We start from the raw sequence: 136,153 nt of genomic DNA on the forward strand, positions 1-136,153 counted from the left end.
GCTTTGGATCAAGCCACCCTACCAGGGTGCTCCCTACTTGATGTGCCCCAGAACACCCCATCCATGCCAGCTTCAGCTCTAGTCACCTGGCAATCATGGGGTCCCTGGCTTGCACCCTCTTCAGAGTCAGCTGTCCTAACAGGGTACTCTTTGCATGTAGAACTCCAGGACCCCTCAGTCTGCATCAGCTTTAGCTGTATTGCCAGGAGAGCCACTGTGTAGAAACCTCAGAAACACTCCAGATAACAGCCACTTCAGCCTCGGCTATCCTGCCAAGGATAGTCTCCTGGCTAGCACTCACTTAAACTTTAACTGTCATGCTAAGGCACCTGGAGATCCCAGGAACACATCAGCTTATGTTCACCTCAGCTTTAGATGTCCTGCCTGGGCACCCACTGAATGGAGAGTCCTGGAACCCCCAGTCAACACCAACTGCAGTTCCAGTCAGCCAGCAAAGTCACCAAGCACACACAATCTACATAGGGATAACTATACATAAGACCATTCCTTCAAATTTAAGAGAAGTAGGTGTGCTATCTAATTCATAGAAACACAGAAATTCAAGCAAAATAAGGAGACAGAGAAATATGCTCCAAAAGAAAGAACAAGACATAAACTCAGGAAAAAAATTAAAATTAAATTAAAAGGAAACAAGCAATGTGTATGATAAAGAGTTTAAAGTAATGAATAAAGATGATTACTGGACTGCAAAGAAGAGCAGAAAAACTCAGTGAGACCTTCGATTGAAACAGAAAATATAAAATAGAACCAATCAGTGTTGAAGAAAACAATACTAAATCAAAAAATACACAAGAGAGAATAAATGGTAGGTTAGTAAAGACAGGGTAATGGAAAACACCAAAGTTGAACATCAAAAGGAGAAAACAACAACAATAACAAAATAAACACAATATAGGTGAAGGGATCTCTTGGACAATACCAAATGAATAAACATGTACAATAAGGGGTCTCAGAAGAAGAGAGTGAAAAGGGCAGAAAATTTATTTAAGAAATAGCAGCTGAAATCTTATACAACCTAGAAAAGAAAGTAGATATTCAAGTTCAAGAACCACAAAAGTTCCAAATAAGATGGACCCAAGAAGATCCACACCATGACATATGGTCATTAAAATGTCAAAGGTTAAAGATAAAGAGAGAATTTGGAAAGCAACAATAAGGAAGCAATAAGTCACACACAAGGAAAACCCCATAAAGTTATCAGCTGGATTTATCACCAGAAACTTTGCAGAACAGAAGACAATGACATGACATATTCAAAGTACTTAAAGGGAAAAAAAATAAAAAATAAAACTCTACAATCAAGAATATTGTATCCAACAAAGTTATCATTTAAAATTGAAGGCAAGACAGAATTTTCCAGACAACAAAAATTAAAGGAATTTATCACCACCAAATCAGAGTTATAAGAGATGTTAAAGGGACTTCTTTAAGTGGAAAGAAAATGGCCATAATTATATGTAAGAAAGTTATGAATAAAAAGATGTAAATATCACAGCATATACATAACACATGGAGGAGAGAGTAAAAAAGTTTTTTTGTTTTATAATTATTATTACTTTTTGGAATGTATTTGAACTTAAGTGACTTATAAATATAGACAACAAACTGGTGGTTGGTTGTCAGAAGGAAGAGGGTTGGGAGATGGGGCCAAAATAGGTGAAGTAGAGTGGGACATACACTCTACTATGGACCGAGGATGTTATGGACCAAGGAAGTCCTAGAAATAAAAGGCAAAGCCTAGGGAATACAGTCAATGATAGTTAAGTAGCGTAGCATAGAGACAGATGGCAGCTACACTTGCCTTAGCATAGAGTAACGTGCATAGAAGTTGAAGCACCGTGTTGTCCATCTGAAACAAATATAACACCCTGTGTCAACCATATTCAAACAAAAATTTAAGAAAGAATGTAGTCTTGATAGCAGAAGCTGAGAGAACATCAGTGCAGTCATAGAATTATTAACACCAGTAGTAACAAAAAATCATGTTAATCAAAAATCATGTTAAGTTAAATATTTAGGCTATGGAGAAGGTAGTGATTTGTCCCCATCCATGTTATTTCTTACCCACCATGCTTTCATTTACATCTTCCACTTATTCACTGAATTACTTTTACTTTGGCTTCTCACTACATTTCCTCTGAAAGAAACATTTATTTTACGGTGAAAAGGGACAATGGGGCTGATGTTCATGGAATTTTCTAGTTTTGACACATATCTCATCATTCAGGAATATGATGCTTTAGAGAATGAGAGGGTTTTCTTTTTTTAAAGATGTTATTTGTCTGAGAGAGAGAGAGGGCACAAGTGGGGGGAGGGACAGTGGGATGGGGACAAGCTGATTCCCCACTGATCAGTGAGCCAGAGGTGGGGCTCCAACCCAGACCCTGGGGTCATGACCTGAGCCAAAAAGCAGATACTTAACTGACTGAGCCACCCAGGAACCCTGAGAATGAGAGAATTTTCAACTGAAAATCTAGGTAACTAAACCTTTAAGCTGTTGGGAAGCTCCAAATCACTAATAAATGTTCCTAAGCAGCAAATAATATGTGACATTACTTATCATATTGCAAAGTTTTGTGAGTCTAGGAATTAAGAGGTAGAATTGGAGGTTATTTGCTAAGGAAATGTAATTTTGTGACTTTGATATGGTGGACACATAGACCGCCCTTTAAGGAAGGACCTGTTGCCCAAGCTATAAAGTCTTGTGGGGTTTGTCTATGCTGCTGAGGTACCAGCAGAAAGCCGCAATCTTCTCCACTTGGGCCTACCACAGAAGAGTTCTTTCAGGCCTTACATGCTCCTAAATTCAATGGGAGACTGACTTCTTCCTAAGACTATTTTCCCATTGTGCACCTGACAAGAGTGCCTCTCCCCGAGTCTGGAAATTGTCCTGAGAGGAATTAAAGTGTGTGGGTGTATGTGTGTGTGGGTGTGTGTATAAGGGGGCAGGACACAGAGACACAGGTGTTCCTAGCAAGCTTGCTATTTCCTAGCCTCAAAGCTAAATTCGAGTCAGGCATGGAGTTTCTGATACGACCACACCTCCTCATCTACCCTACGCAGAACTGAAGTGGGGGCTCACATGCTATCATGCTCTCCATGAGATGTTCACACACATACACACACATACACACACACACACACAGTGTCAAGGGGACTGGCTCCCACCACGTGGTTATATGTAGAACATGTTTCCTGTCTCCTCCTGAGACACTATCATTTCCTTACTGCTATAACCAATTTTATGATTCTATAGAGCCCTTATTACCATTTGAAAATGTACTAATTATGTTTCTGAATTTTTTTATTGGCTCTCTTCCCACATGCATTGTAGGCCTCATCGAGGCAGAGTTTGTTTAACAAATACCGTATCCTTAGCACCCAAACAGTACCTGACACACAGTAGATCCTTAATATGTATTTGCTGAATGAATTGATATGTTAACTCATCTCAGTTTAATAATTTAAATAGTTCCTTCAAGTAACTCTACCTCTTATGGTAAATACTCCAGAGCTCTTATTTCCTCTTCTTGCTACTCTTGATTACAAATTCTGCAAACGCCCCCCTTCAATCTCTGTCTTCCTCTTTCCCATAATCCCCTGGCACTGTCAGAGTAGGCTTGAAGCTTTTTCCTTTTCTATGCAATATTCTTTTTCATTATGATTTCAGAGTTATGATTAAATCATGCTAGTGTATGGTGGCATAAGAGAGGAAAACCAACTTCTGGGTAAAGAAATGAAAACTGAAAGTATGAAAACAAGGTAAGTAGGGACTGCCCACAATATCCTTTTATGCTCTGAATATTAGAAACCACATATAGTGGTTGAGTTGGCTTTCATTCTCAGACAATTACAAAATACTAAGAACAAATAAATAAGTTCTGTAGACTATAGTATACTCAGGTAGTTCATCATTAAATCATTCATTGTTTCATGTGAACTTCACTGGCCTTCTTCAATCAGAATTAGGAGTCGTGCTGCAGTGGATAACATTGAGGGCACAAGGGTATCATTAGGATGAGTTTTACTTCTATTTTATCACTCATCCAATCATGAAATCTCTACTCACTATCTTTAAACTGTTTACAAATGTCAGTCTCATTGTCTAGGGAATGGCTTGTTATGAAATATTCACTGTAACTGTCACATTTAACTGCCAATGACAGTAAAATGAAAGTCTGTCTTAATTACTGTCTTGTCTCATTTCTCATTTGCCATGCTCTTTCTAGGAAGGTAAATTACACAGGGTCTCCAACTTCAAAAGAATATGTGAAACATAAAGTGATTATTGAGAATTCAGAGAAATACCTAAATATTTTCAAATTAGTAACATGGGCCAAGTTTTAAAAAGTGGATTTAAAGAGATCACTCTGGTAAGCACTGATTATTAATGTGATACAAATAAAATAAAAGGATGTCTACTGATATTTAAAAAAACAATTTGAAGATAAAGCATAAAGGAAATTCAAACTCCTGAGGAAAATTATTTATCAAATAATTTCTTTAAATAAAAGGAATTTAAAGTAGGTCAAAATTTATTTCTGGATGCCTACAAATACTAAACTCTCTTCATGAAAACAATATGAAACACAAATATTATTAAACTATATAAAATGGCTCCATATAATCAAAGAATAGACATATGGAAGAGAGATAAATAACATCATCCACCTCAAATCATTTCTTTAACAATTATGTCACCAACAATATGAGATAGTTACATGGTCTACCCTCTAGGGGAAGCTCAAGATTAATTTCTTTTGTTCAAATTCATATTTTACAGGATTCCCAAACTGTGGCTCAACATCAGGTGCATAAGTGGATTTCCATGCTAGAAGAAGTAGCTTGTAGTGACCAAGTTAAGGGAATTAGAAATAGAACAGCTCAATTATCTTGGCTCACTTGGAACATTCTCCCTCGTGGTCCACACTGTTCTTTCTTTTCACACAGATCTACTATAAGATGGGGCTTGGAGCTCTCTCTTATGTAGAACTCTCACAATTTTGCATAGGCTAATAGGATTAGCAATTAATTTAAATGAAATAAGAAATATAGTGTCCATTCTTCCTTAATAAAATTTTGCCCCTTGCCTTGGTGGGGTAAGAATATATTATGACCTTTTAGCCTTAATATTAAGCTCAATTATGATGAAAATGAGTGCCAGTGAATGGGAAATAGCAAATTTTCAGAAGCAAGACATACAATTCTAGCCAAAAGAGAGAGAGAAAAAAAAAAAAAAACTTCTATTTTAAAAAATAAGTTTGTTAAGTTTCTACAGAAATAGGAAACTACTGAGAAATTATTGTGTAGATGGCAAGGAGTTTATCTTTCATGGGGTCTCAAGTAAAGGTTAATGTTATATTAGAAAGCACATGAGCTCCATTTTGAACATGTGCAAACTGAACTTACAGTAAGGTCTTCTAGTGAGATGACATAGTTCTCTCACTGGACTGAAGATAGGGACCTGTAGTTTACAGTTGAGTTGAGGCAACAGAAAACTAATAGGTGAAATAAGTCAAGATAAAGTCATAACAGAAATTAGGTTAGAGAGCCTGGCATCTAGTGTATAGTTAGGGTCTAAGAGAAGGATGAATATTATACGGTAGTGAAGTCTTAGGAAAACGCATGTATTGACCAGAAACCTTTGTAGGATAATAGTCTCCTTGCATTTAGACTTCATGGTGCACATAAGCAATTTTTGGTAATGAAAGCTAGTGATTAAACATATTATAAAAGGAGTTATGGATGTGAGAATGAAAAAAAGCAAAATTTACTATTTTTGTTACCCATTATAAAAGATTTGTTTGTACCCTAACAGGGAATAGTCAATCTTGTGACTTGGTTATATAAATGAAATATAGCTTTAATTTGTTTCTTTAATATTGATTTGTAGAGAATATATTTCTCCTTGCCCTTTATATTTTTTTAAAAAATAGGATTTGGGATATAAAAACCAATAATGTTGTTACTTGTTATAACAATTGTATGAGAAAATTAATTCAAGATTAATAGTGGTATTCAAAGGAGGATGAGGTTGTATAAAAATAATTGTTTATCGATTTATTTTGATTTAACTACATAAAATAGCCATCTTAAATCTTTAGTTCAAATGAATACATTACCTTTTGTTTTTCCCCACAGCGTGTGGAATTTTTAATATATGTTAAGTTTAAAACGAAAGAAACTAAAAAAATAGAGAAAGATATACTCTCCTGTTTTAAGATATTTTATAAGTTCACTGATTTTCAGTGCCATTTGTCATGTTATTTTCTAATGGCATAAAAATATAAGTTTTGATTGGTTCAAAATTCCTGCTGTACTTAAAGAATACTGACTCATCTATGAGTCAACTCTCAAACGTATATGTTTACCTTAACTGTCATAAATTTTTGCTTTTAGCATAGTATCCTCTGCCAGTGATAATTCTGCCTTAGTGAAATATTGCAAATATCACATATCACATTTTCTGCCTTCCCAGTATCCACCCAGTCTCACAATGAGGACATAACATTTTATTTATTTTTCATGCATAAGGTGCATAGATCAATAACTTGGAAGTTCATCAAAAGGTACTTGGAAAAACTTACCCTGAAAAGTTCAGTGGAGGATGTATATATACTAATTCTCAGTCTTAAAAGGCTTATGAATGACTCAATACTTTTTCTCACTAACTTTGCCTTTTATTAAGAAAATTATCAATTTTACTAACAAACCTATCTCTAATTTTATATCTGAGACTCTCAATATTATCTCAATGAAAGCACCAAACCCACAAATAACTCATATTTGAATAATGACAACATGTGTGGGAGTATATTATATGCCAGGCACAATTCTATGCATTGTACATACATATCTAACCACAATGGTGGTCAGGAGCTTCCTTGTTGACCATTTATTGCATCTAGCTGAAGATTATGGTACAATATCTCTTTTTTTGTTAAAGCCACTTTTCCCATCCACAATCTATTTATCAAATTACATCCCTATTTGATAACTAAGAATTGGGAAATGATCCAACTCCTTATGGATATGTTACTAACTGAAAATAGATCTCAGGAGATAATTTTGGTGTTTAGTTTTAAACATCCTGATGTATACTGTGTTTTGCTTCATTCTGTACAATTTGGAGAATGTTATAAGACACAATCGGCTGGGCCTAGACACATGGATAATAGGCATAGGATTGTTTCATTTGTACTTGATAGTTAAAACATGGATATACCACACTCATCACCACCTCTTTCTACTGATATCAATTAAAATGTGTCCACAATGTAATGAATGAATAAAGAAGTTGCAGTACACAGTATATATAATATAAATATATTATATATATTAACATATAAAATATGTATTATATATATTTATTATATATTATATATATTTATATATATAATGGAATATTGCTCGGCCATCAAAAAGAATGAAATCTTGCCATTTGCAATGATGTGGATGGAGCCAGAGTGTATAAATGAAATAAGTCAAAGAAAGACAAATATCAAGTGATTTCATTCATAATGTGGAATTTAATAAACAAAACAGGTCAACATATGGGAAGGGAAGGAAAAATAAAATAAGATTAGAACACAGAGGGAGGTAAACCCAAAAAGATTCTTAAATTTAGAAAACAAACAAACTAAGGGTTGCTGGGTGGGGATATGGGCTAAATGGGTGATGGGCACTATGGAGGGCACTTGTGGGGATGAGCACTGGGTGTTATATGTCAGTGATGAATCACTAAATTCTACTCCTGAAATCAATACTGCATTATATGTTAACTAACTTGAATTTAAATAAAATCTTGGGAGAAAAAATGTAAAAAATTAAAAAATAAAATAAAATATGTTTACAATAGAAAATTTTTCATGAGTTCTCCCTCAATTAGAAATGAAATAAAGATCTGATATACTGAAATGTAATAAACATAGATAAAATCCTACAGTAACTTTAGAATCTGGAGATGCAGTTTTTAACCTTCATGCTTTTGCTGGCAGTGAGAACTGGATCAATTATAGAAAATATCCGGGAAACAGATCCCATAGGACTAAAGATAATTGTGGGTCTAATATGTAAAATTGTTATTATGTTAGGACTCTCTTAACAAGGTTATATAATACAGTTTTTGCGAATCCATGTGTAAGCATATGCTTATACATTTCAAAATTGTTTTCACATTTTTAAACATCCACATTAGTGCTATGGAAGCCACAGGAAAATGTCTATTATTTTCACAATGATGGCATATTGCTTACTCAAAACAAGATAAAAGAACACATTGCACTTAATTAAGAATTATGATTCTAGCTTCATTTGGTGGCAAACATCTACAGTGTGAAATAACTATATATTTACCATTCTAATAGTCTATTCAATAAAGTGTATTTACAAGTCCAAAATAACTGAGTTTTTTTAAGTTTTATCAATGGCAGATAAAATCAATGTGTTCACGATTCAAAAATTCATACTTAAGTAGCTTTAAGACAGGTGGGTAATTGAAAAGTAGCACATATACTTGACTATTCATTTAAGACTAACTAAGTCCATTTGAAGCATTCTAAGGTTGAGTGACCTTCAATGACTTGTATGTATAGATTATCAAATATCATAGTAGAAGTAACAGACCATGCACAGTGTCTGATTCTTTTCCAGCTAAATAGTGCAGATAATTATAATTATTTCTGAGTCTAGGCTCAAAAGAGCATTTCATTACTTTTCTGGTTTATTGAGGACTCTTTTAAAATAATAAGTAATATATCATCCTTGTCAGTAGGTTATAAAGAAATTAAATGAAGCAAATTTTGGGAGATTTTTAGCAGCAAGTTATCTAGAGCATCTTGCCTTTCATTTTTGTCATTCAGTCTCCTAATGTAGATTTCATATTTCAGAATTACAGATCACTCATTCAACTTGTTTTATACCATACTATAATGATATATTCCACTGGATTTTTCTCCGTTCAATGTATTAAGCCATTACTGTTTTGTACAAAGTGTTAATGAGAACATTATAGAAGATAAAACACAAGTGTTTCTTTTCTTTCTTTCTGTCAAGGAAATCAATACTTTTTACTCTGGTACCCTGTTATAAAAAGCAAAAGCTAGCAGATGAAGAAAAAAGCTTCATTTGAGAAATTAATAAGTAGAGTCTAATATTAAAAATATAGAGAAAAGATAGAGATTTTTCAAGTAGCCCAACTTCAACTTCTGAAAGCACATTTATTTGCTTTTGTGAAATAATATTTTTATTCTTATAAAAATCCATGATATGAAATAAAAATTCAGAAATTTAAATCCACATGTTAAATACAAAACCCTTTCATCTACTAAAATTTAAATCAGATAAATATAAAGAGAAAGCAGTGAGAGCTCAATTATCACTAGTGGTAGTATAATTGGTATACTGGAAAGCAAATGGCCAATTTATATCAAGGACTTTAAATATATTCATAACTCTTTTACATAATAGTCTGCTTTGGAGCATCTTGATTGATGAAATAATTTAAGATATGGAAATGATAAAACAATGAGAACATCTAAATGTTCAGTACAATACTGAGGGAAATTTTCGACTAAACTGTGATCAATAAATGCAATTGAACATTTTAAAAGACATTGCTTAAAAGAGCTGTAAGGGTTGGAAAATACCTTGACTATAATATTAATTTAAAAGATAAGCACTATAAGAAGGGTATATACAACAATATCAACCTTGTCAAATAAATGGAAAAGCTAAAGAAGATACTAAAATATTAATAGTGGTTGCCTTTGAATGGTGGTTAAGGATTGTGGGTTTTATTTAAAATTTTCTGTTATTTCCAAATATTTCATCCTGATTACATATGACTTTTATATTAAAAAGTAACAACTACATCAAAGCATAGGCAAGTGACAAGAGATAAAATAGATAAACTGGGCATCATCAAAATTCACACCTTCTGTGCTTAAAAAGGCACAATTAAAAAAAATGAAAAGACAATCTACCAAGTGGGGGTACATTTTTCCAAATCATATGTTAAATAAGGGGCTTGCATCTATAGTATATGAAGAAAGATTACAACTCGGGGAAGTCAAACAACCTAATTATCTGAATAGATAAGACTCCAAAGAAGATACATGATTAAGACCAGAAAAAAATAGCCACCAGCATTAGCCAGCAGGAAAAATGTAATAAAAAAAGATAATGAAATACTTCAAAAAATAAAAAAATAAAATAAATAAAAAAAATAAAATAAATTTAAAAAAATAAAAAAAAATAAAAAAAGATAATGAAATACTTCACACTCACTAGGACAGCTGTAATCAAATAGAGAGATATAAAGTGTTGGTAAGGATGTAAAGAAATTAGAACTTTTATAAATTGTTGCTGGTAATGTAAAATGGTACAGCTGCCTTGGAAGATCATTAGGTAGTCCCTTAAGCATATGAACATAAGTATCATAGATTCCACTCCTGAGTATATTCTCAAGAGAATAAAAATGCACAAAAAATACTTGTACACAAATGTTTATAAAAGAACTATTCACAATAATCAGAAGGTAGAAACAATGGAAAACCCAGCAAATGATAGCTAGATCATCAAAATGCAGTATAACCATACGATGCAATATTATTTGCCAATAAAAACGAATAAAATATTGACACATACTACAACATGAATGAAACTTGAAAATATTGTGCTAAGTGAAAGAAACGAAGGAACACATATTGAATTATTCCATTTATACATGAAATGCCTAGAATAGGAAAATCTGTAGAGACAGAAAACAGAGTAGTGGTAGCCTACAGCTAGGGGGAATAGGAAAATTGGAGGGTGATGGCTAAGGGGTGTAATTCCTTTTTGGGATAAGAAAAATGTTCTAGAATTGACGTAATGGAAACACAATTCTGTGAATATGTTAAAATTCACCTAATTGGACACTTTAAATGAATATTGTAGGGTGGTGTGCATCTCAATAAAACTCATAACAAAAACTGTAAAATATTATAAGAAAGAAATACCCACAGGCTTAATAGGACAAACCAAAATATCCTAATGATATCCTAATGTTATAATAAAATTTAAAACTTATAGATCCTGACGGATTTTTTATGTTTGAGACCCAGAAATAAGGACCTGAAAGGATAGGGTAGACACAGATTGGTCTGCACCAGACACACAATAAGGGGAGTTATAGTCACGAGCATAGGTCATATCACGAGGCTGCCACTAGTTACTAACTTCAATCTTTTAATTTTATGAATTTATCTTATAATACTGATTATCTGATGCAATATATTGTCAAATGCATCTATTTTCCACTTTATATGAAAAAAATATCAATTCCTCTGTCATTCTGGCATAAGGCATACACTCAAGAAACTGTCAAAGAGTGGAAGGCAGGTGATATGAATAATTTTTCAAAAAACTGATCACGAGTTGAAATTCAAGATAATGCCACCTTAGAAGGACTAACATGAGCGTTCCAAATCGTCTAGATAGAGAGCCAAGGAATTATCTGGGCACAGTTGTAATACAGTGGCCCCTCTCGCTTATTAAATGCTTACTGGAGAACACACATTTTGCTAAGCTCTTAACATATATTTCTCACTTCATATTTAACCAGCCAATGGCTCAGAAATTCAGAGTGAAACTTAGACACTTACTGAGGTTTCACAGTTTGCAATAACAAAGCTTTCTTTCATCCCAAGTCTGTCTCATAGAAAAATTCCTTGTCAAATATTAAGTTTTCACAGGGAAAAAAGATAGGGCTTGACAGAGGAGAGAAAAGTAAATAACAATTGTATTAAATATAGTGAAAGCTGTACCTATTGGGTCAGAAAGTACCAAGAGCTAACTTTTCACTGATCAGCTCACTAAAGACCCAGTCGATCTAAAGATAAGCCCATGGCCTAGAGTGGTAATGACTGAAGTCCCTCTCATGGGATATTTCTATTTCTCATATAATCCAGAGAAAATTTACCCAGAATTCACTTTAGCTGGTGTCAATCCAAATCTTATTGAGGTGAAATTCATGTTGTTGTCGTTGTTTTTGTAAGAAAAAAATCATTTAGCTCAATTAAACTAATTATTTCATAGTCCCTATTCCCAGTTTTATCTGATTTGATGATTGTAAATAAAGATAAGATACATGATATGTTTTACAATAATTGATGCATACTTCAAATGCCAACTTTTTTGAGTACTGTCTTCTCTTTATCTTTGAGAAATGGAGATTTGAGATTATTATTTCACCTTTTACATTTCTGTGTGCTAGTAGAAGTATAACCGAAAAAAAAAAATGTATTGAGGGCACATCAATATTGCTAGGTCTTCATGACCTTTAGAGAAGTTGGTTTTGCCCATAAACAAATTTGAAAAATGAGATAATTACACCAACTTGAAGGTTCACGATGTAAATTAATCTACCTAGTGATTAGTCAGATTTCTTTAGTAAGAAAAGAACAATGAAATAAGCATACATTTTACAGACTGATAACATTTTCAAAACCTTATTTTGGTAGTGCTAACATAGAGCAAAGATAAAATTTAAAAATTCAACTCACTCAACTAAATCTGTATTTTATCAAATAACTTTTTTTAGAATAAAATAATAGTTGTTACCCATATTCTCTGAGCATTAAGTAGCCCTCTCCACATTGAGATGAATGTAAGAGAAAGTAAGACAGAGGTGTCCGGAGACAAGTATATGTTTTTCAGACTGTCAGACCATCTGGATTTTTGCAACAGTAAGTCCCTTTTTTGCTTATTCTCTTACGTTTTCCTCTAATTTTCTTTGAAATGTGAATCAAAAATCATTGACCACAAAGCACTTCCTTATTCTCCATGTACTTTGATTTTTTTCTCATCTTAAAATAAAGAGTTTCTAGCAATGAATCTGGATGCTTCTTTTTAATAAATTAAGTTATTATGAATCAAGAATGGCACTTGATTCCTTCTACTATATATATCTAAATATATAAACTTATTCAACATTTGAACTTAGTCAATTATGCTAAAATTAATAGAAACATAATTTTTCAAGATTGCATTCCCTCTAACTTATAATATATAAATAAGTGTCACTAATATTGTGGCATGAACTTTAGTTTGCTATATTGACCCAGTTAGAAGATCAGAATAGATATGCTTCAGATTTTACTGTTTCTTAAGTGAGATCTCAAAACTTCTTTTTATTCATGCTGTCTTCAAGGTAGTAGACATAGGCCATATCACATAATTACATTTATGTCTGTTTTCCTTCACTCGATTAACATAAATTTAGTTTCCCCTAAGTTGAATATGTTATATTAGGTTTTGTGTCCTAAATGCCTTTTTTTCCTCAAAAAATGCCTGTTTTTAAAAAGAAGACCATTCAATTTGTATAGCTCTATTCCTCAACAAAAAAGAAATAATTAAGACACTCAACAATAGAATTACCTTTACTTTTTAATGCCATCCAATGAAAGCAGAACCTTGTTCCTCTGAGTCCTCCTCAAAATTTTCACTTGAAAATGTTAATTTCACATTGTTGGACAAAGTCCATTGCATTAGTTACCTATTGCTGTCATAGCAACTTACCACAAACTTAGTAGTTTAAAACAAGACAGATTTATCACTATATTCTAATCCTCTTGTACTTTTCTGCTGTTGAGTTATCACAGTCCTCCCATGAAAGTACTGTTTCAGAGAGGTATTACTGATCTGTAGGTGTATGCATTTTATATCAGTGATTTGAGTCATTTATTGGGTGAAATTTTTTTTTGAGATTTTATTTTATTTATTTTTTTAATAAAATAATTTTTATTGGTGTTCAATTTACCAACATACAGAATAACACCCAGTGCTCATCCCGTCAAGTGTCCCCCTCAGTGCCCATCACCCACTCACCCCCACCCCCCGCCCTCCTCCCCTTCCACCACCCCTAGTTCGTTTCCCAGAGTTAGGAGTCTTTATGTTCTGTCTCCCTTTCTGATATTTCCCACACATTTCTTCTCCCTTCCCTTATTTTCCCTTTCACTATTATTTATATTCCCCAAATGAATGGGACCATATAATGTTAGTCCTTCTCCGATTGACTTACTTCACTCAGCATAATACCCTGCAGTTCCATCCACGTTGAAGCAAATGGTGGGTATTTGTCGTTTCTAATGGCTGAGTAATATTCCATTGTATACATAAACCACATCTTCTTTATCCATTCATCCTTCGATGGACACCGAGACTCCTTCCACAGTTTGACTATTGTGGACATTGCTGCTAGAAACATCGGGGTGCAGGTGTTCTGGCATTTCACTGTATCTGTATCTTTGGGGTAAATCCCCAGCAGTGCAATTGCTGGGTCGTAGGGCAGGTCTATTTTTAACTCTTTGAGGAACCTCCACACAGTTTTCCAGAGTGGCTGCACCAGTTCACATTCCCACCAACAGTGTAAGAGGGTTCCCTTTTCTCCGCATCCCCTCCAACATTTGTGGTTTCCTGCCTTGTTAATTTTCCCCATTCTCACTGGTGTGAGGTGGGATCTCATCATGGTTTTGATTTGTATTTCCCTGATGGCAAGTGATGCAGAGCATTTTCTCATGTGTGTGTTGGCCATGTCTATGTCTTCCTCTGTGAGATTTCTGTTCATGTCTTTTGCCCATTTCATGATTGGATTGTTTGTTTCTTTGGTGTTGAGTTTAAGAAGTTCTCTATAGATCTTGGAAACTAGCCCTTTATCTGATATGTCATTTGCAAATATCTTCTCCCATTCTGTAGGTTGTCTTTGAGTTTTGTTGACTGTATCCTTTGCTGTGCAAAAGCTTCTTATCTTGATGAAGTTCCAATAGATCATTAATGCTTTTGTTTCTTTTGCCTTCGTGGATGTATCTTGCAAGAAGTTTCTGTGGCCAAATTCAAAAAGGGTGTTGCCTGTGTTCTCCTCTAGGATTTTGATGGAATCTTGTCTCACATTTAGATCTTTCATCCATTTTGAGTTTATCTTTGTGTCTGGTGCAAGAGAATGGTCTAGTTTCATTCTTCTGCATGTGGATGTCCAATTTTCCCAGCACCATTTATTGAAGAGACTGTCTTTCTTCCAATGGATAGTCTTTCCTCCTTTATCGAATATTAGTTGCCCATAAAGTTCAGGGTCCACTTCTTGATTCTCTATTCTGTTCCACTGATCTATGTGTCTGTTTTTGTGCCAGGACCACACTGTCTTGATGACCACAGCTTTGTAGTACAACCTGAAATCTGGCATTGTGATGCCCCCAGATATGGTTTTCTGTTTTAAAATTCCCCTGGCTCTTCGGGGTCTTTTCTGATTCCACACAAATCTTAAAACATTTTTTTCTAACTCTCTGAAGAAAGTCCATGGTATTTTGATAGGGATTGCATTAAATGTGTAAATTGCCCTGAGTAACATTGACATTTTCAAAATGTTAATTCTGCCAATCTATGAGCATGGAATATTTTTCCATCTCTTTGTGTCTTCCTCAATTTCTTTCAGAAGTGTTCTAGTTTTGAGGGTATAGATCCTTTACCTCTTTGGTGAGGTTTATTCCTAGGTATCTTATGCTTTTGGGTGCAATTGTAAGTGGGATTGACTCCTTAATTTCTCCTTCTTCAGTCTCATTGTTAGTGTATAGAAATGCCACTGATTTCTGGGCATTGATTTTGTATCCTGCCACACTGCCAAATTGCTGTATGAGTTCTAGCAATCTTGGGGTGGAGGCTTTTGGGTTTTCTATGTAGACTATCATGTCATCGGCGAAGAGGGAGAGTTTGACTTCTTCTTTGCCAATTTGAATGCCTTTAGTCTTTTTGTTGTCTGATTGCTGAGGCTAGGACTTCCAGTATTATGTTGAACAGCAGTGGTGAGAGTGGACATCCCTGTCTTGTTCCTGATCTTAGGGGAAAGGCTCCCAGTGCTTCCCCATTGAGAATGATATTTGCTGTGGGCTTTTCGTAGATGGCTTTTAAGATATTGAGGAATGTTCCCTCTATCCCTACACTCTGAAGAGTTTTCATCAGTAATGGATGCTGTATGTTGTCAAATGCTTTCTCTGCATCTAATGAGAGGATCATATGGTTCTTGGTTTTTCTCTTGCTGATATGATGAATCACATTGATTGTTTTATGAGTGTTGAACCAGCCTTGTGTCCCGGGGATAAATCCTACTTGGTCATGGTGAATAATTTTCTTAATGTGCTGTTGGATCCTATTGGCCAGTATCTTGTTGAGAATTTTTGCATCCATGTTCATCAGGGATATTGGTCTGTAATTCTCCTTTTTGGTGGAGTCTTTGTCTGGTTTTGGAATTAAGGTGAGGCTGGGTCATAGCACGAATTTGGAAGTACTCCATCTCTTTTTATCTTTCCAAACAGCTTTAGTAGAATAGGTATGATTTCTTCTTTAAACGTTTTATAGAATTCCCCTGGGAAGCCATCTGGCCCTGGACTCTTGTGTCTTGGGAGGTTTTTGATGACTGCTTCAATTTCCTTCCTGGTTATTGGCCTGTTCAGGTTTTCTATTTCTTCCTGTTCCAGTTTTGGTAGTTTGTGGCTTTCCAGGAATGCGTCCATTTCTTCCAGATTACCTAATTTATTGGCGTAGAGCTGTTCATAATATGTTTTTAAAATCGTTTGTATTTCCTTGGTGTTGGTAGTGATCTCTCCTTCCTCATTCATGATTTTATTAATTTGAGTCTTCTCTCTCTTCTTTTAAATAAGGTTGGCTAATGGTTTATCTATCTTATTAATTATTTCAAAAGAACCAACTCCTGGTTCTGTTGATCTGTTCTACAGTTCTTCTGGTCTCGATTTCGTTGAGTTCTGCTCAAATTTTAATTAACTCTCTTCTTCTGCTGGGCATGGGGTCAATCTGCTGTTTTTTCTCTAGCTCCTTTATGTGTAAGGTTAGCTTTTGTATTTGAGTTCTTTCCAGTTTTTGAATGGATGCTTGTATTGTGATGTATTTCCCCCTCAGGACTGCTTTTGCTGCATCCCAAAGATTTTGAACGGTTGTATCTTCATTCTCATTAGTTTCCATGAATCTTTTTAATTCTTCCTTAATTTCCTGGTTGACCCTTTCATCTTTTAGCAGGATGGTCCTTAATCTCCACGTGTTTGAGGTCCTTCCAAACTCCTTGTTGTGATTTAGTTCTAATTTCAAGGCATTATGGTCTGAGAATATGCAGGGGATGATCCCAATCTTTTGGTATCAGTTCAGACCCGATTTGTGACCCACTATGTGGTCTATTCTGGAGAAAGTTCCATGTGCACTTGAGAAGAATGTGTATTCAGTTGAGTTTGGATGTAAAGTTCTGTAGATATCTGTGAAATCCATCTGTTTCATTTAAAGCTCTCATTTCTTTGGAGATGTTGTGCTTAGAAGACCTATTGAGTGTAGAAGGAGCTAGATTGAAGTCACCAAGTATAAGTGTATTATTATCTAAGTATTTCTTCACTTTGGTTATTAATTGGTTTTAATATTCGGGGCATATATATTGAGGATTGTTAAGTCCTCTTGTTGGATAGATGAGATAGTGTCCCTCTTCATCTTCACTATAGTCTTCCGGGTAAATTTTAGTTTATCTGATATAAGGATGGCTACCCCTGCTTTCTTTTGAGGACCATTCGAATGGTAAATGGTTCTCCAACCTTTTATTTTCAGGCTGTAGGTGTCCATCTATCTAAAATGAGTCTCTTGTAGACAGCAAATAGATGGGTCCTGCTTTTTTATCCAGTCTGAAATCCTGCGCCTTTTGATGGGGTCATTAAGCCCGTTCACGTTCAGAGTTACTATTGACAGATATGAGTTTCATGTCATCATGATATCTATTCAGTCCTTGTTTTTGTGGATTGTTGCACTGAACTTCTTTTTAAAGGGGAATTTTAAGAGTCCCCCTTAAAATTTCTTGCAGAGCTGGTTTGGAGGTCACATATTCTTTCAGTTTCTGCCTGTCTTGGGAGCTCTTTATCTCTCCTTCCATTTTGAATGAGAGCCTTGCTGGATAAAGTATTCTTGGTTGCATGTTCTTCTCATTTAGGACCCTGAATATATCCCGCCAGCCCTTTCTGGCCTGCCAGGTCTCTGTGGAGAGGTCTGCTGTTACCCTAATACTCCTCCCCATAAAAGTCATGGATTTCTTGTGTCTTGCTGCTTTACGGATCTTCTCTTTATCTTTGGAATTTGCAAGCTTCACTATTAGATGTCAAGGTGTTGAACGGTTTTTCTTGATTTTAGGGGGGATCTCTCTATTTCCTGGATCTGAATGCCTGTTTCCCTTCCCAGATTAGGAAAGTTTTCAGCTATGATTTGTTCAAATACATATTCTGGCCCTCTGTCCCTTTCGGTGCCCTCGGGAACCCCAATTACACGTAGGTTTTTCTTCCTCAGGCTGTCGTTTATTTCCTTTAATCTAACCTCATGGTCTTTTCATTGTCTCTTTTTTCCTCAGTTTCCCTCTTTTCCATCAACTTGTCTTCTATGTCACTCACTCATTCTTCCACCTCGTTAACCCTCGTCGTTAGGACTTCTAGTTTGGATTGCATCTCATTCAATTGATTTTTAATTTCTGCCTGATTGGATCTAAATTCTGCAGTCATGAAGTCTCTTGAGTCCTTTATGCTTTTTTCTAGAGCCCCCAGTAGCTGTATAATAGTGCTTCTGAATTGGCTTTCTGACATTGAATTGTAATCCAGATTTTGTAACTCTGTGGGAGAGAGGACTGTTTCTGATTCTTTCTTTTGAGGTGAGGTTTTCTTTCTAGTCATTTTGCTCAGTGCAGAATGGCCAAAAACAAGTTGTATTGGGAAAAGGAGAAAAAGAGAAAGAAGGAAAGAAAAGAGAAAAAGAAAAAAGAAAAAAGGAAGAAAAAAGAAAAAAAGAGAAGAAAAAGAGAAAGAGAAAGAAAAAGAATGAAAGGGAAAAACGGGTGGGGGAAGCAAACAGAAATCAAAAAGAAAAAAAAAAAAAAAAAAAACCAGGGTGGAATATCTTCTGATAATGTGTACTTTAAGTCCCTTGGCTTCCCCTGGAACTTGTCCGTCTAGCTGGTCTTCTGGGGGAGGGGCCTGTTGTGCTGATTCTCAGGTGTGAGCACGTGGGGGAGCTGCTCTGCCCCTGCCTGGTGCAGGGCTCAGTGGGGGGTGTTTACCCCGCGAGGCCCCAGGAGGAACAGCCCCAGTGGCGGCGGCAGCTCTGGAGCCCTGGAGTCAGCTCCTGCAGTCACCACGGAGCTCTCGGTCTGCAGGGCCTGGAGGCTCCGGGGCGGGGCCGCTGATCTGCTCAGCTGGGGCAGGAGCGTCCTCGCTGTCCTGGGCCCTCCCGGCCTCTGCCTGTCCCGGGGGAGGCGGGATCCTGGGCTGTGTCCCGGCGCCCTGTGCTCCGGTCTGCGCTGTTGGATTTGCGCTCCGGCCCGGCAGCCCCCTCCGCGGAGCTGCCCCCGAGCCCCCCGAGCTGCTCCAGCCCCGCAGCCCCCTCCGCGGAGCTGCCCCCGAGCCCCCCGAGCTGCTCCAGCCCCGCAGCCCCCTCCGCGGAGCTGCCCCCGAGCCCCCCGAGCTGCTCCGGGCCCCGCCGTGCGCGCTGCAGCCCTTAGGGAGCTCGGCGCACTCTCCCGGGGCGCGGGTGCCTGCTACTGTCCCCGGGAGCCCGAGGGCATCCCCGCCCTCCTGGGTCCTGCTCCATCTCCCTGTGAGCCCCTTTCCACCCGGGAAGGTTGGTGCAGCTCCTGCTTCTCGGGGACGGGGCTCTCCTGTCCTGGGGACACTCGCCCGGGCCTCAGCCCGGCTACTCGTGGGCCCCTCCCCCTTGGAGGCCTTTTGTGTCTTTACTTCTTTTTCCCCGTCTTCCTACCTGATAGAAGCGCGAACTCTTCTCACTGTAGCCTTCCAGCTGGTCTCTCTTTAAATCTCAGGCCGAATTCGTAGATTTTCAGGGTGATTTGAAGGTTGTCTAGGTAATGTGGTGGGGACAGGTGACTTAGGGACCCTACTCTTCCGCCCTCTTGCCCCTCCTCCTATTGTGTGAAATTTTTAACAAAGTAGTAGGTGAGTGAGATATTAGCTTTGCAGAATATTTGAGAAAATCTGTGAGAAAGAAGAGAGCAGCTTTTCCTGGTCAGAAGCTAACAAATAGCTATGACTATTTTTGCTTCAAGTTGACCTGGCATTCCCAACTTAAACCAGGATGTTCTCCTGTGGAACATAACTTCATAAAACACCATCAGACAAGATTATTATCTAACTGTGGCAGAGCAAGACAAAAATAAGACCACTTTATATACAAATCTGAACACAAACATAAGCAATACGTTATACAAACCACAGGAATGTTCGAACAACTGGGTTAAAGTAAAAGACTGTTGCTTTAGAAATTGCCACTTTAGACTTGCTCAATTCTTATAACTTTCTAAATAATTAAGATATTCAATAATAGAATTACCTTTACTTCTTAATGCCATCCAATGAAAGCAAAACCCTTCTCTTTTGAATCCTGTTCAAAATCTGTTAACACAATTCCGATTTATATAACATTCTTCTGCTGAGACACCTCATGTGGCACCTTCCCTTGTTGCAAGGAATCAAGAATCCAATACAATTCTAGTTGTTTTCCTGGTGGTTGTGGTTACCAAATACCAATTTCTGCTATTTACTGTCATCTATATATGCATAATTTGACATGTTACAGGACTACAAGGCAGTGAAAATGAGTAATAAACTTATGGAGTTTCTTTTGATAAAATTTATAGATGGATTTACTCCATTATTTTCAGTTTATTTGGGGATAGATATGTAGATGATAGGTAGATAGATGGATGATAGATGGTAAATGACCGAGAGAGGTGGATAAACAGATGATAGATAGAGAATAGATAGAAACACTACTTGTGTTAGAAAATATCCTACCACCAAAATTACTTTGTTAGAAAGTTTGACTATTTTAATTGACAATATTCAGCTTTGGACATCCCTATCACTAGCTTTGTAATATCTACCACAATAATTTTTGTCATTTTTTTATACTAGCCGTATTTTTTAATTTTTTTTTTATTTTTTTATTCATGAGAGACAGAGAGAGAGAGAGAGAGAGGCAGAGACACAGGCAGAGGGAGAAGCAGGCTCCCTGCGGGAAGCCTGATGCAAGACTTGATCCTAGGGCTCCGGGGTCATGACCTGGCATGGTCATGACTTAGGCATACATATTTGTTGGCTTTTGATAATGTAATGAATGTACTTGCCTAGAAATTTATTCTAGTTTCACACTGAACTAATCAAAATGACTGATTTGTTTTGATTAATGGCTGGCATTCAAAATTTTCTTTTACATCAATGAAAGACATCTTGAGTTTTATGAAGGTACTGTGGAGAAAGTCGATTTATTTTACCTGTAGATTCCCCAAGGATTAAGCCTCCCATCACCCACCTGTTTTTCTAGTAATCACTAAAGTTTATAAGTCAGGAACTAGAAATGTCATTTGATCCTTTTACACAAGGATTTTTTTAAAGGATTTCATTTTTGCATGATCCAGAATAACAAATATAATAGTTTTCTGTGTTAATAATAAAAGTAAACAATGTTAGTGTACCTTATCCATTAGGAAGGGAAAACACTAATAATGAGCGATGAGTGAGGAACCATATAGAAATGTATAAGATAATTAGTGGAAAAAGGACATATTTGGGGCATATTTGAGCTATTTCCCTTCACTTCCATGAAGAATTATGAGTTTTTAGAGGGAAGACACACATTTTTCTAATCTTCAAATAGTATGGTGAATTTATTTCAGATCAAGGATTCATGACACAGATTGAACTGCAAAATACAATGAAAAGTGGAAAAAATGTTCTATTCATGTTAAAATGCGACTGTCATTAAGTAACTATCCTCTTTGTAGGCTCTTTTGTAAAATTAACCATTCATTGGATTCATGTTAATTGTTAGTCATAACATCGGCACATTTATGTCTATTTTTCCATTACTGCCCTTCTGTCTATAGATGACAAGCTCTATAATTGATGAGTTAAGGATTGATACAGTGAGAAGGAGAAGATAATATATATTTCAAACAACAGACATTGTGACTGAATTTGGGAATGGCAACTGGGGATGATCTTCCCAGTACTACACCCGATCTGTTACTAATCATGTGACTTTTTACAATTCATCGAAGATCTGTGGATCTAGAATCTTCACGTATAAAATGGTAATAAAAATAAGATGAGTGTTCAATGTTGAACACAATGAGTATATATAATAAAATATTGAATAACATTATATGATATAGAAACATACTTAGGAAACATATTTTAAAATATTTTTCAATCTTGTACTTTTTCTATTAAAATCTTTACATATTTTGAATACTTTCTCATACATTGTAACAATAAATTTATGTTGATGTATTTTTCAATGCATCCATGAGTTGTTTTTTTACAATAAAAAATCCACATAGGAGAAGTTTTCAAGGAACTGTGCTTAATACATTCTCTTCATTAACAAATATATCTTACTGGAAGATGAAATGTCAGTTGTTCTTACATTAGCAGAGAATTAAATATGTTTATATATTTATCATTATTAATTTAATAATTCAAATTTGGCATTTATTCCTCTTGGAGAAAAGAAAAGGGCCGAGTAGACTAGAATTTATATAGGATATAAAATAGTTTTATCAATGTGAAATGCAAGATTAATCACTCTTAGAGCCCTGAGAATTGAGCAAAGTTAAAATCTGAGCAAAGAACATGTATCATTTCCTAATGCTCTTTGGAGAGAGAATAATCTAGTCCTATTGAACTTTCATTTGATTGGGCATTTATCTGTTGTTGTTGTTGTTTTTTTTTGGTTTTTTTTTTTTTTTGATCGGGCATTTAAAAAGGAATATATGAAATACTACATGGAAAAAATATTTGTACTTTGGACTTGGCTTTTTCATAACAGCTTAAGAAAAGAATAGATCCTTTATTCCTGAGGAGTAAATGGGCAGAGTAATTGAAGTTATAAGAAATAGACAAAGGTTATTTAGAACCAAGTCCTTGGAAAGATATATTCTCACATCAACCAGAACTTTGAAAAAAATGAACAAAAATTTAAAAAAATAAAAAGTTTAAGTGAATTCTTCCAGTATCCAAGAGTGAAACAAAGAGATTCTCTTTGGTGAAATAAATATTATGCAGACAATTCCAAAATTATTGATTGACATATATTTGCAGATACATTGAGAGAATAGATACATGATTGTGGAAAATGCAGAGCTTCTTTTCTAGTAAGTCCAGCTGAATGAATACTCACTATAGATCTATTTAAAAATACAAATTGGACTTTTTCATTGTACTATTTTGTCTACATTTTTAGGATAGTTTACACACAATATTACATTAGCTTCAGGTGTACAATTTACTGATTTGACAAGTTTATACATGATACTATATTCAGCATAAGTATAGCTACTATCTGTCCCATTAAATCACTATAATAATATCATTAACTGTATTCCTATGACTCTGATTCCATAACGGGAGGCCTGCATCTCCCCTGCCCTTTCACCCTATGCCCTGCCTCTGGCAACCAGCAGTTTGTAATGTGTATTTACAGTTCTGATTCTCTCTTCTAGGATTTTTATGGTTTTAGGTCTCACATTAAGGTCTTTAATCAATTTTAAGTTTATTTTTGTGCATGGTGTTAAAAAGTGCTCCAGTTTCATTCCTTTTCATGTAGCTGTCCAGTTTTCCCAGGACCGTTTATTGAAAAGACTGTCTTTCCTCCCATTGTTTTTCTTGTCTCCTTTGTCATAGATAAATTGACCATATAAATGTGGTTTTATTTCTGAAGTCTCTATTATGTTCCATTGATCTATGTGTCTATTTTTGTACCAGTACTCTATTGATTACTACAGATTTGTCATTAATGATTCCCTCCCTTCTATTTTTCCTTGTTTTCTCTCTGTAACTCATACTAGTTGGACATTGATAGAGAACTAATTACTACACCTTTTGTTTCCTATTTTCCATATTCTTCTTTGTAAGAGATTTTTCTCAATTTTTTTCCTAAACTTTTTTGAGCTTTTAATTTATATCATTTTAATTTTAATTTTGAAGAGCTTACTTTATTATGTTCCAGATACTCTTTTTCAATAGCAACCTATTCTTGTTCAGGGATGCAGTAAATTATTTTATCTCTCAAAGATATTACAGATTTCTATACTTACATAATTATTGTTTCTTCCAGGTGCCTTTCTGGTTGATTCCACAGATAGATGATGACACTTTCGTGTGTGCTCATATTTAAAAAAAAAGAAAGACATTGAAAAGTGGGTTGAAAGTTCTTTGTCCATGAGTAAGACTTACCAACTATGGAGTTTAGCACAGGGTGATCTGGCTGAGCTTTGTCACCGAAAACACACCAATTTAAATATATTTCGGTATCATCTTGAGCTATTCAGATTTCCTAAAAAAGATGCTTCCACTCTCCTGCCTAAAGGGTCTAAGTCTGGTTGATCGTATCCTGTAAGCTCAAAGAGGAAGAAGACAGGAATATCAACACTTAGAAAGTAAATTCTTATTAAATTCAATGGCACTGAACTTTTCCTAAATTAAAGGTTTTATCTTTTATTTTTTTCTACAGTTATTTCCCCCCTTTTCCCATATGGAAATGAAGAGCCTTTTGCATTAAACTATAGAATTTACACTTAAAAATTCAATAAGCAATATCTCCTACATGAAAGTGTTACATTTTAGCTCAGAGAAATTTTTAATATATAAACAAACAATACAGTCTCTATTTTTTTTAAATAGGCAAATTATATTAATAGTGAATGTAGGATGATTTCCATTAAGGTGAAAAGACAAAGAGGTCCACTGTCACTATTACTGATCAATATTATGGTGAGGTCTTAGCTCTCACAATAAAGCATTAAAAAATAGTTGCCTGCCAAAAAATTGTTGCTTAATTATTAAAACAAAGAAAAAGGGAGGTAAAAAGGCAAATGAAATTAATTTTTATTTAAATATTGACAGGGTATAACCAATCTTACCTTGTGCTGAAAAATTATCAAGAAACATGAGAGAAAAGAATTTGAATTCAATGGAAAAAATCTAGGTGGGAAATAAATTTTTATTATATATAAATAGATATTTAAAAAATAGGGACACCAATGGTTGAGTGTCTGCTTTTGGCTCAGGGTGGGATCCTGGGGTCCCGGGATCGAGTGCCACATATGGCTACCTGCAGGGAGCCTGCTTTTGCCTCTACTTATGTCTCTGCATCTGTGTGTCTCTCATGAATAAATAAATAAAAACTAAATAAAATAAAATATTAAATAAGTAGAATTCAATGGAGTTAAAAAGTTTTCTGAGAATATTTGAGTTAAGAGTTGAGATGCATAGCAGTTGGTTATATAACAGGTGTAATGGAGGGCATGCCAACTAAGAATATGAGCGAAAGCAAAACTTCAAATGTAAAAGTTAGCACAATGTTGTTGGGGGGGAAGGAAGGTGAACTTCTGTACGAAATAGTATAGAGTATTGCTACCAAATATAATGAATTTGCATATATTAGGTATAATAAAATTAATGAGCAGAATAGATTAGGCTTCATGTTATTTTTCCTTCAGCATAAAAGTGATGTTTTAATCAATATTGATTCATTAGTGATGTGAAGAAGAGGTCGGGAAAAAATTGATAGTTAGAAATTGGTATTAAAATCAAGGTAAGGAAATTTCTGTTTAAAAATGGCATCTCTAATTTTGTATGGAGTCTCTGGGAATCCATCATCTCAACACTGTTACATATTTGGAATTCACTGTTTTAAAACTGAACCATTCACTTTGGAACATTTTGTTCATCTACTTTTATTTACCTCCTCATTCTCATCTATGCCCTATTGTTCATTATTTCCGTTTTATCTTCATTTCTGTTAGATTTGATGCCCTCTTAAAACTACAAACTAGGCTCTTCTTGATATCCTAGTTCTCCTCCCTAGTAAAATCTTTCCTCTACTACTGTGACTAGATTAAAGAACCTGTTATTTTATTACTATCCTTTCAAGACAAGCTCATCTGATTAAGCCTCTCCTGGAAGTATGGTAATGTCCAAATTGAAGGATCTGGGAGGAAAAGAGACATCAATTCCTTGGTGCCAAGTTAATACAGAAATCATCTCAAAAAAGAACCCATCTATCGAATACTCAAATATAAATTATGAAACAATCACTACAATTCTTAATGTTTGTAAGGAGCCATAGAATGAAAGACAATCTTAAAAAATAATTATGTCATAAAAAAAGAAAACATTTAATTTACTCAGGAAAAAATATACAAAACGAGGATATATAATTATATTGCAGAAGATAACATCCTAAAATAAATTGACTTTAGTGAAAAAAAAAAGTGAAGGTTTAATGCTTTTTAAAAAGCTCCTAAGGCTCTAAATCATAAATCTGGAATACAGATGCCAGATTCCAGATGGTTTATGTAAATGACTGCATAGAATGTGAATGGTGCCTGGAGTCTAGGTTTCTGAGCTTTCGGGATAAGTGTAGTTTTACAGCATTCTTCATCACCTAAGTGTTTAGTTTTTAAAAGAGTAGCTGTTATTTCTCTCTTAGAAACAATGCTTTAAAATAAAGGCATATGTTTCCATTAGACAGATATATGTTCCCATGACATACAATATATAAAAGTAATAGGCCCATCTTATTTTATTGTATGGATTTGTAGAATCGTATGTTCTTCCCATTAAAGTGTAATGATAGGAATAATAGTTGCATTTTTATGCATTTGCCATGTGACAAGCGCTCTTATAAATTTTAAAAAATAAATTAGATTAAACTAATTTAATCCTCATGACAACCTTAAGGAAGTAGGTACCACTATTACTCTTTTCCAGAGGAAGAAACTGAGGTACAAAGAGATTAATAAACTTTGAAATCACACAATGAATATATATTAAAATAGAAATAAACACCTGTGCAATCTGAGTTTAAAGTTTGCATTCTTCCCCACCATGCTAGTATTGTGAGTACAGTACTGTCACCCCTCACACCTAGCACCAAGCCTAGCCCAAGCTAAGCACTCAGTAAATGTGTATTGAATAAATGCAATAAACTAAAGACATACAGTGTTTAATCTTTTTGAATCTTTGCCATCGTTATCATCATTACAGATATTCATGAATTTAAAAGAATCAAACAAATATAATGAAATGTTAAACGAAATGCTAAATATATTCTCTAAATCTCTTTATGCTTCTCTCAGACATAACAACTTTGAACTTATTTTTTACAAAGTTGGTTACTTTTATAAATCTAAATATTTCACTTAAGTGTTCCCTTTGCTTTATCACCTTAAAGCATTCGTGTGTGTGTGTGTGTGTGTGTGTGTGTGTGTGTGTATTTGTATGCGAGGGAGGGTTGTGTGGTATTTCATGAAGTGGGGATGAAAGTATTGGTAAAGGTCTTGAATATATGTATGTATATGCATTTCTTTATTTACTGTCACACCTGGTTGATAAAATATTAATACCATGTTCAAAAGCACTTGCCATAAGGAACTATGAGTGCATTGCTTTATGACCTCCAACATTCAGTGTTGCTCATGACAGGTTGTTTCAAATGCAATTCTTATTCCTCTTTATGTTAGTTTCTCTGGGAGATTTTAAGATATTCTTTATATCATAATATAATATCTCAAAAATTTCATTAGTCTCTATTTTCTTTCCTTCTCATTGTTTCTTCTTCCACTCTGAAATTACCTTATTAAGATGCTGAAACCCCAAAATTTATGGTATATTTTGAAACATATTACATCTTTAGTCTTTACTCAGAATTCCTTTGACTTTATCTTCTAGGCTTCCATATTGACAATATTTTTATCATATTATATAGTTATATTTGGCAAATAATTTTTAACTGCCAAAGGTAATTTTGTTGAATTTTTCTTTTTGCTTTGCATCACTTTCTTAGATATTTAGCTTAAAATATCTTCTGAAATAATAATAGTAGTAGAGTTTTATTTTAAAATTCTTCTCTACTGAATCATACATAATTATTTTGTGGAGATTTCACCTTGTCCTCTTTTGTACTAGTGATTCTTATCACTCATATATCATATATATATATATATATATATATATTTTTTTTTTTTTTTAAATGATGGACTAACTTTACTACTATAGGGAGTCATCTTTTTCTCTGTGGTTCTCTGGGTTTGTTTTCTAAACACTTTCTCTCAAGTGAACGATTAATGTTATTTTTTACTATGGTAGAGTAATCAGGAGGCCAGTGGGCAGTCTGGGAACCATTGTAATGTCCAAAGTAAAGAAATATTTAATTTGGAAATGAATCTGCTTAGTATTTTTCCATATTAAACAAAGACGCATTTTCCCCCTTTTTTCCTGCTCTCTTTCTATTGTGAGGATAGAGGATAACCTCAAAGTGTGTTCAAATCATATAATAAATCTCATGTTAAAAAAATTATCTGGGTAGATCACTTATTTTAGAGAAAGAAGAATAAGTGCCTTACATTAGAGAGAGGAAGCTGTTGCTAACAGAACTAAATAGAATGAGGAAGAAGGGTATCTTAGTCTATTTGGGCTGCTATAAAAATATCACAAAGTGGGTAGCTTATAAACTACAGACATTTACCCCTCACATTTCTGGGAACTGGAAGCCCAAGATCAGGGTGCCAGCATTGTCAGGTGAGTATATTCCAAATCACAGACTGTTGGCTTTTGTGTTTGCACGTGGTGGAAAAGGTTAGGGATCTCTCTGAGGTCTCTTTTATAGAGGAATAATCCCATTCATTATGGCTTCATCCTCACAGTCTAATCACTCCCAAAGATCCCACCTCTGAATAGCATCATACTGGAGGTTAGGATTTCAGTGGTATGAAGAGGGCGAGGGGAGAAACAGACATTCAGACCACAGGATAGGGTATTAAATGTCCAGCAGTTTCCCGTGCAGTATTAATGACCCTGATAACCTTCTAAAAATTCATTTCTATGCTTTATATTTATTGGCTCTAAACTGGTCTTTTCAGAGCTGTCTAGGGAAGAACCAATTTGTTCTACAGCTGGTAATTTTTGCTATGGAAGTCTCAATTTAATTTTATTTACTTTCTATTGCAAAGAAAATCTTCCAAATATCTGGCATCTGTTCTTGTTTTCCAAGAATCTTTGCTCTAATTTAAATATAACTTAAATTATTTCAGCAGAAACTGAGAGGTGGAGTGGGAATGGAGGACAGGGAAGAAGCTTTCTCAAACTTTCATCTTGAACCAGATTCAACAGCATTATCTCATTTAAATCAAGGTAAAAGTATGTATACAGTCTCAATATGTGTCAACAGTGGAATTGTCTCCCTTTACAAGACTTATATGTATTGTTCAGAATAGGACAATTAGACTCAGAAATGTTGAATGAGATCTGAGTCATCACACCTAGGAGCTGTGCAATATATACACAACTTGGATTACAAACTGTCACATGGTTTTTAATCCATTGTGTGACATAGGACGATGACTGACAGCTTTATTATATACACATATATTGTATATATACATATATAGAGCTACAATCATTTCCTAAAATTAAAGAGACAAAGTAATGCAAAGATAAAGTAATGGCTTCAAGCCATGCAATTCACTTATATAAACTTTAGAGGTCATTTGTACTAAGTCTATGATCTACGCATTCACAAGAAGAACATTTAATATAGTTTTACAAATTAAAGGAAATAAAATAATGGATGTTAACAGCAAGCAATTTGCAGTATATAACAATTAAATCCAAATACACAGAGAGGAATCAATTCCCAAACAGATTTTTATGCCTGAAGTCTCAAAGAAAAAGAAAAAGAAAAAAAATAATAATTAAGATCCTAGGAATATCACCTTTTGGCTGATGATAAATTCTCAGCCTACGCACAGAAACAAGCCCTATCAACAACATTGGTATTTAAAATATCATTCCTGGGGGTGGTTAGAAGGAAGGTTGTCAAATATTACTAAAAGTACTCATGAAAAATAAATAGCTTTGAAATTGTGGCGCATATCCAGACTTGTTAAGAAGTAGATATTCAAAAAAAGAAAAAAAAGAAGTTAGATATTCAGTTGAAAACGATATTCAAAATTAAAGAATAAACATATTCTTTACACATATCATCTGAAAGAATATTGATTCCTTTATCCTAAAAAAAGTATTCTCATTTTTCCAGACTTTCCTAACAACCTCCATATTTTACAATCTCAATAGTCAAAGTTAGCACAATATTTCATTTATTGCAATAAATCATGCTGATGGATTGAATGGAGTACTCACAAGTATTGTAACATCAGATTCGTTAAACCTGCCTCTCTTTATTTATTCCTAGATACCACTAATAAAGCAACTGAGGAAAAATAAACTCAATGGAAAAAGAAGAAAAATATGAACTTCACTATCTGTTTCTTTAATTTCTAGGGTTCTCAATATGCAATTCTTAAGGAATTTCTAAACATTTTTAATTCAATGCTGAACTTTCTTTTATTATTTAATATAATCAGAGATCTACAAATGTTCATAAAGAAAAAAAAAAAAAAAAAACTCTCCAGGGGCCTGGAGGGCTCAATCGGTTAAGCATGTGACGCGATTTCGGCTCAGGTCGTGATGTCAAGGTTGTGGGCAGGCACTGCATCGGGCTCTGCACTCAATGTGGAGTCTGCTTCTCCCTCTCCCTCTGCTCCTCCCTTGTTGCTCCCCCAACTCTCTCTCTCTCAAATAAATAAATAAAATATTTTTAAGGTCTGTTATCCAAAATTCACCTAATGTTATGTCTATTACTGTGAATATTATTTTTTTACATTTCCTTATCCTCAGTTTTTCTATTTCCTTTTCACACTTTCATATTCTGTATTATTTCTTATATTTCTAACATTCGTGTTATGAATATGTGTTGTAATGTACCAAGTTCTGGACTTGAGTGCAGTGTTTGCTCAAGGACATCAGCGTTTAATGGAATACTCCCCTGTTTTCACCCCACAACCATAAAGTGTGGTAGAATGTGGTCATGACATTATTTGTGTTTACTTAATTTCAAGGGATGGAGATAATCAGAATACCTACAAAATCAGTGATAGATTGCCTACACATTAAATGGAAGCTCATACTTCATGGAAACCCAGGACAGATGGTGCTTCTGGAAGCCAGAAAATCACTAAGGAAAATGGAATCTCAGCTGTCAACACCTGACTTATTTCCTTGACCCCCTTCTTAGCAATCTAAATTTAGATTCCTATTCTAGTAATTGGCTTTTAGCAAAACTCGGATGCCCACAGTGTTTTTCCCTTTGCCTCAATTCCTGTGTCTAACCAGCTAACTAGTTCTGTGTTGATCTAATCCTAACTCCTGAGAAAAAAAATATCTAGTAAATAAATAGCATCCTTCTTGATGTGCACACTTATGACTAAGGAACTCTAGAATTCATATTAACTTATGAAGTTAACTTAATTCATATTAAGTTATGAAGACTTCATTACCTTAGCTTGCCCAGGGTGCTATGGGAAGCAATTTCATGCTTGCAGAGCTGTAGCCAACCCCACATTTTTCAAGGCTCAAAACCACCTATATAATACAGCTTTCCCCCACTGTCTGAAAGTAGAGCGATCCTATGAAAGCTTTCATATGCTGAAATGGAGCAAAGCAAAGAAGCAATTACCATTCATTCATGTGGGGAAATGCTTGAGCCTTTCCAGACCCCCTAAATAATGTCTCTTAGGCTTTTCTGATTCCTTAAGACACATCTTCCTATGGATGCACAAAACAAAACCAAATTAAAAACCCAGAGATAAAGCACAGATGCTCACAGAGTTCAACACGATGGCAGCTTGTTGCTGAGATGCTGAGTATAGTTGCTGCGGAAAGAACCTGGTGGGGCCCCTCTTTCCCTTCTGGATATGCACTGCCTCTATAAAGGTTCACCGCAAAACATATGCGGAACCCCATTTTTGCTTTTTTGCCTTTTCTCATAAAAGTGAAAATCCTATCAGATTTCTTTCAGTTACCAACAAAAGAACAAATGTAAGTCTTTCATAAAAACAAAATGGTATGACATGAACTTTCAAAAAGCAAGACATACTTGCTTTTTGTTAGCCTAATCACTACTTATGATTAGTACTTAGAATGTTCTCTCTTCTCCTCTAACTGGTCTAAATTTCTTTAGTTGGTTTGCATGAACCCCTAAAATCTATCACTAGTCTTTGGGAAGTGTCCATAGTACTAGTCAAGCTTTAATCAATTTGCTATAAAAGCTTTCTGGTCATTTTCATTTATTAGCTCCCACCAACCTTCAGTCATTTTTCCCTGCGATAAATAGGGAAGACAGGAAAATACTGTTATAGTCTACATACACAATATAATCAACCTGGGATGTTGCCTCTTCTACTACATTAAAAATATCATGTTACAGGGGCAGCCCGGGTGGCTCAGCGATTTAGCCGCCGTCAGCCCAGGACCTAATCCTGGGGACCTGGGATCAAGTCCCATGTTGGGCTCCCTGCATGGAGCCTGATTCTCCCTCTGCCTGTGTCTCTGCCTCTCTCTGTGTCTCTCATGAATAATAAATGAATCTTTAAAAAAATAAAAAAAAAATACCATGTTACAGATGTAACTATATTCTCTAAGAAATATACTATGAAAAATTATATTAGAACAAAAAACAATTGCTTAATTATTTGGATTTGGATACAATTTCTAAGACAATCTGTTTTGAGCTGAAGGACAAACTGGTTACTAGAGTGGCTTTCATTTTTGTCCTTAAAATTGCATTTTGCATTGTAATATGTATAAAACTGAATTCTTTTTTAAAAATCCTTTTCCTGTGGTAAAAATAGATATTGTAAAATAATGAAGAAAATAATTCTAATGTAAATATACTAATAGATGTCTGCATTATAGAAAATCATCGAGTTAATAAGCTCATTAATCCATTCAAAGGATTCCCATGAACACAAAAATGTCCAGATGAAAAGTTTGCATATTCGTAATGTGTAAATTATTGTGGCATAAATTATTTAGGTAGGAAGTAAGAGTAACAATAATCATGAAAACTATATTTTGTCTTTACAAAATATTTTTAGTGTAAGCTTCAATTTGTCACTGAAAAGATTATCACAAATTAAGTTTCTCAGTTTGATCTTTAATTTGTTGCTATAGGGACACCTGGGTGGCTCAGTGGCTGAGCGTCTGCCTTCTGCCCAGGGTGTGATCCCGGGTCCCGGGATTGAGTCCTACATGGGGCTCCCCACAGGGAGCCTGCTTCTTCCTCTGCCTGTGTCTCTGCCTCTCTCTGTGTCTCTCATGAATAAACAAATAAAATCTTTAAAAATAATAATAATGATAATATGTTACTGCATCTCAAAAAAATGTATATGTCTCTGTCAAAAGTCAAATATAAGTATGTCAACCACAATTACAAATGGCAATGCTATCTTAATTTAAGGAGATAATTGATATTGTAATAATCTGAAGTCAATTAAGCCTGAATATCTTATATCTTAAAATAAAAATCAACATATTTTGAAGAATCTTACTTCGATTTCAGATTTAAAATGGGAGAATGGTATGTAATCTATCTCCTAAAATTCGAATTTAATAATTTTTAAAAATTACCTTTCAACAATTCTGTAGATATAAATGGCATCAAATGCTGATCTATTCTAATTTTATACTTTCTACATTTAGTTTTCCTTCCAAAGTCTCAAGTCATAAACTTCTTTGAGACTATGATGAAAATGTCCCTCACCACAAGGAAATGCAAATAAGCACTCCCTCTCAAACTTCTGCATATAATTGATGAGTGGGGGGCGGGGGGCATGTTGTAGATCATTAGAAGTATACGCAGACCCATGGACTCTACATTAAATATTCGTATCCCAGAACTTAATAACTTCGGGATATCGGTATTTAACTCCTATGGCAATTCTTTCTTCTGATAATTCAACGCTCACTCAACAAAAACATATTGCTTGCCTTTTTACAGGCCAGCAAATTTTTATATCTATGTATAATTTCTGAAACTACCCAAATGGTAGACACCACTCTCTAGTTCAAACTTTCTCCAAAGGTTATTTCTGGTGCCAAATCTTCATTATAAGGCTAATTCAGACATGTTGTTTAAATATAAAACTCCTCCATTCAATATAAACTAGTTGAATAAATCTTACTTTTTAAAATATATAATGGTATTAATATTTCATAATCACTCTGCATCTTTTAGCCAAGGTTATTCTAGAATATAGTTTATTTAAGGGCTTTTCTCATCTCTCTCTTGCCTAACTACTCAATCTCATTGTTTCTTCCGTCACAGGTTCTGCTAAAATAATACCAAAATTTGTATAGTTCTAGAACTTACCTCTGAGACTTCCATCCCATCCTTCAAACACAAACTCATAATATTCATTAACTTTTTTATTTGCATGTCCTTTCAGAAACTCTTAATTCCTCCTCTGTGCTCATCTCTACCCTGGAAAATAACTGTTGATGCACACATTTCTAGATGTTACTGATGCGAGTCTCAAATAACTGTGGCACAAGGTAGTTCATGTTCTTAAATCTCTAATTCCATCTATTCTGGAAAAGCTTTGACTTTCTGGAAGCCTCAGGCATTGAGCCATGTTTCCCCTCATCTACACCAACATTTTTCCCCCCCATTCAATTGCCACTATGTGTTTTGGTATTAGAGAGACCTGTGCTTAAATCACAATTCCTCTTTACTAGTTGCTTGGTATGCATAACTTTTCCATTCCCTAATCTCTGCAATGCCACAGCTATATTTGCTTATCCACAGAATCATTCTCATATTTATATGAAGTACTGTATGTGAGCAAAGGATGTAAATAATGGCTGTTTAGTCAATATCAATTTTCTTTAAAAAAAATATCAGTTTTCTTTTTCCTCTCACCTCTAATTCCATCAACTTCACTCTGTTTGCATCAATTTGTTGGCAGTCACCTTATATGCTTTCCTCAAGCAACCTCTTTAACTTATCCATAGATATTCAGTCACCTTCTACTAGTAATGTAAATGTTGAGTTTTTACTTTTTAGGCTTCAAGTTTTATTTATTTTATTTTGTTTTCCAAAACAACTGTAATTCACTTTTCCAGACAGACCATGCACTCTTTAATTTGTTTTAACTCTTCATGAGCAAAACTTGAAAAATATGGACAAATATTAGTGCAGTTCCAAAAACAGGCTATTGGTGACACAATATTTTTTTAAACTGCCCATGATGATGTTTTTAAAAACTGCAAATTTTAGGCAATATGTCATCAATCTGTTACATTATTTTTTAAAAATTTCATATATATCACACAGTACAAAAACAATCAACCAACCTGAGGCTAGGAGTAGTTGTCTCAGAGTATAAGACATGGATATAGTCAGAAAAACTGGTCTACTAAGAGGTAAGCAGGCCCTGGTCACATAAAAAAAAGGAGAATAGTGGAGCAGGAACTTATCCTAGTAAGAAATCCTTAGGAATCCTTGTGCCTATGTAGCTTTTGTAACTTATTTATCTGTTTAATAGATTTCTCACATCTATTATACGTACAAATTCAATAAAAAGTACAACTTAGTTTTTGTTGACTGCTGATTGGTCAATCATGAAATAGAGGATGTCAGGCCCCATTCCTTATGCTGATGCCCAAGTGCCATTATCCCAGTGGGTCTTAGAGATCACCAATCTTCTAAAACTCCTAGAAACATTCTGAGAGAACTAGAGCAAAAACCAGACAGCACACCAGGCCTCAAATATAGATAATTGGGGGAGGACCTACATGTGTACTTTCAGCTTGTGACATAATAAAGCCCAGAAAAGATTATTGCTTTTAATTTGGAGTAGCATACTCCTTAAGAACCAAGACACTTAGGATTAAGCAGTGCACCTGTTGTGATGAACACTGGGTGTGGTATAGAAGTGTGAATCACTAAATTGTACACCTGAAAGTTAGATTACACGAACTGGAATTTTTAAATAAAAACTAAACAAACACAAAACCCGAGCCCTTCATTCATTAAATTGTTCAACACTATCTAATTGTGCACCTAACATATGCCAAGCATTGTTCTAAGATGATGATCAAATTCTACCAAGATACTTGCCACCCCCACAATTCTAGTTTAACTCTGTTCTTGTTCTCTCTCTCTCTCTCTCTCTCTCTCTCTCTCTCTCTTTCTCTCCTTCCTGCACCTTACTAAGAAAGTTGCTACTTGGAAAGGGCAGGAATATCATCCAATCCACCATACTCTGAGATTAATTATAATAAACGTGAATCCAATATATCAACTCTGGGTATTCCCTTGTGTTATGACTTAGTTTTGGTATTGGCTTCATTCTCTTATAGCTCTAAACACCCACTCTATACAAAAATCTATTATGTATGTCAGCGGTTTTACAGTCTGATGATGCTGGATTCTTTGTCCTAATGATTTGTCTTGTGATTACAAAACTTGGTCCTTCAATAGGACTATGAAACAATTCATGTTTATTAGGTATGAAGTGACATGTTTGAAAGTGTGTGTGTGTGTGTGTGTGTGTGTGTGTGTGTGTGCATTTCTATCAATGAATTTCATTCAGGGAAATTCTAGGAATAAACTTTTCTCCTTCTATATGATAAATTTAAGTATTCCAAAAATATCAGCCAGCTAGCATAATAGTGGTTCTGTGAGCTTTGTTCAGAAAGTGTTTCTGTCCTAACAAACCTATATAACTTAGAACAAATCATTTAATTAATCAAATAATTTAATTTAATTTCTAAAAACTCAGTTCCTCATTTGTAAAACATTTTGCTTAGAATTCTTCTTTTTTTTTTTTTTTTTTTTTTTTTTTTTAGGGACCCCTGGGTGGCTCAAAGGTTGAGTGTCTGCATTTGGCTCCCGGCGTGATCCCGGGATCCAGGATCAAGATCAAGTCCCACATCAGGCTCAGAGACAGAGAGAGAGAGAGAGAGAAAGAGAGAGTCAGAGACTCAGGCAGAGAGAGAAGCAGGCTCCCTGCAGAGAGCCCTATGCAGGACTCCATCCCAGGACCCTGGGATCACAACCCGAGACAAAGGCAAACATTCAACCACTGAGCCACCCAAGTGCCCTTGTTTAGAATTTTAAGATAGTCAATGTATGCCTCTTATACCTTTTGGTGGTTGTAGCAATTTTGGTTATTCTTTGGCTTGAGAAATTTATGCTGCCACATTAGCATGATATTCTCCTACTTGCTTGTGTCTGTGTTCCAATCTCCTTTTTCCTATAAAGACAACAGTCATCTTAAATTTGGGCCCATTGTAACCCAGTATAACCTCTTCTTAATTCGATTACACATCTGCAAAGACTTTATTTCCAAATAAAGTTATATTCACAAATAACTTTGGGGTAGACATAATTTGGGGAGGATATAGTTCAATTCATGTAGTGTAACATGACAAAAATCCAGCATTGTGATTAAACAGAGAAGATACTAAAGTAAGGGCTTTATACCAACAATCAAGGGGCTGAATCCTTTCAAGAATCACATATTAATTAAGTCTAGAAGTGGACCCTCAGGTGAACCTCCAGATGAGAATGCAGTCTAGGCTAAATTTCTGACTATAATAAAACTTCCTCTAACCTTAGAAAGGATGTATGGATATTGAAAAGCAACTAGTGAACTACCATACCACCCTTGTAATATTCCTAGAAGGAACTATTTTTAAAAACATTTGAAGTTATTGACATATGAATTTTAATTAATAGTCTGATTAAGGTTGAAAAGATTAAAAACAAATGTGTAATCTCCAGACCAGTAGAAGAGTTGGATTATTAAAATGGTAAGAATTAATATAATTTTGATTCAATAGAAGACTAAAAGTGTATTAAATAATTAAATATCTAATTGATTTTCTTCATTTAGATAAAGTGCACTGAATTCAGGGCATTGTAAATAAGGCATCCCATTTATTGTTGGTTAAAAATGCATTAAAAAAATCATGCACTAGGCACATCAAAATTTAAATATATTATAAGTGTCCATGGCTACAGTCTCTGCATTGTGATAAACTATACATTGATAATAAAATGTTGACTCTAAAGTCCACTTGCAAGACTAAAACACCTAGGATGAAGATAGAATAAACAGAATTTTATGAAGGTATGTTAATAATAAAAATAAAATAAGATATAAAATATATAATTTTGTGCTAAGACATATTTAAATTCTCAAAAAGAAAAAAAGTAGAAAAAAAAGTAGTACGCTATTCTACCTAATAGCATAGAATTTGTTATGTGTCTGAATAAGTCAATAATTGCTAAGACAAATGCGAATATTTTCAAGTAATTATCTCAAGAAAATATGCCTTCATAATAAGAAGTTATTTTGGGGATCCCTGGGTGGCGCAGCGGTTTAGCGCCTGCCTTTGGCCCAGGGGGCGATCCTGGAGACACGGGATCGAATCCCACGTCGGACTCCCGGTGCATGGAGCCTGCTTCTCCCTCTGCCTGTGTCTCTGCCTCTCTCTCTGTGTCTCTCATGAATAAATAAATAAAATCTTTTTTTTTTTAAAGAAATGTCATAATAAAAGAAGACATATATTATATATATATATTAAAAAGTAGATTTTTATATGCCCAAATTACATTTGATGATATCCTATATCCATTCTTGAGTTTTAAGTCATGCCATTATAGTATGAATTGCTTAAAAATTTTCTGTTTCTGGGGCACCTGGGTGGCTCAGTGGTTAAGCATCTCCCTTTGGCCCAGGGCCTGATCCTGGAGTCCTGGGACCAAGTCCTGCATCAAGTCCCTGCAGGGAGCCTACTTCTCCCTCTGCCTGTGTCTCTGCCTCTCTTTATGTCTCTCATGAATAAAAAAATTAAAATCTTTTTAAAAAATTATTCCAATAAAAAGTAACCATAATGGTTAATGATCATTCATTGGAGACATTCCCATTATAAGCAGGAAAATGATACAATAAAGTATCATTTTATTTAGTAGATTGATGTGTTATTAAATGCAATTTAGGGGCAGCCTGGGTGGCTCAGCGGTTTAGTGCCTGCCTTCGGCCCAGGGTGTGATCCTGGGGTCCTGGGATTGAGACCCACGTCAGGCTCCCTGCATGGATCCTGCTTCTCCCTCTGCCTGTGTCTGTGCCTCTGTGTGTGTGTGTCTGAGGAATAAATAAATAAATTTTGTTTAAAAAATGCAATTTAAAAAATTTCATATATTTACTTGAGTTACAGGAAATAAAATGTTCTAAAGTTAACTTTTCTGTCTCATTTTAATAAGAATAAAAATGTGTATGCATTATCAGTACAATACTTCTTCCCATTGGCAATGAATATTGTTTATAGATTTCTGAGAAATGGCAAGTAGACATAGACAGGATGAGCTCTAGAAAAAGAAAAGTTTGATTTTGATAGTATTCTATGCTCCTCTTCTAAAGGACCTTTATCATACTTTATCTTCACAAGCTATAAGCCATTCTCAGGAGCTTAACTGATTTTCCAACTAGGTTATCTTTATCATATCATCAAAACATTTGTTTTTGATTAATTTTCTTAGAATCCTAACAATAATTTGCTCAACTAATTCAATACATCTAGTAATGGCTTACATCTCTCCCTGCCCATAGAATTTTTTTTATTTTTCATAAGGACTCTAAATATATACATCCAAATTTAAGTTAAAGTGACAATGGAAGAAGAAGAAGAAAGGAGGAGGAGGAGGAGGAGGAGGAGGAGGAGGAGGAATTGCCAGCCTAGAGAAAATCTTCTGGATCTCAGGCTAGACAAAAAGTTTTCAGATTTGACACCAAAAGCATTATCCATAAAAATAAATAATAGAAAAGATCATTGGTTCTCCTCAAAATTTTAAAAATTTGCTCTGAGAAATATCCTGCTAAAGGGTGAAATGGCAACTTACAGACTGAAAGAAAATATTTGCAAATCACATATCTGATGAAGGATTCATAACAAAAAAACATAAAGAATTCTTAAAAGTCAACAGTAAAATGAAAAATGAAATCCAACTAGAAATGGGCAAAAGACATGAATAAAGATTTCACAGAAGAAGATATACAGATGGCAAGTCATCACATGGAAAGATATTTAACATCCATAGCTATTAGTAAAATGCAAATTAAAACCATCGTATCATTTCAATCCTGTCAAAATGGCTAAAATAAAAAATATAGTAACAACACCAAATGTTATGAGGATATAGAAAAACTGAATCACTCATACATATATTGCTGGTAGAAATGTAAAATGGTAAGGCCACCCTGGAAACAATTTCGAAGTTTCTTAAAAAACTAAACATACAACTACCACACAATAAAGCAAAATGCACTCTTGCACATTTTTTCCAAAGAGATAAAAACATGTTTTCATGCGAATGCAGGTATGGATGAATAGGAGCTTTATTCATAATAGCCAAAACCCAAAAATTACACAGATGCCCTTCAAAAGATGCATCATTAAACAAACTATAGTACATCCATACCATGTGGTACTATTCGCTAAAAATGAGTTCATTACTGATAAACACAATAAACTTGGATGAATTTCCAGGGAACAATGTAGACAAAAAAGACAATCCTAAATGTTCACACGCTACATGACTGCAATTATATGACCTTTGGAAAGACACACTTATAGAAATAGAGAACATATTAGTGATTGCCAAAGAGAATTGAAGAGGACATTAGTAAGGCTTTTTAAGGACAGCAAGAATGTGATGATGGGTTTTTCAGTATCTAGACCATATCATTGTCAACATCCTGGTGTGACATTATTGTATTACAACTTTGCAAGATGTTATCACTGGGGCTGCTGAGTAAAGGGTTTATGGGGTCTCTCCTTACTTCTGAATCTATATCCACAAGTTTTCTCGAAATACTTTCAAATTTTGATTTAAAAGGCATTAAATAAAAAAATCAGTCTATTTTAGCATACCAAATAAGGCATTTAACTAGATTAAATAAATTTAAGTAATTCAATTTAAAATCAGGATTTCCTTTCAAAGTTAAACCACCAGCTTTTCAAAGAGAAAGTAGCACATCTTTTATACTTCATTTAAAATTGACACAACTATCTGAGAAAATAATTTCTATCTTAACACATATTGCAATTTATCAAAAAAATTCAACTTGTCCATCTCCTCTGACAGGCTGTTTTCAGTGAAACTATATTCTGTATCCCAAATACCTAGAACAGTGACTACCATTTAGCAAAATCACAATGAAATTTCACTGAATGACTGAACAAATTATAGGTTGTCAACCCAATATTGCAACCAGCAGTAAGAGATTAAATTGATGAATTCATTAGGGGTAAAACAAAAAACAATCATCCTACTGAATATTCTATCCCCTTCCCCTGCATTCTGATCCTTGTTTGCTTAATGTATTCATTAGTTAATTCCTCCCTTTCTCTGTACAATTGGTACATTTTAGAAGAATCACTTCATCTCATGCTAATTTGGAGGACAAATCCACATACATAACTCAGGATAGAATAGGATTTTATTTTATTTTATTTGTATATATTTTTTATTGAAGTTTGATTTGCCAACATATAGCATATCACCCAGTGCTCATCCCATCGAATGCCCCCCTCAGTGCTCGTCACCCAGTCACCCCCACCCTCCCCACCCACCTCCCCTTCCATGACCCCTTGTTCATTTCCCAGAGTTAGGAGTCTCTCATGTTCTATCTCCCTCTCTGATATTTCCCACTCAGTTTCTCTCCTTTTCCCTTTAATCCCTTTTCACTATTTTTTATATTCCCTGTTGAATGAGACCATATAATGTCTGTCCTTCTCCAGCTGACTTACTTCACTCAGCACAATACCCTCCAGTTCCATCCACGTTGAAGCACATGGTGGGTATTTGTTGTTTCTAATGGCTGAGGAATATCCCATTGTATACATAGACCACATCTGCTTTATCCATCATCTTTCGATGGACACTGAAGCTCCTTCCACAGTTTGGCTATTGTGGACATTGCTGCTAGAAACATCGAGGTGCAGGTGTCCTGGAGTTTTACTGCATCTGCATCTTTGGGGTAAATCCCCAACAGTGCAATTGCTGGGTCGTAGGGCAGGTCTATTTTTAACTCTTTGAGGAACCTCCACACAGTGTCCAGAGTGGCTGCACCAGTTCACATTCCCACCAACTGTGCAGGAGGGTTCCCCTTGCTCCACATCCTCTCCAACATTGGTTGTTTCCTGTCTTGTTACTTTTCCCCATTCTCACTGGTGTGAGGTGGGATCTCATTGTGGTTTTAATTTGTATTTCCCTGATGGCCAGTGATGCGGAGCATTTCCTCATGTGCCTGTTGGCCATGTCTAGGTCTTTGTCTGTGAGATTTCTGTTCATGTCTTTTGCCCATTTCATGATTGGATTGTTTGTTTCTTTGCTGCTGAGTTTAATAAGTTCTTTATAGATCTTGGATACTAGCCTTTTTAGGCTCTACAGGGACCACGCTATGTTTAGAAAACAAAATAAAAACCTTCCAACTTAAAACCAATCTAGTCAGTACATAACAGCTGAGCTACTTGAAGTTAAAGAAATTTTCTGTAACTGTCCATGGATAAGGTTAGATGAATACTTCCCATGGATATAACCATTTTCATAAGTAGATAAAATTATAGTCATTATATGTTGCTAAAATGCCAATAGTCATCCTAATTCTGTGCAGGGAACTGCGTGTCTGTATATATATATATATATAATACATATTTTTTTAATAAATAAGCATATTCCTTGTCCCAAAATATCAGAAAAAGTAAGATTTATGTACTAGCTAATTTAGTCCCTAACTTTAACAAGCTGGATGAGGATGATCTCATATGTGAAAGGATTATGGGTATGCCACCTGGCACACATCACACACAAACAATTAATCATTAAGCGTTTGTATTTCTTGAATTGCAAACATTATTTTACTTTATTTTTATATTGCTATAATTTTTTATTTCAATTTCAAAAGAAGGAGGTCTACACATTTCTATAACTAATTATTACAGAATAGGAGCAATATTCTGAGAAGCAATATATATTTTTACAGTATTATTTTATTTTAATATAAACATCTAAAATTTTGCTATTTTAAAAAATTTTTCAGTGATCATTTTAATATCAAGTATAGGATGTAAAGGAAAATTGTGAAAGTTTCTCAAATAGAACAAAAAATTATCAGGTGTCTTCAAAGGAAAATTGTTCATCATTTAGAGCAAATATTTAAGGTTATCTGATTCTATGTGATTTTGCCTTTGTATCATTTTTTTTTCAAGCTACTTAAATCCCTGTCGATAACTTAAAGCAATGCAAACAATTCCTGTTTATAGTTATAGGAGTGTATGTTGTCTAATAAACAGTTGATTCTCTCTAACCACCCAGGGAAAAATCTAGTTTTTCATCTATCTGTACATTTCTGGCCTATATATGTCCCTGGTTTTTACATTTTCCTTTGAACTACTTGTAACATCTTACTGATTCATTAATCAACATAATATTTGACATGTTTATTTTTTATTTATATAGGTCATGACGTTTTACCTATTTTTGGAAGTTCTATTTTAACAAATATAGATTAAATCTTATTATATATATATATAGCTGAAGTATAATAATTACAAACTACATTAGGCTTGATTTCTGGTTTGATATTCAACATAAGTTTGGGAAGTATAATTAAAACATAATTATCACTACATACCCACCAGAATACCTAAAAACAAACAAATAAAACCGACTGACAATAGCAGATATAGAAAGAGGTGGGTAAGTTAGAGTTCTCATATATTCTTTACAGGAATGTAAAAACAGCACAGCCACTTTAGAAATAGGCAATTTCTTATAAAAATAAACGTATATCTATTTAGTGACCTGGCAATGTTATTTCTAATGATTTAGTCAAGGTAAATTAAGACATATAAAAAGATGAGCTTGTTCATAGCTGTTTTACTCATGATAGCTAAGGGCTGGAATATCCTAAAAGTCCATCGATAGAGGATTGCATAAATTGTGGTAACTCATACATTGAAATTCCACTCAGCAATAATAAAAAAAAATCTACTTAGACAACAAAGGATAAATCTAAAATCATTAAGCTGAGTCAAAGAAGTCAGGCACAAAAGAGTACAAACTGTAGGATTCCAGTTACATAAAGTTCTAGACTGGAACTGACCATATGGTATCATTCAATCTGGCCTGATATTTTTCAAAAGAAGTGCCCAGTCTCCAACTTCTAGACTGAGAATTTCATTCCACAATATGAAAAAATATGTATTTCATTTGCTTAGGTCTGACTCATGTGACTCATCTAAAATAAATTTAGATTTTCTTACATTTAATGTTCACAAATAGTCTTTTCTTTTTCTGGAAAATAAACTTAGAATCTCTCATACCTGGCTATATTCCTCTACATACAAATAGAATTTCTGAGGTGGTAACTTACACTGTGACTTTTAAATTGGTGGTGGAAAAAAAATAAAGCTAAGCAAATGTTTCTTTTGTATCCCAACTTCTCTTGAACTTAAAATTTTAAACTATTGAATGAGAAAATCAGAAAGCACCTGGCCTTACTTCTGAAATGAACAGTGATTTGTAGAGGTTCAAAATCATCAGTTTTTTTAAGTTTCTCTGACCTTAAATATGGTGGCATCCCAAGTCCACATTTAAAATCTGGACCTCCCTCATGATAGCTTCTGAAATAAATCCCCACCAAATAAAAGTCCTATTCCCAAACTAGGAAAAGCCTCAAACTAATAACACAGAGTTCAGACAATATTATCCAGATGAAAATAGAATTTAGAAAAAAACTGGAAGAACCAATCAGTAGCATGCACAAATCTTACTACAAATGAGCACAGTGTAGTATTGTGGGTAAATGTGGAGAAAAGTCTAAAGGAGGCTTGTAATTTATCCCTCAGCTTGGCAGGGACCAGGCTGAAAACTCTGCCACTTTGGGTCCTTTCTTATATCACAACAGGAAAGAAGATATTGAGAGAAATGATTAAAGAAAATACTTGGGTAAACTTTGCACCCTTTTCTTCTCCCCTGCCTTTAGATCACAACTTTCTAACCTACAAAGGATGAATTCTGAAGGAAGTTGATTTTCCAGCAATGAAACAACAATAATAATGAGATGAAAATATATAGTGAAATACGAAATTAAAGTGTATCAATATACTTCAGGGAGTCACCCTTAGCAACTTATAAAAAATGTAGCTGGTCGCCATGAAGATAGCAGGAAGAAACAGAAGAGGTACATCTGGAAGGTGATCACAGGGATGAATACGTAACAAACTGAGACTAAAATTGCAGAGGAAGACTTTCAGATGAAACCTGCCCAGGATAGCATTTTCCTTTCTACCCTAACTTTAAAATGTAGCTCTCTAGCTCAAATGCTAACATGAGATTATAAATGTTTCTCCAAATTTCTAGATAAGCTAATCAAAGAAGGTAAATCATATATTATGGAAATGATATCATCTAATGTCAAAAATCTCACATGACATCATTTAATTGTGGAGAATCATATTACACGGAGAGAGGTTTTTTTTTTTTTTTAATAGTCACTTATGACCAACCAATCAAAAGAAAGGGATAACCTCATACTCATCAAATATAGAAACAGAAGACAGGAAACAAACATCTGCTGATTTGGAGAAAAATATGTGGTGCCTGAGTTCTTTATCTGATCACATTTATCCATGTGCCAAAGCAAGGGACAGATATTTTCAAAGTCTTTCTTTCGTATTCTTTTCTGGTTCAGATGATTACCACAGCCTGAAAAATATGCTACTTACGTTTGCTTTTACAAAAGATTTTATCTGGAGTTGTAATCTAGCCAAACACAATATGACTTATATGAAGCAAATAGGATTCAAAGTGAATAAATAATCCATTAAAACAACCTAAAAGTAATGATATCTCACTAGTAATGAGTTCCCCTAGTGATAGTGTCTTATTTTCTAGATACTATTTTCCGCTAAAAAGAATGAGAGATTGTTGGGAATATGGCTGATAGCAGATCTGGGGCAGGTGAATACAAGTGTTAGATATAGTTGAATTCACCTGTATTAGATACAATTCCAGAAAGAAAGTACCCCTCCCCCCAAAAAAAAAGTTATGTCAAAAGGAAACAAAAACCAGCTTGAAGGGGCTCTTGCAGGCCACATAGGTAACAATGAGCATACAAGAAAAACAAACAAACAAACAAACAAACACACACACACAAACAAACAAAAACCCAAAACTCATAGAAATGCATACCAAAGGGAGAAGTATGGAAGTATGGAATAGAAAATTCCTTCTTCCTGGAAAAATGCCATCTACTAATTAAAAAAAATATATATCATTTTGCAATTCCAAATTTAATAACTGATTCAATAAAAGTCATTGCTAGATGCTAAAACCATTAGGTATAGGCTTACGTATCTAGCCTTTAAGGCCTGGACGATCAGTTCGGTGTGAGCCAGAGAGCCATCGGACAACAGTGGCAGCTCAGGAGCTAAGAGCATTAGTAGCTCCCCTCTCCTGGGCTTCATATTACATCTCATTATCAATGCAATCATGTCTCTTCCTCTTGAACAGTAGTAGCAGCAGTGGCAAGAAGGGATGAGACCCCTCTAGGAGACCAGAGCAGAAAATGCAGCATCAGATCTCCCAGGCTTGAATGCCCTTGCTTTTCTAGCATAATCTACTCCAGTCCATGAATCTTCTCTGAAAATAAGTGCAGAGAGGTCAACAGCTATGGGCAATCAGTAAGGACCATTTAACACTAGCAACTTCTGCTCCATTACAAGGCCTGTCCTACATGGGCTCCCATGTAAAGGCCCTCATGCTACAAACTTCCCAGGTCAGTTTTGGCCTGGCAGTGAAATAAACTAACATCGAGACAGCCTAGTGAAGAAAGCATCCACTAAGCTGAAAATAAATTGAAAGGTTAGGAAAAAATATAAGATTTACAAGGGATATGTATCTACAAAGAATAGATAGTATGTCTTTAGTTCCTCCAGGAGGAAAGGCAGCTCCTGAAGCCATGTGTGTTCTATGAGGAACAAGGAATTTTTTTTTTCTTTTTTCCCACCTAACTCATAAGAGTTCCATGAGTAGATTAATGTAACCACAAAATACAAATTTGGTAACAGTGTGCTTTCCTCACAAGGAAATGACCCCATGTTGTATAAGAATCAGCTGACATCCATAAAGGAGCCTTGAAGAATGGGCTTCTACATTGCTGACTGTAGCCCATCACAAGGCAATCTGGAAAGTACAGGTCTGGTCATGAAAACAATGCTACAAATGTCTTAAATCCACACCCTCTGGCTGTAGGGAGAGATCACGGTGTGGAAACCAAAACCAATGTGAAGAAATGGAAGGGCTGACTGAGAGAAAGAAACTGAAATGTGAACCTTGAAGCTCAAATATGAGCCACCTATTACTGAGATCGGACTTGAGAGTCCTGGGTGCAGGCTTAACTGGTTTTTAAAATTTGGAAGACTTAAATAAAATAAAATAAAATAAAATAAAATAATAAAATAAAATAAAATAAAATAAAATAAAATAAAATAATAAAATAAAATAAAATAATAAAATAGAATAAAATAAAATAAAATAAAATTTGGAAGACTTAAGAGTAAACAGCTCAAGCAGGCCATTAAAACCACAGAAATGGGTGTAGCTGATAAAGACAAAGAAATTCAGAAGCATTTCATGGATAAAAATCCTCAAAACAAGAAGTTAGATCTCTGTTGGAGAGCACGAAGAGGACATAGAATGACCCTTTGAGATAAGACAGTGCCTGAATTTCAAGTTCTTCAAAGGAGTAAATGTAAATTTTCAATGCCTACAATGGCAAAATGGAAATCAGGTTGTCCCTTGGAAAGGAGTCACAAAGTAAGGTAACAGTGTGCTGATCTGGACAGATAATGTGGCTAGTGGTTCCAATTCGTTTGAAGAGATTTTGGTGGTTATCACCACCACATTTGGGCCCCTTCTTTCCATAGCCTCTCTTTCCCCTCCTGGATCAAAAGGCCACATAATTGTCTCCATTGCAATAACCCCATAGCATGATGCCAGACCAGGTCACCCGGATTGTTAGGGTGCTTGATAGAGTTACCCATCCAGAAGGTGTCCAAGTTCTGGGGGCATAGGTCCTTCCACAGGTCAGGAGTGAATGGGCAGAAACTGCCTAGGGGACCTTAGCAAGGTTGAATCTTTGGGCAGACATCAAGCAAAGTGACCTTGGCCACCCTTTCCTGGATCCTGCAGAGCAAAGGAGGCACACTCCTGTGCTAAACCCCAGCAAGATGGTGCTGGGGTCTTTGGTCTAACAACAACAATTTTAAAAATCATGGATTTTTTTGCAGGACCACAATGATGTTCACTGTCTGCTGTTCCTTGTCCAGATACTAGATGGCCTTTCCCAAGCCCTGAGTTTCCAAACCACATTCAGACTTGGTCCTCACAGGCCGCAGTCTTTCAGTTGGCCTGGAACTAGCAAAGAAGCAACAGGCCTGACCTGTGTTTTGCTCACTATTTCATGTACAGCTCAACTGAGTCAAATGACAGCTGATGATTTAAACTGTCCTCCCTTAAGAGAAGTTTTAAACTCAAAACCACAGGGCCCTGAGTCAAGGAAGGGGCCATGTGAAGGATAGCAATTCGGTTCCCATTCCTGCTGCATACCTAGGCATCAGCATCCGTTCTCCTGCTTATAGCCGAGGAGGGGGAAAAGATGACAGCTTCTGTAAGGCCATTATGTTAACTCCCCTAGTGGTTGTGCCTGCATTTTTTTGCTCTTTTTCATAGGAAGGAGTATAATCAAAACAATATTATACTCTTTTTAATGGCTGTTTTAAGTTTCAGTTTAGAGTGATAAAATTTGGGTATTTGCAATTTCTCTCTCTCTCTCTCTCTCTCTCTGTCTGTCTCTTTAGCTAAATGCAGCCCCAAAGCCTTGAATGAATTTTTGTTCTTAAACCTATTACTGGTAAATTTATGCAGGTTTACAATGTGGTGGGTTGATCATTATTGGTGGTGTTGTTTATAAATACTATTCTAGTGGACATTGAAACCATGATGAAAATAAAAGTATCCACATTAAAACACATACATGGGGCACCTGCGTGGTTCAGTCAGTTAGGTAGGGAGCCTACCTTTCTCTCTCCCTCTGTCTTCCCCCCACCGCACCCTTGCTTTTTTCTTGCTGTCGCTCTCTCATTCTCTCTCTCTCAAATAAATAAATAAGGTCTTGAAAACAGCAACAACAACAACAAAAAAAAAACACCAAAACACACACACATACACACAAAGAAGACTGTTGAGAAACAAAATATATACATGATCTTAAAGTAGTAACCCACAGGTACCAGGATAAATGCAAAAGAATAAATAAAAACACTTTAATGCTGGGCAATAATCACCTTACCAAATTGCTAAAATTAGCATCATTAATAGTGGAGCAACATGATATGTGCCTCTTCATGTGCAGCGATATGAAATACAGAACACTAGCTATCAAATATTATGGCCAAAATGTTTAACATAAATCCAATCAAGCTTATATACTTATTTTATAATTTATAGAGATACTGAAGATTGAGATTTTAGCAAAATAATACTTACCAAAGGAAACAGTAATGAAGAAGAAAACTAAATATGCAGGACTTTCTAAAACCTTAAACATGGGTCTCAGATCTACAACTTTGGAAGTTGTATTACATTTGCACAATTTCAAGCCCAACCATGAGCTTCCTGAATCAGAATCTACATTTTAACAGATTCCTGGGTAATTCAACGCTTACTAAAATTTTAGGGTCACTGATCTTCAAAATATCTGTGACTCTTCAAAAACTGGTCTAAGGTTCAAATGGATCCACTGGTGAATTCTATCCAACACTTAAGGATGAAAGTATATCAAATATCTACAGTCTCTTTTAAAGGACAGATGCTGAAGGAATATTTCCTAACTCATTCTTTGAGTCCAGGATTATCCTAATACCAAAACCAGACAAAGTCATTACAAGAAGACTACTGATTAATATCTCTTGTGAACATAGCTGCAGAAATCCTCAACAAAACATTAGTAAATTGAAACCAACAATTTAGAAGAGAATTGTACACCATGACCAAATGGAGTTTATCCCAGTATGCAAGGTTAGTTCAACATTCAAAAGTCAGTTAATGTAATCCATCACATCAACAGGCTAAAAATGACAAATGACATGATTATACACTAAATGCAGAAAAAGAATTTGACAAAATTCAACACACATTCATGATAAAACTCTCAGTAACTCAGGAATAGAGGGGAACTTTCTCAACTTGATAAAGCCTATCTGTAAGATATCTATAACTAACATCATACTTAAATGTGAAAAATTCAGAGCATTCCCAGTAAGATTAAGTGTAAAAGAAGGAGATTTCCTCTCACCATTCCTCTTCAAAATCAACTAGAAGTCCTTGCTAATGCAACAAGGCAAGAAGAGAAAATGAAAAGTATACAGATAGGGAAGGAAGATATAAAACTATATTTGTTAACAGGAAACATGATTATTTGTGTAGAAAATTCAAAATAATTGACCAAAAAACTCTTAGATTGAACAAGCAATTATAGCAATATTTCAGAATACAAGGTTAATATACAGAAGTCAATTGCTTTTTTATATATTATGAATAAACTAGTGGAATTTGAAATGGAAACATATAATTTATATTAGCATCTACAAAAATACTTAAGTATAAAGCTAACAAAATATGACTATGAAGAAAACTATAAAACTGTTGAATAAATAAAAAACTAAGTAATGTAGAAGTGCCCCAAGTTCCTATAGAAGACTCAGTATTTTCAAGCTGTTAGTTCTTCTCAACTGATATTTAAATTCCACACAATCACAATCAGAATCATAGAAAGTTATTTCATGGAATTGATAAAATTAATATAAAGTTCATATGGGCTAGCAAAGGACACAATATTGAAGAAACAAAGTTGGAGGACAGACATTACCCCACTTTAAGATCTACTATAAAGCTACAGTAATGAAGACAATGTAGCACTTGTGAAATAATAGACAGAGCAATGCAACAGGATAGAGCCCAGAAATAAAACTCTATGAGTACGGTCCACTGATCTTTGACGAAGGAGTGAAGGGATTGACAGAGCAGTGATAGTACTTTAGATAAATGGTGCTAGAACAACTGAACATTTATATACAAAAAAGAATCTAGACACAGAATTTATACCCTTTGCAAAAGTTAATTGAAAATAGGTCATAAACCTGAATGTAAAATGCAATCCTATAAAACTGGAAAATAACAGGAGAAAACCAGATGACCTTGTGTATTATGATGCTTTTGTATATACAACATCAAAGATATGACCCATGAAAGAACTGATAATCTGGACTTGAATAAAATTAAAAACTTCTGCTCTATAAAAGGCAATATCAAGAAAATGAAAAGACAAACCACAGCCTGGGAGAAAATATTTGCAAAGACATATGGGATAAATAACTGTTACCCAAAATATACAAAGAACACTTAAAACTCAACAATAAGAAAACAACCCAATTTAAAAATGGGCCAAACACCTTCAGAGACATCATACCAAAGAAGGTGTATAGATGGCAAATAAACACATAGAGAGCATCAGGGAAATACAAATGAAAACAATGATGAGATACCACCATATATCTGTTAGAATGGTCAAAATTCAGGGACACTGAGAACTCTAAATTCTGATATGGATGTGCGGCAACAGATAGGAATTTTCATCCATTGCTGGTGGAAAGGCAAAATGATAACAGTCACAGTAGTCTCTGGAAGACAGTTTGGTGGTGTCTCACAAAGCTGAACATAAACTTACTGTGTGATAGAATTTTAAGGTATATACCCAAAGGAGTTAAAAAATTATGTCCACAAAAAACTTTCACAAGGGTGTTCATATTTGTAGCAGCTTTACTCGTAGTTGGCAAAACTTAGAAGCAATCAAAGTGCTCTTTAGTAGGTGAATGGATAAACTGTGGTACATTTAGACAATGGAATATTATCCATCTCCAAAAAGAAAAGAGCTATCAGGCCCAGGAAAGACATGGAGAACTCTTAAATGCATATTATTAAATCAAAGAAGCCAATCTGAAAGCCTACATATTGTAGGATACCACTTATAGGACATTCTGGGAAAGGCAAAACTATGGAGGCAATGAAAAGATCAGTGGTTGACAGGGGTTCAGGGTTGCAGAGGTGAATAGGAGGAGAACGGAGCATTTTTAGGGTAGAAGAACTACTCTGTATATTACAATGATGCATTATGTCATTACACATTTGCCCAAACACATAACATGTATATGAAGAATGAATCCTAAGGTGATCTATGGACTGTGATTGTGATATATCTATATAGGTTCATCCTTGTTAAAAACAAAACAAAACAAAACCATTCAGGTGAATGATGATAACAGACGAAGCTATGCATGTGCGCAAGTCGGGGGTATATTGGAAATCTGCAGTCCCAGTCAATTTTGTGGTAAATCTAAAACTGCCCTGAAAAATAAAGTCTTAAAAAAAGTCAGTCTAAAAAAGTATGGAAAACTCTTTAGAATAAAATTGATTTAAGAAACATTTTTAAAAATCACATTTGGTGTTGGAAACAATTCAATCCTGGTTCAAAAATGTTATAAGGTAGAAAATATATGTTTGGAATGTATGGCAATTTGCTTATAAATTATAATTTAGGAAATATCATAGAATATTTAATCTTGTTAGGTGTGCCATTAGTGCAGCTATGTAGGGGGGGTGTCTATTAAGAAAAGCATGTTGACCTGTTTAAGGGTGAATTATCAAAAATATAAGTAACTCACATTCAAATGGTTCAGCAATACCAAAGTTTGCAGATCGAGAGGTAAAACAAAGATGATGAAACAGTCACAGAATCTACAAGACGGTTATTTGCTATACTACTTTGTTTTTAATTTCTTGTGTTTCCAAAATGTTTGCTAAGAAGTTGAAGAAAAGAAAATGGAGGGGGCATCTCAGTGGTTTAGTCATTTGAGCATCCAATTCTCGGGTTCCACTAGGGTCATGATTTCCGCATCCTGGGATGGAACCCGCATTGGGCTCTGTGCTTGGCAGGGAGTCTGCTTAGGATTCTCTCTCTCTCTCTCTCTCACTTCAACCCCACTCACATTCTCTCTCTCTTCCTAGATGAATAAATAACATCTTTAAAAAAAAAGTAAATGGAGAAGTCACAGTATGAAGGTATTGGCTTCATTCACTGAGTACATTTAAAATTATAATAAGGATGACATAACTAATATTGAACTGTAAAAATTTTTATATTATTAAGATGTGTTTATTTATTTATTCATGAGAGACACTCAGAGAGAGGCAGAGACACAGGCAGGGGGAGAAGCAGGCTCCATGCAGGGAGACCCATGTGGGACTCGATCCCAGAACCCCACGATCATGACCTGAGCCAAAGGCAGATGCTCAACCATTGAGTCACCCAGGCACCTAGTTGTTAAAAATTTTTAAAGGAAATAGTATCATGTAGTAAATTATTTGCTGCTAATATAGTAGAACACAAATACAGAGCATTTTATAAAATATTCGTAGGTAGCACTATTTTGAAAAGTTTAGGTAGCAATAAATAATATAATATAATCAATAAATTAATTAAATATTTAAAATAAGTGATTCTCATTCCAGTATCAGAGAGCATGCATTCCTGGGGGTGAGAAAATAGTTTCAAAGCTCAAAACCTCCTCTCACAAGCCGGAGAATCAATTCCTTAAACCTACTCTGCGGACCCAGTGTCCTGCCAGTGTAACCACCGTGCCAGGCCAGAGGGCTGTATATCCTCTGAGTGTGCTGGGGAGGAAGCCGACTACGAATCACCAGCTGGAGTCCAGAAATCCATACCACTGTCTACGGGGATTAAGAAATGGGATATGCCTGGCTATGCTGATGAAAGAAACTATATGGAGAAGAGGAATATCTTCTTTTATTTAATATTTCATATAAAGGCCAGAAAAATATGAAGAATATTATTTTAATGTGCTTCAATTTAACTATTTCTCAACATGAAAAAGAAATATTAGAAATGTTTAGAGTTAAACATAATGATATAATTAGTAGATACTTACTTTATAAAGTCATTATCATTTGCTGTCAAAAATGTGTCTATTACTACTTTATTTTAAAAAGAGCAGGTTAAAAACAACTTAAGGTTATTTTGTGACTGTGTACCAAAAATAACCTTAAAATCACCCTACTAAGGACGTGTTAATATAGAGGCATAGTAGTATAATTTTACTGCAGACTAAGAAAAAAAAAATGTTTTTCTTTATCATAGAGTGTTATTGGATTGCTGTGATGTTTATTCAGTGAAGTTCACTAGGGCACAATAGGATGCTTTCCACTTTTACTGATGTGAACACCACAGGAACCATATGCTCAAGCTGTGACACCCTGTCACGGGCTATTACACTGGCATTCCTCACACTACTATGTTGAAGCCCTATTAGTCTTCCCATTATGAATTATGAATTAGAGACCTACAAATGAGTCTAATTATTAATTTGATATTATTTTATAAACTGTAAACCCAAAAATATAGAATCATGAGTTCTATCTCTATAAAAATATATATGTAAATATATATGTAAAATATACATATATGTACACATGTATGATAAAAGTAAATATAAATCCCAATTTTATTTGATAAGGGCTAAGGGTAGCAGGTATCAGGTCAAACATATCCACAGATCTCATTTTTCATTGTCCTCAAGGCCTGAATTATAAAATGAATATAAAGTTATAAATTTCATCCTGAAATGCAGACATATATCACTGAAGTCACCTAGCCCTCTGAAATTTAGTTATAATTAAAATTTTTTTCTCAATTCTGTGGGAAAGCAAAATTTTCCTATATATATAATTATATAATATATAATATATAAATCCACTATATATATTTCATATATATATATATATATATATATATATATATATATATATATGTGAAAAAAGTATATACTTTTTTTCTTATTCCCAGGGATGCTAGTTTCCAAAAGTCACATCTTAAACATTTTTTTCCTGGTTCTAACTTATATTTCATCTTTTCCATTCTACTCATTTATTCAAGTTTTTGTATCTTTGTTTGGCTTTTGCTTGTGTTTAGTGGCCCTCTAAATTTACCTATACAAGGTACTTATCTGTGCATTATGAAATGTGGCTGAGTGTGGGGTTTTACCATCTAGCTTCTGCCTTGATTTTAATATTTATTCAGGTTCTTGACCACCAGGAGCTCCTCATTGAATGCCCCAATAGATGTCAGCTCCAATCACTTCTCTACCGTTTCCTCCTCATTGCACTCACTTTAGTCTTCCTGTTCATATCCACCCACTACATTCCTGGGCAATTATTATGTACAACATTTTCTCTCCCTTTGTCTTCTGCTAAAATTTTCTTACACAAAGTAGGATAGGTTACTTTCCTCTACAAAAGCAAATTCTCTCCCATAAAAGGAATTATGATGCAAATTGTTAATTAATTAATTAATTAATTTATTTATTATTACCATCATATTGCTTCCAAATTCAGAGAAAACTAGTATATTTCTTCTTGCTTATCTTTCATTTTATAAGCAAGTTGAAGCCAGGGAGTAAAAAGATTAAAAAGCATTTCAAATCAATAATGTTCAACTTTAACATGAGAGAGTCAGGCTTCAAATAGATGCACAATAAATTCTTGACCACTACTTCGCCCTTCAGTAAGTGTTCTGCTTTTAAAAATACAAAAAGGAATTAATTTTCTAATAACCTGGATTATATAAGAGGGATGCACTTTTAACCTAAGAGTGTTTGTGCTTTATTAATATTTTTTTTCTAAATTCAGAGAGAAAATAAAAAAAACATGAGATTTGTCTTATAAAAGTTAAATAGTACCAAATTATTGTATTATCAGAAATTACATAATTCAGATGTTCTCAGGAGATGCTCTAGACTTTAATACCATGTCCTACACTTGCTGTACTGGAAATTTCTGGGAATAATAAAGGAGATTGCAGCTGACATTTTATGGGATGGGGCCAGGAATACTACATTTCTTAAAATCCATTAGTCATACATTTCTTAAAATCCATTAGTCACTGCCATCCAATGCTACTATATTTTTTAAATATCCAACAAGGGATTTATGAAGTGAAAAAAAATGTGTATAATTATCCAGGCATAGAACCTACCTAAATATTTGATGTAAACAATAAGGGCTTTCTTGCATAGTATACTTTGAATTTCCCATCAACGTAATTATTGTCTAAATCACTAGAAGAATTACACATTATTTTGTGTAGAATTTTACCAAGACTTGTTCATCATTTTGGAAAATCATGTAAACAATAGAACACACCTGTATATCAGTACAAACTTGCAATACAATAAACCTGAATTATTCATGATGATTCTATGTGTAGGCAAAGAATCAGATATGCTCATTTAAATATTTTAGTATAGTTAGGGCCGTGCATTTAAAATGTAAATTTTATTGTAAGTTAATTTCCTTTTATTTTCCTTTACTTTAAAATAAGGACAATATATCAGTTTTACTTAAATTATATAGTTTATACTATGCATAAATAATATTTCAAGATAGTAAAAAGGGTGCTACAAAATATTTTCTATACAGAGCAGCAATAAGTCCATAGCATGAAAACGGTAATCTAGGGGATCCCTGGGTGGCTAAGCGATGTGGCACATGCCTTCTGCCCAGGGCATGATCCTGGAGTCTCGGGATCGAGTCCCACATCAGGCTCCCTGCATGGAGCGTGCTTCTCCCTCTGCCTGTGTCTCTGCCTCTCCCTCAGTCTGTGTCTCTCATGAATAAATAAATAAAATCTCTAAAGAAAAATGTAATACTCACCCTTTTGGAAGTTATATAATCATAGACTTTTAATAAATGAATTTGGATGTTATTTTTTTTTCTAACTTTGCTACTCCTTTACCATAGCCACGTCTTTTAAGCACTCTGTGACTCAATTTCCCTTTCTATAAATAAGTATGATAATAGCACTACTTTATTGTCTTACTATAAGTAAGTTAATATCTATAAAGTACTTAGAACTGACAAGCACCAAATAAGAACTAGATATTCTTTAAACTAATTTAATTTAATAATTTAATTTAATTTAATTTAATTTATTTGAGAGAGAAAGAGAGAATGAGTGAGTGGTGGGGAGGAGCAGAGAAAAAGAGTCTCAAGCAGACTCTCAACTGAGAGTGGAGCCTAACTCGGGGATTGATCTCATGACCCAGAGGTCATGACCTGAGCTGAAACCAAGAGTAAGATGCTTAACTGACTGTGCCATCCAGGTTTTTCAGACCTAGAAATTCCATCATCATTATCATCATAACAATTATATTGACAAAATATATAATATATATGAATAAAAGTGTAGATTGCAATGGCATATCTTTTTTTTTTTTGGGGGGGGGGATGTACTAAAGGGGATTTACCTAAGCAAGTATATAGTGAACTCATTAGGAAATAATATTAGGAATGTTACTTTGCTAACAATGCTAGTGGAAATATACCTGAAGGAAGTAATATTCAGTTTACAAAGTATCAGAGTAGAGGAAATCAGTACAGAGATGCCATATAACTGGACAGACTCTTAAGCTCACAGGAATTGTTCCAGTTGAGGTGTGGAGAACTAAGGTCATGCCTAGAGGTTTGAACAAAGAAGAGGTGCACAGTATGTATTTCCTCAACCCACATAACTCTTTCTTTATACAGAAAAAAAACAGAATAATATGAACTTCAAAGAAATTCTTGAATGAGAAATTATTTTAGAAAATATAGAAAGCAAAAGGGCATTTTTTAATTTTTTTTATTTTAACATGGGATAAAATGGGATAGGAAAACCACCCCCTAATACCAGTATATGTATGTTTTCAAACATAGGAATTCACACACTTTATAGCTACTCATATCTTTTCTTTCCACCTCAATAATTAATCCCAAATCCCTGAAATTGTTATTCTCTTGTAAATACTCTAATTCAATATGATAACCACAGCAATAACATCAATAGTAATGATAATGATAATAACATATCTTATCTAAGAGAACTTAGTATTTATTGTTTTTTTTTTTGGTTTTTGTTTTTTTTTTTTTTACATCAGAGGAAAATTATGTTGAAGGATAGATTACTGTTTAAGAATACATGGGAAAAGCATTGGGTTTCTGGGAAAGGTGGCAGAATGAGAGGATTGCAGGCCCACCTGGTCCCACAGATATACCTAGAAAACACCAACATCAGTATAAATAACCCAGAAAACAACACAAAGACAGATAGAACAGACTATCCACAGCTAAATGTAGAGAAGAGGTCACATCCAAGAGGATAGGAAGGGAGGATATACAGTTTGGAGCCAAACTGACCTATGGGACTGTACAAGGGAGGGAGGGACATTGTGGGTGCAGAGAGGGGAGAGGAGCAGATCCCACAACAGACACCCCAGGAACAAGGGACCAATACTGGAAGGATGAATCCCCATAACATTGGACTGTGAAAATCACAGGAGCTTAATTTCTCAAGTTCTTACAATCAGTGAGGCTTAAGAACTAGAACTTTAAAAAGCAGCTGTCAGCTCTGTGAAAGCCAGAGGATGCTAAAAATCTGAGTCCCTAACCTGAAAGAGACAGCATAACAAATAGCCCAGCTGAGACATAGCATAGAAGCAGCAGTCTGAAAAATGTCTGGGGTATATGGGAGATAGAATTGTTTGCTAATGTCAGAACATGTGTGAAGGGACAGGAACCTTGAAGAGATTTCCAACAACAAAAGAGCTGGCAGGTGCATTTCCTTCCCCAACACCCCCGCCTAGATACAAGGACTCATGCTAGAACCAGTATTGCTCTAACACTCCCTACCTAGCTTGCTAACAGCCTACCCACCTTCACAGTCTTCTGCAGAGTCACCCCACTCCACATGCTCAGTGCAGGACTTTCTTCCAAAGCAACTATAAGCCTACTTCCACAGCAGACCCTTGCTGACACTGAATACCTCATCCTTGTGTTATCCTGTGGACCTAACCCCTCAAACATGTCTTCAGCAGGGATCCATCAAAAATACTCCACGTATGGAAGTGTGTAAGCATCCCCAAACAGGGATCAGCACCACCCCAAAGTGACTTCTGCCCTAAGGAGAAGGTAAGAAAACCACACCTACCTGTTTAGCTCTAGCTCCACCAGTGGGTTGAGGGCAGACATCTGGTCTGACTACAGGTCCAGCCAACTAACAAAAGCTCCTCAAGGGAAAACATAAGGAGAGATCCCTTCTGTTCAGTGCTACCTCAGCTCTGGGAAAAGCCTGGACCCATCCAACTCAAGGCAGTCCCAGACTGGCCTATTAACAACATGGGGATCAAACCCTGGCCACAACAGACAAAGAGAGCCATTGAAGATGACTGGACTGAAAGAAAACATGGCTCAGACACAAAAGTAGGGTGCACACAACAAAGCTAAGAGACATTCCTGAAGTTCCAGGTTTTGGTGAACAGGGGACATAGCACTGCAGAGCAGTAAGGACCTCTTCTTCATAAGCCCACTACTTTTTTTTTTAAGATTTTATTTATTTATTCATGAGACACACATACACACACACACACACACACACACACAGAGGCAGAGACACAGGCAGAGGGAGAAGCAGGCTCCATGCAGATAACCTGATGTGGGACTTGATCCCAGGACTGCAGGATCACACCCTGGGCCAAAGGCAGATGCTCAACCACTAAGCCACTGAGGCATCCCAATAAGCCCACTACATTTAAGAGCAGTAGATGTAGCTGACTTCTACACACAAAGAAACAGACACAGAGGGTTAGACAAAATTAGGAAACAAAGGATATGTCACAAATGAAAGAACAGGAAAAAAATCACAGCAATAGAACAAAACAAAATGAAGATAGTCATATGTCTGATTGAGTATGAAAAGTAATGGTCATAAAAATACTCACTGGACTTGAGAATTGAAGGAAGACCTCACCAAGATTCTGAACAAAGAGATAGAAGACATAAAATAGAACCAATTAGAGATGAGGAACTCAATAACTGAAATTAAAAATACACTACAAGGAATAAATAGTAGACTAGAGGAAACAGAAGAATGGATCACTGACCTGGAGGGCAGACTAATGCAAAGCAATCAAGCTGAACATGAGAAAGAAAAAAAGACTAATAAAAACTGAGAATAGATTAAGGTAACTTGGTGACACTACCAAGTGTAATAACATTTGCATTGCTAAAATCCCAGGAAAGAGAGATAAAAGGGGCCTGAAAATTTATTTCAATAAATAATTGCTGAAACATCCCTAATCTGGAGAAGGAAACAAAAATTCAGATCCAGGAGACAGAGAGCCCCCAATAAAAGCAAGCCAAGGATGTCTGCATCAAGACACATAATAATCAAAATGGCAAAAAAGTTGTGATAAAGAGAGAATTTTAAAAGAAGCAAGATAAAAGAAAATAGTTACATACAAAGGAAACCCCATAAGGCTATTAATTGATTTTTTAGCAGAAACTTTGCGGTCCAGAAGAGAGTGACATGATATATTCAAATTCTGAAAGGAAAAAAACCCACAACCAAGAATACTCTATCCAGCAAGGTTATCATTCATAATAGAAGGAGAAATTAAGAGATATACAGACAAACAAAACTTGAAGAAATTAATCACTACTAAACCAGCCTTACAAGTAATATAAGGGGGAGTCATTGAGAGGAAAGGAAAATCATAAACAGCAGTAAAAAAAGTAGGAAGCACAAAAGCAGTAAATTAAGTATATCTATAAAAGTTAGAAAAGTGATTCACAAAATAAAAGGTTGTAAAGTATGATAACATATACCTAAAACGTGTGCTTTTGGTAGAGGGTTATAAACTTAGGGTTTTTAGAATGGGTTCAGACTTAAATGACAACCAACTTATATATGCTTATATAACTTATATATGCTTATATAAACTGCTATATGTATAAGATGTGATATAGACCCTAAAATGATAGTGACGAATTAAAAAAAATGGTTTGATATGCAAGCAAGAAACAGAAAGGAATCCAAATATATTATTAAAGAAAGCCAGCGAACTATGAGAAGAGAGCAAGAGAAGAATTACAAAAACAACCATAAAACAAGTAACAAAATGGAAATAAGTATATACCTATTAATAATTACTTTGAACGTAGATGGACTAAATGCTCCAATCAAAAGATATAGGGTGACTGAATAGATAAAAGAGCAAGACCCATCTACATGCTGCCTACAAGAGGTTCATTTCAGACATAAAGTCACATGAAGATTGAAATTAAAGTGATGGAAAAGCACTTATCATGTAAATGGAGGTGAAAAGAAAACCAGGGCAGTAATATGTATATGAGCAAAATACACACTAAAGATACTATAACAAGAGGCAAAAAAAAGATACTACATCATCATAAAGGGAACAATTCAACAAGAAAATAAAACAATTGTAGATATTTGTGCATTCAACAAAGGAGCTCCCAAATATATAAAGTAGCTAATAACAAACACTCCAAGAAGTAATTAATAGTAGTTCAATAATAGTAGGGGACTTTAACACCCCACCTACTCAATGGAGAGATCATCCAAACACAGAATCAACAAGGAAACAATGGCACCGAATAACACATTGAGCCAAATGGATCTAACAAATATATTTAGAATACTCCATCATAAAACATCAGAATACACTTTTTTAAGTGCACGTGAAACATTCTTTAGAATAGATCACATATTAGGTCACAAAACAATCTCAACAAACTCAAAAATATTGAAGTCATATCATGCATCTTTTCTGACCACAGTGTTATGAGACTAGAAACCAACCACAGGAAGAAATCTGGATAGCACACAAATACATGGAGGTTAAACAACATGCTACTAAACGAGGAATGGGTCAACCAAGAAATCAAAGAATAAATTTAAAAAGTAATGTATGAAAACAAATGAAAATGGAAACACAATCATCCAAAACCTTTGGGATGCAGCAAAAGTGGTTCTAAGAGGGAAGTCCATAGCAACACAGGCCTATCTCAAGAAGCAAGAAAACTCTATTAGACAACCTAAGCTTTTACTTAAACTAGAAAAAGAAAAAGGAAAAAAAAAACAATACCCCAAACCAGTAGACAGAAGGAAGTAATAGAATGGAACAGAAATAAGATAAAAGCTGAAAATAAAAACAAAACAAACAAACAAAACAATGGAAGAGCTGAATGAAACTAGGATCTGGTTCTTACTTGAAAAGATCAACAAAATCAATAAACTTTTAGCCAGACTTGTCAAAAAATATTAAAAATGTATAAAATAAGCAACTGAAGGGGGAGGACTCAAATAAACAAAATTAGAAATACAAAGAATTATAGGAAAATATTATGAAAAATTGTATGCCAACAAATTGGAAAACCTAGAAGAAATGGATGCATTTCTAGAAACATAGCCACCAAAACCTGAATCAGGAAGAAATAGAAAAATTTAAACAGACTAATTGCCAGTAATAATAGTGACTTGATAATCAAGACTCTCCCAATGAACAAAGTCTAGGACCAGAAGGCTTCACAGGGGAATTACATGAAATATTTAAGGAGTTAATACCTATTCTCAAACTATTCTAAAAATTAGAAGCAGTAGGGAAAGCTTCCAAATTCATTCTATGAGGCCAACATTACTTTCATTTCAACCAGATACAGACACTACAATAAAAAGAGAAATCCAGGCCAATATCTCTGACAGCCATAGACACAAAAATTCCTAATAGAGTATTAGTAAAATGGATTTAACAATACCTTTTTTAAAAATCACTCACCATGATCAAGTGGGATTTAATCCAAAGATACAAGGGTATTGTAATACAAATCAATCAACATGGTCCTTCATATTAGTAAGAGAAAAGATAAGAACCATATGATCATTTCAATAGATAATTAAAAGGCATTTGACAAAAGACAATATCTATTCATCATGAAAACCCTTAACAAAGTAGGTTTAGTGGAAAAATACTTCAACATGATAAAGGCCCTACATGAAAATCTCACAGCTGACATTAAAAGAGGATCAACATCATTCATCATCAGGGATTGCAAATCAAAACCACGACATCACCTCACAACTATCAGAATGTCTAAAATCATAATAAAAGAAAAAATAAATGTTGACAAGGATGTAGACAAAAGGGAACTTTCACATACCTTTGGTGGGAATGCAAGCCAGGGCAGCCACTGTGAAAAACATTATGGAGTTTCTTCAAAAAGTTTAAACAGAATTACCATATGTTCCAGTAATTCCACTACTGGGTATTTGCCCAATAAGTACAAATACACTAATTCAAAAAGATATCTGCACCCTTATGTTTATTGCAACATTATTTACCATAGCCAAATTATGGAAGTGATGCAAGTATCCATGGATGGATTAATGGAAAAAGAAGGTGATATATCTATATCTATATCTCATATAATGAGATATTATTCAGCCATAAAAAAGAATGAAATCTTAACATTTGCAAAAGCATAGATGGATCTAAAGGGTATAATCCTAAGTGAAACAAGTCAGAGATAGACAAATACCATATGATTGCATCATATTTGGAAGTTAAGAAACCAAACAAAAGAGGAAAGGAAAAAGAAATTAACAACACAACAACAACAACAAAAAACAGATTCCTAAAATACAAAACAACCTGGTGGTCACCAGCAGGGAGGTGGGCATGGGAATGGATTAAATAAGTGAGGGGAATTAAGAGCACACTTATCATAATGAGCATAAAGTAATACATAAAATTGTTGAATCACTATATTGTATACATGAAACTAATATAACATTGTATATTAATTACACTGGAATTAAAATTAAAAATAAACAAATGAAAGTATATGGGAAAATACAAACATAAAAAGACATCATACAAGTTATTTCTAAACTCAATACTTTTGAAATAAAAACAAAAATCATTACCCCCAAAAGTTAGTTTATTAAAACAAATTGATTTTTGTTTGTCTATAACTCTTTTCTCAACTCAGTTTTATTTTTACAAATGTTATTGGATTTTTCAGTTTCATCTCATACCAGAACTTTATTTTCTTAACATGTTTACTTCCCAAACTATTACAGTTATTTATTGAAATAAAAGTCAGCAATTATAGGAAACTTCTCTAAGTCACAAAAATTCCATATGGTTGCTTCTTTGGAGATAGCTACCACTTCATGTTACCTACACAAAAACATGCACTGAAAGTCAAAGTATTTATTAATGGGCAAAATATGGGTAGCGAGAGTAGGGAGACTATGGAAGACTTAATAAGAAACATTAATAAATATAATAAATATAATAATTAATTAAATAAGTATTTTAGAGCTTGTCATGAATTATCTAATCCTTATAAATCCTGTCTGAGAAAGTATTCATATCATCATTTTGATGAAGAAAATTATAAGACAGAGTAACTGTATTTTGAGGATAAGTGAGGATAAAATCTTAATGGAATGAGTTAATGTACTCCCAAAAGAATTCAACTATTTTTCAGGGAATCACATATTCTATATCTCTCAATTTTTTCCCTATTTTTAGGTCAATTGTTGCATACCCTGCCATTAATAAACTGTGGTAGAGAAAAGTGGGAGGGTAAAGTAACTGGAAGAGAACAGGTGATAAATATGTTGGAAAGCATAATCAATCTATCAAGTTGGACAGGTTTGCAAATTCAGTTAATTTTCAAACTATTCTGTACTCTGATAATAAGATTTATAAAGTGTTTATTAAACAATGAAATAGGCTTTCCACTATTATTTCTAATAGCATTTTTATTCTAATCTTAGTTTTATCAATAATCCCTTTTTTTGAAGTGTATTTTCTTTATCATATTATTTGTAGTACATAATTTATGACTTGTTTATTCACTTAATTTATAGAATTATCAAATAATTAATAAACGTAATATCCAAAATATAAAAATGTAATTAGTGTAGGCTAAATCAACATTTTTTCATTATCCATTCAATATAAGGCAATGTATTAGTATTATTGATAGTTGCTATGAATAACCTTTAAATAAAATCATGTACTAAAAAGATTAACAAACATAACAAACACTCAGCCACTTCAAAAGATGAGAAATTCACATATCCTTAATCCTTAAACCATAGAATGGATCAGTTGTATGTACCAGGAAAAGAATTTGAATACTTATTTCTGATACCTGTTTAAACCATGTGAAGGCATCTGGCTAATGGTCCACTAATAAAAATCTGCAAAAACATTTATGTCCCAGTATAAAAAGAATGAAATTTAACTTTTTGTTTTATTCTTAATGTTGAATTATCTATGGTAGTGTGAACGTATACTAACAGTTGTTTCTGGTTTTCATAAAGAGAAAGTAGTCAAAAGTGTATCTTAAAGTCTCACTTACTGCAATAGCAATGCAGGACATAGTTATAAGTAAAATGAGTCTTCTCTGCCAAACTGTTATGGGTATTAAAAGAAAAACAGAATTACTCCTTTCTTAGTTTTAATAACTTTTGCAAATTTATTCATTAAAGATTTAAAAATGTTAACATGTCAAGATTAATATGAATTAGTTTCTGCTTCTAGTACAGATTTTCCTGAAAAAAATGTATATTAGAAAAACAAAGGATTTTGTTTACCTTTACTCTAGAGATAAATGGAATGTGACCAAAAAAATTGAGTAAATTTAATCTTACTCTTAATAAAGGACAGGTATTCTCATGCCATATCATGTTTCAAATGGTACTTTTACTCTGGAGGAAACATAAAAGAGGAGATTTACAGAATAACAGTTTTAGATAAAGTCATTTTTCTCTCTCCAATACCATTTTTGTTTGAATTAATCCAGTTGTACTGTGCAATGATATTTACATTAAATCAAGTTGCTATGGAAATAACGATGAGATCAGACATTTTAATGACATAACTTATTTCCCCTTAATTTAATAGGACACATTTGAATTTGAATGTAAGATGCCATAAAGGAAATCTGTCACTAGTTTTTGTGGTTGGATTTCTATAAATGGCCCTTTTACTTGATGACAATAATTAATCAACATCCTAGGAAGACTAGTTTAAGAATCATTCTTGATATCCTTTGTCCATGATTAAGGAAGCATCCAGCAATGTGCTTATATGTGACTGTTTTGCACATTATGCTAAAAATCACAGAGCATAACAAAAAGATATATTCCTTACATTTATAAAGTTTACAATCCAGTAAGGAAAAATAAATGTATAGAAAAAATAAAACAACTAGAAATAAAAGAGTTCAAACTAATAAAAATAGATTGTAAAATATGGAGAGAGGGGCAGAAAATCTCCACTCGTGAGGAAATAGCTTGGAAAAGTATAAAATATTCACATCTTTTATAGTCCACTATGGATATGAAACTAAGAACGTCAAGGTATAAATGATATGCAATATTATGTTTGGATTTCTGAAAATATTTGAAAAAATAGGGTTGAAACAATGGAATTCCATACAACATCTAGTAACTCTGAATATTTTTAAATATATACAATCAATATGGTTATGATATAGAAACAGTCTACAAACCAATTCAATTAATTTTATGTTCCAGGTGAGAACACTAAATCCCAGAAAGTTAGTAATTTCCCAAGATGACTAAGTTAGTTAGCAACAATCATAAGAATACAAAACAATTCCTAGTTTTAAGACCAGACTTTTTCCACAAAACTTTTTTATCTTCCTAAAATCGATTATGATGTCTACTATAAAACCTCAAATTTGGAAGTTACATAAAATACAATATAGATTTGAGAAAAAACAAAAAACCAGCACTGTTTCTATCTACCTAATTCCTATAGAGTCAAAAACTGTGATTAATGTGTTTTTAAAACCAGATGGAGATCTTATATTAGAAAGGAGAAAGAAAGAAAGAGAAAGAAAGAAAGAAAGAAAGAAAGAAAGAAAGAAAGAAAGAAAGAAAGAAAGAAGAAGAAGAAGAAGAAGAAGAAGAAGAAGAAGAAGAAGAAGAAGAAGAAGAAAGGAAGGAAGGAAGGAAGGAAGGAAGGAAGGAAGGAAGGAAGGAAGGAAGGAAGGAAAAAAGAAAAGGAAAAGGAAAGAAGAAAGAAAGAAAGAAAGAAAGAAAGAAAGAAAGAAAGAAAGAAAGAGAAAGAAAGAAAGAAAAGAAAAGAAAAGAGAAAAGAAAAGAAAAGAAAAGAAAAGAAGAAAAGAAAAGAAAAGAGAAAAGAAAAGAAAAGAAGAAAAGAAAAGAAAAGAAAAGAAAAGAAAAGAAAAGAAAAGAAAAGAAAAGAAAAGAAAGAAAAGAAAAAAGAAAAAGGAGTCAGGCACACAGCTGTATATTAGCTAAGAAGGACCTAATTCTCAGTGTTTTGTCCACATCACATAAATATCTACAAATTAGGGCAAAATGTGATCAGAAGTAATTAATTCTCTAAGGAAGAATCTTTACACAAATACATGTAGATTGAAATAGAAGCTTTTAAAATTTGGGAATCCATGAAGTTGTTTCTTTACTTCTAATAAATCATGTATGTACATGTTATTTTTTTTCTTCTTCAAATTCATCTTCTACATCATTACATCTCCATGACTTAAAAACAAAACAAAAAATCTCACAATAACCAAAAGAAAAAAAAAAAAGGTAAATAAAAGCATGTTAGAGATATTGTAGGTTGCATTTCGGACCGCTGCAATATCACAGTAAAGCAAGTCAATGGATTTTTTGATTTCACAGCACATGGAAAAGTTATGTTTATACTAAAAACTATGCATATACCTTAATTTAAAAATATTTTTTTCAAAAAAAATCCTAACCGTTATGTAAGCTTTCTGCAGGCTATAGTCTTTTTGTTGGTGGAGGCCCTTGCCTCAATGTTGATGGTGGCTGGCAGACTGGGGTCGTGGTTGCTAAAGTTTGGGGTGGCCATGGCAGTTTCTTAAAATAAGACAATGGTGAAATTCGCTGCATCAGTTAACATTTCCTTTCACAAAAGATTTCTCTGTATGATGTGATGCTGTTTGGTAGCATTTTACCCAAGTAGAATATCTTTCAAAATTGTAGTCAACCCTGTCAAATCCTGCTGGTTTCTGTAAAGTCTTAAATTTTACAACTAGTTTTATGCACAATTCTAAATTCTTTGTTGTCATTTTAACAATCTTCACTTTACCAGGAGTAGATTCCACTTCAAGAAATCACTTCCTCTGTTCATCCATAAGAAGCAACTCCTTATCCATTTAGGTTTTATAATGAAATTTCAGCAATTCACTCACATCTTCTTGCTCCACTCCTGATTCCAGTTCTTTTGCTGTTTCCACCACATTTCAGTTACTTTCTTCACTGAAATCTTGAACCCCTCAAGGTCATCCATGAGGGTTGGAATCAATTTCTTCCAAATTCTTGTTAATGTCAATATTTTGGTCTCTTTGCATCAATCATAACTGAATCAATGGCATCTAGAATGGTGAAATCCCTTATAGAAAGTTTTCAATTTACCTTGCCCAGATCCATCAGAGGAAATCACTATCTATGTATGGCAGCTTTGCTCTTACAAAATATATTTCTGAAATAATAAGATCTGAAATTCAAAATTACTCCTTGATCCAAGGGCTACAAAATGGATCTTGTGTTAGCAGTCCTGAAAACATGATCTCATTGTATGCTTTCATCAGAGCACTTGGGTGACTAAGTACATTGTCAATTAAAAGTAATATTTTGAAAGGAATTTTCTTTCTAAGCAGTAAGTCTCAACAGTGGGCTTAAAATATTCAGTAAACCATGATGTAAACAGATGTGCTGTCATCAGGGTTTGTTGTTCCACTTGTAGAGCACAAGCAGAGCAGGGTTAGCAAAATTCTTAAGATCTTAGGATTTTCAGAATGGCCAATAAGCATCCTCCTCACCTCTCTCAGGCTTCAGATAATTGAAGAGAGTTAGTGCTTTTCTCTGGTTTAGGCTTTGACTTAAGGGAAAGTTGTATCTGGTTTGATCTTCTATCCAGACCATTAGAACCTTCTCCATATCAAGTGAAGAGGCTGTTTCATTTTCTTATTCATATGTTCACTGGAGTAGCACTTTTAATTTTCTTCAATAATTTTTTCCTTATGCTCACAAGTTGCCTAAGTGGTGCCAGAGCCTTGGTTTTTGGCCTATCTCTGCTTTCAGCATGCCTTCCTCACTAAGCTTAATCATTTCTAGCTATGTAAAAGATGTGCAACTCTTCCTTTCACTTGAACACTTGAAGGCCATTGTAGGATTATTAACTGGCCTCATCTCAATATCGTTGTGCCTCAGAAAATAGGTAAACCCAAGGAAGGGAAAGAGATGGGAGAAGGACCGCACACAACAGAACAAACATAACACATAAACATCTATCAGTTAAATTTGCCCTTTTATATGGGAACAGGTCATGGCGCCCAAAACAATTACCATAGCACATAATGGATTATCATCACAATAATAATAAAGCTTAAAATATTGCCAGAATTACTAAAATGTGAAACAGAGACACCAAGTGAGCAAATCCTGCTGGGAAAATGATACTGATAGATGTGGGGTTGCTAGAAACCTTCAATATGTGAAAAACTCGGTATCTGTGAAACACAATAAAGAATAGTGCAGCAAAAAGAGGAGATCAGTATTCTAATCAGTGAAGAAGATAGAAAGTGAAAAAGTTGAACTTCCAAGCAGATGGATTTTAAATATCTATTCTATAATTGAATTAATTACAGTCTCAAGCTTAATGATTCCTTCACTATCACATCTAAGACTCTATAGTGTTTCATTATTTAAGTCCTTAAGTGTACTCTAATGCATTTTACTTATCACAGAATTTAAATACACGTGAAATATGTATAGACCTTTCATCCTGTGTTTCAGCCCCTTATATAGAAAATTTCTACATGATTGCATTCTTAATGTTTTTCTGGCCTCAGTATCATATACACTTACTTTTTAATTAACACTTTAATGTAGTACCTAATAGAATTCTGTTGGAGATGAACATGCTAAGTAAGGCATTCCCCACCTCAGGGCTATATTTATGCATATTACCTCTGTTGGGGAATGAATTCCAATAATCTCAATTCTTGTTTCACTGAGGAATTTGCTTTAATTCTTACCAGTCTATGTTTATTTCCTTACAATTCTGTCTAAAACAATACCTACCTCCAGTTTGTGTCCTTCTATCTCCTAAACTTATTCAACTTTTCTTCATAGAGTGTATCACCATCTGAAGTATTATACATTTATTAGTTTATTAACTTACTGTTGGTTGATATTTACCAGAACAGAAGCTTCCCAAGAGCTAGGAATTTATTTTATTCACTAGTTTATTCTTAGTGACTAGAATAGTGCATGAAACAGTAAAAACTCAAATGATATCTGTGAAATCAATAAGAACATATAATTTTGCTAAATTATTCAATTATTAGTGAACTAATATATGGTTAACTGAATATGAACAATATTTGCTAAACACTAAACTCCTGAATCACATGTTTGAAGTAGGCAATGTACTATACACTGTTTAATTCCACAACATTCTATGAATTTTCTATACATGAGGAAAATAAGATTCAGAGACATTTGGCCATCTACTGAGGTAAAATAACCAGTAAATGGAAGAATCTGGATTGAATTCTGATTATTTAGTTTGGAATCCCACACTTGTTAGATATTTCATGTAATAATGAAAGGCATCGGTGTGCTTTTGCTTTTCCATTTCTGGGCATAAATGAAGTGTTCAATTCTGGGTGTCCATAGTGGTCATAGAATTATAAATGAAGGATGTATTAGGGAACTATCACACTTTAAACACTCTTATCTGTCTCAGAGAAACAACAAATTCTATAAGGGATGACAAAAGGATCTATCAACGGCCACAGAAATGCAAAGTGTCAGACTTATTTATTACTCTAGCCATTCCAAAATCTAATATGAAGACATTTTTATAGAGATAATGTGTTACAAGTTATATCAGCCCCAAAACTCTTTCCTGAGGCTTTTTGAATTACAAATTTTCTAAAACTTAAGTATAAAAAAGGGTGATTGTGAATTGGACAGTCTACAAGATGCCCTTACCAAAGCGCTCTATTTTGGAAGCCTCTCCATATAGTCAAGCTATTTGACTCTGGCCCTTTAATTACAAGAAGATCAAGATGAAAAACCTAAATGAGCAAAATGATTAATTGTTAAAATTCATTCCTGAACTCACTCATGATAAGATTTGTGTCCATGCCCTAAAACATCTGCTAAGGCTTTTAATGTCATTGATTTTACTAAGTGGCTGGCAATATTTACAGTCAGAACATAGCAGATGTGGCAAGTGAAATAACAATTTTATTAAACAGCATTTACAGCAATGAGATCATTGCATTTGGACACCTTGGGTGTGTATCTTACAAGACAAACAAAGGTGATTGATGTCAGTTTGTTCATTGTCCACTCCAGATGAGGATGTAATGGTGCATGCAGATAACTGACACTTCCATTTGTTTTCCTAATGCATCTGAAGTTTCTGTATTTTCTTTCACACACTCTTGTCAAATAAACAACTTGGCAAAATGATTGGTGATTTTAGAAGATATAAATTTTACTGTTTTACTTAATCTCTCCATATTTGAAAATAATTCTACATGATGAGGAAAAATGTCTAAATAATTAACCAAAGGAATTGTCATTTTATCCTTGGTAAACCTTCCTTCACTTTAAATTAGAAGTATAACAAAATCCTTCAATATATTACTTTTCTTTTGATTCCTTTTAATGTCTAATCCATGACTTTATTGTTTGTATTTTTCTTCAGAACTCTCCTACCTGGTTTTCCCACCTGCAATTTTTTTTTGTCCTCCAATGCATGTGGCCAGGTTAATAACCCTAAAACATGATGCTAATCCTGTCACACTTCTATTAATAATCCTTCAAAGACTGTTCTATCCTAATAAAATTCAAATTCCACTTGACATTCATAAGCTTCTGTTTGGTCTCAAACCACCTTATCAATGATAACTGGTACTTCTCTGGCTTACATATACTCCCTTGTCAGATTGGACCCCTTAATCTTTTAAGACTACCTTCATATTTTTTAATCCCATAATGCCTTATTTCATTATCAAATTAAAATATTACAGACACTTTGCACATAGTTAGAAGTGGCCTCTTTTATTTATTTTCCCTGAAAACTCAAAGTTTGTTTTGGTGGTAATAAAAAGAAGTAAAATGTTTGAAAAAAATTAGGAAGTAGAATTGTCAGGTACTAGCACTTTAGTAGAAAAGATAAGAATTTGGGATAACATCTAGGTTTCTACTGAATTTGACTTAGTAATGCTATTAACTGACAATGATATGAAATACAAAGAAAACCACAGAGTTGAGGAAGGTGGAGTAGGGGCACAGAGAGAGATGGTGAGCTCAATATGAGGTAGGCAGATTTGAAGAATCCACAAAATGCACAAATAATGGACAGTTGGATGCATCATCTTTAACTCCAGAATAACCCAGGCAATGAAAGGTTTGGGTCAATTAGCAAAATGATACTTTAACCTCTGAAATGGCATAAGATTATCCAAAGAGAGTATATAAAAAGAAGGAAAATGTGGGGTGCCTGGATGGCTCAGTGGTTGAGCGTCTGCCTTCAGCTCAGGGCATGATCCCGGGGTCCTGGGATCAAGTCCCACGTCGGGCTCCCTGCATGGAGCCTGCTTCTCCCTCTGCCTATGTCTCTGCCTCTCTCTCTCTCTCTCTCTCTCTCTCTATATATATATATATATATATATATATATATATATATCATGAATAAATACATAGAATCTTTTTTTTTTAAAAGAAGGAAAATGTTAAGATTTATGGAAGACACTAAAGATGTGTCAAACAAAAGTTTGGCACAATAAGCCATTCATTAGGTAATAAAGTTTAGATTTACACCAAGATAATAAAAAAAAAACACAAAACATTTATTAGATTTATCCACAAAGATATCACCAGTGTCTTTTTTAGAGGAGTTTCTGTGGAGTGACGTTACCAAGGCATACGACAATGAGAAGGAAGTGACTGGTACTGGGGGAGTTGAAGATCAGGGATTTGCACCACTCTTTTCAAGACCTCAACTGAGAAGGGGAGGATACAGACTGGTATCCAGAAGGAGATGGGGCAGGGCACCTGGCTGGCCCAGTCAGTTAAGCATCTGACTCTTGGTTTCAGCACAGGTCATGATCTCACAGTCTTGAGATCAAGTCCCGCATTGGGCTCCACACTCAGTCTGGACTCTGCCTCACATGCTTTCTCCCTCTCCTTTCCCTTCCCCTCTGCCCCTCCCTGCTCATGCATTCACTCTCTGGCTCTATCTCACTAAAATAAATAAATAATTTCTTAAAAAATAGGATATGGAAAAATTGTTATTTATTCATTTACTCACTGCAGTGCAGGTGACTTAAACATATCTATACTCTTAGTGAAAGGAAAGAGATAAAGATATTGAGGAGAAAAAAATATATACAACTAATACATATAGCCCAATATTTGTTTTTAAAAGTCTGCGTGTATAAATATATATATACACACATTTATATGCAAATATACAATTATATGTGCATATTTCTATATGTACCCATATATGGATGTGTATATTGAGATATGAAGATCCGCCTTTTTTTTTTTTTTTTTTACTTTGTAATGTATAGAGGCAGCCTAGAAAGATGCACGACAAATTGTTAAGATTTGTAATCTATGGAGCTGGAGACCAGATTCACAAGGGATTCTTACTTTATAAATTCTCCCTTTTTCTTTGTTTCTTACCATTGTAGTAAAAATAAACTAGAATTTTGGCAAGAATAAAATAAACCTTTTGTATTAAAAGAGAAGAAAAGCACTTTTGGATTTTTAAAAATATACAGAAATATAGGCTTCAGTATAGGGAGCTCTTAGTGTAGTGAAGTGGGTTCCTAATATATGTTTTAAGAATGGGGGTGGGGGGGATCCCTGGGTGGCACAGCGGTTTAGTGCCTGCCTTTGGCCCAAGGCACGATCCTGGAGACCCGGGATCGAGTCCCACGTCGGGCTCCCAGTGCATGGAGCCTGCTTCTCCCTCTGCCTGTGTCTCTGCCTCTCTCTCTCTCTGTGTGTGACTATCATAAATAAATAAAAATTAAAAAAAAAAAGAATGGGGGTGGGGGATCCAAGAGTGATGCAAAGCCAGGAAAAGAGAGAGAGAATCACTGCTCATCTAGAAAAAATGGACATAGATCCCAAAAGAAAGAATAATTTGAATGCAACAGCATGTAACTATTTGGATTCGATTTGGATTAATAGAGAAAAATAACTTTTAAAAAATTATAGTCGCCTTAGTGACCTATGTAGCAGTGAATCATAAAGATATACATCATTCGTTGAATGAATGACTGACTGAATGAATCAGTGAATAAGATGATACAAGTAATTTCTTACAGGTTATTGCCATGTTTTTAGACATCACATTTCTACTGGTTTCCATGGCTGTGGGTAAGTAGTGGGGAAGAAAGATCTATTAGAATAATCCTAAAGCAGAACATGTCTGACATTTTAGAGCATATACTATTAATGCTAATGGTGCCCTAAAATGAGTCTTTTAACATTGGAATAAAGAATTGCTCTTGGGTATTGAACGACATGCAAAAATTGTATCTCAAAATCCCACTCTATTAGCTCTGAAAAGAGTGTGTAAGTGTGTGGGGGAGGGTGGGGAGAAGGTATATGGTGAAAGGGGAACCAGGATTAAATGAAATGAAGTTTTCCAGAGAAAGCATAATGTTTAATATTATAGCTGTGATGGCAGATGATATCTAGCAATTGTTAATACTGCCTTTAGGAACTTCATAAGGTTCATGTGTGAGGAAGTGGTTGTCTTTGAACATCTTATAGTGGACATGTTCATATTTACCTCCCTGTTCTGAAAGCAATACTCTAGCCAGGTAACTATGTCAGGCCCCATGTATTACTTATCTACTCTAAATAATCTAACTAGCATTATATGTTAAAAAGAATATGTAACAATCAGACTGCTTGGGATTCTAATTTTCTTATTTAACAGTTTAATGTTACTGGTATATATCATGCCTCATCTTTATTGTCCCTTGCTATAACTGGATAGACCTATTTATTTCATTGTACCTTTCCCACATAAACCAGGCTGCCTTTACATTTGAGATACAGCCTCAATGTAATGGTCATATCCTTAGAAAGTCTTTGTGAATTCAAGTATTACTATCCTATAAGAAGTTATTAAAAAATAATTCAATATTTAAGAGTAAAAAAAACAAAACAACTTTCAAACTGTAAAAACTCCTCACAGTTCAGTTTGCAATTTTGATTTTAGATTTCACTTCTCTGTGAATATTATGTTAAACTCCTTTAAGCTGTAGGAAAGAGGAATATGTAAAAGACCCAAATGTAAATAATAAAAATGTAAACTAGTGAAAATTGCAAGCAAAATCACATTTGGAGTTAATAAAAAGGAGACTTTCTTTATTCGATGTTAACAAAAAAAGAGCAAAGAAAATGTCAGCCCCATTGATGTTTGGATGGATGCCATACATTCAACATATTGCTAACCTTCTTACAAACACTAATAATTCTGCTACCCTAACATACTAATTAGCAGTAATTATTTGATTGTAGTTCATAAAAGTCTTGAAAATGATGATGTTAAATGCCTGAATGTCATTAGCCCCTTTCAATATATTAGTTCACATTTTATAGCTAGGCAAATGAGTTAAGGAAATATTTTTAAATGTCTTTAAATTTTCAAAGATTTCAGGAATACTAATAGCTGTAACTAAGATTCTTCATATCATATTCCATTAAAGTACTGGATCTTTTTCCAAGATTCATTAAAATGGTAGGTGATCTTCAATGGGGAATATATCACATTATCAATTTTATCCATATTTATTATAAACTATATATATATATATATATATATATAAAGTAAGCAGCTTCACTTTTCACTAATTTAGATTACTTGTTCCTTTTATTAAAAACAATGCATAAATTGCATTTCCACATTGACTTAACATGCAAAAATAACTTACTTAGTTTTTACTTATCAAAATTACTATCTGGAATTACTATTCCTAAATAGATCTGTCTTCCCTAAATCTATCTTTCTACAAGACACCTGACCTCACCTCTGCATTTTTAAATCATGGCTAAAGAAAGAGAAAATCCCTTGAATCATAAAAGCCATTTTAGAAGCAGCAGGAGTTTGGACATTATTGAAGGTCATACTGTCACTGAAATGAGCTTCTACTTTCTTTCAAAAATGACAGCCAATGACTTGAATACAGCTTTTTAAATTCTATTTATTTATTCATTCATTCATTCATTCATTTATTTTTACTAGAAAGTAAGAAAGCACCTGCATTTCCAAATTCTGACTCCTGCTATTCTAATTTAATTTATAGAGGGAGAATTAAGATTTTTTTCTTACCCAATTCAGCCTCCAATCTCTTTTCCTTTTAATAAACTTGGACTAGAAAGTGTGTGTGTGTGAGTGTTCATTTCTGTTGAAGGGAAGGAAAAATTCTTCTCTACCCTCAAGGTCTTCTGGATGGACAAAGAATAAAATTTACATGAGACAGATTAAGAGGAGGGAAAAAAATATTATGCACACACAGAGGCTCAATAATAAAATTGAGACCTAAAGAAATTATCAAGGCAAGCAGTTTTTATATTTTATAGGCAAAGAATGATACATCTGTGAGGAACTTATAGGACAAAACAAACAAACAAAAAACACCAAAAACTAACTTTTGGAGCTTGAATTAGTAAGAAATTCTAAACAGAATTTGAGCTGGGATCGTAAATTGGTAAAAAGTAACAAAGGTGGTTTATACAGCCCTTCTGGGCCTTACATTTCCCATCTAGGAATAAGGATGCCTCTTTACCTCCAGGTATAGGGAGGGCACCTCTCACAGGGGAGATTGATTTCCTTCTTTCACTGGGACAGAGGGGGTTTTGAGTCTGTCCTGCTCAGGCTCTCTCTTAAGTAACTTTACTTAATAATAAATAATAAAATAATAAATAATATTAAATTATTATTAAATAATAAATAATAATAATAATAAATAATAAAAATAATCACTACAACAACGTGGCATATTTGGGGCAGCCTGCCCTTGGCCCCTATAATGGGATTCTTACAGAATGTTTCAAACTCATTAGAAGTGCCTGCTGTCATGTTTTTGATAACTGTATTCAGATAATGGATGACAGGGCTTAATGAGAACATTCCCGATGTAGTAGCAACCCCAGCTGCCGTTGTTTTAGGGCAAGAGTCCTGCCGGAGTAGAAACCCAGTGATTGGCTGATACTACAAGGGAGATTAGATTTAGGAGAGATCAATAGAACTATTCTGTTCCACAAATTTTATTATTATCTTTCCACCCACTGAGCTGAAATGTAAGATCCGATTGATTCATTACATTACTGTGTACTCAAACGTAGGTCACTAGACAGTTCGTAATACATACAGAGGCCCTTAACCTTAATCATCTTAACCACCTAAGTAAATTCCATATCTTTTTCATGCTTTCTTCAGCTTCAAGATTTATTCTATGTAATACTGTCATTTGTGTTATGACTCCTTTTCGGTTTAATTTACGTTGATAGAGATAGTAAATAGTAGGCATTCTCAATATTGTAATTTTACCAATAAAGTTGTACTTTTGAAAAAGAATTGTATATTTTCAAATATTGTAAAAGCAAGACTATATATGAAGCAGTATTTTTCAAGTAAAAATATTCTCCTCTATTTTTAGTTTATGAAATTTTAAATATTCTTCACATATTTTGAAATACAGCCCTTTATCGGATGTCTTTTGCAAATATTTTCTCCCAATCTGCACTTGTCTTCTCGTTGTCTTTACATTTTCTTTTACAGAGAAAGGTTTTAGTTTTAATGAAGTACCACTCATTAATCATTTCTTTCGTGAATCATGCCTTTGGTCTATCTAAAAAGTCATTGCCACAACCAAGGTCATCTAGTTTTCTAGTTTTCTAGTTTTCTCACATTTTGAGTACTTGTAGATTTCAGTTTCCTGATTCAGTGTCACCAACTCTACTCCTGTCATCATTTTTAGTCATTTCAGTCTCTTCATAAATGGTCCAAACAACAAATGATAGAGAGTAACCGTTCCCCTCTTGCAATGATCTTTTCTTCACACATCTCTTATGTCCATTCTCTATTGTAATACAAAACATTTTGACATTACTAATAACTGTGACACCACTGGAATCTCAATTCCAAGCATCTCAAACCACCGCTTCTTTTTTCAGTCAATACCATCCAGTACGTCCAACATCAAGAATATCTCAGCGCTACCTGAACCCATAGTTCATTAACCACTTTTTCAATGTCCTTAAAGACTGTTCACGTGTTTTACATATACACTAAAATACATGCACCTTTGTTTATTTTAAGTAGTTGGCTAAAAGAAAACTGTTATTAATTCTAACTTTATTTCCCCACCTTATTTACATTTGCAGCTGAATGTGGACAGAGAAGACCAATGCTATGCTGACTGGCCTGTTATTTTTCCCATCAAAAATGAAAAAGTCCTTCCCTTCCCAGCTTAAACTAGGACCCTATTTATCTACTTCTCTTAGGTAAACATTCTTAGAAGAGTCATCAATAGTCACTGTCCTAGTTTCTTACATTCTTTTTTTGTGCTAGAAATTTATGGAGTATCCAGGTTTTAAGGTCAACCAAAAAAAAAAATATGTACAACACAGCTGTTGATGTTTTGTCATATATTTAGATTTATAGAAAGGTCATATATTTAGACTTACAGAAAGACCATGTCAATTTCTACAAGAAAACTCAGATACAGTATAATATCACAACCACTAGCTTCCCAGAGTTCCCACTCTCATTCTTGAATAATATTTTTTTCAAATATTAAAATTCTTGGTTCGCAATTAATCCCTTATTGTCTTTTGTAGACATGATTCCATTGTATTCCAATTTCTACTATTTTTATTTTACAAGACAGCTACCAATTGTTTGATTATGTCTTTTTGTATAGCTGCTTTTATGATGTTCTATTTGTCTTTGATTTTTAGCAATTTTACTAAACTCTGTCTAGTTCTGAATATCTTTTAATTTATCTTTCTTCAGTTTGTCACGCTTCTTGAATCTGTGACTTGTAATCTATGATGGTTAATTTTATGTCAATTTGAATGGGTCATGAGGTGCACAAACATTTGTCCAAACACTATTCTGTGTCTATGAATGTGGTTCTTGATAAGATGAATATTTGAATTATAGGCTGAGTTAGCAGATTGCTCTCCTAATGGGGGTGGGCTTTAGCCAATTAATTAACAACCTACACAATGAAAAGCTTAAGAAAGAACTCTTCCTGCCTAACAGTAGCTGGGACACTATCAGCTCCTTTGCTTCTCAGACCTTCAGTCAGACTGGAACTATACATCTTACTATCCTAGGTCTCTAGTTTGCTGGCTTCTTAGTCTCCATAATCATTTGAGCCAATTCCTTATCTATCTATCTATTATCTATCTATCTATCTATCTATCTATCTATCTATCCATCTATCAATCATCTATTTCCTCTTGGTTCTTCTGCCCTATAGAGCTATACTAGCACATCTTTCACTAGTTTAGAAATGTTCTCAGTATTATTTGCTCAAATTTATTATTCATATTCTCACATTTTTTCTTTTGGGATTCCATTAATACATTCATAAGACCTTGTCATTATATTCTCTGTCTATATAATCCTTTATTTTTATTTCTATGTTTTCTAATGTTTAATTCTGGATAACTTTTGACTTCTTTCTTTATCTTTTTAATTGTATATAATTTATTTTCAATCCATCTTGATTTCAAAATTTTGTTTATCATATAACTAAAACTAGAATTTTCACTTCTTCATTGTATTTATTTATTCATTTTTTTACTTGTTCATTTGAACTTTCCACTGTTTATATTTCAGCTTTTATTAGCTTATGCATATTAAACATATTTTAAATCCTGTACTTGATAATTTCAATATATGGCTTCCCAAAGTGTCTTTTTCAACAGCTTGTATTTTCCTGGTCTTATTCCATGTTCTCTTACCTTTACATGAGCCTGAATATTTTTATTGTTTGCTAGGCATTGTATTTGTAATGAGTGTAGAAATATTTTCAGATTAAAAATGTTGTTATTTTCCTCTGTAAAAAAGAAACATAATTTCAGGGACTCAAAAAATTTGAAGCTGGCATACAACTTCTTTTTTTTTTTTTTTTTTTTTTTGGCATACAACTTCTGCAGAAACTTTTCTGCTTCTAGGATACTCATACTCAGAGGGGAGCCATTTTATTTATATTCTGACAAGGAGCAACATCCAATTATTGTTCCTATATCTGGTAAGGCAGCCAAAAAGTTATTATCTTTATCCTAGACCCTCAAACTATTCGTTCTGAAATCTTCAAATTTCTCTAGGTAAAAAAAAAATAATAAAAAAATTTAAAAAAATTAAAAACCATAAATGTTAAGTTAATTTTCCTAAGCCTACTTTGTCCTCTAACTTATGGCCTGCTACTTACTCACTTTCTTGATCAACATCTGATGGCTTTAAGTGAATTTATTTTCTAATATGTTTCTTACAATTCAAGATAAGTTCCAAACTATCTAGCTCACAATTATACAATAAAGAAGTCATCATTTATTATTTTGGGGAAGCCTGAAACATACAGATATGATTCTTTTTTGACAGATGATGAGTAAGAAGATCAGAAAGATTAACTGAACCTTCTTAAGTAATAGAGCTTAGTGAAATAAAATGGATTTAAATATGAACATCTGAATTTAAAATGTATAATCTTTTTATTTACTTTTTTATAAAGCACACTTATGAGATGTCCATTAAGTTGCAGACTGTTTTAAATGCTTTAGAAATATTAACTATTTAAGCTCTTTAACAACACAGTAAGATATAATAACATCTGATATATCTCCACTTACAGATAAGGAAACAAAAGCATAGATAGTTAAGTAGGTTGTAGAGCTCAGGTTTTAATACAGATAGACTTGTTAAGAACCCATGCTTCTAATAACTTTTTCCTATAGAATAAAATATCTCCATTAAAGTATAACAGAAGACAAGAATATGAGGGTCAGAATCTATAACACCATGAATTAGTTTTATAGTCTCTTTTCACATATCAATAGTTTATTTTTTTTAATTTTTATTTATTTATGATAGTCACACACACACACACAGAGGCAGAGACATAGGCAGAGGGAGAAGCAGGCTCCATGCACCGGGAGCCCGACTGGGATTTGATTCCGGGTCTCCAGGATTGCGCCCTGGGCCAAAGGCAGGCGCTAAACCGCTGCGCCACCCAGGGATCCCATATCAATAATTTAATAAGCATACATTAAAATTTTACTATCTGCATGACGTCATACTATTAATTTCTCTTTATTTGGAAAAATGTGTGTGGAAGTGTGTGTGTATGTGCACACTGTTGGTAGTACTAACATAGTTCAAAGGAAATCATATGGGATCTTTCCTCCAAAAAACCCCAAAAAAGAAAAAGAAGAAAAACCCAACAAATAAAAATAAAAACACATAGCACTTTTCTGTTCTATGTATCAATACTTTAAAAGTATTTTCATACTGAAATATTTACTATGCCTTTATCATATTTAAACTTCAGTAACCATTTAAAATATGAATCTAGGTTGTAATATTCTAAAATGAATTAATAAGCTCAAATATAGATGATATTTTTTGAGTACCATATTCCCCCATTTGAGAGTCATCGTAAACCAATGATTTAGTATTGCAATGACTTGCATATAACAGATGTATTTAATAAGCTCATATTTAACTTTCCCTATGTTCATCTTCTAGGCACCTTAATAATAATTTATGTAATTTTCATAATATCCGCTGAGTGTTTATAGAATTAGCATTTTTAAGTTGGGGATGCAAAGACAGAGAGTAGGTAAATAACTTGCCCAATTTCCTACAACAAGTAATTGAAGAAATCAAAATCAGAATTAATCTGTGAATAAACCATTACTTTAAGCTGTGCTTCTAGGTGTTTGACTTAACATTTGAACTTTAAACATTCTTTTGCAATCTCATCTCATTGCCTGATCCAAAGATTTCATTAAAAAGCCGTAGGATATAAAAGTTTCTACAGAATATATAGTTTTTTAAGACAAAAGCAGTTGTTTTGCCAAGTCATCAAAAACTGTGGCTTGCTAACACCCATGAAAGTGAACTTTTTAATATGCAAATATTAACATAGTATATGAGGTTCTTTAGGGGGTGATGGTAGCAAAAACAATGTGCAATTTAAAATATTATATGAGAATTCGGTCTTTCTAGGATATACTTATTTTGGTCTCATTTTCTTCAGAATCTTCTCTTATATCATGCCCCCATAAATGAATGAGTGGGCCTGTGGAACATTCAGGGATAAATATGAATGCATATAATTGGGTTTTTTTAAGAAACTAAAAGTATAGCCCCCCAAAAAAACTATTGCCACTTAAGGCTGCCAAAGTAATTTTGTCATTTGACTGATAATAAAGGCCCTGTAAAGACAAATGACTCTATCTTCAATGTTGGCTTTGGATGTATTGAACTAATAATTCAAAGAAATTGGCCAATAACTACCTGGCAAACAGACACAGAGAGTGTTTCCTGATGAGCGAGTCTCCTAGTGCATGCTGGTTGAGATTTGGAGGTTACCAAGAACACTAAATAAACAGATTTGACTAATGAATGTGTTCTGCACACCTTCTTTACCTCCTTCTTTGCTCCTTTTTATCTTTGTTTAGACAAAGAAAGGGCTCTGTCTAATATCACATAGACTTTATTCTGATAATAAGCACAAGCAAGATTTGTTTTCCTTGTTGATACTTCTTTCTGAAGATTTTGAGTATTAAACTCAGTCTTAAGAGAACCAAAAGGCCAAGTTACTTACTTTAGAGGTAATCAGTAAGATGGTTGTTGGGGTCTTGGTCTCCATGAAATGAGAACTCTGAGGAAGGAGGGCCCGAGGTACTGTTGGAGATAAAAAATACAGAGAGAAGCCAAGGATTACAAAATATTCTATGTATCCATTTGAACCTGTTCGTGCTAAAAGGTACTCAGTAGGAAGAGAAATACTATCACTAGCCTACAGACTTTGTGACTGATTTTGAAGGGTTTCTGACTAGCTCTTTTTTTTTTGAGGTACAGTATCTGCCTAACACCCTAGATATACCATATAAAACAGAGAACTTAACAGTGCTCTTGCCCCATTACTAAAAATAACATAATATTGTTATAGAAGGAATATTTAAAGATGACCCAATTATTTGATATTTTGAAAGGCAGACACCAGTTAATTCATAATATTTGTCTGTATATTACACTTATCACATTTAGATACTTTCATATTAATTATCTTCCTTTAACATAAAAATATATAAGTACTAAAACACAGTTTCCAAGTCCAGCAAAGAAAACATTGCCCCCATTTTTATAGATAAGTTCTGAAAATGAGGTACTCAGAGATGTTAGCTCAAACATCCCCTCTTTTTTATGGAAAATTAGCACTGGATGGGTTGGGAAAATGGAATGGATTTCACTTTTCAAATCAGGTAGATATTTAGTCTGTCAGTGAAAAAAAAATGTATCTGGGAAATATTCTTCTTTTTAGAGAGAGATGTCAGTAGAAAAAAATGCAGCCTTGATAGTAACATCAACTTAAATAATAATTCCTCAGGACACAGAAGGACTCCAGTAACAGCTTTATCATCTTTAAGGCTGCTGCTGGTATCAAAACCCTAGAAGCACCACTCCAAATAACAATGTATAACATAGATGTTTATCATGAGTTATTTTTTTTTAATTTATTTTTTATTGGTGTTCAATTTACTAACATACAGAATAACCCCCAGTGCCCGTCACCCATTCCCTCCCACCCCCCGCCCTCCTCCCCTTCTACCACCCCTAGTTCGTTTCCCAGAGTTAGCAGTCTTTACGTTCTGTCTCCCTTTCTGATATTTCCCACACATTTCTTCTCCCTTCCCTTATATTCCCTTTCACTATTATTTATATTCCCCAAATGAATGGGACCATATAATGTTTGTCCTTCTCCGACTGGCTTACTTCACTCAGCATAATACCCTCCAGTTCCATCCACGTTGAAGCAAATGGTGGGTATTTGTCGTTTCTAATGGCTGAGTAATATTCCATTGTATACATAAACCACATCTTCTTTATCCATCATCTTTCGTTGGACACCGAGGCTCCTTCCACAGTTTGGCTATCGTGGCCATTGCTGCTATAAACATCGGGTTGCAGGTGTCCCGGCGTTTCATTGCATTTGTATCTTTGGGGTAAATCCCCAACAGTGCAATTGCTGGGTCGTAGGGCAGGTCTATTTTTAACTGTTTGAGGAACCTCCACACAGTTTTCCAGAGTGGCTGCACCAGTTCACATTCCCACCAACAGTGTATGAGGGTTCCCTTTTCTCCGCATCCTCTCCAACATTTGTTGTTTCCTGCCTTGTTAATTTTCCCCATTCTCACTGGTGTGAGGTGGTATCTCATTGTGGTTTTGATTTGTATTTCCCTGATGGCAAGTGATGCAGAGCATTTTCTCATATGCATGTTGGCCATGTCTATGCTGGGAAAATTGGACATCCATGTGTAGAAGAATGAAACTAGACCACTCTCTTTCACCATACACAAAGATAAACTCAAAATGGATGAAAGATCTAAATGTGAGACAAGATTCCATCAAAATCCTAGAGAAGAACACAGGCAACACCCTTTGTGAACTCGGCCACAGTAACTTCTTGCAAGATACATCCACAAAGGCAAAAGAAACAAAAGCAAAAATGAACTATTGGGACTTCATCAAGATAAGAAGCTTTTGCACAGCAAAGGATACAGTCAACAAAACTCAAAGCCAACCTACAGAATGGGAGAAGATATTTGCAAATGACATATCAGATAAAGGGCTAGTTTCCAAGATCTATAAAGAACTTGTTAAACTCAACACCAAAGAAACAAACAATCCAATCATGAAATGGGCAAAAGACATGAACAGAAATCTCACAGAGGAAGTCATGAGTTATTTATTAAAATTCACTTCCTATTATTTCACATTATAATTATTTATATATATATATATATACAAATAGTAAAATATTCCTTTGAGTATTCAGTATTACATAATTATTTAAATAGCATCAGAAAGCACAAATTATATTCTCCAAAACCACCCCATTAAAGAAAATATGAAGGTATATTTTATTCTGATGGAGAAAACTAAAATATTTTCATGGAGATTTACACAGGTACTATCTTGAAGTGTGTGTGTGTGTGTGTGTGTACACACACACGCACACACATGTACACCTGTTTATGTAGTATGGTAGGGGATAAGTATAAATTTATGTATCATATATAAATTCATTATTAAAAACATGTGGTCCAAATTTCTTAATAATAGTACATTGAAAAATAGTAGCAATCAACTTTTGGAGAAAATAATTAGACTAATCAATGTTATTCACATGTTTAATATTATGTTGTATTTTGGAAAAAAATTTTCGTGATTGTATACAGAAAATGACACAAAAAAGTTCTTTTTCAGAGAGGAAAGGTTAGTAAGTGACTTAGCAAGAAGAATCTGTACATATATAGATAAATAAAGAAAAACACAGTGTTGAAATTTTAGGGTCAAGTCTTATGAGCATTGTCACAAAACCCTTGGAAATGGTAGAAGTGTCAGTCAATTCCAAAACTGCAATTCATATTACATTGGAAAATATAATAAATTGAGCAAATGCAGTGCAAATAGAACTGTTGATAAGCACATTCCTAAAAGGTATGTAGAGTGATGTAGATGTTAATTTAATTAGCAATTTAAAGTGTGACAATTTCTACCCCAAAATTTTGGCCTGTCAAAAGTTAACAATCATCTTTCTTACTCTAGCAAATGAAATATGACACTGAACAATTTTGAATGACACTAACTTTTCTGTAGGAATGATATGAAGCATGATGTTTGATATTTTATGTAAAATATGAAAGCATCCAAAGACATGAATGATGCATAATATGGAAAAATGACACAAAAATAAAAATATTATTGGTGAAATAAAAACTTTAGAGAAATGGCGCTAACTTTATTTTTATAAATTCTCTCAATATCCTAGCCCAGGAGTAAATTTTATAATTCTGTAGGTTGACAAAAATTTTAAGACAGGTAAAAAATCAAGAAATATCTATTAAAAAAAAAAAAGAAATATCTATTGAGTGTTTTCTGAATTATCCAAACAAAAGATCTGTTAGAAATAAAGAAGACTTTTCAATTCCTGGCACTAGAATATTTTTTCACTTCTCCTTTTTAGCTATCCATGGGCTTTCCCACCTCTCACTTATCTGCAGAAATACCCTAGAATCCAGCTTCATCACAATAATCACACTCATTAAATTACCAATCATACCAAAAAAGTGGAATTTTTTCAGCATATTAAATTCCCATTTATGACCTCTCAAATGTGTTCACTACCCTAATTTCTACTGCTAAAAAGTAGTTTGCCTGTTTCTAACTTCATATAAATAGCATCATACTGCATGCATTGTTTTATGTCTAGATACATTTGATGATATGTTGAGATTAATTCATGTTATTAGAGAGTAATATTTTTGTTCATTTTCATTTCTCTGTTATTCCATTGTGTAAATGCACCATAATCTATTTATCCACTTTAATGTTTATGGGGACTTGGGTGTGGGTTTATTATAGATACCACTGCTATAAATATATGTGTTAAGTGTTTTTTGGTGAACATACACACATTTTGGAGGTTTCAATCTAAGAGTGAAATTATTGGTTCATATATCAAGGTCACTAATCGTTTTGCCTGCTATAACTAATATGCTACTGAGTACACATAGTGTATCTCCATCTCAGTCATTGTAGTTTGTCACCTCTACTAGTTTGATTTTGGTCTTTTAAAAAATATATCTTCCTTGTGTTTACTTATCGTTTTGAAAAGCAGGCACACAGCCATTGTAATGTGTTTAAGATTCTTCTCTAATTCTAAAATGCCCATCAGCTCTGGGCTCTTTTGAATTGACTTATTTTTCTTTAGGTCGTATTTCCTCCTTTGCATCCCTGGTAATCTTTGGATATCAGAAATTGTGAATTACACCTTTTTGGTGGATTTTGTTTTTTAGTGTGGATCTAGTTACTGGGAAATTTTGATAAATTTCGGTCTTGCCTTTAAAAAGTGTTAGGTGGAGCCAGAGAAGTTCTCAGTCTAGGGTTTGCTACTTTACACAATAAATGAAGACCCATCTGAGTACTTTAAGCAGAGTCCCCTTGAATTATTAGGTTTTCCAGCCTGTCCAGTGGAAACAAGCACTCTTCCCAGCCTTGTGTGACAATGATTACCACTCCCTCTAATTCTTTCAGATGATTCTTTTCCTAGTCCCAGAAAGTTTCCTTACACACATATATTTATCAATACTCTGCTAAATTGTTAAATTCTAATAGGCAGGGAAAGAATGATATTCTGCATATATCTCTGGGTATCTCTGTGCAGATCTCTATTTGATTCACATTTGGGTAAAAATGAAGTTATACAATACAAACACTTTTGAAATGTGCCTTCTGAATTTTGCCTAGTATGTATATGCCACAATTTATTTATAGCTTTTCCCCCATAAAAATAAGTCAAAGTATTTTATTGTGTGTGGGTTTGCTATTTTATTACATTTTTTGGATTAAGCAAAAATGTACTAATTGAGCAAGGAAATAGAGAATTTGAATAATCAACAAACTCATTCAAATAGAACTATATATAATTTTGTATGCAGCAATTAAAATGCATGCATTCTTATATCCATAAAAAAAGTTTGCAAAAGTCAGTCTGCTATTTGGCTATAAAAATTCTTATGAATTCATAATGAAAATAGAAATATCAACAAAAATTTTTCAATAACACAATTTGAAAATTAGAATGCTGTCTACTGAATTACTCCTGTAGTAATGAGTACATTCAATCTAAAATTATAAATTAAAACATAAGGCTTCAGGAACCAGGAGGAGGTAAGGAGATGGCACAGTAGAAAATCCTGAGCTCACTTCCTCCCATAGATACCCTGAATTACCAACTACATTTATACAACTAACTTCGAAAACTAACTGAAGATTGGCATAATCGATCTTCCGGTTAATTATAGAGAGGAGGACACACTGAGAAGGGTAGGAGAGGCAGAGATACAGTTGGGAGCCAAACACTCTGGGGTACTAGCCACGAATGTGAGTGAAACCCCAAGGATGAAGAAACAAGAGGATCAGAACACATGCCAGGCATCAAGGCACAGGGGACCTGCACTAGGAAAACGAGTTCTCATAAAATTTAACTTTTAAAACCAGTGGAACTTAATTTTCATAGTTTTTAAAATCGGTGGAACTTAACTCAGGATACTTTAAAATCAGCAAGCTTGGCTCCTGGATTGCTAAAGAGCAATAAGAAACTGAGTCCTCCACCCTTAAAGAGCCAGCATAACAAGTAACCTGGCTGAGGCACAGCATCAAGGCAGCAATTTGAAAAGCACCTGGGGTATACAGGAAGGAGATTTATTTGCTAGTCTGTGAGGATGCACTGGAGGGATAAAGATCTTCAGGAGACTTCTCCAAACAAAAGTGCTGGTTGTTATTTTCTTCTCCTTCTTCAACCTAGATGACTGGACACATTCAGGAACTGGTGCTAACACTCTCCACCTATCTATTGGCACTGCATGCCTCATCCCACATTCTCCTGTGGACATGACCCATCCAATCTCTCCAGTTTGGCAGGCAGCTCTCCAAAGCAGCCCTGCCCTGATGTACCCAGCAAGCAGCCCCAGAGGGAGCAATGACTCCTACTATAAAATGACTCGTGCTCTGGGAAAAGAGTAAGATCATTCCATACACCAGCACAGGAGAGCACCTCACAGTTCAGTGCATCAGGGAAGTCACCTGGTTTGACTGCTGGCCCCACATACCAGCAAAAGCCTCTCAGAAGAGGGCACAGTGATAGAGCATTGCAGTTCAGTGTGCACACAACTGTTGAATGCAGACTGAGGGCAGACAGCTAGCCTGATTGCTGACACCACCTGACTGTAAGCCCACGGCAGCTTCTAACAGGTCATTTCCAGTGAATCCATAGCAGGCAAAGAGGGCCATTGCAGCCTACTATGCTTAAGGCAATCATGGATTAGTCACAAGAGTAGGACACACAAGGTCCACATAAGAAATACCCCAGGGACACGTGGTTCTGGTGACCAAGGAAATATTGCTAGAGGGCAGCACAGAACCTCTTCCTCATAATGCCACTACTTTCAAGATCAGGAGATACACCTGACCTTCCTAATATATAGAAATAAACACAGAGTTAGACACAATGATACAGAGGACTATGTCCCAAATGAAAGAATAGGACAAAATCACAGTAAAAGAACTAAATGAAATAAAGATAATAAGCTTAATAAAGAACTCAAAGTACTGGTCATAAAGACACTCACCTGATTTGAGAAAAGAGTGGAAGATCTCAGTGAGACATTCAACAAAGAAATAGAACATATAAAAATCAATAAGAGATGAAGAACTCAGTAACTAGAATAAAAAATACACTGGAGCAAATTAAAGAATACATAAGAGATTGTTAATCTGCAAGAAAGGGTAATATAAAGAAACCAAATTAAGCATCAGAAATTAAAAAAAAAAAAAAAAAAAGATAGGGCAGCCCAGGAGGCTCAGCAGTTTAGCACTGCCTTCAGCCCAGGGTGTGATCCTGGAGACCTGGGATCAAGTCCCATGTCAGGCTCCCTGCATGGAGCCTGCTTCTCCCTCTGCCTATGTCTCTACCCCTCTCTCTCTCTCCTCTCTGTGCATTCTCATGAATAAATAAATAAAGTCTTTTTTAAAAAAGGATAATAAACAATGAGAATAGGTTAAAGGAATGCAGAGATATCACCAACCATAATAATATTTGCGTTCTCATGATCACAGGAGAAGAGAAAAAAGGGGGTCAGAAAACTTATTGGAAGACATAACAGCTGAAAGCTTCCCTAATCTGGAAAAGGAAACAGATATCCAGATCCAAGAAAAACAGAAAGCCTCCAACAAAATTAATCTAAGGAGCAGAAACTTATGGTCAGAAGGGAATGGCATGATATATTCAAAATGCTGAAAGTTAAAAATCCACTACCAACAATACTCTACCTAGTAAGTCTATTCAAAATTAAAGGATAAAGAGTTTCCTGGACAAACGGAAGTTATAGGAGTTCATCACCACTAAACCACTTTATAAGAAATGCTAAAGGGATTTATTAGAATGGAAAGAAAAGGCCATAACTAGAAGTAAGAAAATTATGAAAGGAAACAAAAATCACAGGTAAATCCAAACATGGTAGATTAATAACTTAAAAAAACAGTACAGAGGTTAAAACATAAAAGTAGTATGGTCAATTATTTATACAAAAATCAGTCAAGAGATTCACAAATAAAAGGATGTGAAATATATAATGTCATATACATATAACATGGAGGGGAGCAAAAATTCAGTCCTTTTAGAATAGGTTCAAACCTTTGACATCAATTTAATGTAGACTGCTATATACATAAGATGTTATATATAAGTGTAGTGCTAACCACAAATCAAAAACCTATAATAAATACACACACACACACAGGAGAAAGAAATACAAGTATAACAATAGACAAAGCCATTAATCCACAAAAGAAGGAAACAAGACAAGAATAAAGGAACAGAGAACTGCAAAAACAAATGGAAAACAAGTAACAAAATGGCAATAAATACATAACTATCAATAATTACTGTAAATGTAAATGGACTAAATGCTCCAGCCAAAAAAGACAGGGTGACTGACAGGCTGCAAAAGCAAGAGTTATCTGTATATGGCCTGCAAGAGATTCATTTCAGACCTAAAGACACATGCGAGATTGAAAGTAAGGGGATTTACTTAATTTTTTAACGTCTTAAAAACATTTACCATACAAATGTAAACAAAAAGAAAGCTGTGGTGGTAATACCTAGAAAAAAAGACTTCAAAACAAAGACTGTAGCAAAAGAAAAAAAAAGATTTTACATAATGATAAAGGGAATAATCCAACAAGAGGATATAACAATTATGAATATCAATTAATTCAACACGAGAGCACCTAATACAAAAAGCAACTATCAACAGACTTAAAGAGAGAAATTAACGGTAATGCAATAATAGTAGAGGATTTTAAAACCTACATACATCAATGCATAGATCAAGCCAGAAAATCAACAAGGAAATAGTAACTTTAAAAGACACATTAGACCAGATGGACCTAACAGACATAAACAGAACATTCAATCCAAAATAACAGACTATAGTTTTTTTACAAGTGCACGTGAAAATTTCTACAGGACAAATCACAGCATTTTTTACAGAGCTGGAACAAATAATATAAAAATGTGTAGGGAGCCATAAAAGGCCCTCAATAGTTAAAGCAGCTTTGAGAAAGAAGAACAAAACAGGATGTATCACAATTTCAGACTGCAAGTTATATTACAAAGCTGTAATCATCAAAACAGCATGGTATGTATGGGCACAAAAGTAGACACATAGATCAATGGAATAGAATATAAAGATCAGAAATAAGCCCATGCTTTCATGGTCAGTTAATCTATGACAAAGAATGAAAGAATATACAACAGGAAACTGATGATCTCTTCAACAAATGATGTTGGGGAAACTGGACAGCCACCTGCATAGAATGAAATAGGGACCACTTTCTTACACCATGCCAAAAATCTTAGAATGGATTAAAGACCTAAATATGAGATCTGAAACCATAAGACTCCTAGAAGAAAACACAGACAATAATCTCTAGGATGTTGGTTATAGAAATATTTTTCTAGGAATGTCTCCTAAGATAAAGGAAATAAAAGAAAAAAGATTAACTATTGATTCTACATCAAAACAAAATGTTTAGCACAGTGAAGGAAACCATCAACAAAACAAAAAGGCACCTACTGAGTGGGAGAAGATACTTTCAAATAATATATTCTATAAGCAGTTAGTATCCAAAATACACCCCCAAAAAGCAAATGATCCAATTTTTAGAAATGGACAGAGGACTCGAATAGACATTTTTCCAAAGAAGATATTCAAATGGCTAACAGATACATGAATAAGATGCTCAAATTCACGAATCATCAGGGAAATGCAAATCCAAAACACAATGAGATATCATCTTAAAACTGTGAGAATGGCTAAAATAAAAAATAAAAGATAAGAAATGACAAGTGTTGGTGCAGATGTGCTAAAAATGAAAGTTCATTGTTGGTGGGAATGCAAATTGATGCAGCCATGTGGAAAACAGTATGGACTTTCCTAAGAATATTAAAAAAACAAATACCATTTGTTTTTTTTAAAACCCAACACAGAGTATTGACACGAACAAAACAAATACCCTAATTCAAAAAGATATATGTATACCTATGTTTATGTGGCATTGTTTATAATAGCCAAGATATGAAAACAACCAAAGTTTACATCAGTAAACAAAAGGATAAAGATGTAATACACACACGCACACACACACACAGAGGAATATTAATAACTCAGCCATAAAAAAGGAGAATGAGATCTCATAGTTTGCAACATGGATGGAGTTAGAGGATATAGTGCTGTTTGAGATAAGTCAGGCAGAGAAAGACAAATATCATGATTTCACGCATAAGTGGAATTATAAAACAAAAGAAAAGAAAAAGCTGGTTAAGGTAGTGGAGGAATAGGGGACCCTAAGTTCATCTGGTCCCTGGAATTCAGCTAGATAGTTATCAAATCATTCTGAACACTAGCAAAATCAATTGGATATTTGAGAAAAGAATTGCTGCAATTCTATAAACAGAAAAGGGAGCATTTTAGGAAGGTAGGATCTGGAGCAATATATTGGAGGATATGGTGGAGGGGAGGAAGCTGGAATGAAGCTACTGCAAAACACTATAAGCAGCAGAGAGCAAATATTGGAACTTTTTTTAAAAAGATTTTATTTTTTATTCATGAGAGACACAGAGAAAGAGGCAGAGACACAGGCAGAGGGAGAAACAGGCTCCACGCAGGGAGCCCGATGTGGGACTCAATCCCAGGACTCCAGGATCACACCCTGAGCCAAAGGCAGACACTCAACCACTGAGCCACCCAGGCATCCCCAAAATTGGAACTTTTAGAAGTCTGCTCCAGTGGACGATATCCCTGGCTTAAAGGGGCTTCGGTGGCAAAGCAGGGCAGAAACCCAGGTAAGACAGCATGGTTGAAGCATCCCCAGGGTCCCAAGAAGAATGGAGATGCCCAAGTGTGGTGGAGTTCCCAAGCATCAGAGTGGGGAAGTCTGATGAATCAATGCTGGCTTTCTGCTCTGTGTTGCCATTAACTGTGAATCTCTGCATAGTCCTGTAACCATTCTCCTGGCAGGGGCCCAGCTAAAAGGCAGAAGCACAGTGACACACTCCTCCCTCCTCTGGGGAGGAACAGCACAGGTCTGTGCTGTAGGAGTCCATAAAATTTGGAGTCTTGAAATTCACTCACATACCTGAGATTAAAACACTGGGCCACAGTCTAGGTGAAGGAAAGCATGGAGACAAGAGTGATTGACTGCATTCCTGTGAAGGCTCATTGAAGAGTAGGGAGCAGACTTTCAACTCTGGACCTAGAGAGCAGGGTGTTGCCATTTTCATCCTGCCCATGGATGCTGAAGGCCTTCAGGAAGCAAAACAGTGCCACATAGTGCAATTGGGAGCCACTTACACTGAGCCCGGCCCTCTGACAAGGAAGGTGCATTTCCACAAAGCCAAGGACATCTGAGAACCAGTATAACAGCTCCTGCCCCAGAAGACCTTCAGGAACAACTGGACTGCAACAAGTTTACTGATCACAGAGAACTGTAATGCTTCAGCTTTGGGGGAAAACAGTATATAGCATTAGTGGGTATTTTTATTCTTTAGTCTTTCAGCTTTATTTCTTAAGCTATTTTTTTTCAATTTTTAAAAATTATTTTCTAATTTTTGTTTTTATATATGTTCTGTATATTATTCTTGGTTTCTTTTCATTTATTCATATATATATGAATAAATATGAAGTTCTCAGCTATAATTTATTCAAATCAATCTTCTACTCTACTCTCCCTCTCTTCATCTTTGGGGCCCCTATTATCTGGATATTAATTTACTTTATAGAATTGCTGAGTTCTTGAAGTCTCCCTTTATGATCCAGTCATCCTTGTCTCTTCTTTTCTGCTTCCTTATTTTCCATCATTTATTTTTCCCCTTCTACATCATTGACTTTCTCTTCTGCCTCATTTATCCTCACCTTTAGAGCCTCCTTTTGGGATTGCATCTTGGTAATAGCATTTTTAATTTTGGCCTGATTAGATTTTAGTTCTTTGATTTCTACAGTAAGTGACCCTCTAGTGTTTTCTGTGCTTTTCTCAAGCCCAGTTAGTATTTTATTATCATTGTTTTAAATTCCACTTCAGACATCTTACTTATATCTGTATTGATTAAATCTCTGGCAGTGAGTACTACTTCCTGTTCTCTCTTTTGGCATTAATTTCCCCATCTTGTCATTTTGTCAAGAAAAGATAGTAGGAAGAACGAGAAAAGACAACAATAACAACATTGCGGGGGTGAACAGAAGAAAAAAAGATAAGAAAAAAATCAAACAAGAAATACACAGAACAAACAAAAAGCTAGATCCTGGGTGTGTTTTGGTCTGCTTATTAGAAGAAAGTATATCCAAAATAGGAAAGAGAGAAAGACATTAAATATATAATAGAAGCTTCTTCATCTTTCAGCTGAGAACTTCCCTAATCTGGGGAAGGAAATAGGCATTTAAGTACAGGAGGCACAGAGAACCCTCCTCAAAATCAATAAAAATAGATCACCTTGACATATAACAGCGAAGCTTACAAATTTCAAAGATAAAGAGAAAATCCTGAAAGCAGCTCAGGACAAGAGGTCCTTAACTACAAAGGTAGAAACATAAGATTGACAGCTGACCAGTCCACAGAAACCTGGAAAACCAGAAGAGCCTGGCATGATATATTCAATGTGCTAAATGGGAAAAATATGCTGCCGAGAATAATTTTTCTAATAAGGCTGTCATTCAGAATAGAAGAAGAGATAGAGAGCTTCCAGGACAAACAAAATCTAAAGGGATATGTGAACACTAAACCAGCTTTGCAAGAAATATTAAAGGGGGTTCTTTGGGTGGAAAGAGAACCCCAAAGTAAAAAAGATCAGAAATGAAAAGAGACAATTTACAGAAACAGTGACTTTACAGGTAATACAATGGCACTAAATTAATACTTTTCAATAATTACTCTGAAGGTAAATGGACTAAATTCTCCAATCAAGAGACACAGGGTATCAGAATGGATACAAAACAAGACTCATCGATATGCTGCCTAAAAGAGACTCTAAATTCATACTTTTCAATAATTACTCTGAATGTAAATGGACTAAATTCTCCAATCAAGAGACACAGGGTATCAGAATGGATACAAAACAAGACTCATCGATATGTTGCCTAAAAGAGACTCATTTTAGACCTAAAGCTACCTCCAGATTGCAAGTGAGGTGGTGGAGTATCATTTATCATGGATATGGAAATCAAAAGAAAGCAGGAGTTGCAATCCTTGTATCAGACACACTAGAAGTTAAACCAAATAATGTTATAAGAGATGAAGGGGGACACTATATCATAATAAAAGGGTCTACACAACAAGAAGATCTACCAGTTGCAAATATTTATGCCCCTAATTTGGGAGAGCCAAGTATATAACCCAATAACAAAATTAAAGAAACTTATTGATAATAATACAATAATATGAGGGAATTTACCAACCCACTAACAGCAATGGACAGATCATCTCAGCAGAATATCAACAGGGAAGCAAGGGCTTTGAATGACACACTGGACCAGATGGACTTAATAGATATATTCAGAGCATTTCATCATAAAGCAGCAGAATACACATTCTTTTTGAGTGCACATGGAACATTCTTCAGAATACATCACAAATAAGATTTCAACTGGTACAAAATGACTGAGATTCTACAATGCATGTTTTCAGACCACAATGCTTTAAAACTTGAAGTCAACCACAAGAAAACAATTTGAAGGAACATAAATAAATGGAGGTTAAAGAGCATCTTACTAAAGAACAAGTGGGTAAACCAGAAATTAAAGAAAAAAAAATAAAAATAGAAGGAAATGAAAAGGAATACACAGCAGTTTGGAACCTTTGGGATGCAGCAAAGGCAGTCCTAAGAAGAAAGTATATAGCAATACAAGCCTTTCTCAAGGAACAAGAAAAGTCTCAAATACACAAACAAGCCATACAGCTAAAGGAGCTGGAAAAAGAACAGCAAATAAAGCCTAAATTCAGCAGGAGAAGATAAATAATAAAGATTAGGGTAGAAATCAATGATATATGGTAGAAACAAAACAAAAAGTAATGCAGATCAACAAAACTAGAAGCTTGTTCTTTGAAAGATCAATAAAGCCCTAACCAGACTTATCAAAAAGAAAAGAGAAAGGACCCAAATAAATAAAATCATAAATGAAAGAGGAGAGATCAAAACCAACACCAAAGGATAAAAAAAACAAATAAAAGAGAATATTGTGAGCAAATATATGCCAACAAATTAAGCAATATAGAAGAAGTGGATGCATTCTTTGAAACATATAAACTACCTAAACTGAAACAGAAAGAAACAGAAAACCTGTAAATACCCAAAACCAGTAAGAAAATTGAATCTGTAATAATAAATCTCCCAACAAACAAGAGTCCAGGGCCTGATGGCCTCTCAGTGGCATTCTACCAAATATCTAAAAAATCAACTTTTGAAACTGTTTCAAAAAATAGAAGTGGAAGGAGAACTTCCACTCATTCAGGCTAGCACTACCTTGATCTGAAAACCAAAGACCTCACTAAAAAGAATATAGTATAGACCAATATCCCTGAAGAACACGGTTGCAAAAATTCTCACCAAGATACTAGCCAATATAATCCAATGGTACATTAAAAGGATTATTTGCCATGACCAAATGGGATTTATTCCTGGGCTGCAAGGGAAGTTCAACATTCATAAATCAATCAATGTGTTACATCACATTAATAATAGAAAGGACAAGAACCATAAGAGCCTCTCAATTGATGCAGAAAAAGCATTTGACAAAATATAGCATTCTTTTTTGATTAAAACTTTCTGTAGTGTTGGGATAGAGAGAAATACCTCAATATCATAAAAGTCACATATGAAAAGCCCACAGCAAATATTATTCTCATTGGGAAAAACTGAGAGCTTTTCTCCTAAGGTCAGGAGCATGAGAAGAATACCTATACTCACCACTGTTGTTCAACATAGTTGAACTAGAAGTACTAGCCTCAGAGATCAGACAACAAAAAGAAATAAAGGGCATTCAAACTGGCAAAGAAGAAGTCAAACACTCACTCTTTACAGAAGACAGTACTGTATGTGGAAAACCCATAAGAGTTTACCCCAAAATTTGTAGAACTCATACAGGAATTCAACAAAGTGGCAGGATATAAAATCAATACACAGGAATGAGTTGTATATCTATACATTAAAAAAAGAGACAGATAAAAGAGAAATTAAGGAGTCAATCCCATTTACAATTGCACCAAAAATCATAAGATACCTAGAAATTAACCTAACCAAAGAGGTCAAAGATTTGTACTAAGAAAGCCATAGAACATTCATGAAAGAAATTGAGAAAGACACAAAGAAATGGAAAGATGTTCCACGCTCATGGATTGGAAGAACAAATATTGTTAAAATGTCTATGCTCCCTAGAGCAATCTATACATTCAACATAATCTACCAAAATGCTATCAACTTTTTTCACAGAGCTGGAACAAGTAATCCTAAAATTTATATGGAACAAGGAAAGACCTTGAATAGCCAAAGGAATGTTAAAAAAGAAAACCAAAGCTGTTGGTATCACAATCCTGGACTTTAATCTCTATTACAAAGCTGTAATCATCAAGACAGTATGATACAGGCACAAAAACAGACATGTAAATCAATGAAACACAATACAGAACCCAGAAATGGACCTCAACTTTATGGTCAACTAATCTTTGACAAAGTAGCAAAGAACATCCAATGGAAAAAGACATTCACTTCAACATATAGTGTTGGGAAAACTGGACACCCACATGCAGAAGAATGAAATGGAACCCCTTTCTTATCCTGTACCCCAAAACAAATTCAAAATGTTTGAAAGATACAAGTGTGAGATAGGAAACCATCAAAATCCTAGTGGAGAACACAGGCGGCAACCTCTTTGACCTTGTCCACTGCAATTTCTTGCTAGACACATCTCCAAACACAGGAGAAACAAAAGCAAAAATGACCTATTGGGACTTCATCAAGATAAAAAAAAAAAAAAAAACTTCTGCACAGCAAAGGAAACAGTCAACAAAACTAAAAGACAACCTACAGAATGGGAGAAGATATTTGCAAATGTCTTATCAGATAAAGGACTAGTATCCAAGTTCTATTAAAAAAAACGTATCAAATTCAAAACCCCAAAAATAAGAAGTGGGCAGAAGACGTGAATAGATACATCTCCCAAAAAGACACACAAATGGCCAAAGACACAGAAAAAAGTGCTCAACATCGCTCGATATCAGAGAAATATAAATCAAAACTACAATGAGATATCACCTCACACCAGTGAGAATGGCTAAAATTAACAAATCAGGAAGCAGCAAATGTTGGCAAGGATGTGGAGAAAGGGGACCCCTCCTACACTGTTGGTGAGAATGCAAACTGGGGCAGCCCCTCTGGAAAATAGTGTGGAGGTTCCTCAAGAAGTTGAAAATAGAGCTACCCTACAACCCAGAAATTTCACTACTGGGTATTTATCCAAAGGATATAAACATAGTGATTTGAAAGGACACATGCACCCAATGTTCATAACAGCAATAGCCAAACTATGGAAAGGGCCAGATGTCCATCAGCAGACAAACGGACCAAGATGTGGTGTATGTGTATATACAATGGAATATTACTCAGCCATCAGAAAGGATGGATACCTACCATTTACACTGACATGGATGGAACTGGAGGGTATTATGCTGAGTGAAGTAAGTCAATTAGAGAAAGACAATTACCATACGGTTTCACTCATATGTGGAATTTAAGAAACAAAACAGATGAACATATGGGGAGGAAAGGAACAATTAAATAAGATGAATATTGAGAAGGATGCAAACCATAAGAGACACTGAACTCTAGGAAACAAACAGGGTTGCTGGAGAGAACGTGGTGGGTGGGGGGAGGATAACTGGGTGATGGGTATTAAGGAGAAAACTTGATGTAAAGAGCACTGGGTGTTACATGCAACTGATGAATCACTAAATTCTACTTCTGAAGCTAATAATAATAATAATAATAATAATAAAAGTAGAAGAAACCAAGACAGATAAACATCTGTTCAATAACCAATGCTTTAGTGATCTATCTTATTTGGAAAAGACTTACATATCCCATGAATTCAACCAAACTTATCATTTATGTTAGCCAACTTTAAAATTTCAGTTTACCAAAGATTTTGAAAGCTATAAACTCTTTTATTTATTTAACCTACTTGTTTTTCCCAATTACTCATGAAAACTTTATGAGACAGAAACAATTAATCATTATTTTAAATCAGGATTTTGCTGACACATTGCAACAGAAATAATGCGATCTCATCTGACCTTTACTAAACCTTGGTAGAATAAGTTTTATATTAATTTTGAAAAAAATGAAAATAAAATACAAAACAAATGAATTAAAAAAAAGACAAATTCTTAAATATAGAAATAAACAGGTGGTTTGCAGAGGGAAGTGGGCAGGATGATGAGTGAAATAGATGAAGGGAATTAAGAGGTACAAACTTCTAGTTACAAAATGAATAAGTCATGGTGATGAGAAGTACAGCATAAAAATGTAGTTAATAAGATTCTAAAATGTTCTTTGGTGATAGATGATCATTACACTTATCAGAGTGAGCATGGAGTAATGTATAGAATTGTTGAATCATTATGTTGTAGACCTGGAACTAATATAACACCGTATGTTAATTATACTTCAAGAAAAAGACACAGTGAGCTGCTAAAAAACAAAAGTAAAACAAACAAAAAGGATGAGGTTTTATATCAAAACCTATGCTATTTTATATTGTATAATTGTATATCGCTATTGTATATTATATATTGTATAATTCTTTTGCATTAGAATTACAATTTGACATACCTTGTTCATATTTCTTTTTTTAATATTTTATTTATTTATTCATGAGTGACAGAGAGAGAGAGAGAGAGGTAGAGACACAGGCAGAGGGAGAAGCAGGCTCCATGCAGGGAGCCCGATGTGGGACTCGATTCCGGGACTCCAGGATCAAGCCCTGGGCCGAAGGCAAGTGCTAAACCACTGAGCCACCCAGGGATCCCTGTATTTCTTTATCAATATATACTAACATGATATCAGAAAAGAAGGCAAGATTCATAGGATGGCTTTTTGGTATGTAATTTATAGTGAAAACATGTTTAAAAAATCTAGAAATCCAACAGTTGTAGATTTCTTGAATGGCGATTTATATGTGTATATATATATATACATTTATATGTATATAGACATATGTATATATGTTATAACATGTATATATGTTAAAATGTATACATACATATATACATTTTAAAAATGAATAAGGTAATCATTAAAATGATGGTTTTTTAAATCTAGACTTATTAACATGGAACAATTGTGACATATCAACAGTTAGGTAGGAAAGATGCCAAATGTTTGTACTACAATCCCATTGTAAACAAAATTGCAGGGAGATTCACATACGTATTTGTGTTTATATGTGTGTATGTGCAAATAAAAATGCTCACTAAATAATTAACATATTAATAGCTTATAAAAATAACAGTATTTTTATATTATCCCTTATATATTTTTGCATTATTGAATCTTTATGAGAGATATAAATCATTTTATTATTAGAAAAAACAATAAAACTATAATGAAATAAAATAAATCTCAAAGTTGTTTTTAGTAGACATAAAATCTAATAATTATCTATGTTATTAGTACATTTATATTTTTAATAATATTTTGTTTAAAACTTTGTACATTTTGTTATAATTGGTTCTTATTCACAATATTTGGGACAATCCATAATAATCTTTCTTGATTAATAATTCTTTTTTTTAAGATTTTGTTTATTCATGAGAGACACACAGAGAGAGAGAGGCAAAGACATGAGAGAGAGAGAGGGAGAAGAGGTTCCTAAAGGGGAGCCCATTGTGGAACTCGATCCCAGGAGCCAGGGATCGTGCCCTGAGCCAAAGGCAGACACTCAAGCACTAAGATACCCAGGTACCCTGATAAGTAATTCTTTAATACCTAAAAAAATATACTAATGAAGAAATACATATATATTGTATATTTTTCTTTCCCCAAGTAAAATATTTCTATGACTCTTAATTTTTTTATATGTATGATACTATGGATTTTGTTCAGCACATTTTCTAATTGTGTGAGAAAATGCCAGGATAGAAAAGTCCTGTGCAGCTGCATACAGAATTGTTTGTAAAGAATAATATGAAATCAAACTACATATATGCCAAAACATTCTATCTGACATTTGTATTTTATATATTCTTATTTAATTCATTTAAATGGTTCAATATTTTCAAAAAAAGGTGAAGTATAATCTCCCTCCAATTTCTGGTATTAAGTCAGCCAATAATGATTCTCTTAGGAAGCCATATCATATATATACATATACAAGTAGTGCACACACACACACACACATGTACCCACATAATCTTTTTCCTATTTTTTAGGTCTTGCTTATTTTGTATCTTGCTTCTTTTCATAATAATATATTATTTATAATTTGTTATCTTGGCGTATAAAAACCCTCCAAATTAGTTATCTATTCAAAATACTCACTGTGTGTATTATAGTATATTTAACCTTAATCTTTGATGGATATTTATATTTCCACGAATTTGCTATTACAAGCAAGGTTGTAATGAACAATCTTGAACATACATATTTGTATTAGACTCATATCTATTTTACAAAAATGTTCAGAGTGTCTTTGGAGCAGATATTTAGTTGAAATTTAGAACGAATTGAGTCATCCTAGGAAGGTGTCTACTGCAATAAAAATGGTTTCATTGGTGCTGAAAAGTTATGATTGGTTCTCAACAAAATATGTCTTCATAATATTTTCTAGAAAAGTATGTTTACCATAAGAATATGATGAGTAGTTTGTTAGATAATACGATGCTTTTCATATTTTTCAATGTAATCATCTGGTGTATCAGATTTCACTCAGAGTCTGCATATTTAAGTAATTTTTATTTTTTTACAGAAGTGTTAGTCCCATCTTGTGAAATATCTTCTGCCAAATATCTAAAAGATTCCCCTAAAAGAAAATAATTGAATTTTTTTAATCCTCTAGATTCATTCTTGAGTCTATTTTTCCACTCTTATCTTTTGCTTTCCCCATTATTAGATCTGAGCCATTCTGAAATTTAATGAAATTAAAAATGCAATTTGGGGGACACCTGGGTGGCTCAGGGGTTGAGCATCTGTCCTTGGCTCAGGATGTGATCCCCATCCAAGAATCAAGTCCCACATCAGGCTTCTTGTGAGGAGTCTGCCTCTCCCTCTGCCTGTGTCTCTAACTCTGTGTGTTTCTCATGAATAAATACATAAAATCTTTAAAAAATGCAATTTGATTGGACAAAAGAGTATTTTTTTTTATATTGAAAAGTGTCAGTGACAATAATGCATTAGTGATGAGATACTGGAAGAAAAAGCACTGGGATTTAACAGTAGCTTTTTCCATGTTTTCTCAAGCTTTGAATAAAGATCACACATTTGTCTACTGATGACATAATTAAGAATAGAGATGTAGATTTTATTTTAGAAAAAAGCTTTTAAAACACCTTCTATAGCATATAAAATCACCAAAATGGAGATATTTTTCTAACTTCTCGACTTATGATAATTAGAATAAGTGTGAGCTCAGTTCCAGAGATGTTCTTGAATGGCAAGTACTCATTATCCCCTAGCTCTTTGGCCAAAAGCATTATTTAAACATCAACATAACAGTGTTTGTCATCCATGAAAATACACTTAGATAGGTTTAGAAATAAGAATTGATATTCTGCAAGGAATTCATGTACCTGAAATTTAACCACATAGAACACCTTTTAAAGAATTGTTAGAATAGTTTAGTCATGGCTCTTTTGTTGAGAAAAATATATTATAAATTGAATTCCTCCACGATAATTGAAAGGATATACTTTGTTTTTGAGGCAACTGCCTAAAGATGGCACAAATCTTTATTTAGTGGGCATGCCTGGGTGGCCTAGTGATTGAGCGTCTGCCTTGGGCTCAGGGCGTGATCCTGGAGACCTGGGATCAAGTCTCCCTACATGGAGCCTGCTTCTCCCTCTGCCTGTCTCTGCCTCTCTCTCTCTGTGTCTCTCATAAATAAACAAATATATATCTTTATTTAGGTAAAAATGAGGGACACTAACCATGTACCTTTAGAAATAATACTAAAATTTACGTGATTACATAGCTTTCCATCTAGCTCAGATATCCATGGCATTCATAACTTAAAATTATGTAAATCTTTTCGAGTCTCTTCTTGATTCGATTTATTTTACTCTTTCATTGGAACATTATACAATGTGATACTGTATTATACATCCTTGAAAAGAGATGATTAATAAGCCATTAAAAAATTCCAGTGAAAGTTGAAATCCCAACTGTATGTCCCTTGCCTTTGGATTGTCCTCCCTGCCAAAATAAAGATTGCTCACAGATTTTTTTGTAACACCATCCACAGTTAACTAACTTTACTCAAAGTGTCAAGTGAGATTAGTCAAAACTGGTTCTCTGCAGTTCCTGAAAATAATTATGACTTCTAAAGAATGACATTAACAAGACCAAATAATCGTGTTTTTTTATTGTGAAGCTATTATATTTTAAGCTACCTTTACCCTTATCCCATATATTCTCTATTATGAAACTGTTGTAGCTCAAGAGATCCTCTGAAAAATAAGCATACAAATAACAAAAATAATAATAATTGTTCCACTTTCTAGTAGTACCCGCTAAATATGACACTGAAATTCACAGGGATCTCTTTTGCTGGACTTAGGAAAGACCATTCAGTAATTGCATATGCACCACACTGTATTATGCCAAAAATAACGTGGCAATCCTGCCTGAAGTTGCCAATGCTAGTTTTACATCTCTGATTGCTACAGATCTTGAGTTCCCAACCCTACCATTCAATCTTATCCGTCCTCAGCAGGAATCTGAATATCTACTTTATATTAACAAGTTAATGAGATATTTCCCTTGTCCCGTTCAATTGTCTTTTTAGACACCACATTCCATGTCACAACACACTTATTCGTCAACTCCTACCTGGACTTCGCCTCTAGTATTAACAATCCTGTCATCAGACCTTAACTCAGGCTTAACTATTGAACTTTAATTGAGTCCATCATTCCTGGCTTCCAAAGACTCTTCACTTTCTTGGTTTTCTTAGCACTATTGTCTGGTCTCTAATTGTCATTGCATGTTCTTCTTATGTTAAGTGTTATGAAAATAAGAGTATTGCTTCATATTTATAGTAGGTTCTCTTCTCTCTTACATTATAAGTGCAACCATGTGAGCCAACAGAATTTTATGGCTTTACTTATGAGTTATATGCTGTAAACTCACACATCTTCATCTCCATACTGGTCCCATATTTGGCTGCCTACTTTTCCTCTTCTCTTAGATGTTTCAGAGAAATTTCATGTTCAACATGTTCAAACCGAACTAAAATACTCCCTTAAAACAATGTAATTTATTTCAAGTTTTATCCATTTGCAAGTCAGAAACTTGTGAATTAAGGCTTATTTTTCAAAAAGGCTCATTTTTCTTCACTTATTTTGAACACTCATCAATAATTCATATCTCTTTAATAAGTCACTCTTCTACATACTTAGGACTACCTCTTGTCACTTCTCTCCTATTCTTTTTTTTAAGATTTTATTTATTTATTCATGAGAGACAGAGATAGAGAGAGGCAGAGACAGGTGGAGGGAGAAGCAGGGTCCATGCAGGGATCCTGAGGTGGGACTCGATCCCGGGTCTCCAGGATCATGCCCTGGGCTGAAGGCGGTGCTAAACCCCTGAGCCACCAGGGCTGCCCTCTCTCCTGTTCTTAAAAAGGTAAAAGGGCATAATGTTACTTAATGTATTAAAAAAAAAAACATTGCTATTATTTACTTATGTTATTTTTTCTGTTAACAGTTTTATCTAGATATCATTGACATACAATGTTTATTGTGTATATTTAAATTGTACAACTTGATGTCTTGATATATGTATTTTTTGTCAAATGATTACCACTATCAAGACAATTAAGGTAGTCACTGCTTCTACATGATTATTAATGTGTGTGTGTGTGTGTGTGTCTGTGATGAGAGGATTTAATGTGTAATCTATCCTGTTAGCAAATTATAAGTATATAATACAGTGCTGTTAACTATCTTCACCACACTGTACACTGGATCTCCAGAGTTTATTCATTATGCGTAACAGAAAATGTATACCCTGTGATTAACATCATCCTAGTTTCCTTTCCCCCAGCCCCTAACAACCACCATTCTACTCTACGCTTTTATGAGTTTGCATTTTTCAGACTCCACGTATAAGTGGGATTATGCAATTTTCCTCTTTTTGTGTCTGGCTTATTTCACTCAGCAAAATGAGCTCCAGTTTCATCCATATTGTTGCAAATTGAAGGATTCCTTCTTTTTTAAAGGAGAAGAATATTTCATTGTGTTCTATTAACATTCTATTAAGAATATTTCATTGTGTTCTACGAGCATTCTATTAACACACATCGCATTTTAAAAATATTTTATTTATTTATTTATTTATTTATTTATTTATTTATTTATTTATTTGACACAGAGAGAGACACACCACACAAGGAAGGGGAACAGGAGAGGGAGAGGCAGGCTCCTTGCTGATCAGGGAGCCAGGTGCAGGGCTAGATCCCAGGACACTGGGATCATGTCCTGAGCCAAGGTAGACACTTGATTAACACTTGATTGTCCTGAGACAAGGTACCCAGGTGCTCCTCACACGATATTTTCTTTATCCATTCATCCACTGAAGGACATTTAGGTTATTTCCTTATTTTAGCTAATGGGAATAATACATCAGTGAACATGGAAATGTAGATATTGCTTTGCTACCATGAGTTCCTCTTGTTTGGATATATATCCAACAGCGACATTGCTGGATCATATAATAATTCTATTTTTAATTTTTGAGGAGTTTCCATGTTTTCTGTTTTTCATATGTACTAATTTACATTCCCCTCAGTAGCGTATAAGTTCTCTTTTCTCCACATCTTCACAAACACGTGTTATCTTTCTCTTTGAAAATAATCATCCTAACAGGTGTGAGGTGATATCTCATTGTAATTTTGATTTGTACTCTCCTTGATGATAAGGGATGTTGAGTCTTTTTTCATGTGCCTATTAGCCATTTGGATTTCTTTTTTTTTGAGAAGTGTCTAGTTGTGTATTTTGTTGATTTTTAATTAAGTCATTTGTATTTTTTGTATTAAGTTGTATGAGTTTCATATTTTGGAACACTCCTTATCAGATATATGATTTGCCAATATTTTTTCACATTACATATGTTCCCATTTTGCTGTTATATCCTTTATCATGTGGAAGTTTTTTAGTTTGATTTAGTCTCGCTTGTCTATTTTTGTATGTTTCTTATACTTTTGGTGTCATAACTAAAAATATTATTGCCAAGATCAATATGAAGGTTTGTCCAAATGTTCCCCAACCCCCCAGGAATTTTACAGTGCCTGATTTTTCAGTCTTCAATCCATTTTTGATGTACAGAATGAGGTAGGGTTCCAGTTTCATTCTTTGGCATGTGGATATCTAGTTGTCCCAACACATCTGTTGGAAAGCTTATTCCTCCCCCATTGTGTGTTCTAGGTATGCTCGTTGAAGATCAGTTGACTATAACGGTGGGTTTCCTTCTGTTTCTCTATTCTGTTCCATCAGTCTGTAGGTCTGTTTTTATGCCAGTACCATATTGTTTTGATTACTATAGCTTTGTATTATAATTTGAAAACAGGAAGTGTGATGCCTCAATCTTTGATCATCTAGCTCAAAATTTTTAACTATTAGGGGTCTTGTGGCTTTATATAAATTTTATTATTCTTTTTTCTTTCAGTAAAAAAAAAAAAGTCATCAGGATTTTGATGGGGATTTCATTGAATCCATAGATCACTTTGGTAGCACAAGCATTTTAAGGTTAATTTTAACAATTCAGAATATAGAATATCTTTCCATTTGTGCTTTTAAATGTCCTTCACCAATGTTTTATAATTTTCACCATACAAGTCTTTCTCCTCCTGGTTAAGTTAATTTCTAAGTATTTTTTTTGTCATTAATGTACATAGGTTTATTCTCTTAATTTCCATCTTGATGAATTTCCTAATATAGAAATGCTACTGTTTTTCTATGTTGATTTTGTATGTTGTTTACTGAGTTCCTTATTAAATACATTCTATTATTTTGTAAAGTCTTTAGAATTTTCATATATACAATCATGCCATCTGTAATCAGAGATAATTTCATTTTGTCTCTTCAGATTTGGATACATTTCATTTCTTTATCTTGCCTGACTTCTCTGGCTAGGTCTTCCAATACTTTGCTAAATAGCAGTGATAAAAGTGGGTGTTTCTATCTTGTTCATATCTTAAATGAAAAGCTTTTACCCACTGATTATGAGTCCAGCTGTGTATTTTTAATAAATGGCTTTTATTGTGTTAACAAGTTCCTTCCATATCTATTTTGTTGTAATTTTTTCAATATGAAAGGAATTGTATTTTGTTAAATGCTTTTTCTTTATTGAGATGATCATGTGTTTTTTCCCTTCAATTCTGTTAATGTGCTTTATCACATTGATTAATTTTCATGTGTTAAACCATTCTTGCATCCTAGGGATAAAACCCCTTGCTCTTGATATATGATCCTTTCAACCTGCTGTTAAATTTGGTTTCCTAGGATTTTTACTGAGGATTTTTGCAACTGTGTTCATCAGGCATAATGGTCTATAATTTTCTTTTCTTTTCTTTTTTTCTCTCTTTTTTTTTTTTTTTTTGCATTGGTTGGTTTTGTAATCAAGATTCTAAAAACAAGTTTGAGAATATTCCCTCTTCCTTTTTATAGAAGGGTTGGTAATGTTTTTTCTTGAGAAAATTTTTAAAAATTTTATTTATTTGACAGAAAGAGCACAAACAAGGGGAGTGGTAGGCAGAAGGAGAGGGGTAAGGGTAAGCAGGCTCCCCACTGAGCAGTGGGCCCAACATGGGGCTCCATCCCAGGATCCTGGGATCATGTCCTGAGCTAAATTGGATGCATAACTGACTGAACCACTCAGGTACCCCTTTTTGAAATTTTGATAGAATTCACCCATGAAGCCATCTGGTCCTCAGTTTTTCTTTGTTGTGATATTTTTTATTATTATGGATTATTTCATTCTTGGAGTAGTTGCACACAGCTTGTAGGAGTCAGGTGTCCAATAAGGACATTGTCTTCCAAATATCAGGGATCTTTGTTCTGTTAACTGATTGCTACTTCTGATCATAGAGACACTGGCATAGAGGTGGGAAACCATTGTTGCAAGCATCTTGTTGACTGAAGCATCTCCCAGAAAATTTAAAGGTCCAAAACCATCCTCTTTTTAAAAAAACATATTTTATTTATTTATTAGAGAGAGCGCAGAGCACAGGAGCAGGGGAGGGGCCAAGGGAGAAGCACACTCCCTGCTGAGCAGGGAGCCTGATACAGAGCTCCATCCCAGGACCTGAAGATCACAACCTGAACCAAAAGCAGATGTTTAACCAAATGAGCCATCCAGGTGTCCCCAAGCTGAATACACCCCAAGGTGTATTCAGTTGCATTCAGATGCAACTGTAAATATCTGTGAAATCCATCTGATCCAGTGTATCATTTGTGGCCCTTGTTTCTTTGGAGATGTGGTGCTTCGAAAATCTGTCATTTGCAGAAAGTGCCATGTTAAAGTCTCCTATTATTAGTATATTATTATCTAAGTATGTATTTCTTTGTTTATTAATTGATTGATATACTTGGCAGCTCCCACATTAGGGCATAAATATTCATGATTGTTAGGTCCTCTTCTTGGATAGGCCCTTTAAGTATGAGATAGTGTCCATCTTCATCTCTTACTACAGTCTTTGGGATATATTTCAATTTATTTGATGCAAGGATTGCTACCCCAGCTTTCTTTTGAGGATGACTTGACTGGTAAATGCTTCTCCAACCTTTCATTTTTTTGTGGATTATTTCTTCGGGCTTCCTCTTTCTTTTACAGAGTCCCCCTTAATATTTCTTGCAGAGCTGGTTTGGTGGTCACATATTCTTTCCGTTTCTGCCTGTCTTGGAAGCTCTTTATCTCTCCTTCTATTCTGAATGAGAGCCTTGCTGGATAAAGTATTCTTGGCTGTATGTTCTTCTCATTTAGGACCCTGAGTATATCCTGGCAGCCCTTTCTGCCTTGCCAGGTCTCTGTGGAGGGGTCTGCTGTTAATCTGATATTTCTCCCCATAAAAGTTAAGAATCTCTTGTCTCTCACTGCTTTAAGAATTTTCTCTTTATCTTTGGAGTTTGCAAGTTTTGCTATTAAATGTCAAGGTGTTGAACGGTTTTTATTGATTTTGGGGGGATCTCTCAATCCCCTGGATCTGAATGCCTGTTTCCCTCCCCAAATTAGGGAAGTTCTCAGCTATGACTTGCTCAAATATGCTTTCTGGCCCTCTGTCCTTCTCGGCACCCCCTGGAACCCCAAATATACATAGATTCTTTCTTCAGAGGCTGTCATTTATTTCCCTTAACCTTTTCTCATAGTCTCTTAATTGTTTTTCTCTTTTTTCCTCAGCTTCCTTCCTTGCCATCAGCTTGTCTTCTATGCCACTCACTCTTTCTTCTACCTCATTAACCCTTGTTATTAGGACTTCCAGTTTGGATTGCATCTCATTTAATTGATTTTTAATTTCATACTGATTAGATCTAAACTCTGCAGTCATGAAGTCTCTTGATTCCTTTATGCTTTTTTTCCAGAGCCACCAGTAGCTTTATAATTGTGCTTCTGAATTGGCTTTCTGACATCACACTGTAACCCAAATTCTGTAGCTCTGTGGCAGAGAGTACTGTTCTACTTCTTTCTTTTGTGGTGAGGTCTTTCTTCTACCTAAGTAAATTTCACCCTAGATGATTCTTGTTAGAAGCGAAAACCCTTCTCTCTTTAGTGTTCCAGCTGTTCTTTCTTTAAATCTCAGGTCTAATTCACAGATGTTCAGGATGTTTTGAAAGTAATCTAGGTAAGTTGGTGGGACCAGGTGAGTTGAGGACCCCTACTCTTCCACCATCTTGCCGTTAGTCTAAAAGAATAATTTTAAAAGAAAGAATTATCTCATCCCAAACAAGGGATCTCATATAAGAGACTCATCATATTTCTTATTGAAAACCTTGGATGTCAGAAGACAATTGTTTGATATATTGAAAGTGCTGAGGGTCAACTCAAAACCCTCTATCTGGCAAACTGCCCTTCTCATATTAGGGAGAAATTAAGAGTGTCAGATAAATGAGGGAATAAATAAGAGCACTTATTACCACTATATCTGTCATGCAAGAAATGCTGAAGGTAGTTGAAATGAAAGGATAATAAAGAGTAACTTAAAGCTGTGTGAAGATATAAGGATCTGTGATAAAAGTAAGCGGACATTTTTGAAAAACTAGAATTTTAATTTTGGCTTTCAATTCAACTTTTTCTCTTTGCTTTTAGGAAATACTACATAAAAACAATTATTACTCTGTTCTTGGACATAAAATATGTAAAGATGAACTTTTGTGACATCCTAAGTAAATGGAAGTGGGAATGAACCTCTATAGGAGCAGAAGGATTATGTTGTTGAAGTTGAGCTGGTATAAATTCAAGTTAAAGTGTTATAACTTTAGGATGTTAACTGTAATCCCTAGATAACCACAAGAAAAATAGTGATAAATATACACAAAAGGAAATGAGAAGAAAATGAAAACATCTTGCTAGAAAAATTCAATTGAACAAAAAGGAAGACAATAATGTAGGAATTAAGAAACAAAAAAAAGTCTATAAAGCATATAGAAAACAAGTAGCAAATTGAAAATATCCCTCCTTATCAGTAATTACTTTAAATATAAATAGTTTAAGCTCTCCAATCAAAGGTAAAGATTAGAAGGCTATATTTTAAAGAGTAACCCAAGTATCTGCTGTCCAAGATATTCACTTCAGATCCATAGATACAAATTAAAAATTTAAGGGAGCAAAAATATATTCAGCAAAATAGTAACCAAAAGAGAGCAGGCAAAGTTATACCTGTATTAGGAAAAATAGGCTTTAAATAAAGAAATTACAAGACAAAGAAATAGATTATATAACAATTATAAGCATTTATGTATCTAATAACAGATCTTCAAAATATATGAAGCAAAAATGGACAGAATTGAAGGGAGAAGTAGACAGTTCAACAATAATATTAGCAGACTTCAATACACCACTCTCAATAATGGGTGGAATAACCAGATATAAGTAAAGAAATAGAGGACTTGAAAAATACAGTAAACCAACCAGACCTAAAATATATATATACAGAACGCTCTGCCCACCAGAATACAGTCTTCTCAAGTGCACATAGGTCATTCATCAGAATAGATGTAAAGAAACTGGAACACTTGTGTACTGCCAATGGTAATCCAAATGGTATAGCCACTGTGAAAAATAGCGCGGCAGTTACTTAAAAAATAGAAAATAAAATTACTGTACTATCCAGCAATTCCACTTCTGACATATACTCAAGAAGTAAAGTAGGTAAAACTGCTGGTGAATTACCTAAATGAAAGCAACGTCACATTTATAGTAATAAGCATTATATTTTTTTACCTCTATGCACTCATAGAAACAAAAAGCCATTTTCACTTAAGAATGTCCTTGTTAAAGCAATAAAAAATATTAATTTTATTGAGTATTGACCAGTAAGTACACATCTTCATCATATTTTGTGTGACAAATGAGAAGTACACATAAAACACTCCTGTTGAATTCTGAAGTACAATTATTTGAATTGTATGATGAGCTGTTTAATTTTGGGGTATATATTTAATTTTACTATACCATTTCATTGTCAGAAAATGAGGAAAAATTAATACCCTTTTAATAAAATTCTTAAGAGAATTAGGATGAAGGAATATATATAAAGTAACCCTTATGGTAAAAAATAACATGTCTGCTCAACCAGGGTAAAAAGTAATAATGGTTGTTACATATTGAGTGTTAATAAATGCCTGATAGCATTCTAAAGGTTTTATACCTATTGTCTCATTTTGTAATTGCAAATATTCTTATAAATATAGATACTGTCATCAGTCCTATTTTAAAGAGGATGATGCTGCACCTAGAATAGCTTGTGACCTAGGCATTCTTAATTAGCAGTTGTGTTCATGGAAACTCCAAGTTATACTATTTCCCAGCATTATTATTCAAAATTTTTGTTTATGTTTTGAATTCTGTGCCATTCTTTGTCAATTAAATCTACAAGTTGATGACTCATTTGCATCAGACATTTAGAAATTGTTCAAGTAGCTTGATTCTGATGAAGTAAGATTTCTCACAGATTAGCTGCATTACCTACCCAAAGTAGGTAGTATTATACTGGCACTCAGGTTCAATGCCTGAAGTAATATCCTATATTTTCAGTGACTCTCACCAGTTTAGTGTTATATTGAATAGGATAGTTGGGGGGCGGGGGGAAGTTCCTCAGTGATTCCTACCCTAATTCCAAATTAATGTAGAAGATATATATGTCATTCTAGTATTCTTTTACACACACACATACACACACAATTGGAAAAGATATTTTGACTTTATTAAACACATTTTTGTTCAATTTTAACTTCTCTCTTTTCTGTTGATCATTCTTTTTCCTTATAAATGGGATGGTTTGACAGCCCCTTTGTTCTTCTATTTCTCTCAGAAAAACATTGTTACTTTTTAAAAATTTTGTTTCTCATTAACACAAATTTATCACTGATCTACTCTTGTCTGCATAAACTCTTTTGACATCATCAAATACATTTCTACTTAATTAGTTCTATATCTCAATGCTATCATCAGTTTTTCTCCCCAAATTAAGCATCCACATACATATTTTTTTTTTCTCATTGATCTCTTAGTTACTGGATCACAAGTATGACTGATTGCCATATGCATTTAAAAGAGAAAAGAAACATAGTGAGTCTTCTGAGATTCATGTTTACTTATGTCTTTCTGTTGTCTTTGTCAATGATAATAAGATTTTATCAGGAGTGTAATCCATAATAAATGCTCAAGAAATGTAAATTATGACCATTAATATGATGACTTTTTTAATTAACATTACAACTATCACTATATAGCAAACCATCCTCAAAATAAACAGTATAAAGGAAAACTATTTTATATGCTATGCATATTCTGAGTCAGAAATCTGAATAGAACATAGCAGGGGTGACTGATTACTGCTTCATAATATATGGGGCCTCAATTAAGAAGATTTGAACATCCTGGTGATGACTAAGAGAGTTGGAGAATGGAATCATCTACAGCCTTCTTCATTCACATCTGGTACATGAGCTAGGATGACTAAAAAGCAAGACTCAGCAAAGACTGTCTACTGAAGCATGGATCTGTAGCCTCTCTGTATACCTATGGCAACTTATGGTAGGGTAGTAGGTTGCAAGAGGGAAATCCCAAAGGAATTGTCCAAAGAGCAAATACTTCAAGGCAATCAGTTAAAAAATAAAAAGGATTTATATAAGCTAAACTTAGAAGCCACATGATAGCACCTTACTCTACACTACCAACACTAATCTATCATGGCAGTGTTTCTCAGGCAACCAATTAGAAAGCCTGTTAATATAGTGATTGTTGGACCCTACTTATACTCTACCAAGCCTGCTCAGATTCAAGGGAAGGGTATATAAACTTCAATTCTTGATGGAAGGAGAGTCAAGGAATATGAAAACATGTTTGAAATTTGCTTCAAATAACTGTTTAATTAAAATCATTATTAAATATTAACAATAAGACCTAACATTTCACATTGGATTCCAGTGAAAAATTTGGAGTCACCTAATTTCCATTTTTCTATGCAGTGAAATAACTGGGAATAGGTGGTCTAGTATATCTAAACCTCTTTAATCTCTGAAATATAATTTTGTGATTTAAAAGGAAAATTTTATTCATAGTTATCAAAAATCCCCATGCTATCCATGCAGTACACATCTAAAAACTCAAGTCACAATTGGATTCATAATCTGCCTAATACTTTGATACATATACACATACACCTTTGTTCTTTTTCTATTAGATTTAGGAAAAGTATTAGTCCCCCATGCTTGTCCAAAGAGTCGAAACTTAAGCATAACTGAGAATTAGGATCTTTTATTTTTCTGTTTTACTTTAGCTTTTTCACACCTATGTCCACCCCCCACATGAACAGGTGTACATGCAAATGCTATTTTAAAGATTTAATAACTTTCAAAATGCTTCTTGGAACAAAATATTCCATTTTTTAAAGGACAACATTATTGAATTTAGGCAAATTAAATGTCACCAAAATCAATTTTCTTTTAATGGTCAGCTCTTAACCACAGCTTGAAATACTTGAAATTAGTTAAAGGTAAACTTCCCGTAATATTTCATGTGAAGGTCAGATTAAAGCAATATTAAAGCCAGCTTTCTTTCCCATTCACAACAAAAGCAATAGGTAATCACAATTAATGCTGACAATTAGAATACTCCTTGAGATCATTCAAATTCCTACTTACGAATAAATAATTTATGTCAAATAAGAGAATTGTTTTAGCCTAATAAATTTACTCTAAGTGTGAGGTTTCAATGCTGAATTCGGATTGATTTTTATCTTAAAGCCATATTTGAAAAAAAGACTTTAGCCTAAACAATATTTTTGCTACTTGTAAATGATAAAATAGAAATTTCAATAATATATATTCATAGTATCATGAAATAATGAAAATACTTGCTTAGGTTTTAAGTTAATCCCCAATGATTTATCTTCATACATTTTACAGTGTGGCACAATAGAAATACTGCAATATGTCCAAATTCATCAATATCACACAATATGAATGAAGCTTAAATAATTTTCATGTGTACAAACTGGAAGATATCATTGTAAACAGAATATTAGTGATAGAAAAATTATTCCTCAAATGTTTTTCTTCTTTATATCTGTGTTATGTAAAAGTTCTTAATTTTGAGGAATACATGAAGTGATTTTCTTTTTCTTTTTTTTTTTTTAAAGACTTTACTTATTTATTCATGAGAGAGACACAGAGAGAGAGAGAGAGGCAGAGACACAGGCAGAATGAGAAGCAGGCTCTATGCAGGGAGTCTGACGTGGGACTCGATCCCGGGTCTCCAGGATCACACCCTGGGCCGAAGGCAGGCTCTAAACCACTGGCCACCCAGGCATACCAAATTTATTTTTCTTCTAATCACTATTTTTACCTTCTCTGTTCTATGCAGTATCTGAGCATTTTCCTAAATCTGTGGTTACATTTAGTTATTAAAACAGAAATCACTTTATTTTGAACTCCTGTTCTCATATTTCTGGAAGAGCTTCAAATACCCTCTTCCAAAGAAGGCTAAGACCATGTCAGTGCCCTATTGGGGTGTGGTCGTGGGGAGGGGAGGAACATAAACAAGAAAGAGGAGATGTCTGGCACCAGGATATCTCTTCTGTTATTTTCAAGGCTTACATTAAGCCCTTCAATGTTAGGGGACAGAAACATGAAGAGGAAGTAGGAACAAGGATCTTTCTTTTTCCTCACTCTGATGTGGTCTAGAGTTAGTATCTAACATGGCAGTTTGTATAGCTGTGAGACCCAAGGTCTCTTGAAGATGATTCAACAGGTTTGCTGAAGTAGTGCTCAGCTTTACCCTCTACGCTTCTATTCCAAGAATCTTCTTCACAGCAGCAGCCAACTCTGTCATTCTAGATAGGATATTTCTTTGTTTGATAGACACTCTCATTGCTCTTGTCCCTTCTTATTCTTCTAACTTCATTTTCTAATCTCATTTTTCTTCAGTGAGAGCCAGAAGAGCCAATGATCACTTAGTTAGCACTATCTAATAATTTCAAAGAACTAGGGTGTGATTGCCTTCCATTATTCTTTATTCTACACATACTATTTACAATCCCTTCTTGCTATGTTGCTATCGACTATTCCACCAACCGTGCTATTTTCATAAAGCTTTAAATGACGATTTAGTACATGCAAATACATATTTTAAGGGATATTAACTTTGCTCTTCCACTATCTCTTACTGAAGAAATCATTTAGTAAGAATGGCATAATAAGAACCTTCATAAATTATTCATCCATAAAAGCATTGAGAACAGTGGCAAATATTCTAAAAATCAACTTTTAAAAAAAGACTTCATTTATTTATTTGACAGAGAGAAAGAACAAGCAGGCAGAGTGACTCCAAAGACCCTGAGGTCATGACCTCAGTCAAAAGCAGATGCTTAACTGACTAAGCCACTCAGGTGCCCCTAAAAATCAACTTTTTATACAGCTCTGAGTCTGAACCAAACACTTGCAACAATCCAAATGCTTGCAACAATCCAATCTTCTTTTTTATAAAAGAAATTGGCTGAACATTGTTTTTTGTTTTGTTTTGTTTTATCTTGTTTTGTTTTTAAGTGAGATTTGTAATATTTTGCTTGCTTTATTCCCATCTGTTTCACCTTAGCTGTCTGGTAGCCTTGAAACCAGAAGCCTTACAACCATGGTAGGTATGAAAACCAACAATCTAAGAGCCACTAGAGGGAAAAAAAAAAAAAAAAGGCTTGAAGCTCCCCTAAAGGCCCCATCCTCAAAGAATTGTCACTAATTAATCTGTTTAGCAGCTTCCTGCAGCCTCATTCACAAGGTTTTTCTTTACTTAACCTAACTCAGAGTTCACTAGGTAAGGAAACCCATTTACCACAGCACATTTATGGAAAAAAAGGAGCAGTAATTATTTATATTCCAGCTATTCTCAGCTACAATCTCCATGAGGGAAACAAGAGACTCACCAGAAAACTTAAGAAAATAGTGAAAGATTTCCATATAGGGCTTTACAGACTTCTGACATATTTCTGGGGATCCAGAATATTATATGCATATGCAAGCAAAGCTACATACTCAGGAAAGGCATGAGAAGTATCTCATCTTTGCTTCTGGCTTACTTTGAGACTCAATGAAAGCAGGAAGTAAAGGCAGAACTGTAAACCGTCAGAGCAGGGAGGATGTGCCCCAACATACAAACAACTCAACAGAGGATAGAGCAATGTATTAAAGGAAATCTCTGCACAACCATTAACTGACCAATAACCTGAGTAGGAACGTCAGTGGTCACATAGGATGAAAAATAACAGATTTTATGAAAGTTGTCCAGGAAACTCACTAAACAAACATCAGTAATAACAATAACCAGCAACAACAAACAAAAGGATGGACTGATTTAATAGTTCCCATGCTATGTTATTTTAAATGTCTAGATTTACATGAAAATAGTTATAAGACACTCAAAGAAAGAGTAATAAATGGCTCATGCACAGAAAAAAATAATAAAGCATTTTGACTCCATGACAAAGTCGACATGTTGCTTATTAGACAAAGATCTTAAATCCACTAGCTTAAATATATTCAAACAACTAAAGGAAAATATGTCTAATAATCAAATGGCAATGAAAAAGATGTTATCAAATATACAATTCAAAAAAAGAAAGATAAATTAATAAACTGTTCAAATAGGAATTCTGGAGTCAGCAAAGACAATAACTGAAGAATTCATTAGAGGGGCTCAACAGCCGACAGAATGATGAACTAGTAAATTCAAAGTTAGGTCAAGATTCTTTCAGTCTGAGGAAAAGAAATAAAAAAAAGGATACGTAAAAATAAATAGATCATCAGAAATCTGAGGTAAACCATCAAACTTATCAATAGATGCCAATGGAAGGCCCAGAGGAGAGAAGAGAAAGAAGTGGAAAATAATACTTTAAGAATGGCTAAGACCTTCCCAAATTTGATTTTTAAAAATGTATTCTCACATCTAGGAAGTTTAATAAATTCCAGATAGAATAAATTCAGAGATCCCTGCCAAGAAACCTCATAATCAAACCACTGAAAGACAAACAAAAAATTTCAAAAGCAGACAAACAATCATCATAGTACAAAGGATCCTTCAATAAGATTTACATATGATGTCTTGTCAGAAATCACAAGGCCAGAAAGCAGTGGGATGACACACCCAAAGGCTGAAAGAAAAATACTTCAATTAAAAATTCTATATCCAGAAAAGCTATCATTCAAACACGAAGGAAAAAATTAAGACCTTCACAAATAAACAAAAATGGAGATAATATGTCACTAGCAGAGTAACCATACAAAAAAGGGGGAGGGGAGCCCTTTGAGATGATATGAAAAGACCCTAGATAGCACCTTAAGATTTTTTGAAGAAATAAAAGAGAGAGAAAGAGAGAGAGAGAGAGAGAGAGAGATGCCTGGGTGGCTCCATGGTTGAGCATCTGCCTTTGGCTCAGGGTGTGATCCTGAGGTCCTGGGGTCAAGTCCTGCAATAGGATCCCTGCAGGGAGCCTGCCTTCCTCTCCCTGTGTCTCTGCCTCTGTCTCTCTATCTCTTGTGAATAAAAAAAAAATCTTTAAAAAAATTTCAAAAACACTGGTAAAGGTAACTATATAGATGAATATAAAATACTGCACTCATGTATTTTTTCTGACTCTTGTTCTCCTATCTGACTTAAAAGACAGTTTTAATAAGCAAAAATTATAAAATTATGTTGATTGGCTTATGATATATAACAATATAATGTGTACTAAAATAATACCATGAAGATGTAAAGGGTAGAGAATGAAGGTGTACTGGTAAAAAGTTTTTCTAAACTATTGAAATTAAACTACTGTAAATATAAAACTAAAATCTTTAAGTTAAAAAACCCAAGGGCAATAATGAAGAAAATTAATTAAAAATATATAGTGAAAATATATAGTTAAATTAATAAAAAAAAATATAGTATGGGTGGCTCAGTGAGTTAAGCATCCAAATCTTGTTTGTTTGGGCTTAGATCACGACCTCAGGGTCATGGGACTGAGATCCATTGTCAGGCTCCCTGCTCAGCAGGGAGTCTGCTGGAGATTCTCTTTCTCTCCCTTTCCCTCTCCCTTGCCCCAGCTCACACATGCACACTCTCTGTCTCCAAAATTAAAAATTAATTAATTAATTAATTAATTAAATCATTATACACACCCATGCACACAAAAACACACATATATAGTAAAATAAATAAGAGAATTAAAATATATGACAGAAAATATCTAGGAAATATCTATTTAACCTAACATGTCTATGTTTACCTTTATGGCAGCACCAGCAATCAACTAGCAGGGAAGTATAGGTCATCCTTCCCTTTTGGAGGAAACTCTCAACATCAAGGCATGATTCTCCTTAGCGCTCTGCTTCCTTTTGCTTGCAATGAATACTAATCAACCCTTCTCTTGTCCTTCCCCAATTTTAACCAGAAACAATGGGGAAGCATCTACCTCTCTTGCCCTTCCCCAATTCTAACCAGAAACAATGGGGAAGCATCTAATTAGATATGTTATTCCCATAAATCTAAGAAATCAAAGGATGTCTCTTTGTTTTTATTTACCAGTATTCTTCTCATCTACAATGTGGTAGTAAATTACATTGACGGTAGTGGGTTTGAATCTGCAGGTTCTCAATTGTTACTGAGGGAAAAGTGTGTAGTCCTTGTCATTAATGACTCCCCTTAGAAAGGAGGTACTCAGTTATCTCATGTTTCCAGTTGTAGAATCTACTCAAATTTTGAAGACAAAGGGATAAGTCCTACTCAACTACCTGTTATAAAAATACCTTCTTTTTATTGTATAAAAGTACTACATGCTTTGTGTGATATATAGAAAGAAAAGAAATAGGCATTTGTCTGTGTTTCTCCATCATTTAGCAAAATTTTTAAAACAGAACATTTGCTCAAGAAATATTTATGGACATAGGAAATAAGATAAAAATGGATGATTCTATTGGATACCACAACTTATTCTAACCATGGAATTTCACAGGAAATTAGGTAAGAAAAACTAATCGACCAAACATTTGAGACTAAGAGATAATTATTCATACATATTTAATTCTTTTAGTGGCCAGCCAGCTTTCTGAACACCATTTATAGAAATATGCATGAGAATTCACTAATTTGGGGGCCATAGTTAGATTATGTTTATTTTATTTATCTAGCTACTTTTGGGGGGGTATGATTTCACACTCTTATTACTGTAGCTTAAAATGTTGCTTAAAATCTGCAATATAAACATCTTAAAAGTAATCATACAATGAGAAAGTGATAATAGTTATATATCTTGTTTGGGTCAACTTTTATTTGTCTTTATTTAGTTGTTTATTTGTTATTACAACAAAATAATACTATTGAGCCAACAGCTTAAATTTGTTAATAATAATATTTCCTTTGTATAATACTAACTACTTTATAAAAACTTGTATCACTTTACAAGTCATTAATATGTAAAGTCTGAGATAGTTGTTATTTTTAAACTATTATTATTATTACATAATTATTGAAACCATAATTAAATTAATTCTAGGGAAAGGGCTAGTGAGATTAAATAACTGGTAAAGCACATACAATATCAAGAGAAAGAAAAGGTATTCATGTCTGCCAGTAAACATAGGATTCTCAATTCTTTTTTTTTTTTTTTTTTTTAGGATTCTCAATTCTATGTTAAGAAACTTATCATTCTGGGCAGCCCCGATGGCTCAGTGGTTTGGTGCCACCATCAGCCCAGGATATGATCCTGGAGACCAGGGTCCAGTCCCACATCAGGCTCCCTGCATGGAGCCTGCTTCTCCCTCTGCCTGTGTCTCTGCCTCTCTCTCTCTCTCTGTGTGTCTGTCATGAATAAATAAAAAATCTTTTAAAAATTAAAAAAAAGAAAGAAACATCATTCTAGTATTTCTGGAATAAACATTTTTGGGAAGCATGATTCTATATTTCTGGAATGTATTTACTGCTGTATATTTACATTTGGATTACCTATATTTGCAATGAGATACATACTGATAATTTGTTTCAATTTGTTTTTCTTTTGTGTTTGAATTTCTGGAGGCTATATATTTTTCATATGTGAGATTTAAATTTAAATTTCATATGTGAGATTTAAATAAAGTACATGCAAAACCTACCCTAAATATGAGATCAAAAACTTTAAAATATTTCAAAGAAAATTTAAGAGAATAGTTTTATAAATTTATGGATAGAGTTTGTTATTTAAACTTAAAATTAAAAGCTAAAGCATTGACACATTTTAATAGATTAAAATTGAAAGTGTTGGTTAACTGAAAAATATTATCAACAAAATCAAAAAGTAAACCACAGTCTGGAAAAATTTGTGACACATAAGCCAAATAAAAAATAAGCACTCAGGGATCCCTGGGTGGCGCAGCGGTTTGGCGCCTGCCTTTGGCCCAGGGCGCGATCCTGGAGACCCGGGATCGAGTCCCACGTCGGGCTCCCAGTGCATGGAGCCTGCTTCTCCCTCTGCCTGTGTCTCTGCCTCTCTCTCTCTCTCTCTCTCTCTCTGTGACTATCATAAATAAAAAATAAGCACTCAGAATGTAAATAATTCTATAAATCAGTAAGAAGAGACAACAACTCAATCAATGTTTAGTCAGGAAAATAACACTATGTATTTCTTTTTTTTTTTTTTAACACTATGTATTTCAAACATAACATAATTAATACAGGAAATTAGGTCTTTTTTTCCTGATATATCTATTTGGCAAAATGTAATCCAAAATCCTATTGAAGTTTTCAAGAATAAATTATCTTTATGGTCTCTATAGATGGAGTACATAGTAAGAAATAGAAATAGGGAATCTGGCAAACCACCAAAATAAAATTGGGTAAAAGTATTACTAAGCAATTTACAGGTGAAGAAATCAAAATGACCAATGTATTTATGTGAAGATAAGATACTGAACCTCAGGGATGCCTGGGTGGTTCAGCGGTTGAGTGTCTGTCTTAGGCTCAGGGCGTGATTCTGGAATCCAGTCCTACATTGGACTCCTTGCAGGAAGCCTGCTTGTGTCTCTGCCTCTGTGTGTGTGTGCGTGTGTGTGTGTCTCATGAATAAATAAATAAAATCTTAAAAAAAAAAGATACTGAACTTCACTTTTAATCATGGATAAACAAATTAAAGAAACAAGAGGACACCATTGTATACTCCCACATTGGCAAAAAGATAAAAATTCTGAAAATACAAAGCACTAATGCAGATGTGGATCTTAGAATCTCTTAGTTCTGAGGGAAGAGTAATTTAGTGATACTAAGAAACTTCTAGTGATTTTTTTCAGAAAAAAAAAAAAAACCTCCTACATGTGCATGTAGAGTTGTACAGGAATATTTATGTTACATTTTATATTGGCTAAAGATAGAAACAACCTAAATATCCTACATTGGAGGGGAGATATATCCTATATGTGAGGGTATATTCAAACAATAAAAACTATACAAAAAAAAAAACTATACAAAAGTGAAGATGAACCATCGGCAGCTAAATACATAGATTTGTAAACAAATTGGGAAACTCTCAAACATCAGTTTAAGCCAAAATTATCTTTGTGGTAAAACACAAATATACAAGAGTACTTACTTGTATATACATATACATAAAAATATATAATATATATTAGCAATTTCTTCTGAAGATATATATAGCTATATATATATCTATATATATAGATATAGCTACATATTAGGAAATAGGATCTAGAGATTAACAAAGGTTATTTAAAATTATTATAACTTGAATTTATTTATTTTTTTAAGATTTTATTTATTCATAGAGACACAGAGAGAGAGAGAGATAGAGGCAGAGACACAGGCAGAGGGTGGGACTCCATCCAGGGTCTCCAGGATCACACCCTGGGCTGCAGGCGGCGCTAAACCACTGCGCCACCGGGGCTGCCCTATAACTTGAATTTAAATCCCAATGATTCTAATTGGAAAATAAACATTTACATGGTAACAAAGTCCTAAAACTTTTTTTTTTTAAGTTTTAATTAAACTCAACCCTTTATGATAGCCCTGCCAGGGGTACCCATCAAGGTATAGGAAGGCTAAGTATTTTAACTAAGCTTACATTGTCAATAGGTGCATTACTCTTTTTTACCACCAGGATTAATTTTATCTAAATGAAATAACACGTATCCTGAATCCTTCAAAAATTTGCCTGAGATTTTCCATTTGAAGTTACAATGACAGACCTCTGCTTTCCAGTTATGCCCTTAAGCGATTTAGAAGTTACCACTCCATCCTAACAATAAGCAAAAACACAAATAGAATAAAAAATTAACAACTCTTCTGGGATCAATAAGAAAAGTGAGGACACAGTAAGCCTCTGCCCCTAGGAGGAAGAATTCAGGTGCATACAGAGGCTGAGACTCCCTAGCAGAAGCCTGCATGGAAACCAATACCAGGATAGGAAAACCTGTACAGTAATTGGTGGTTGGCTGGAGGCTCAGTGTGGACAACTCAGAGTTTAAAAACTCTAAGGGGAACCCACAATTTTGTAAGACTTATCTCTAGGAACTCCATAAGGTTCTCACGATGAACATCAGGAAAAATCCCCTTGTACTAATAGCAGGGGGAGAGGAAAAGGAATCATTATGTAATACACAAAGCAGCTCTAACAAGGCCTGCCCTCAGGAGAAGCTGGTTAAACAGAACCTAGCCTACTGAGGTATTGTCAGAAGCTAACTGACATGCAGGTGCTGAAATGCCCATTTCCAGCGCACTCTAGCCATCCTGTTCTACCTAAACCAAGTGGGGCGGGGATGAGAAACACCTGTCAAGGTCACTGGCCAGCAGCATAGGTTCCACAAAAGACTAAGATCTAACTATGAGACTATAGAATGCTTCCCATCTCCCTACACCTCACCACCATATTAATAAAGACTTATTTATAGCAGTTCTTTTTACCTGGTACATTATGTCCCACTATCAAGAAAAAATTACAAGGTATATCACAAGACAAAAAAAAAAAAAAAAAAACAAAGAAAACAAAAAGAACAGAATATCCAAAGACTAGGACAACTACAAAAGGTATAATATAGCATACATGTAATGGGAATACCAGAAGTAAAAAAAGAGAGAGAGAGAAAAGAGAAGAAATATTTAAAATAATAACAACAGAATTTCTCCAAGTTAATATCAGACACCAAACTGCAGTCTCAGATACCTCAGAGAATACCAAGCAGCATAAATGCCAAAATAAGTACACCTAGGCATATCATTTTCAGACTATGGAAAATCAAAAACAAAGCAGAATTCCTGAAAGAAGCCAGAAGAAAAATAAATACCTTATAGAGGAACAAAGATAAAAATTATATTCTACTTCTTAGAAACCATGCAAGCTAGAAAAAAGTGGAATGACATATTTCAAATGTGGAAAGAGAGAAAAAAAACTAGATTTTTGTATATAAATTATCTTTCGAACGTGAAGGACAAATAAAGACTTGAGAGAATCAAACAAAAATTGAGAGAATTTATTGCCAGTAGACCTACCTTTCAAGAAATGTTTTAAGGAGTTCTTTAGAGACAAGGAAAATAATATGTCAGGAACTAGTTTTTACATAAGGAGGGAAAAGAGTATTGAAAAGGAATAAAGGAAGGTAAAATAAAAACTTTTATTTTTCTTATTCTTAATTGACCTTACAGATAATGGTTTATTCAAAATAATAGCAATACTGTATTTAATATGTATCTTATGTATGTATCTTAGGTGTGTGCATATATATTTATATGTTTATATATGCTTATATATGAAAAAGTGAATGACAGCATTGATACAAAGGACATGAGGGAAGAATTAGGATTATATTGTTATTATAATGTTCTCATACATGAGCAGTATAGTGTTATTTGGCAGTATGCTTAGATTAGTTTAAATGTGCAAATTCTAAGGCAACCACAAAAAAGTATAAAATAAAAAAATTAAAAGTATAATTGACATAAGGGGAGAGAAAATGGAATCATATGAAGTATCAATTAAAACCAGAAATTCATGAAAAGATTGTAAGACAAGAAGAACATGAACAGAGAGAAAACAGTAATAAATGTGGTGTATATTGATCCAGCTATATCAATAATCACATAGAATGTCAATGGTTTAAGTACACTAATTAAAAGTGATTGTCAGAGTGGATCAAAAACACAACTTGACTATATTTGTCTATAAGAAACCCATTTTAAATATAAAGAAACAGGAGCACCTGGGTAGGTCAATGGTTGAGCCTCTGCCTTCAGCTCAGGGTGTGACCCCACGGTCCTGAGATTGAGTCCCACATCGGGCTCCCTGCAGGGAGCCTGCTTCTCCCTCTGCCTGTGTCTCTGCCTCTCTCTCTGTGTCTCTCATGAATAAGAAAATAAGATCTTTTAAAAATAATAATAATAAATAAATATAAAGAAACATGTAGATTAAAGATAAAGAGATGGAAAAAATATGCCCCCTAACATTAATCAACTGAAATGAGTAACTATATTAATTTCTAATAAAACAGTAAACATCAAATAAGAGTATAGGTTAGCCATGATGTACAGCATATATCAATATACTTATATAGTCAGCCTTTTAGGTCATGGTCTTACATTTTGAAATCAAATCTTGAGAATATTTCATGGCTCATGTTAAGATTTCTATTTTCACATTGTCTCTCACCAGAAGGGGTTAATGCTCACATATTCTTAGGATCTTATCCTACATCATCCTTCTTTTCTAATTATTTTGTGAAACACAATATCTATATTTTACACATTCCTGTATATGTTTATCTGTAAATTAAGATTTTAAAAAAGTTGCATAACAAAAAAAATTCCTCCTGATGAAAAATTTGAAAATTTTAAACATGCACATTTGTCAGCATTTTTAGTCTACATTCTTTTATATTACACCCCATGTTTTTCAAAAGAATTCCTTTTTTTTTTCCCCTCTCTGGGAAATGAATTGTGATGATAGTCATTTTGGAAAGAATCCCAATGAATTCGTAAGTTTTTGGTGACTAGGGAGTAAATGGACGATTTGTCTGTTCTTTTAATTATAGCATAGTAGCAATTACAGTGAGTCCAATTCACTTTCCAGGAAACTTAAGCAAAGGTTAATTTTAATGGGAATCTAAATCTTGCCCAATTTTTCAAATCCCCTTGTTCAACTTATGTGTCTCTGCTTAAATTCCTAAGGAAATATTGCCTTTTAAATACTTTAGAATACCTTTAAAACTGTTTCTTAGAAAGCTGACTGCATTCTAATTTTATGGTTAATTTATTTCTCATATAAACTTCAAAGTTTAAAATATAAGGATACATTTTCTCCTGATTTGTGTGTTTACTCCTATTAATAATAGAAGTCTTAATTTGTATTCTGTGATTATATGCACTTGGTCCTGAATTCATTAACAAGTATCTTTTTTTAAAGATTTTATTTATTTATTCATGAGAGACACAGAGAGAGAGGCAGAGACACAGGCAGAGGGAGAAGCAGGCTCCATGCAGGGAGCCCAACGTGGGACATGATCCCGGGTCTCCAGGATCAGGCCCTGGGCCAAAGGCAGGTGCCAAACCGCTGAGCCACCCAGGGATCTCCAATTAAAAAGTATTTTTAATATGAATAACACATACAAAAATATAATGATCACAGGGCTTTTCAAACAGTTCAATTTTTTCGCAGCACAATTTCAAGATTGGAAAAAATGAAATTGTGTAAGTCCAATTATAATGTTCCATGTTATGCTGGTTAATTTCTCTTCTTTGAGTTATCTAAAATCAGATTTTAAGTGCCATCATATGAAAGAGTGTGTATAACAGTATTTATAATTCTATCAAATGTAGGATGTGACAATATGAAGGAGTAATTCCACTTTTCCAATTGTGTGGTTATATCTTTTAAAATATTTTACAAGCATCTATTATATCATTGATGGCATAATTAAAATTACTTAAAATATATTTAAATCACACATATTCCAACAAGCAGATTCCTAAACAAAAATATTTGGCTCATCGAGTTTAGGTGCACTATTAACTGATGAATAAAATATTTTATATAGTTTTATATTTTCTTTTTAATGTGATGCAAAATCATGTGCATTTCCAAAGGCTTATTAGAGTCTAGAATTTGAGAAAACTGCAACTTTTTATTCCAGATACATTCTCATTTATCTCCCTATTGAATTTACAAAATAATCATATAATAATGGATATATACATATATCATGTATTTAAATGTATTTATGCAGTTTATGTATATCACACATATTATGCATACTCATATATACTATTTATGCACTACAGACATGTATATGTATATACATATATGTATGCCATACACACAGAGATACACATGCTTTCTCATATTTGTTTAAAGTATCTGTGCTAAAGATAAATTTGGGTAAGGGTCATTAGGAACATTTGAATGGATCCTACTTTATTCAGTAGACTTTAGAAATATTTCTCAAAAATGAAATTATGACATGTTGAAAAAGTTTTAATAATTTCATGGATTTTAACTGATTAAATTGCATCTACTGTCTTTTAACTTGTCATCTCTAAATTAAAGAAAATCTACCTGATGGAGGATTAGTTTAATTTGATTAAATAATTAAATCAACATTCCTCTAAATTTTAATAGAAAATTCTGACTTTTTTCAGCTTTGCTGAGGTTGGACTGACAAAATTGTAATATATTTAAAGTGTACATTATGATAATTTGATGTACACATCACGAAGGATTTCCTCTAATGAGCTAATTAATATATCAATCACTTCATATACTTACTTTTTTTAATGACACCCCTGAAGTTCTACTCTCTAAGCAAATTTCAATTACATAATTATCAACTATAGTCACCATGTTATACAATAGATCCTCAGATTTTATTAATCTTATAACCAAAAGTCTACACATTTGTGCCAATCTTTCCTATTTCGCCCACTCTCCAGACTCTTGTCAAACATCATCTACTCTCTAATAGTATAAATTTGATTTTTTAAAAAAGATGATTTAGGGGATCCCTGGGTGGCTCAGTGGTTTAGCACCTGCCTTCAGCCCAGGGGGTGTGATCCTGGAGTCCTGGGATCGAGTCCTACATCAGGTTCCCTACATGAAGCCTGCTTCTCCTGTGTCTCAGCCGCTTTCTCTCTCTCTCTCTTTCTCTCCCTCTCTCTCTCTCTCTCTCTGCGTCTCATGAATAAATAAATAAAATCTTTTAAAAAAAGATGATTTAGCTTCCACATCTAAGTGATACTATGCAATATGTGTTTTTCTTGTCAACTTTATTTCTCTCAGCATCATGCCTTCCATGTTCACCTATGTTGTCATAAGTGATAGGATTCTCTTCTTTTTTAAGGCTGTAAAATATTCCTCTGTGTGTGTGTATGTATCACATTTTCTATATCCATTTATCTATCAATCCAATTAATCTACAACAAAGAAGGCAAAAATATACAATGAGTAAAAGTCTCTCAACAAATGGTACTGGAAAGCTATATGCAAAATAATGAAACTGGACCACTTTCCTACACTTTTCACAAAATAAGCTCAAAACAGATTAAAGACTTAAATGTGAGACCTGAAACCATGAAACTCCTAGAAGAAATTATAGGCAGTAATTTCTTTGGTATCAGTCATAGAAATATTTTCTAGGTATATCTCCTTACGCAAGGGAAACACAAGAAAAAATAAACTATTGGAATTACACTGAAATAGGGGCACCTGTGTGACTTAGTCAGTTAAGCGGCTACCTTGAGGTCAGGTCATAATCCCAGGGTCTTAGGATGGAGTCCTGTGTTGGGTTCCCTGCTCAGTGTGGAGTCTACTTCTCCTTGCTCATGTCTCCTCTGTTTGTCCTCCTTGCCCGTGCTTGCTCGATCTCTCAAATAAATAAATAAATATTTTTAAAAGCTTTTAATTTTTTTTAATTAAAAATTTTTTTTAAAAAAAGGACTACACCAAAATAAAAAGGGTTTGCACAGGAAAGAAAACTATCAACAAAACAAAAAAGGCAACCTACTGAATGGTAGAAGATATTTGCAAATGACATACATAATAAGGGGTTAATATCCAAAATATATGAAGAACTTATACTTGATACCAAAAAACCCCCAAATAATCCAATTTTAAAAATGGGCTGAAAAAAATAAAAAATAAAATAAAATAAAATAAAATAAAATAAAATAAAATAAAATAAAATAAAATAAAAATGAGCTGAGAACATGAGTAGACATCTTTTGCAAAGAAGACATACAGATGGCTAAGAGACACACAAAAAAGATGCTCAACATCACTCTTCAGGGAAATGCAATTCAAAACCACAATAAGATATCATCTTACATCTGTGAGAATGGCTAAAATCAAAAACACAAGAAACAGCCAGGGTTGGAGAGGATGCAGGACAAAGGAACCCTGGTGGACTGTTGGTGGGAATGCCAACTGGTGCAGTCACTGTGAAAGCAGTAGGAAGGTTCCTCATTGAGCATTTTATGACTATTATTTTGAATTCTTTATTGGGTAAATCACTTATTGCCATTTCATTAAGACCAAAATCTGAAAATTTATCTTGTTGTTTTGTTTAGAACATGTTCCCCTGTTTCTTCACATAATCTTTAACTATCTGTGTTGATTTCTGTGCTTTAGGTAAAAGAGCTACCTCTCCCTGCCTTGACAGACTGGTTTCATGTAGGAGATGAAACTCTTCAACCAGGTTGGCCCAACCTCTTGATTGGCCCTCAAATCTTTGTGATTGTTCAAAGTATCGTCTGTGTTCTTAGTGGCTCCTAGTAGTTGGTATGCCAAGATCTGCCAATGTCCCAAAGGTATGGGAAATTCTCATATGCCTGCTCAGACTCCTGGAGGATTACTAATTGCCTATCCCTTCAGTTTCCCAATTTAGGTAAACTGGAACATTTCAGGCAGCAGCTGGAAAGGTCAAGACATTAGATATTAGATATTCTAGCTCTCATCCAGGAGAATCCAGGAGCTGGGTGTTTTTGCCTTCACTGTGTGTTGAGCCAGAGAGAATATCACTGGGAATGCTCATGTGCATAAATAGAAATGCCTCTTTCTTTTGTGTGGTCTGGGAATTCTCAAAAATGCCCGGGGCTTTCAGGGCCAGGTGACTTGGGAGCTAATTCTTTGGGTAGCAGCCTTAAAAGGTGGGACACTAGGTAGGACACTTCTCCTTAGGGAGAAGCTGGGGATTGGTATGAATATTTATGTCCTCCCCAAATTCACATGTTGCCATCCTAACCCCTAAGGTGCTACCTTCGGAAGGTTATTAGGTCGTGAAAGCCCTCTTGAATGGACTGCCATTATAAAGAAGCTCCAGAAAGACCCCCTGCCCTATCTGCCGTTTGAGGTTGCAATGAGAAGACGGCTATCTTCAAACCAGAAGTGTTCTCATGACACACCAAGTCTGCTAGTACCAGAATCTTGGACTTCCAGGTCTCTAGAAGTGTGAGAAATAAATTTCTGTTATTTATAAGCCATACAGTTTATGGGATCTTTGTGATAACAGCCTGGACAAACTAACACAGATACATTGTAATTTTTGTTAGGCTTTATATACATATATTCGAACTACCACTGTGATTTCACCATTGAATCCTAGGTTATTTGGAAGTATATGTATTTTTTTAACGTCTAAATTTTTTAAGAAACTAGAAATATAGTTTGTTTTTAAAATTCAGTTTTATGGGATGCCTGGGTGGCTCAGGTGGTGAGCCCGGGGACCTGGTCCCATATCAGCTCCCTGCATGGAGCCTGTTTTTCCCTCTGCCTGTGTCTCTGCCTCTCTCTGTGGCTCTCATGAATAAATAAATAAAATCTTTTTAAAAATAGAATAAATAAAATAAAATTCAGCCTTAAAATACTTTAAAATAAAGTATTTATTACATTCACATTTTGTATATTCATGAATATAGTTGGCTTTATATCTGCAACATTGCTATTCTTTTTATTTTTTCCTTCTTTTCTTTTTCTGGATTAAATAATTTTTTTAATGATATCTTTTTGCTTTTACAGTATCAGCTGTTTAACTATATCTCCTGTTATAATTATTTCAGTGGTTATCCTAGCGATCATAACTGCACCCTTGATTTATTTAAATAGCGTTAATTTAATGCTTTACTATTTCTAAAATAGCATAAAAATCTTACAGCTATTTAACCCCACTGAACCTGTCCTACCTCTTGTGCCACTGTCATCATATATATTTGCCAATGTCATAAATCCCATAAGACATTACTATTATTATTTTTTTAAAGATTTTATTTATTTACTTGAGAGTGAGAGAGAGATAGCATGGGGGGGGAGAAAGGGAGAGGGAGAAGATTCCCAGCTGAGCAGGGAGCACGATGCAGTGCAAGGCCCATCCAAGGACCCTGGGATCATGACCTGAGCCAAAGGCAGATGCTTAACAGACTGAGCCACCCAGGCGCTCCTATTATTGTTCTTTTAAAGAATCAATTTTCATGTATATCTATAGAATATGTTACTTTTTCTGGTGGTCCTCACTCCTTCCCATAACTTTTCATGTTTAATTTTCTCTTGGTTAACTTGTTCTGTGTGAAAAACTTCCTTTATTTGGAGTACATGTCTGCAGAAAAAATATATTTTCCAGTTTTGTCTTTTGTCTGAAAATATCTTTGTTTTGCATTTGTTTTTAAGACTATATTCACTGGCTATAGAATTCTAGATTGGCAGCATTGCCCTAAACACTTTAAATATATCTTTCTGTCGTCATCTAGCTCCATACTTTCTTTGTAACATCAACTACCAAGTTTAATTTTGCTCCTTTGAAGATAATATACTTTTTATCTTTGTTGTTTTAAGATATTTTTCTTTGCCTCTGATTTCCAGAAGTTTAGTAGTTGTGGTTTTCTTGCTATTTATTTTGCTTGAGATCTTTTTAAAAATGTTATTGTATTTCTTTAGGCTATGCACAGCTATAGGATAAGAGTTTTGTTCTCAAGCTTTTTATTAAGGTTATGCTCATATCATAAAACAGTTATGAGAATGTTTCCTTTTATTTTAAGCTCAGAAGAGTTTCTGAAAGTGGTTTTTTATTCCTTAGTTTTTTGGAATTTTTTTTTTTTGGTATAATTTACAAATGAGGCATCTGTGCCTAAAATCTTGGAAGGATTGTAGAGCAAATTCAATATCTCTAATAGTTATAGTACAATTCAGACACTCATTTTACCTTTGTGTCTGTTTTGGTTAGTTTCTTTTTCTATAGTTTTATCCTATTTACCTATGTGTTCCATTATTCTTGGAATGAAGTCACTTATGTTATTTTATTTTTAAATGTTTATTGTTTTTTAAATATTTGGGTCTATAGAGATGCCTCATTTTCACTGCCTATTTTATTATTGGCAACTATTGCAATTTTATTGTTTTATTATTAATTCTATTATTTATTTCAAAGAACCAACTTTTGTTTCTGTTTCCCCAGGCTTGGGTCTTATAGTTCTTGTTAATGTTTTATCAGCTTCTTTTATACATTTACTATTCTTCCTCCTTTGATATAAATTTTGCTACAGTTTTCTCACATCCCTGAATTTTCTTTTTATATAAGTGATTTTTAAATCTCATTTCTATTCTTATACATTTACATTTATAAAATTTACTTCTAGCCAAGAAATATTAACAGAGTCAATATTTGCTCTCCTCACTTAAAAACTCAAAAATCAGATAAAAACATGAAATAATAGTTTTAAGTTATTGGGCATCAGGTAATAATTCTGAAAAATAGAAAAAAAAATAAATGAGATTAGCCTTATTCTCTATTTCTCTGTTCTCGTTCTCCCTCTCTCCTCTAACTTTTCTAGGTGTTTTCTAGCAATATGTTTAGTTAGAAACAAGCAGTTCTAACATTGTCATTGTTAGAAGCAGCACCCTTGGACCAAATGTAATACTGAATCCTAGGAAAATCAGTACAAATACATTTATGAAGAAGCTACAGTATAAATGTCAACAGCTAAGTCTTAGATAACATAAGACTGTAGTTGAGCATGAACGTATCTTTAGAACAGAATCTCTGAGGGGCTCCGATCTAATGCCAGCATGTTAGGAAGTACAAAGTACTATTTTTACTGATACTAAAGTAAAGAATTTGAGACCTACCTGCATGGACACAGGATGCCAAGTGTAGTGAGTTGAATTCTGTCCTCCAAAAAGATATGCCTAAATTCTAGCCCCAGTACCCGTGAACGCAACTTTATTTGGAAATAGAATCTTTGCAGATGTAATTAAGTTAAGGATCTGGAGATGAGATCACCTCGGATTTAAGTTGGGCTCTAAATCCAATGACTAGTACCTTTATAAGAGAAAAAGGAGATTTACAGCATTGTCACAGGTGAGAAGACTTTGTAAAGATGGAGGCAAAGACTGGAATTATGCTGCCTTGAACCAAGTGATCTCTAGAGTCCACGAGAGGCTGGAAAAGACAGAGATTAATTTCTAAAAACTTTGGAGGAAACATGGCCTTGCTGACACCTTGATTTTAGACATCTGGCCCTAGAATTATATGAGAATAAATGTCTGCTGTTGTAAGCAATTAAGTTTGTAGTAATTAGTTATGGCAGCCCTATGAAATTTACACACTGTAGGTGGGGCCATGAGATTAAATGTAGCTACCAGCTTCTCTTGGCAATTTTAAAAATGATCCATTCCATCTGCCTGTTCTTTCTCTCTGCACCATAGAGTTAACATTGCTAGTTAATGCAATATACCAAAATAATAAAAATTTCATTCAGCTCTAAAGAGACAACAAAGAATCTATCCAGGCTTTTACATTTAATATCCATCTCTTAAGAGTTTCAGAAAAATAAAAGAGAAAATGTAGATACACAAGTTGATAAAAAGGAAAAGAAAATAAAAGCATTCAAACTGAAGAAGGACACAAGTCTTCAGACTGAAAGGCAATAATATGGACTATTAATATCAAAATAATGATACCCATATTTAACTCATAAAACTTCAGAAGAGGAAGAAAATAGGAAATGATACAAAATCTTTAATCTTCTCATCATCAAGCCCTAATAATAACAACTGAAATCAAATTATGCATTTAAAAATCTGTAGGAAAACAATTTTCAACTGAAAACAAATTCCACCATTATAAAACTACCAAAGGGGGGGGGGGAGACATTTTTAGATATATTTGACTCAAAAAAGCTATTTTTTTTCAAATTCATTATTTTTTTATAAAGGTACTTAAGAATCCCATTTAGCATAATGAAGAATCTAAAAATACAAGATAGAAAGCCAAGGGATCTTCAGAAGTGTAGATGGAACATATATACAATAAAATATTTTTTTTTAAATCATAGTAGGCACAAACATACCTTGAAAACAATTGAACCAAGTTAGGATACTCAACAATTGTGTGGTTAAATGATAGGCTGTAGGGGATCCCTGGGTGGCGCAGCGGTTTAGCGCCTGCCTTTGGCCCAGGGCGCGATCCTGGAGACTCGGGATCGAATCCCACGTCGGGCTCCCGGTGCGTGGAGCCTGCTTCTCCCTCTGCCTGTGTCTCTGCCTCTCTCTCTCTCTCACTCTCCCTCTGTGACTATCATAAATAAATAAAAATACCTTTAAAAAAAATGATAGGCTGTAGAAGTCAGTCATCTGACATCTCTTTCACAAGAAAAAATAGTTTATTAAAATGTAGGGAAAAGAATTTTCTTAAAAAAATCATAGTCCTTGGTAGCATGATTTTGAATAAGCTTAATGCAATGTTAAGAGATTAGAATCCATTTGACCTAGATGTTTGAAATATTCTCTTTTAATTATTTTATCTTCCCAGATGCAGTTTAATATTTGGTTCTTTTGTGAATGCATTTATAAAAAGGATAAAATTGTGAAATATACTTATTAGATTTCAAGTATTTCAAATTAACAAGTAGACAACATGAAGACCTAATTGCGGATATAGAAAGAGGTTTGGAGGGTACTGTGGGGATACTGATACATATCTGAAAATTATAGATCAAATGATAATGTCCTTCAGCTTTATCAGGGGGAAAAAATGCTTAATAGAACCTGTCCTGACTATTCCGTGAGAATGTAATACAGATCAAAAGTAATTTTAAAATAAAGGAACTCTTATTTGTGACATGGCAAAGCAAAATAATTTGAGCAGTATCTAACATATACTGGTGTCTGAATCAAAAGTTGATGATTATAGATGACTGTATAAGAGAAAGCTAATTAGGGCAGCCCAGGTGGCTCAGCGTTTTAGCTCCTGCCTTTGGCCCGGGTCATGATCCTGGAGACCCGGAATCAAGTCCCATGTTGAGCTCCCTGCGTGGAGCCTGCTTCTCCCTCTGCCTGTGTCTCTGCCTCTTTCTCTGCATCTCTGTGTCTCTCATGGATAAATAAATAAAATCTTAAAAAAAAAAAAGAGAGAGAGAGAGAGAGAGAAAGCTGATTAGTAGAGACAGGGAGTGTAGACCAGAAATCATAATGCATGGTCTTTAAACCCAACAATTCACATTACATATTGTGTAAACACAGGCAAGATGAATAATCACTGTAACCTCAATATCCTCTTCAGTAAGGACTGTCTGAAAGTACTTACCTACCTCTGAAAGAAGGTTGTGAGAATCACATCAAATTAGATGGAATCGT

The 136,153-nt window shown here is 34.3% G+C and overlaps 2 long non-coding RNA genes across 2 annotated transcripts; one reads left to right on the forward strand and one right to left on the reverse strand.

Annotated features, from left to right (window-relative positions):
- The first annotated feature begins 3,573 nt into the window (after window positions 1–3,573).
- On the forward strand, window positions 3,574–30,597 carry LOC144306239 (uncharacterized). The gene is made up of 3 exons (XR_013373258.1): window positions 3,574–3,783; window positions 29,192–29,291; window positions 30,352–30,597. It is a non-coding gene; the product is annotated as an uncharacterized LOC144306239 (long non-coding RNA).
- On the reverse strand, window positions 24,190–96,082 carry LOC144306240 (uncharacterized). Its single transcript, XR_013373260.1, has 3 exons — window positions 96,008–96,082; window positions 83,035–83,114; window positions 24,190–24,262 (listed from the first exon to the last, which is right to left on the reverse strand). It is a non-coding gene; the product is annotated as an uncharacterized LOC144306240 (long non-coding RNA).
- Window positions 96,083–136,153: the final 40,071 nt, after the last annotated feature.

Source organism: Canis aureus, chromosome 36 (assembly GCF_053574225.1).
Source record: "Canis aureus isolate CA01 chromosome 36, VMU_Caureus_v.1.0, whole genome shotgun sequence".
NCBI lineage: Eukaryota > Metazoa > Chordata > Mammalia > Carnivora > Canidae > Canis > Canis aureus.